This window comes from Alnus glutinosa, chromosome 14, assembly GCF_958979055.1.
Source record: "Alnus glutinosa chromosome 14, dhAlnGlut1.1, whole genome shotgun sequence".
NCBI classification, from domain to species: domain Eukaryota; kingdom Viridiplantae; phylum Streptophyta; class Magnoliopsida; order Fagales; family Betulaceae; genus Alnus; species Alnus glutinosa.
The window spans coordinates 23625344-23732096 of record NC_084899.1 but is presented as its reverse complement, the minus strand read 5'-3'; the positions used below and the strand labels follow the sequence as shown (position 1 = coordinate 23732096).

At 35.3% G+C, this 106753-nt stretch overlaps 10 protein-coding genes and 1 non-coding gene across 18 annotated transcripts; 6 read left to right on the top strand and 5 right to left on the bottom strand.

The window, feature by feature from the left end:
- The first annotated feature begins 4221 nt into the window (after positions 1–4221).
- On the top strand, positions 4222–10816 carry LOC133857209 (protein NPGR2). Its single transcript, XM_062292388.1, has 6 exons — positions 4222–4459; positions 4998–5281; positions 5938–6190; positions 6849–8065; positions 8812–8965; positions 10095–10816. Exons 2-6 carry the CDS (start codon positions 5021–5023, stop codon positions 10412–10414), a joined length of 2205 nt encoding a protein of 734 aa, XP_062148372.1. The 5' UTR covers positions 4222–4459; positions 4998–5020; the 3' UTR covers positions 10415–10816.
- Positions 10817–12141: 1325 nt separating this feature from the next.
- LOC133857416 (rho GDP-dissociation inhibitor 1-like) lies at positions 12142–16208 on the top strand. The gene is made up of 5 exons (XM_062292679.1): positions 12142–12611; positions 13611–13674; positions 13769–13990; positions 14942–15066; positions 15970–16208. Exons 1-5 carry the CDS (start codon positions 12375–12377, stop codon positions 16039–16041), a joined length of 720 nt encoding a protein of 239 aa, XP_062148663.1. The 5' UTR covers positions 12142–12374; the 3' UTR covers positions 16042–16208.
- Positions 16209–18408: 2200 nt separating this feature from the next.
- LOC133857603 (phospholipid--sterol O-acyltransferase) lies at positions 18409–33315 on the bottom strand. 5 transcript variants are annotated; one of them, XM_062292870.1, is made up of 17 exons: positions 32986–33315; positions 31597–31732; positions 31314–31458; positions 30967–31136; positions 30788–30864; positions 30184–30397; positions 29926–30103; positions 29065–29164; positions 28491–28585; positions 25854–25905; positions 24303–24374; positions 21228–21396; positions 20327–20431; positions 20160–20244; positions 19965–20054; positions 19185–19362; positions 18409–18856 (listed from the first exon to the last, which is right to left on the bottom strand). In XM_062292870.1, the coding sequence occupies exons 1-15, from the start codon at positions 33211–33213 to the stop codon at positions 19973–19975; spliced, it is 1908 nt and encodes a 635-aa protein (XP_062148854.1). In that variant the 5' UTR covers positions 33214–33315; the 3' UTR covers positions 18409–18856; positions 19185–19362; positions 19965–19972. The 5 variants fall into 5 exon arrangements, with proteins under 5 accessions (XP_062148854.1, XP_062148853.1, XP_062148855.1 ...); XM_062292869.1 differs by having other exon boundaries at positions 19185–19252; positions 32986–33314; XM_062292871.1 differs by having other exon boundaries at positions 19217–19252; positions 32986–33314.
- Positions 33316–35385: 2070 nt separating this feature from the next.
- Positions 35386–42666, top strand: LOC133858167 (exocyst complex component EXO84B-like). The gene is made up of 7 exons (XM_062293635.1): positions 35386–35681; positions 35917–36014; positions 36385–37435; positions 38185–38661; positions 38853–39038; positions 40171–40295; positions 41247–42666. The coding sequence occupies exons 1-7, from the start codon at positions 35535–35537 to the stop codon at positions 41986–41988; spliced, it is 2826 nt and encodes a 941-aa protein (XP_062149619.1). The 5' UTR covers positions 35386–35534; the 3' UTR covers positions 41989–42666.
- A 2565-nt stretch (positions 42667–45231) lies between these two features.
- On the top strand, positions 45232–53012 carry LOC133857398 (BRCA1-associated RING domain protein 1). 3 transcript variants are annotated; one of them, XM_062292658.1, is made up of 13 exons: positions 45232–45404; positions 45913–45966; positions 46076–46146; positions 46540–46635; positions 46753–47174; positions 47354–47695; positions 47848–47948; positions 48226–48412; positions 48532–48587; positions 50419–50506; positions 51221–51386; positions 51864–51982; positions 52482–53012. In XM_062292658.1, exons 1-13 carry the CDS (start codon positions 45313–45315, stop codon positions 52824–52826), a joined length of 2139 nt encoding a protein of 712 aa, XP_062148642.1. In that variant the 5' UTR covers positions 45232–45312; the 3' UTR covers positions 52827–53012. The 3 variants fall into 3 exon arrangements, with proteins under 3 accessions (XP_062148642.1, XP_062148641.1, XP_062148640.1); XM_062292657.1 differs by having other exon boundaries at positions 48532–48593; XM_062292656.1 differs by having other exon boundaries at positions 48532–48638.
- A 116-nt stretch (positions 53013–53128) lies between these two features.
- LOC133857957 (protein NRT1/ PTR FAMILY 5.2-like) lies at positions 53129–56654 on the bottom strand. The gene is made up of 4 exons (XM_062293352.1): positions 56403–56654; positions 55714–55931; positions 54366–54937; positions 53129–54105 (listed from the first exon to the last, which is right to left on the bottom strand). Exons 1-4 carry the CDS (start codon positions 56536–56538, stop codon positions 53256–53258), a joined length of 1776 nt encoding a protein of 591 aa, XP_062149336.1. The 5' UTR covers positions 56539–56654; the 3' UTR covers positions 53129–53255.
- Positions 56655–61624: 4970 nt separating this feature from the next.
- On the bottom strand, positions 61625–66413 carry LOC133857731 (protein NRT1/ PTR FAMILY 5.2-like). Its single transcript, XM_062293061.1, has 4 exons — positions 66078–66413; positions 65518–65735; positions 63247–63818; positions 61625–62557 (listed from the first exon to the last, which is right to left on the bottom strand). The coding sequence occupies exons 1-4, from the start codon at positions 66208–66210 to the stop codon at positions 61654–61656; spliced, it is 1827 nt and encodes a 608-aa protein (XP_062149045.1). The 5' UTR covers positions 66211–66413; the 3' UTR covers positions 61625–61653.
- Positions 66414–77429: 11016 nt separating this feature from the next.
- On the bottom strand, positions 77430–81840 carry LOC133857825 (protein NRT1/ PTR FAMILY 5.2-like). 2 transcript variants are annotated; one of them, XM_062293174.1, is made up of 4 exons: positions 81558–81840; positions 80984–81201; positions 78997–79568; positions 77430–78415 (listed from the first exon to the last, which is right to left on the bottom strand). In XM_062293174.1, exons 1-4 carry the CDS (start codon positions 81688–81690, stop codon positions 77509–77511), a joined length of 1830 nt encoding a protein of 609 aa, XP_062149158.1. In that variant the 5' UTR covers positions 81691–81840; the 3' UTR covers positions 77430–77508. The 2 variants fall into 2 exon arrangements, with proteins under 2 accessions (XP_062149158.1, XP_062149159.1); XM_062293175.1 differs by having other exon boundaries at positions 77430–78412.
- A 4472-nt stretch (positions 81841–86312) lies between these two features.
- On the bottom strand, positions 86313–95763 carry LOC133856996 (heterogeneous nuclear ribonucleoprotein 1-like). The gene is made up of 2 exons (XM_062292078.1): positions 95406–95763; positions 86313–87748 (listed from the first exon to the last, which is right to left on the bottom strand). The coding sequence occupies exons 1-2, from the start codon at positions 95625–95627 to the stop codon at positions 86651–86653; spliced, it is 1320 nt and encodes a 439-aa protein (XP_062148062.1). The 5' UTR covers positions 95628–95763; the 3' UTR covers positions 86313–86650.
- A 56-nt stretch (positions 95764–95819) lies between these two features.
- Positions 95820–95904, top strand: TRNAM-CAU (transfer RNA methionine (anticodon CAU)). Its single transcript is given in 2 exon segments — positions 95820–95857; positions 95869–95904. It is a non-coding gene; the product is annotated as a tRNA-Met (tRNA).
- A 1277-nt stretch (positions 95905–97181) lies between these two features.
- Positions 97182–99637, top strand: LOC133858077 (uncharacterized). Its single transcript, XM_062293514.1, has 4 exons — positions 97182–97449; positions 97982–98067; positions 98236–99295; positions 99374–99637. Exons 1-4 carry the CDS (start codon positions 97357–97359, stop codon positions 99446–99448), a joined length of 1314 nt encoding a protein of 437 aa, XP_062149498.1. The 5' UTR covers positions 97182–97356; the 3' UTR covers positions 99449–99637.
- Positions 99638–106753: the final 7116 nt, after the last annotated feature.

Below are 106753 nucleotides of genomic sequence, written 5' to 3'. Positions count from 1 at the left end.
ATTCGGAATAAACACACACTCACAAGATTCCACATGGTATTTTACATGATACGAGATAATATTTTTTTTTTTTTTTTTTTTTTAGAGTAAATTATTTAAATTCAGTTTATTAAATTGATATTTATTTTTAAAAACAAATGTCAGTTTAATAAATTGAGTTCAGGCAAAACTCTGTGACACGATATATATATATATATATATATATATATATATATATATATATATATATATATATATATATATATGGAATGACTTATCTGAAAACGTCATTTAACTTACGCATATGTAACTCTTTTAGTTCCAAAAAAAAAATATATATATATTTTGGGTATATCAAGTCTCAAGATGTACTCTAGCTAGTTATGCCTTTAAGTCTCACTATAGGCATATATATAGGAATATTTTATTTTATAAAACCTTACCCTTTCGCTATACTAAAAAGTGGCCGAGCAAGTATGGATTGAAGAATATAATCTAAAATATGAAGATTTAACTTAGGTGCTGTAAAATTGTAATTTTTTTTTACGGCACTTAAGCCTAATCCAACATTTTTTTGAGGAACAAGTTGTAATTTCTTGATTTGAATAAAAGTATATGATTTGATCTAAAGCAAAAAAGACTATAATCTCCTACGTACTTGCTGCCTTATCCCTAATTAAAAACCGATTTTAGGGGTAGAGAGTTATTTAATGTTCAAAACACCTTTTGATTTACTTGTGTATATAATTACGTATATGTATTTGGTAATATACATAATAGATCTAACAAGTTGTGGCTTTTGATGATGGAGATAAGTACCTGCAATCAATTGTAGGACTATCCCCATGTAGGGTGCAACACTTTATCGCTTTGATCTCTTTGCACGATTGGTATTAGATTTAAAGGTTATTAGCTCGAATTTTATCTCGGTTATTCACTATTTATTTTAATTAAATATTTTAAGTATTAAGTCTCACACGTTAAAAAATGTATAATTTAAACTTACATGTGATATGAAATGTTAAAAGATTAAATTTACCTTTTTTTTATTTATTTATTTTTTCTATCGGCTCAAATTTTTAAGGTAAGTGATAATTTAACAGTTTAGTAACACGATGCTTATAATGCTCTTCACAACTCCGTTTTCACGATTTAGACCGCTTTTGCTCATAGCTACAACGGCTATGGTTTTTGCTTATTTGCAGGAAAGAAGTGGGTTCGTGTCATGACTATATATACGGTGTTGTTTCGCAAGCTCCGGAGCAGAACATGATAGTGCTATGCACTATTCCCTTTTTTTAAAAAATTTTTTTTTTTTCTCATTTTTCAATAATAGTCCACATCAAAACATTCCTACTTTTTTTACTTTTTATATCACATCAATAATTTTTTATTATTATTCAAATAAAAAAATTCACTACAATACAAAGGTTTTTTACCTTTCTATATAATTTTTTTTTTTACTTTATATCCCGTATCACTTTTTTACTGTTTTCAAAATTAAAAAACTCATTACTTTTTTATTAATTTTTTTTTTTTATATAGATAAAAAACTCATTACTTTAATATGTACAAACATTTTCCAAACAAGTACGTGTGAGAGTTGTTCCTGGCCTGTGCCGTCAGCTTGGTGACAGAAGAGTCACCTCCATTGACCATTGCATTGTTTCAGTGTGCAGTGGTTGATTGACAACCTTCTCCATGAACATCTCAAAAAAACAGACACGTAACCCTTTTGAGGGAGATAGAGGATCATAGGAACTTCGGAGATGACAACTAACGTACTGGAGAATCTTATAACATATCGTCACGTGAATCCTAAATTTTAGTTTTTTTTTTTTTTTTCCTATTTTTAGTGCAATTATTTAAAAAACCAAACTAATCCTTCTCCAAATTCTTATACAATAGGGCCACTAACCAAAATATGAAAAATATTAGATTTACAACACCAATATAACAAGTGTATAACGACCCTTCACATGAGGGTGGGCCCTAGTGTCTGAGGCCCACCTTCATGTGAAGGGTTGTTGTGCACTTATTGTGACGGTGTAGTGTATGAATCAAATCCCCATATATATATATATATATATGCTCCTATTTTTTCAAAAACGCGTATGCGTTACTCTAATTTTCTCAAAAAAAAAAAAAAAAACGATTTAAAAAGGTGAAAAATTTATATTTTTTGTACATCAAATAAGGGGTGTATTTATAGAGATGCATGAGTTTAAAAACTGAATTACGAATTTACCAAACATTTAATTATGTTTTTAAATAATCACATTTTTATTAACTAGATTTTAAAATAACTAGATTTTTATTAACTAATTACCAAATACAAGGATGATCCAACAATTTAGTATAACTGACAACTTTTTACATGATTCGTGAACTCAACATCGGCTGGTTAGGGTTGAAGGTTTAGTCGTTTAATTAAATGCGTCGGCTTATAGTTGACTTATATAATTTTATACACATGCTTAAACACAACTTGGATCCAACATACGATATTTAATGTGACAATTTTTTACACGATCAGTAAAATTGTGAATCTTACACACGAACTCAACACGAAATTAACCCCGTTATAATTAAAGAGTCTGACTCATTTAATTAAATAAATCTTATATTTACGTCTCAACAGAATCACAATCCAACGATGTCATTGAGTACTTGTTATATGCCACGTCAGCTGTAAGGAAGGGAAGGATGTAGGCATTATTAATTAGGACCACTCGTAATGCTAAACAGCAAATGCATGGGCCATGCGGCATTAATTAGTTGAATCTCTCCAAAACTTTAATGTCACCATTTTTCCCACTAACTTATTTTTGGTCCCCATCACGCCACCTTTTTAATTCTCCAAACTCCCAACCTCTATTAACTACTTTTTCTCTATCATTTTGTAATTAATGTCTTCCCTAATTACCATCACACGCCCCCCCTTTTCTCCGGATTGAATTTTTTACAATTATTTTATTGAATTTGAAAAAATTTAGACAGATAATTGTAAGAGATCGATCACTTATGAGACCCACTTGATCGTATAAGTAGTTGGACGACCCAATTTTTATTTGGTCAGGTAGATCTCATAAGTGGTCTCTCACAATCACTATTCAAATTCTCTAAAATTTAAGTAAATAATTGTTGAGGATCCTAATCTCCCCCTCTCTCTTGCAGTTTTAACTACAAATAATAATAATAAAAAAGACAATTTACTTTGTTTGCTAAATCATAACTTAAAACACAAAAAAGTACAAAACATTTAAAACTCTTTTCATCTTTGATATTTTTTCAAACGTACAAAAATTAAAAAGTACTCTTACTCTTAAAAAAGCTTTAACTAATTAAAGGAGCTAAACCTTCAAATTGGGTTGTAGGCGATATTTCCAACCGAGTTTATGTACTGACATATATTCTTAGAATATGTGATTTTTATATGCATTTTTAATATAAGTTAACACTTATCCTTAGAGTATGTGATTCTCAAATTTATTTTTAAAAATATATGTGATAATCACATACTTTAAAGACATATGTCAATTTAATAAACCGAATTTAAAAAATTCCTCAATTTGAAGTAAAAGTTTATCAAAAAAAAAAAGAAAGTGATGAAATTAGTATAACCCATAATATGCATTTAAATTAATGACTTTGTTTGTTAACGATTTTTCATTCTCCTTTTTGTTTTTTATTTTAAAATAAAATATTAACAAACAATTCAAAACACAAAATATTATAAAGCATTTAAAATTATTTTCATTTTTATGTTACATTAAAACACGTTTTTTTTTTTTTTTAAAAAATTTTATAAAAATACCATCTAAAAATCATTAACAACCGAAATTATTATGTTTTTTTTTCTTTAATTGGGCCAAACAAATTAAGAGAATAAACGTTTTCCATGCTGTGCTTTCTGACTACGATATGCACATGCAGTTATATATTTGTTCTACTTTATTTTTATCTTTTGGGCAAAAGGAATTACACGAAAAAAAAATATTAAAAATAAAGAAATAAAAAAAGCAAAAAAGCCAAAAAAGATGAAACAAAAAGAAGAAATTATATTGACTCTGACAGTGCAGGGTAGCAAATAACCGCTTAACGCCGGCACAGAAAACCAAGAAAAAACATTCCACGTGGCAGAAGCCCAACCTCTGCCACGGTGGTGAAATTTCAAAGTGGGGCCAAAGTATAATATTTAATTTCCCAAAACCCCACCATCTTTTATGTAATTCCTCAATTTCTTAACCCCCCAAAAAATCTTCTCCATCACGATTCAATTCAAATTCCATATCCATCCCCTGTTTCCAAAGTATTAATTCAAAGAAAAAGAAAGGTTCTTTGAAGCATTGGGATGCTCTGATTGATTCAAAGATTTAAAGCAAAAAGCTTTGATTGGGGATTTTTTTGAGTAAATGGGTGTTGGGCTTCATGGCTTTTGTGCTCTAAGCCTCTGCTTTTCATCTTGGAAAATCAAAAGGTGAGTGCTTTTGAATTGGTTTTCTATTTATTTGCTTTGATGGGTGTGATTGCTCTATCAGTTTTTGTCGTTTGGGTGAGTTCATGTGGGAAATATTATAAATTTGTAGCGTTTTTAAAATTGTTTTTGGAGGTTATATTTGGATGGGGTTGAATTTGGATAATTCCTGTTAGTTTTTTCAAGTGGGGTTTGAGAAATATTACTGGAGTTTGTTTCTGGTAAGAAATTGTGGAATTCGGTGTTGGGCTTAAATTATGCTGAAACTTTTTTTTTTTTTTTTTTGGTTTGAAGCTTCTTGTTGCTTCATTTTTACTTAATGTGAATTTTGATGTCTATCTGTTTTATTGTGTTGGAATTTGAGTTCCACTTCATTTTCACCATATTTTGGATTGGGTTATTGGAAATTTTGATTGCCATGTTAATTTTCTTGTGCAAAGTGTCAACTTTATTCTGTGAGAATCGGTCTGAATGATCATGAAGTGGTTATTGATTTACATATAAAGGTTATTGATTTACCTGCTGGTGTTGGTGATTGAAGATTTTGTAGTGTGTTGGGGCAATATGAGGATTAAGAATAGGGTCGGAAAGCAGAGGAGGGGTGAGATCAGGCGGAATCTCGGGAAGATTATGAAGTGTATGTGCTCCGGGGAGCAGTCAGGAGCAGCGGATGAAATGGTTCCTTCATCAGAGTCACTTGCAACCAAGGATTATTCAGAAACTGCGATTTTTTCTGAAGCTCGTGAGTTTGAAAAGAAGCTGGATACCGGAAATTTAGAAGAAGCTGAATCATCTCTACGTGAGAGTGGTTGTTTAAACTATGAGGTTGGTTTCTGTTTTTGTCTTTAAATTTTGGTTATCTATTGAGTGATGACTTTTCTTTTCCTAATTTACTCCTGGGTTGAGATAATCTATTATATATGGTGAACCTTAGAAGCAGGGTTTGATTTTTAAATTTTCTAACTAAAATCAAGGGAAGTTGTGTCGGATTTAAATCAACTTTAGCAAACTCAGTTTCAGATACTTTAGTGTTCAGTGATATTTAATGTGCAGGTATGTAGTTAAGAGTCAGAATGATCTAGACTTAAATCTCCACCAAGCCTCAGTATTCATTGTAACATGAATTTACTCATATCAACTCAACAAATCTGTCTTGTAAGGTAACAGAAAACTCAACCAAACCTTATAGATGATACTTGGTGACTCTAATTAAAGCTCATTGCTGCTTTTAGATCGTAGACCATCATGTTTTCTCATGTACATATCCTTGCACCTTTCTTTTGTCCTAATAGTGCCTTCAATTTGAACCCACACTATACTCCGTACTATGTGAACATGAAGCTATTATCCACATTTATCTCTTGTCTGCTAGTACTGATTGTAAACGTGATGGAAATCATTAACATGGACTTTTTCCTTTGTTTTTTTTTTTTTGGATAATTTGTAATGTGTTGTAAGGACTAAGATATCTGCATTTGCAGGAAGCAAGAGCATTGTTAGGAAGATATGAATATCAAAAGGGAAACATAGAAGCAGCTCTTCATGTATTTGAAGGGATAGATATTACTGCAGTGACTCCCAAGATAAAACAAACCCTTGCTCGAAGAGGGGAACGTCATAAGAGACATTCTCAAAATTATGCTACACAACCTATGTCTATACATGCTGCCAGCTTACTCTTGGAAGCAGTGTTTCTCAAAGCAAAATCATTGCAGGGTCTTGGGAGGTTTAAAGGTATTTCCTTTGTGTTGATACATAGATTTGCTATTTGCTTTCTGAATTCATCGAATTTGTTAGTTATCTTTGCACGTTTTCTTTATCCACAAATTGCTTTTATTTGTTGTTCTTCCCAGTGACAAATTTGTGGCGATGGTTTTGGTATGGGTACCATTGTCATTAAGTTTCTTTTGTTACTGCTTTACTATAATTTTCTGATTTTGTAGAGGGAAGGGCTGGCTATTTGTGTCACATGGAAAACTTCATGGATTTCTTCAACAGATCTTATTTTTCTTATTTCTGTAGTATCAGTGGTGGCTTCTCTAACATGTTTTTGGTATTTAAATTATTTTATTGCTGAGGACACTGAACTTTGTGATTTCAGTAGCAGCACCACTAGAAGGAAGAAGCATATGATTATTTGAGATCATAGTGGTGATATTTGAAGTGTTTTTGATTCCATATGTTCCATTCTGGAAAATGATAAGTCTGGAGTCTTGCTATTTAAGATGCCAAGGCATCTATTCTGTTAAGAATCTGGCCGAGCAATGGGGATGGTCCCCATGATTTTGTGCTGGTAGAAAGATTAAATAAATAAATAAACAAAAAGAATTTGTGAGCTTAACAATCAAAACACCATACAATAGCTAATGTATATTTCCAATCATTCTTGCAGAAGCTGCTCAGTCTTGCAAAGTTATTCTGGACATAGTTGAATCTTCATTACCAGAAGGCTTGCCTGAAAACTTTGGTGCTGACTGTAAATTGCAGGAGACTCTAAACAAGGCTGTCGAGTTACTTCCAGAATTATGGAAACTTGCTGATTCTCCAAATGAAGTAATCTTGTCATACAGGCGGGCACTCCTCTATCCTTGGAATCTTGATGCAGTAAGTACAGCAAAAATCCAGAAAGAGTTTGCCATCTTTCTTCTGTACTGTGGAGGTGAAGCAAGCCCCCCAAATCTCCGATCTCAAATGGACAGTTCATTCGTCCCCAGAAACAATATAGAAGAGGCTATACTTCTGTTTATGATACTATTAAGAAAAGTTTCTCTCAAGAGAATTGAGTGGGATCCATCAATCCTGGATCACCTTTCATTTGCTCTATCTGTGGCCGGAGATTTGAAGGCTTTAGCTAATCAAGTAGAAGAATTGCTTCCTGGAATTATTTTTCGAAAAGACAGGTACCATACTCTGGCTCTTTGTTATTATGGAGCAGGGGAGGACTTGGTTGCTTTGAATCTACTTAAAAAATTGTTGAGTGGGAGTAAGGATCCAAAATGTGTTCCGGCTTTATTGATGGCATCAAAGATTTGTGGAGAAAACCCTAATCTTGCTGAAGAAGGGATAAGTTTTGCTTGCAGAGCCCTTGGCAGTTTGGATGGTGGATGCAATCAATTGGAAAGCATTGCCAAATTTTTATTAGGTGTCTTGTTTTCAACACATTCGAAATCTGCTGTTGCTGATTCAGAGAGGGTAACAAGAGAATCTGAGGCAGTTCAGGCTCTGGAAACTGCTGGCAGAATGACAAGAATGAGTGACCCCAATATTCTTTACCATCTCAGCCTGGAAAATGCTGACCAAAGGAAGTTGGATGCTGCACTTTATTATGCAAAGCGCTTGCTAAAATTGGAATGTGGGTCTAATATCAAAGGGTGGTTATTACTGGCCCGGATATTATCAGCTCAGAAACGGTTTGTGGATGCTGAAACTGTTATTAATGCTGCACTGGATCAGACTGGAAAATGGGATCAGGGAGAACTGTTGCGGACCAAAGCTAAACTTCAAATTGCACAGGGTCTGTTAAAAAGTGCCATTGATACATATACCCAGCTTCTTGCTGTTCTTCAAATTCAGAGTAAAAGCTTTGGCTCGGGGAAGAAGCTTCTCAAGGTTTGTTAATTAGTGTTCCCATTTATTAGCTCCAATATGTTGACATAGAACTCTTATTTGCTTAAACTCTATTCATTTTCTGTTGTTTTGGGAGTTAAATTGGATTCTTGGTCATGAAAGAATCAAATGTTTCTTCTAGAATTGGATGCATTTGATTTCGTGTTAAAACTAGATCTAGAGATAGTTTTCGAATATGTCATCTTGTGATTGTGCTTTTAGTCATGGACTAGCTTGATATGATAAAAATGGGAGGTTTATAGCTGGTATTTTGAAAGTGACTTCCAGGACGTATAGATGGAATGATGGGCATCTGCTAGTGATGATCTGTAGGTGAGAGAATTTTGACAACCTTATCCCAAAAAAAAAAAAAAAAATTGACAAGGTTCCTCCCCTCAGGAAAGAATATTGGAAGAAGTGGGTTCATTCTGTTGGATGCTGCTGTTTAATACTGTGACTGTAAAGTTGTTGAGCTATATTGTTGAAGAACTAGTGTCATAATGAGATAGATATACTTTTATAGATTTAGCCCCGCATGTTGCATTTTAAAGTCAGAATAATCTATAATCTTCTTTTGCTCTGAATTTGTGATTATGGGGATAATTGTGGTTCCATTTTGTGAATACGCTTCCATTACCAAAGACAGTCCTTTCTTCATCTAACTTCAACTTTCCAAGAAATCCTTTTTCTTTTTTCCCTTTGTGAGACAAGCTTTCAGGTAGTGACTATTTTTGAAATATTTATGACAGAGAAGCAGAACTCGTGCTAAGAGTTTGGAATTGAAAGTATGGCATGATCTTGCTTATGTCTACATAAGCCTGTCTCAATGGCATGATGCTGAGATTTGTCTTTCCAAATCTGAGGTCATCTGTTATTACTCTGCTTATAGATGTCATGCCACAGGTATATCTATGTCATCACTCTATCTTTTTTCTCTTTTCCAATCATTTCCTTGAAATTTTAGAGGCCATTTTGGCTAAAATTTTGATAGTGGTGTAATTTTCCTTCTTCACATAATTGTCAATTCATAAAAATGACTTCAGCTTTGCCCAAAGCACTGAAGATATGATTTAGTTGGTTGTTTCTGGTAGAAAAACAAGGGAGAAATACGTTTATGAAAAAGGGCTTAAGTTAGATGCAATTGTTACTAGTGAATCTTGTTTTAGGGATAGATCATAAGGCTGTCGAACTAAACCCAAACCTCTGGGCTCTAGTGGGACTGATGCCATCATTTGTGACCCAAGAAGTTTTGGCGGACATCTGTTTCACTTTCGGCTAGTTGTTTGAATTTTGAATATACAAAAAACAGTTAATTTTTTTCTTTTTCATTTTTCAATTTGTTTATTTCATATTCTCCAAGTTTTGGCAGACCCTTATTTGCTCCTTTTTTTTTTTGTGAGGTTGCCTACTTTTGTAGTTTCTGAAGTTTTGATAATGGCTATTTTTGAGGAAAAGACCAAAAAAATATTGTTATATAAGATTTCTATTCAACTGGGTGCCCATTCGGTATTGGTCAGTTGTTTTTGCATAGGATATTTGAGAGACTAGGAGTATATAATATCTCCTCTATTTTCATTTATGTTTTTGTTTCATTGGGAAACCTAAAAAAAATAAAAAAAATTGCCATTCATTTGTTTTGTATTGCATGCTATAGATCCATGAATTAGCTTTTGTTGTTTTTGGGGGCTTTCTATCCAAGCCACAACACCATCCTCCCAAACACCATTCTTTTTCAATTAAAAACTGTTAGATTGCTGCTTGGTTGCTGGGATCTTGGTTTAGTTGCTATAAAATGACTTCACTGACTTGTAGGGCTTGCCAATTTGCACCTTTTCATTCTGCCTTTTGTTTTAAACTATTCAGTTGATATTGGGGAAAACAAATTCATTGACTGTTGCTGTATGCTCAGAATCTTTAACTGAGAGAAAAAGGCTTCTTAAACATTTCTTTTGTGTTACACCTTTTCAGTCTGCCCTTTGCCTGGATGGTTTTGGCTGGGGCCTCCTGTTGAAATACTTACTTGACTTTACAGGCGTACTTTATGAAGCAAAGGGCCTCTACAAAGCAGCTCTAAAAGCTTTCATATATGCTTTGGATATTGATCCCACCCATGTTCCAAGCTTGATATCCACAGCTGTGGTTCTCAGACAGCTTGGTAACCAATCACATGCAGTTGTGCGAAGCTTACTGATGAACGCGTTGCGGCTCGACAGAACGAATCATTCGGCGTGGTATAATCTCGGTTTATTTTATAAAGCCAAGGGTACTGCATCATCATCTCTAGAAGCCGCTGAATGTTTTGAGGCTGCAGCATTTCTTGAAGAGTCTGCACCAGTTGAACCCTTCAGATAACTGGTTCGACGTTAACGTCTCATATCTGTAAAGCATCAAAATCTTCTCCTCTCTTCCACGACTGTCTTCTCATATGAATCTTCATGATATGTTCTGATACACAAGTGAAAAGCAATAAAAAGAGAAAGTTCAGTTCCTGAGGTTCAGTTACAGCTTTTGGACTCCATAAGCTGGTGAGGATTAGTGGATATAGGAAACAAGTGACCAACTCAATTACTTGCATGGAACAGGAAGCTTTTGAAGCCTCAACAACGTACTCTCACATGGGTGTACTTGGTAGACAACGTTTGTGATCCTCAAAATGAATACTGTATGTATTGTTTCTTTACTGTAGGAACTAGGAAGGAATCGTTATCACATTCCACCACCAGGTGAAATTATAGTGCAAATTTTATCGGTTAATCTAATGCCATTTTCACCTGCGTGAGTTGGACGAGTAATTCTAAAAGTTCTCATATCTCTATCCAACAATGAGGTGGCTTTTAAAATCATCATTTGATTAAAATTTAATAGTTATTAATCACAAATTCGATGGTAATTTTAAAAGTTACTTCATTTTTAGAGGGACACGAATGATATATGAAGAACTTCTAACATTACTCAGGATGGACACATACATTTTGGGTGGGTATCATGAGAAATGTTTTTGGTGTAATCAATCGAAGAAGAGTAATACCAGTCGTCGCTCAGTTCTCCATTAGCGTCCCTCCCCATCTGACGTTGTGTGGTCTATGTTAGGCTCTTTTTTTAAAAAATCAAAAATCAAAAGTCAAAAATCAAAAATCTCAAAAGCAGCGTTAAATACATTTTATGTGTTCATAGTTTTCCTTCTAAAGAGACAATACTAAAAGCTGATACTCAAAAGTCACAATTCACAAACAATAGCTTTTGTAAAGTTGGTACAAATGATTTATGTCTTCCCGCCTGATATTTTATTTATTTAAAAAAATGTCACGACTTCTTTATAGTTTTTATTTGTTTATTTATTTCTTTTCTTTTTGTGATATTGGGACCTCAATTTTTCTAATTCGATGAATTTTAGTTTCGAGCATTTATAAATTGAGATTTTTGTTAATGGTTTTCCTCAAATAAATAATAAAAATGATATAAAAGTACAATTTTTTTTTTTTCCCTTAGATATATAATAAGTTAAAAAATAAATAAATAAAGTGGCTAGGTGGCTAATCCAGCCATGACTAGGTGCTGTCACAATGTCTCAACTGTGGCCGTGGCTAGCAAGTAGCATCTCAACATTTTTGTTTTTGTTTTTAATTTTTATTTGAAAGATATAATTATATTTTTACATCATTTATGTTATCTATTTGACAAAAGCAGTAATTAGAGGTCCGATTTATAAGTTTTTGAAATACATGTCTAAAATTCATTATTAAAAACTGAGGTCTCAATAAATAAATAAATAAAGAAAAAAAAAAGAGTTAAGACAAAATGAATTATTCTCCCTTAAAACAGAGTTAAAACTTAAAAGTACACAATTCAAGGGTTATGAACCCTTAAAAAAAAAAAAAAAAAATTTAACAAACAATTCAAAATACCAAACATTTTTTAAATTTGAATCCAAAAAGAAAAAATTCTCAAACTTTGTATTTAATATATATATATATATATATATATTTTTTAAAAAAAAAAATCAAAACCTAAAAGCAATTTTCAAACCATGATGAAGTGTCTAATTCCAAAGTCCCACCGAGCATTACGCCGACACGGCACAGACATTATTCGACACAAAGGCAGACACAAACAAACAACCCCACAGAGGTGTCTTTTTGGGAGTATGTATGTAGGTATACATGCCTACTATCTATTAGTCATATACGTTCTCTTTGTCACCCTTTTGAATTCTAAAGCTATGTTCTTTCTTTTGCTTTTGTTGAAAGAACTTTGAAGGGTTTGTGCCTTTTTGTGGGTTGGTCACTGTAGACAGAGAGAGGGAGAGAGAGAGATGGAGGGTGGGAAGAGAGGGGAGGAAGCAGGACCATCGTCAGGAGGGTCTTCATCAGCTTGTGTTGGTGATCAAAGACAAGAGAAGCAAAAGGAAATGGGTGAGAAGCCAAGTGAAGTTCATGGGGTTGTGCAAGAAGAAGAAGAGGAGGGAGAAGATCAATATGATGATGGGGTTGTTGCTGGTTATGTTCCAGGCCCTTTGGTTTCTCTCAAGGAGCAGATTGAGAAAGACAAGGTTTTGTTCTGTTTTCCCTTCTTTTTCTGTTCTACATTTAAAAAAAAAAAAATGGAATGTAGTTTCACAGATAATTACTATGAATCGCTTAATGGGGTTTTCATTTTTAGGGTTTTGAACCCATTTATGCTCTGTTTGGTTGCTTAGAAAATGTAGGGAAGGGGACTAAACTTTGAAGCTTGGATTCTTGAATAGTTGAGACCGAGATAACTCAATCCTCCATTCAACTATGCATTAACATGACTATTTGGCGCACTTAAGCTAGGTTGTTTCTTTATTTTTGGAATGTAAAAGACATATAACATAGTATTTTATCGTTATCCCACTTGACATTCTACTAAGTGTAAGGTCAAGTGGACACATGAAAATTTGCTGTTAGTGATTTTAATGGAGGGGATAAAAGTACGTTGATTAGAACAATTGGATACCCTAGCGGGTGTGAAAATTTGAAAACCTAGTGGTGTCAATAGAACTGACCCAAACCACAGTTGATGCAAGTGCATTTTACCCTATTTGTAATTGTCTTTGTCCTTCTTTTACCTCATTTTCTGAGTAAAAGGACCATTATTTCTTGAAGAGTTCAGTGTGTAGTTACCAACTTTTCCCTGCACTTTCTGCTTTGAAATGGGCTTCGATTCTCGGGTTTTTATTCTTGCATTGTGTTCTTCTCTTACTGATGCAACAAGTTAACTTACGGTTTCGAACAATTTTGTTGTTGCTGCCGAGTGTTTCGAACTATGACTTTGAAATATGTTAATTAAAATTGGCTGAAGATTAAGTGTTATGGAACCTAACTGATAAAAAAATGTGTGAAGTTTTTACTTCTGGTGATTTCCTTTGATTTATAGCACTACTTATCTAATCATTTTCAGTATTTCTTGAACAATTCCATACAAGTGTTTAATAATCCTGTAGATCAATCAATTCACCTGGCTTTAGTTAATCAATGTATTTGGAGCCTCCCAGTTTTCATTTAAATGCCAATTTTTTTATTTGCAGGATGATGACAGCTTAAGAAGGTGGAAAGAGAAGCTGCTTGGTTGCTTGGAAAGTGATTTAAATGGTTTGTAGTTGGCATTTTCTTATGCTCCTGACACATCTTTATTCCATAATATTATAGTTGGTTCTTTTCTTGATTTTGTGTCGGCTATTGTTAGCCCAAATGGAACCTGAAGTCAAATTCCACTCCATTGGGATCATCTCTGATGACTTTGGGGAGATTACTACTCCCTTGCCAATTGATGACAATCAGAGTGGTCATGTCCTGTTCACTCTCAGGGAGGGATCGCACTATCGGCTTAAGTTGACATTCAGTGTTCTGCACAACATAGTTTCGGGCCTGACCTACACCAACACAGTGTGGAAAGGACGACTTCAAGGTGCATCATTTTTTAAACTGCAGTTCATTTTCTTTGAAATGTTACAGTAAAAATTTGTTAAACTTCAAAAAAAAAAAAAAAACTGCATAAATCTTCCATTGGAATCTGGATCTTTGAGTCATGAATTCAATTTCTTGCTTAAGTAGGGTTTAGCGACTGGTAGAAGATCTCATGTTTATTTAAGTCCTACAATTTGATCTTGGCCTTCATACTGAATCTGTATCATTCTTTCTTTTTCCCTGTGACTGGTTTGCAAATTGCAACTTTGATGAGTATAACACGCATTTTAGACAGAATCATCAATTTGAGTCTTAACCAATAACAACAATGGAAAGCACGGATTTTGGCGTGAATGTCAAAAATCAACTATAGTGCTGAAGGTTCCCGTTTCAGTTTGACACCCTTTATCTTTTCTCACCTCAGGATATGCGTTGACTGAAAAGTACACTTTTGGTCATCAGTGTAAATTTTCTTTCTCATCGCTGGCATGGAAGCACTATGAAGGCAGGTTGCCTTGAAATAGCAAATGCTGCCCGTCCGTAAATGATCCAGTTTATAGTGATTTCTTGGATGTTGCCTCACTTTTCAACCCTCAAAAACTGGCACTCAAACAGCTACTGCTTGATTAATTATTTACCCCTATATAAAAACTTGTATCTTGAAGAATTCGTTTGAGCTGAAATACTAGTGGTTTGAAAATAATTATTCAAAATCTAGGAAGGATAGATATATGAAATGCAAAGTTACATTGACTGGACGTAGTAACAAGTCTTCTGTATCTTGTTTTATTGCCATTAACTGCAATATCTTCTTTTCCTTTGTCATTCTAATGCATACATTTTGCATTCTCTTCAACTTGATGACCAATTTCTCTTAGTGCATATTCTCTAATTTAATTCTTATCCTTAGTTACTTTGGTTTTCCTTTTTCTCTTTTTTATTTGGGTGTCAGTTGATCAAAGCAAAGGAATGTTGGGCACCTTTGCTCCTCACCAGGAACCATATGTGCACGCCCTGGATGAGGAGACGACTCCATCTGGTGTGCTTGCAAGGGGTACCTACTCGGCAAAGCTTAAGGTGTGTGCATGTGAAGAGAATGTGTATGCTTAGTTTGAGATTAAAGTGCACATGCATGTTTCATTTTATATATAATGTTTTGCCGTAAAATCTAATGTTCCTCCCCTTTTTCCCCTTAAATAAAAATTAAAAATCAGTCAATTGTCTAATACTTTTTTTTTTTTGTTGAAAAGGGCATCATATGCCTGCTTTCAATAATAGCCCATGCTCCCTTCAAAAAAAAATAAAAATAATAGCCCATGCTTTTGATGGACATTACTCGGGATCTCTTTAATTCATAAGTTTCTGATAGGCTGTAAATTGCATGGAAACATCTGTGGTAATTACTTGGCATTCACAAGATCTGCTAACAAATTTGTTTCTTTTTATGGGCATGGGGGGAGTAAGTTTTGAATATTTTGCATAATTTGTTTACTCATGGTGTTCCTTTCAAGGACACTTCCAATTACAAACCCAAATTATGGGACACTCAGGACCAACCACCATATATGCAAACTTAGTAACCAACCACTAAATTGTCCTTCATTATATATTCATTAACATGCTATGATGGAATCATTTGCATATTCACATTCACCATTTTTGTATTTAGTAGCATCATTAATGTATAGAGCAATAAGAAACCAAAATTTGGGTATGACCAATAGCTGAAATTAGTTCTTCTGTAAATTTTGTAGTAGTATGTTACAAAATGTCGAAATAAGTGGCGATAACATGGATATCTAATTTTGTAGGGTTCACCAAAATAAATTTATTATTAGACCACTGTGATAAACAGATTAGATTACTTATCAAAAAAAAAAAAAAAAAAACAGATTAGATTAAACCATCTGAACATGTTACCCTGCACTTTTATACTTTTATCTAACATATGTTGGTTTTCCTTGTTACTGTTTTACACAGTTTGAAGATGATGACAAGAGATGTTATTTGGAACTAAACTATTCCTTCGAGATCAAGAGAGCAGCTAGATGAGTTTTGCCAGAACAGTGTTTTCTTCTTGTCTTCTGTTTTGTATCTTTTTTCATATTCTTTCTTTTCTTTTCCCTCTTATGAACTGCATACAGGTTTGTGATTATTGACTAAATACTGCGTTGTATATGTGGTACAAATTAGTGTTTAATTCAATCACTATTTCGTGACTTTGAATTGCATTCTCAACTCTAACCACTCTCCTGCAGGGCTTAGTCTTGCTCTGCAGTTATCAAAGGAATGACCATGTTTGAAAATTTCTTGAAGAGTTAACGTGAGAAATTGCATTTTTATTCCACAACTATTATATATAATGCTCACGTGACAGTCCTAACCAATTCTTGAACCGGTCTTTATTTAAAAGAAATATATATATAATGGTTGGTTAAGACTGTCACGTTAGAGTAATGCTTAAAACGATATTTTTATTTCATAACGTTAATATGACAGTTCTAACCAACTCCTAAATTTTTTTTTATTTTTTATTTTAAATAAGGATTGATGCAAGAGTTAGTTGAGATTGTCACATGACAACATTGTAGTTGTGGAATAGTTGTGAGATAAAAATGTCGTTTCTAACACTATTCAAGTCATAAGTGAATGAAAAATGAGGTCTGAAACTTATGATTACAATAAATTATCAAAAGCATACAATATGAGTATTCAAATTCCATTATTCAAATTTGATTCGCATATGCAAGGTGATAATTAATGGAGAAATGATAGGGGTACCAAATTCTTTTACCAAAAAATGGGTACCAAATGATGTGGAGTTTATTCATTGGTACTTGTAACATTTCTTTTTATTAATTGTTTTAATTATCTCCAATAAATAAGCTCCACATCATTTGGTACTCATATTTTGGTAAAAGAATTTGGTACACCTAGCATCCCTCTAATTAATGTGTAACACATCACACAATGAGAAAATATGGTGCCTCTCTTGTGAACTCTAGGCAGAACTAGAATTTTAGGAGGGGAACAAATTATAAAAATTAAATAAATTTTTGAGGATAAAAGTTAATTTTGGAGGTTCTATTTTTTTTTAAAAAAATAATAATAATAAAAAATTTGGAAGGGCTCGGAATCCCACGAATAGAGGTGGTTTTGCCCCTACTTCTTATGTACTTAGGTTGTGCATCACTTAGCCTTATAATAAGATTGAATTACTTGTACATAAAAATATAAGATTGAATTACACACACGCGCCGTGCGCTCAAAAGAAATTTGTGAAGCATGTTTCATGTGGTAGGACATTGTTTCAACTCATACATTTGACATTAAGATATAATCTTATAATATAATCATCCAAATTATAGAACAAGAATAAAAATGAAGACATTAAAATACTTTTATTTAAAATAAGTAATAAAACACCAAATTAAAAGTATTGTTTTGAAATATTATAGCGATAATACTTAGAATAGATAGGGAAGCGAATGGAGCTGTTCCTAGGTTAATTAAGGAAATGCTTGCTCTTATAGATAGAACTGCTCATAGGCTAGTTAAGGAAGTACTTTCTTTTATGGATGGAATTGTTCGTATGGAGAAAGCTCATCGGTGTGTTATTGACATTGTATTAGTTAAACGCATTGTTCAAGTTTTTTCTCATCAATGAACAAGTTTTTGGACATGTTTGCCTCTCCCTTTTTAAGGAATCGGCTCCTCTCAAATTCATTTGAAGTAGAAAGGATCCGGTTCACTACTGTAGCACTATAATAGCATTAAAAATAGGAAAAATTGCTCTAGCAATCCTTGTGCTTTGTGTAATTTTCTTTTCACTCTTTGTGGTTTCAATTTTATCTTTTTACTCATTGCACTTTGGACCATTATCAAACAAATCTGTTCTCCAATTTTACATAGATTTTGTTTATAAAATTGCATTTATACTCGCAAATAGCAAAAAAAAAAAAAAAAAAACTCTCCGTGGCCACGGAGAGAGACCTTCCACAAACATAGAAGTCCATGCACATGGAGAAACCTTCAGAGCTGAAATCTATAAGTAATTAGATGGAAGGATTTATTTGATAATAATTCAAAACATAAAGAGTAATAAAATAAAATTGAAACTATGAGGAATGATTTGAAAATAGCATTAGTCTAGTTCTCCCCCTGGCTCCAGTGGAATATTAAGTCCGAAAGGCTGGTAGACTAAAGACTGCCAATTTAGCAAAAAGTTCCAGAATTTACTTAAATAAAACATAGTTAAAGAAATATAACCAAATTGCAAAAATTCCGAATAATTATTCCTCACTATCCAGCAAATGATTTCAAAATACAACTATAAAAATCTCAATAAACTTTCACTATTCTTTTCCAACTTACCACTTCTTTATACCTTTGAAATTTCTGAACACTAACTTGCAAAAGTAAAAACCAAAAAAGATATTAGTACTATTCAACGAATTAAGGGTCAATAACTCGCAGAGTTGAAGATAAAGAATACGAGACTACACACATAAAACAAAACCCTAGTGATAACTTAGGACAGAAATAACCCTCAAAACATCCTAAACCGACTTGAAATCGTAAAGGAAACCCTAAATTTGCTGCACTGAATACATATGTTAGACTATTCTAATTGATCAACCCTTCAAGAGATCCTTCATAGCATGACTGTATACTTCATAGAATGCCATCACTGCTCAAGGTAGAGACTATATACCCTTCAATGCTACATATTACACCTAAACTGTGTTAATGACTATCCTTTAAGAACAAGATTTGGCTTTCCTGCTGTTTTTGCTCACGAAGACAGGCTCGCAAGAAGCTACTTGGAGAGCGTTACCTACAGGCGGCAAGATACTGGAGCATTGGGCTGCAATTCAAAGCAGATTAGGCAATGTTACTCTGAGCTGCAATATGGACTGAAGAAGGAGGCCAAGATGGCAACTTAGAATTGCAGCAGAGATGAAGGCCATAAGAGTAATTCTACACTTCACACCCATTATCAAATTGGCTGATGTAGCGTGTTTTAAGTAGCTTCCCATGTTAATCACATAAAAAAACAAAAGAAAAGCCACTTAAAATACGCCACGTCAGCCGGTGTGAAATGAGTGTGAAGTGCAACATTACTCGACCATCAATCTTTCTGAAGATTCTAGATGCTGTCCCTACTCCCCATTGTGAAGAATAAAAATACTGACCCAGGTGATTTGTGATTTACAAGAGACTTGACCTCTTATATGTGGGAAGCATGCGCCACTGCCAGGACCTTGGATGACAAAATTGAAATATCATTAGAAGAGCGAAACTATCCAGTACAGATGAATTTTAAAACTCCAAATTTATGAGTTGAATGAAAGATGGTGACAGTACCACAACCTGGAGAAAGAGTGATTAATGATCAATTAGGAGGTAAATACCACATTAAAACAACATCTGTTTATTGTGATTGCATTAGAATTTCAAAAAAAAAAAAAATTGTTTTCCATATTGCTGAAGTGAGTTATTTACCTTACGTAAGCTTATCTAGAATCTTAGTAATAATTTAAAAAGGTCTTAGAAAAATGACACCAGTCCAATCTTTCATTATCATTTTTCTTGAGATTCCAATTTTCCCCTCGTCACATCACAACGTAGGGCTTCCACAGAAAATAATGTATGGATTCCCAACAGCACATCAACTATAATGATAAGACAGAGATAACATGGTAAAGGTTGTAAACTTAGAAAAATGCTTAATGAATACTAAATAGCATATGTGAGTCCTGAGTTTGAGGACAATCATCAAATGCCTTAATCTTGAAGAGAGTCACAGTGGGTCTCAAAAGGAAAGCTATTGTTCATAGAGAAATCTTCAAGAGGACTCCAGTAAGCGCAACTGTTTTTATTTCCTAAACCAACCATTGCTCAAATATTCTAATTTAAGCTCAACTGGCGGTTAAAATTATAACTGGATAGATAAGCAAGAATAAAATTGGCACCTTCTAATCTATAGATAATGCAATAGCAGATCAACTGAAGAGATCTTCAACCTACAGCTCTGCCCTAGGTGAACATCCCCAAAAAGATACCTGCATCACCATCAAGTAAAAAAATTAGAACAGGAAAAGAAAAAAAAAATGCAAGTTCAATAGAAAATGAGGTTTTTTTTTTTTGTTTTTGGAAAAAGATATAACCTATATTCACAGTACTCAGCCAACCCACACCGAGCTTTCCCATAATCCCAATAACAGTCCTCATCCCTCAAAGGTCCACGCTTAGCTGTTGACATCTAATCAGTGAAGAAGATTGCTAAAGATAACCCCCACCCACTTCCAAAAGAAAAAATTATATAAAGATTCACCTTTTGTAACAAAACTAGATTGAGCATCAGAATGGATATCATGCCACATCTGAAGCCACACCTCCCGCATTAGAACTGGGGATCTTACAATGTTCCTGTGATTTGCTACATGAAGATAGTCTCAGTTTAATGTGTATAACTTCTACATGTATCAATCCTTTTCTAGTACTAGCGTTTGGTTAGAATTGTAATATCAAAGAAAGAAACTGCAATAATTCAACTCAAATTTCACATGAAGAGGCATTCCAGAAAAAATACAAAAGAGTCCAAATACAAGATCGAGTATTACATTCAGGAATTTTTCCTTCTGTTTTCGACCTCGCCCTATCAACGGCCGAGTCCAAGATGCTTCTAATGCAAGAACACTAGCCTATTATGACTCTGGATACGAGAACTATGGATTTTCCTTCTGTCTTTCATTCTTGCTTCTTTTATCTTTTTATTCAGTGGTGGGGTGTTCATAGAAAAGAAGGTGTCACCCAAAGAGTGGCGGATTTTGTTTCATGACATGAAACCAGCCTCCAAGTCATGAGGCAGGAATATGCAAAAATAAGAAAATAACTTTATAAAAGAATGAGAAGACAAGCTTCTAACTAAAAGATGATAAGTACTGTTGTGTTACCTAAAAATTTCTAGTACCATAAAATACTTTCCCCAAGAATAATAGTTTTCAATTTCTAAATCAACTGGAAAATCTTTCACAAAATGAGGATAGTACTTCCTAATCAATGAGGACCAGCCAGATATTTTATGGACAATTATACACGTTGTACATTGCATGTTAGTAACACCATGTTGTCTCCAATAACATAAGTAAGCAATGCAGTTCACCAGGACAGCCAGAGCAATAAATAAAGTGTCGTGACTCTGTTCATGAGCAATCCAAAGACCTCGAATGCACCTTTATCAATCTCCCAGACTGCTGTCCTCTTCCCAGTAATACTTTTAGAATCTTCATAATAGGTTATGTACTTAACCCTAGGTGACTTCGTCATATTGGGGACAATATCTTCTCCTTCATGATGTTCTACATTAAATTCCACTTGTATATCGGACCCATCATGCTCTGACTGCATTTCAAGAATAGAGGAATGGTCAAAACACTCAAAGAAAAAGGACATTTTTTGAATAAATAAAATAAATATCAGCCAATCAAATGTATTTTCATGTGAAAGACAAATTATCATTGCACAAGCAATGTAAACATTAGACAAAGGTTAGAGAAGCAAACAAGGCCAGCTCATAGCAGCAAGGAGCCATCAAAGACCAAGGAGACCATTTAAAACTATTTTTTTGATAAGTACCATTTAAAACTATTGAAACTCAATGAATAAGGCAAAAATATTGAGCTCCTTAATTTTCAAATATATTTTCAATTGAAGAGATTAAAATCACTTACTAACAATATATATACATTGCATATTAATGCAATTACTAAATTCCAGTGGAAGAATTAATTAGAAATTGCGAAACATGATTAAAAGGAAAGGAAAAAAACTGAAAGAACCTAAAGAAGAGAATCAGAAAGAACCCATTTTTTATTTGAAGCAAAATGGAAAAAAAAAAAAAAAGAAAAAAAAAAAAAAAAGAAAGAAGAAGAAGAAGAGGAAGAAAAATTTGACTCTCAAGTCTTTCTCTGAGTCCAGAACTCGTTTGGTTGACGTATGAAGTGCAAGCCTCTGCTGCTGCTATGGTAATACACCAACCTGTAGTGTCTATGTGACTCCATCTCCTTGTTTTAACAATACAAAGACATGCACTGCCTGCTGTTTACATTACAAGAAAATTCAAGTGGTCCAAAAGATTATAAAAAGATTGACACTGTACGAAATAACAAATAGCATCTAAATATGCAGGTTATTACAGGGGGGGAGAAGTTCTCCACTGTGAGAAGTTGCCATCAAGAACTACCAATCTTCGCTTGAGGTGGGTTCGCCGGAAGGTAGGGTTCCTCCAAAATTATCCTTGGAAGATTCTACGCCTAAGACTCTGATTTAGTATAAGCGCAAATGCAAGGACATGAGGAAGCTGAAGTTGGTTGTGGGTCAAGGAGAGCATGATGATGTGGGCTTTTTCAGGTAGGGGTTTCTCAAGTCAAGCTCGTCCCCTCCTTTTCTGGCACATCGCGGTGATTCTGCATCGTCCCACTTCTCTAGCTCGTTGGTTGATGTTCCTTTGGTGGTTGAGTCTGCGGGTGGTGTCCAGCCTTTCTCTCCTTTGGAGTGGTCTCTGATATGTTCCACAGTGGGGTTCGGGTCCAAGGGGCAAGAGGATAAGACTGTGGCTTTCCTCTTTGCCCTTGATGATGAGCATATTCGGGAGGATAAGCTTGTGGGTTGAGAGATTTAGGGGCTTAGGGGTTTGGATTGTTTTGGGATGTTGTTTGGGGCGGGTCGGTGTTGAGGTGTTTATTTTTCGTATACTTCGTGTGTACTATGGGTGCCTTACGCTGTTATTTATAAAATTTGCACTTACTTATTAGAAAAAAAAAAAAAAAAAAAAAAAAATTATTATTATTATTATTTTTAGAAATTTATTTTTGTCTGGTGCAAAAAATTAATACCAGTTAGTTACTAATGATGATGAATATGTAGCACTATAACTATATTAGCATAATGCTAAAAAAAACTAAAAGAAGGTCTTGTATTTCATCATTATTCTTATAGATGACTGGTAATGAAGAACTGATGGTAAGCTATGCCAATGGTCATGGGCTAATATCATGCGAACATGCCTGAGTTCTGAGACCAAGATTATGTTTGACCCTACTAACTACACTAGCAGTATTGATTAGGAAAAGTAAAAAGTACTCGATCATTATTGATGCAACAAAGGCAAAAACATGGTAGAAGCCCCAACTAAGACCCAGATTTTACATCTAACAACATACACCATGGCATCAAAAAGTACTATTAAGATATCTGACATCACCAATTTCCTAGTATCAACTAGATTCTTGAAGGCATTTGATAACATGTCCGGAGAGCTTGTCACACCCCCCACGCCCCCTAGAGTTTTTCTGAGTTTTTCCTCTTCATTTTCTCTATTGGAAACTGTCCAGAGATGAGGGAGGAGCTACCTCCTTCTCCTTTCCTTTTCTGCTTGTTTCTTTTTTCTTTTCTCTCTTCCTTTTCTTTTGTCTGCAACTTGGAAGTCAGATCTACTGCGCCTATTTTCTCTACACCGCACACGTGCCATCCTGTCTTCATCTCCGACCTTCTCTGCCACCATGCGTGAACGCCACATGCCACCGCCTCTTTCTCTCCTTTTAGGTCCACGTGCTTGGTCTTTGGCTTCCCCTCTCTTCCACACTGGATCTCCATAGTTGGTACCTTGTTTTTGCCAATGGAAAACTCCATATCTAGTTGCAGATCCATTTGAGGTGTCCACCAAGCCATCTTTGCAAGGTACCCCCCCTTCACCGGACACCATGATGGTGCTGCCCGTTGGAGGCTTTGATCTGACCACCAATAGTGCCCCTTTTGCTGATGTAGTTCTCATTTCGGTGTGCAGTTGTAGTGGTTGTTGTCCAGGCAGTTCCGTCTCTGGTTTGCCTTCTCAAACTGCCCTCACTAGTGGCCAATTTTCTTGGTGTTTGTGTCAAGAATCTATAGGGCCAGGCCATTCATTTGGTCCATTTCCTTTTTTATGTTTTTATGCATTGTTATGGTTGTATTGGAGCTTATTGTTTGGTTGGTCATCCATTTTTTTATGTTTTTATTTGTTGTAATCTTCCCCCTCCCCTTTCCCTTGTTGTTGATGAGGAAAAAGAAAAAACAAGCACCATGCCATCTATATTGCCATAATTAAGTCTTCCCAACTAATCTAAACAATAACAGGATTTTCAAATGCGTAGGTATAATACATGCATATAAAGCAACTGCATACACAATGCATAAGCATATACTATATATGTATAATGCAATCGCATACACTTAATGCAGTTTGACACCAACCACTCAATGACTAGGAATACCTGAGGAGCCCTTGTTATGTTCACTTGTGATCCAAGCCAATTCTTGCACCAAGAGAGGGAATGGTATGGTACCTGTAAAGAAGTATTTGTTTTCATTGGAAGCTACAGTACTGTTGTATGCAATTTCAAAAATAAAATGACGTGGTTATATTATTTTTAGGAAAAAATATAGGAGCTGTTTGGTAACCAATCCAAACCATTTCAATTTCCATTTCACTTCTCCCAAAAAAATCAAATCAAAAACATTCCAACTTTTTTACACTTTTTACATCACATCAATAATTTTTTATTACTATTCAAATAAAAAAACTCACTACAAAACAAAACTTTTTCACTTTTCTATAAAACATTCTCAAATTCTATATCACATCAATCATTTATTACTACTATTCAAATAAAACATCCCATTTTCCACAACTTACCAAACAGGTCCATAAAAAAGCCCCCTGAACTAACAACCGATTTTAGAATAACTCCCTGAACATCCAAGTGCATGTGAACCATCAAACTACCAAAGTGTGAAAAAAAAGGCCACTTTTGTAGAAATATTCCTATAATACCTTTAGTCTATTAAAAACTAAAATAAGAAAAAAATTAATAAAAAAACTATTTTTAAAAAAAAATAAAGAAATTTTAAAAAAGTATTAATATAAAACTAAAAAGTTACAGACATTAAAAACTTAAAAAATTAAAATTTTTTAATTAAAAGAAAAAAAAGGGGTGGCTTGGCAGCCATCCCAATTAAATTTTTTTAATGTTTTAACTTTTTATTTATATATATATATATATATATATATATATATATATATATATATATATATATATATATATATATATATATATATATATATATATATATATATATATATTTTATTAACAGTGACACGTGTCGTTATTTTATTGATATTAACGTAGCACACTAACAGAATCCGTCAAGTGCTTTGATGAAAATTTGACTGTAGATAGTGATTTAGTTTTATAAATGTATATTTTTAATATATTGATATTTTTTTTAGTAAGAGTGACACATGTTATTTTATTGGTGTTGACATTGACACTTAACAGAATCCGTTAATTATTTTGACAGAATTTGACTACAATGACCAAATTGTTATTTTTTGCCTACCTTGAAGACCTTGGGATTATTTTTTATACCGCAGTGAGCGATTTGTAATTTAGGCCAACCACATGGATTGATTTTACATTTTTTTTTTTTTTTTTTTTAGTTTTTAAGAGAATAGGAGTATTATAGGAATATTTTGACAAAAGTGGCCGTTTTCTGCACACTTTGATAGTTTGATGAATCACATTAATACACTTGAAAATTCAGATGGCAATTCTAAAATCGGCTGTTAGTTCAGGGGGCTTTTTTTATATTTTTTCCCTTTTTATTTTTATAAATAATCGAAATATCATTAAAAGCGTAAAGCGCCCGAGGTACATATGAAGTATACAAGAGAAAACACCTATCTAAGAGTAAAAGATCTGAAGTGTGGGATCTAAATACATTCTACAATTTACACCACAATTACACAGCACTTATGAGCTTACCGTCTCATCACCACTTGTAGCACCTGGATTCCCTTCAACCAGATCCCCTGACCTACATGAATATTGCTAATATATATGTTACAGTTTACAGAGAGACTGAAGCACTGATCTATTCACATATCTGCACCCCTTCACATAGCCCATAAGAATAATTTTTTTGACAGAATATGTTTCAATACTATATATACAGTGCGCTTTATTGAAGATGCTAAAAGGGGAAAACAATGAGCATAAGGCTAGTGAAAATGAGCACAGAGATGAAGCAGGGAAAACTAATTAATTAATTAATTCATGCATGAGTTAATACACCACAATTAATTCATGCATATTCGCACCCCTTCACATAGCCCATAAGAATAATTTTTTTGACAGAATATGTTTCAATACTATATATACAGTGCGCTTTATTGAAGATGCTAAAATGGGAAAACAATGAGCATAAGCTAGTGAAAATGAGCACAGAGATGAAGCAGGGAAAATTAATTAATTAATCCTTTCATGCATGAGTTAATACACCACAAAGGACAATAAAATGGTCCACAAGAGAGCTGCATGAAATATGGAGCAAAGAGCTGAAAGAATAGTAATAATAAAATAAAATGAAAAGTCATATGATAGGATAACGAATTATCTAGCAGTTGAGTATAACATCAGAATATTGATTAACATCATCTAGTAAAAGATTTAGGAAACGAACTTGTACAGGTAGCTATCAAATGAACCAGAAAGACCAATTTAGTTCTATACGTCTCTTTACAATTGAAATAAACAAAAATAAAAGCCATCACACTCACAGCATTTAAACCTGCATACAATCAGCCTGACTAAAATTTTGGAGACCAGCCAATCAGCCATGGAAAGCTTAGCTGAGGCTACTAATAGCATGACAAAAAGCAAAAAGACATGCTGAAGAGCATGCCGTTAGCCAAGAAGAGATTACATTGAACTTTCTGAGAAAAGTCATTTTCTTCAAGTCACATGCAAAAGACAAAACAACAGATAAACAAATGGTGGTTAATTCAGGGGCAAGGCCAGAAACTTAACTTAAGGGGGACAAAATTAGGATGATGTTAGTGCGCAGATTACTAAATCTATCTATTCCCTATAATGGACCCTATTATTCTGATTTTTGCAGAAGTTTACTTTTCTGCATGAGAAGATTAACATAATCTGATCTCTTATAATAGAAGCCAGTTTTTTGTATGCTCACACAAATAGGGAGATTCTAAATTTTGTGTCCTTAAAGGGCCTGGAGATTTTTGTTTTTAATGTAAACACTATTTTTAACAAATAACAAAAGAAGCTTTTATAACCATGGCCCCCGGCTACTTAATTGATATTCAAGGTATGACATTTGCTTCTCTTTACCCAATTCAACACTTAACAAAGGTGGGTGTTTGCAATATTTTTATTTTCAGTTTCTCCCCGTCCCCTATCCTGAGAGAGAGAGAGAGAGGTGTTTTGTATGTGACTGCTTGCTTCCACTTTTTAAAGCATTCCCACTAATAGAGGATCGACACCACAAATTAGTCATGCTTAATGCCTATACTCTTTTTTTTTATATAAGTAATCAAAATATCATTAAAAGTGTAAAGCGCCCCCAGATACACAGGAGCACATGCTTGAATCTTTTACAAACTGAATGAGGTATCATTCTCTGAAGTTGTCAAATGCACTACAAGTAATAGACCTGACATACAAGATCAACAGTCAACACCACATGTCCACAAGGATCAGGAGCAGCAGGGACATACAATATTATCTATACACTCAAGTAACATACCAATCTCATTACATCAAAATTGGTAAAATTCCCATCTTTGCAACCTTATAATGAGCAGAGTAACAGTCACTCTTCAGTCAATGTTAAGCACTCTCAGCAGCTTCTCTTTGATTTTTCCTAATTTAATGAACAAAACTACTTTTTATATCTCTATCAAAATACACTTCACAATAGCTTCCCTTATCTTTCTTTATACTTTTAAAATATTATTTCTTTACAAAATACAAGCTCTCTACCTACCTTCACATTTTTACAAAATTTCAACACAGTCACCAATGAAAGACAAAGAGAGGAGAGATAAATATTTTGTGTTAAAATAATGAATAGGAAAGCTAAAGTATTATCTAATGGATTGGGTAGCACTGTAGCATGCCCAATGTTTAGGGAAGGTATATGGTATCTGTTGCGTGTTGTTTTTTTGTGACTTTTTTTAGATTTTACCTATATTTAGGGAAGGAAACATGCTTTAGAGAAGCTACTGAGAGTGCTCTTACTAAGCTTTCAAGAGTCCACAGGCAGTTTTTTTCAGGCTAAGGCAGTCAACACTCACTTTTTGCAGAGTATCACTGTTTTTTTTGATAAGTGAGTATCACTGTCAAACATGTGCACTGCAATTATTGTAAATATCTCATCTCATAAGCCTAATAAAATCTGGAAACTATACATAACTTTTTAATCAACAAAAAGACACCCACCAACATGCAAACAGAGAGAGAAAGAGAGAGAGTTCCAAATAAGCCAATAAGCTCATTCCTTTTGAACATAGTTTAATATGATAACCTAGGAGAATTCTACCACTTGCCACAAAATATATTATTCACTATGACTATGAATTTAGTATGAACAACACTTACCTTGAGAACAAAGATCCTTCATCCTCAAAAATCACATCAGTGATGATCCAATTATCAGGGTAAGGCTTGCCACTCGGTGCAAAATAATAGCCAACCTGTTTTTCCATTACCAAGATACCAAAACTATCATTCAGCATAACCAATTACCAGCTAAAAGTATAACAGGCACCTACAAACCCCCATTCATAAGAAAGAATTATCTTCTTTTTTTTTTAATAAGTAGAAAGAATTATCTTAGGGTGCATATAGCTTATTAGCTGTCCAGAATGGCACCAAAACTAAACAAAGTGGAGATAAAAAATAACCACTGAATACTGTGAAATTACCAGAGAAATTGTGATGCAATACACAATCTCTAATTATCTCAGCTAAAAGGAAAACACAAGCACTTATCAAGAAACTAATAAAATATTCACTATTGATCTTAGAATAGCGAAGGGCAAGAAGCAAATCTACCTCGTGGTTTAAGTTGTACTCTCTAAATTTGCAGGCACTTTTCTTTATAAAAATGAAAGAGTATGTGATTTTGTTTTAAGAAATATAGAAGTATGAAGAATGAAGAATGCAAATTTACCTCAGTCTTCATATCTATTCCATAGATACAAAAGATATTTTTTATAGGTGGTCTGTCCCAAGGTGTAAGCGGATTTAAAATGGGATCATCATGATATGACCTGAAATACACAACATTATAAGCTTCTGGCTTTAAATAATAATAATAATAATAAAAATAAAAAAAAAAAAAGCAAGAAAGCAAAGAACCTTTTTGCTTAAACAAATTTAAACATTGAAATAAACAAAACAAAACAAACAACAAAGAAGGAAAACAAATCTAGCACTAGAAATTTTACATCAGTAAAGCATTTAGTATAAATGAACCGGCAACCAATGAGAACTGATTACAATTACAGATACTGAAAGGACATCAGCGAAGTAGAAACCACACCTAAAATCATAGACATGTACTCAGCAGCAGCTGCCACTTAAGCACATTTTTTTTCGAAGGGAAATCAAGGTACTAAAACTCTTCCATCCAAGGTGGGCTAATTTATGTAAATCCACCACTTACAGAAGTTTCAAGAACATCATATAGGAAACAATCTCATTTTTTAATTGGCATTTGTAGGTGTCTTGAAACCTGAGTGACAAGAACACACACTAGTGGCAATTATCAACATGGATACAGACGTTTGATATAACTACCTCAAAAGCATAATAATACTTTTTGAAGCAAAAGCAAAGTTTCTATAGTGGCAATTAAAGAAAATGAAATCTAGATAGGTTGACATGAAGATGATTCGAGGTTAAGTAGATTAAATTTCACTCCTAGCAGGGCAGAACGACTGGAGATGTCATAATAATTTGGCATTCTATGAAGAAAGCCCACATATTGAGAGCCAAAGGTTTTGTTGGTGATTAGTAAGACAATACCCACTTCTTTAATTGGTACAAGAGCCTCTTGCTATCCGGATCATAATCCTCTATTGCTTTGAAAACGGTACCATCTGCAATTTCACGAGCAGAGAAGGATAACTGAGTAGGCAACCCACATTCCGCGTTAGACAAGTTGGTCTCAGCTACTTCTGCAACTGATGGATATGCATCAAATCCTGCTAATAAAAGACATAGGAAGCATGTGAGAATGGTAACAATGTCGTCCCAATGAGAAATGCATCAGTCTCAAGAGTTTTACCACGGGTTGAAGGAATTTCGATATTGATTATATTTGTTGGAAACCCAGAGAAGTTTGACCGAAATTCCTCATCTTCACAGTGATATATTTGATAACCATGCCTACTCTCCCCATAGAAATGCCTCCTATATGCATTATCTGCCCTACAATACTTTGAAAAGGGCAACATCCATAATGAAGAAGCAAATGAATTGATCAACAATCGAGCTGTCCCCTGATAACTTGCAAAGACATACAGTAAGCATGTAAGAACAGGTGCTCTAGTCCAATATGGTAACCAAGCACCATGTCAATAAAAATTATTGAATGCGGATGATGTTAGCTTCGTTATCCAATTTCATCAAGAAGAAGAGTTCAGTAAATTGAGTTACTTAGACTAGACTACCTGTACACGTTGCTAGATGATTTAACCTTTAACAAGGCATTAGAGGAACTTATATTTTGGAAGTATGAGGCAGTGAAGAAGATCATGCTAACAAATTATTAATTTACTAGGAAGAAAAGATAATTACATATGGGACAAGTTAGACAGCTTGACAAACAAAAGCACTACTAAGAATATAATATTTTGAGGAATCTCAATATGTGGAAGTAAAGAGGTAACCTCAGAAACAGGAAGACCAAATGTATCTCCAGAAAGTGTTGCTTTCACTGTCTGAATTGAACCAAGAAGAGGAGATCCTGGAATCAACAAAACAAAATAAGAAGAAGAAAATATCATCATCACCTTCCCAAGAAACTAGACTTTTGAAGTATATAGATTTTGGATCAAAGCAATTCTACCAACAGCAAAATAGGCATGAATGTGTTCATCCAGCCACTGGATATAATGTTTTGGTGCAATTTCTAGCTTTAACCACTCCAAAAAATAACGAAACACCTGATTGCCCATCGAATGGCCATAGACAATTGAGGGACCTCCATGAAGCTTAAGGGTAGTTTCAAAAGTCAATCTGCAAAATAAACAACGAAATTTGGAACATCTCACAATCCCAAAATTAACCAGTAAATGAACTTCACCCAAGAACTATTCATAACAGAAAATTCACCATGATTTGACATTTTCAGAATTATTAGTATTCATGAGGTAATACTAGAAGGTAGTAGAGAAAATTAGGTTATATACAAACTTTAGCTTGTGGAAGTAAAGGTCTCGCTCCTCAAGCATTGATGGTGACAATCTCCAATCATATGGGACAGCAATGATAGCGTTGGCCTCTATACCAAACTCAATACACCACTTAATCCACTCTTTCCATACTGAAGAGAGAGGACCTGGAGACCATGAAGCAACAAACATTAATTAAGCATGTGATATCAACAGAAGCAAAGTAAACAATGATTAAAATAGCCTATGTAGATTTAAACCTCACCAAACAGAAGAAGACAATGTAAAAGAATTTAATGACAGACCCGTTATATAACCCGGATCAAGTTCAGTGATTGCAGAAAGACCACCATCTGGCCGAGACTTGCATTCTGGATGATCTGTTTGATTATAAGGATCTAGCCACATGCACTTAAGCCAACAGTTGACCGCAGAAAGAAGCTACAGGCAAGTGAACATGATGCTCTCAGATTGTGGATATCATAAGACTATTAAGTCAATTATCAGCCTCTTTACAATCACTTGTTTATTTCAGCGTCAACTTTGTTCATATGAAGAACAAGTGTTTGGAATAAGTATAGACCAAAGCATTTGGAATAAGTATTTTGTTTATCCCATAACAAGGAGAGTGAGCAATATTAATTCATCCCTTCTCAACTCAACTAAAGCCTGATACAAAATGTCATGCAGAGTGCATATCAGAAACAGGACTCTCACAGAACCCCATAGGATGGATTTACAAATAAAGACAATAGATACGTCTGGTCACACAATTAATTCATTAGATTTAAACCTCAAAATGGCAACCATTGTTTTAACTCCAAAACACCAAACTTATTGACTTTTCAAGTCAGAACATGCTATTGCAGTAGCCACTAAAAGGCCTAGGTTTCCATGGAGACCACTCATCAAACACTACGAGGTATCTATTGGCACTAATGCAATGCTAATATACGGATTAACTCAGAAACATGTGGAATCCATCAAGTTTCCAACCGTAAAAACTACTGGGAAAACTCTTCCCACAAACTAAAGCATTCTCTTAAATCCCATTTCCCTATTTTTCTAGAAGCTCAAGAAACCTCCTCATCCCCTTTATACAAGCTTCGATCGCATAATACTCCACCACTTCTAAACTTACACTTAATTCACCACCCTAAGTCTATGTGCTCGCGCCCAACAATATTATGCCAACCACTCATTTTTGTTTTCTATTACTCTACATGGAATTCTATCAAATTCCAAACTCTTTTTACTAAAATGAAAAAACTTACAAAATCCAATTATAATATGTTAGAATATTAATTTAAATAATTAAGTCTATCATTTCCTATTAATATAAACTCTTTAGATTACTTGTGGTTAACATAATATCATAGCAGAGATTATGAGTTCGGCCCGGCTTTACAATTTACTCCATTTCAGTTCAATATTCCAAGCGTTGAGTCTCATGTGATGAGGTAGAGTATGAGCCTTACCATGTAAGGCAGAATGTCATAATATTAATTAGGGAGAGTGTTAGAATATTAATTTAAAAGAATAAATTTACATTTTTTTTTTTTTTTTTGTAAGTAGAAATTTAACACAATAATAATGTCAATTTGCTATAAAGCGTCATTCGTCAACAACAAAACTACTAGTTTCTTCTTTAACTCATCAAGAACGGAAACAAAATAACAAAATGGGTTGCATACTTTGGTGGTGTCGAGCCAGACCAAGTCGAGAGGGTTGAAGTCGAGCGGCGAGTAGGGGCAGTCGAGGACGGACCAGGCGCGGAGCTGCGTGGAGGCGTAGCCCGGGATTATGATGCCCGAGAGCTTCGAGTAGTCTCCGCCGAAGTCTCCTCCGCTGGCCGCCGAGCCGTGGAGGAGGACGAGCACCAGAAGTAGCGCGGCTGCGCCTGTCGTCATGCGCGCTTTCATTTGGCTGTTCCGTTGTTTTGTTTGCGTTTGTGTGTGTATGTGGGGGAGAGAGAAGCCAGGAAAGAGCAGATTGTATTACGAGTCGTGTTCAGTCGTTTGACCGTCGGCTGGGGTTGGGGACTTCAAATTTTTTTGGCGTTTTTGGTGTGACTCAACAAATTAGTCAACATACCCTCCGTGTGAGAAAATCTTTTTGACTAATATAACCACATCTTTATTTGACGAGGAATATTAGATATGCGAATACTTTATTTTTAGAATTTAGCTTCAACCTGTGTCACAATTTTATATTTAACTTCAACTTGTGTCATAATTTTATGAGATTTATTATTTTAAAAAATATGTCACAATCTTATAAGATTATGCACATCAAGTTTGAATCAAATTTTTAAAAAAATAATAATATTAGAATGTCAAGCGTTTCTCTTTCACGATTCTAACATGATAATTTAATCATTGTTGCTTTTTTTTTTTTTAACAATAATTAATTTAAGAGTTTGTTAGAATTATCAATAGTAAAAAATATGATTTTTGTCATCACTGTATTATTTTTCATCGTTTTCTCTTGGTCTAGATCGTCTAGATTTAATTATTATGATTAATTCTAACTACATAATTAAAATCTTATTATCTTAATGATTAAATATATGAAAATACTAGATTTGTGGGGATAAAATATTTTTTGTATTTCTTTTTTATATTTGGTACAATCGAAAATGATAGTTAACGAAAGTAATTTTTCGGTTTGGGCGAAAAAGCTTTTTTAATTTTTAAAAAATGATTTACAGTTTTTAAAAAAACGTAAATCATTTTCTTAATTTAAACTTATCATTATTGCACGCACATTTGTGAGAATCAGTCACTACTAGGCACTTGAGTTTGTTGGTAACCCAAATTTGTCATCAAAGGTTCCCGAATTTCGGGATTCGGTCGCCATAATCTAGCACAGTGGTCGAGCATTGTACCATATTCTGGCGACACTGATTGGAATCTGGCATAGTTGCCAGATTTCGACAACTATCGCCGAAATTCAGCCACCATCGTCGAAATCTTGTTGCTGGTCATTTTTCGCCATCGGTGATTTTTTCATATGAGCAAACCAAACACCCACAATTATTTTGAGAAAAATCATTTTTCTTGAAAAATAATGTCGTTAGAAATAAACATTTTACGTCGAAACAAAACGGAGCATTAGTGCCATCGTGTCAATTCGTTACATATTAGGTGTTTGCGGATTGCATGATACTCATGACTGATTCTTACTAGATGGAATTAAATTTTGAAAATGATTTTAAAGAGCTTCAATTAAAATTTGGCTATTTCTTTAGAGTAGCAGAGTAAATGTGACTACAAATTTTTTAATTAAAAAAATTAAGAAAAAAAAAAGAGAGAAGATAATGGGTGGCTCAGCAACCACCCCTTTGATGGGGGTGGCATGCGAGCCACCATTTTTTTTATTGTTTTTTGTTTTTAATTAAAAAGCTTTAATTTTCTAAGTTTTTAGTTAAAAAACTTTAATTTTTTAATTTTTTTAATTTCTTTAACATTTTAGTTTTATATATATAATTTTTTTTTTATATATATACATATTTTATTAAGAGTGACATGTGTTTGTGATTTTATTGATAATAACGTGGCGCACTAATGTAATTTGTTAAGTATTTTAAAGAAATTTGACTATATAGAGTGATTTAATTTTATAGATGTATATTTATAATATATATATTTTTTTTTAGTAAAAGTGACACATGTTATTATTTTATTGGTTAACATGTTGATAATAATAGAATTTGAAAACCCTTAAATTATTTTTTATTCTTTAGTACGCGATTTGTAATTTATGCTAATCATAGTTACCATATGAATTCATTTTTTTTTTCTTTTAAGAAAATAAGGGTATTATAAAAATATTTTGACAGAAGTAACATTTTTTCGGCATACTTTAATAATTTGATTAGACACAGTAGACTTAAAAATTCACATGCTATTTAAAATCGGCAGTTAGTTTTTGAGGTTTTTTATATTTTCCCAAAAATTAACTTGAATTCTCCACCTCCAAACAGTCTGTGCCATCTGGCCCATCTCCCAGCCAAACGGCGCCGTGTGTTCGGCCAACGGCACGGGCGCCAAAAGAACGAAAAAGACAACCAAAAGCCTCTTTGATGCCCATTTAGGCAACGAAGAAACCAAAGTTGTTTGCTAATGGAGGCACGAGAAGACGACAGAGACGTCCAAACAGTACCTCTCCACCGACCTCCAAATTCGCTTCATTTCCGCTTGGAAAGCTCAGATCGTGTTCGTTTGATGGGAAACCATTTTCCATGGAATCTTCTTCCACGTTATCCAGATTCCGATTCCGAGACCACCGAGAAACGGAAAACTCAGCGCCGTCCGATACCATCTCCGACGGCTCCTCCGTATCCAGCCTACGAGATGACGAGCCCGAAATCCAATCCATGGCTGGAAAGGTAAAATTCTCTATCTCTATCTCTATCTCACTCTCTCTAGTTGATTGTTTTTTTGAAACAAAACTTTAAATAGCCTGTTTGGTTTCCGAGAAAACTGTGTGAAAGAAAAGGATTTTTCATCTTGTTTGGTTTGCCTAATGACAAGGAAAAGTGAATTAGTTTGCTTATTATATATATTCGTATGCCTAAACTGTTTGACCGGTGAAGTATTTTTGTTGTGCTTTCGATTTTGTAGGGTGTTAAGCATCTTTGTTCGGAGCTACTTGAGATAAAGGAGGCATCGGATGAGGATTTTCACAGAACCATTGTTTCTAATTATTCAGCCTTTGTCAGGTAATGCTCTTGAGCTCAATTTTGTTCATCAGTTTTTGATTATGCACCGATTTTCTCCAGCATATGAGTTCTTACATACATAATTTAAGGAATTTGCTAGAGGTATTACAGGTTTTACTACAATTTGGTTACAAACTGACGTAACTGCTAAGAGTATGTGCGAAATGCGCAACATGTTGCGCTTGGCACCAGTACATATAACCAGATCAATTTGTATACAAAATTGTTGTAAACTTTATAATAACCTTAGCATTGCTCAAAATATAATCATATAAAAGTTACTTATAAAAAAAAATATAATCATATAAATGTTAATTTATTTACTTGAGTACGGTGAACTGAGGTGATGAGTATGCTATTACATGTGCAGAATATTGGAAGACGTAGAAAGCGTTGAGAATGAACTGATGAAACTGAAAAACCATGTTTTGACCCAAAAAAAGCTTGTGAAGGAACTTATAGATGGAGTATATCTAGACGTTTTGTCGGAAGAGACGATAGAATCAATTATAGAAGAACCTGGTTGCATTGATCCACTGCAGCCAAGTGAGTTAGAGGCTGACATTAATGATGTTTCAGAAACCCTGGATCTCCTCCTATCAGAAAACAGGATAGATGAAGCTCTGGCCATTACAGAAGTGGAGGATGAAAATCTTCAGAGGGTGCAGTTCGAAGGAAATGCTCCATCAGACCTGTTAATGTCATATAACTCTTCAATTTGTGAGAAAAAGGCCATGCTTACACTACAGCTGACGCTGATGGCTGAAAACCCAAGAACAGCTGCACCAGAACTTCAAAAGGCGCTGGTTGGACTTTGCAGACTAGGTGAAAGTCATCTTGCAAGTCAACTATTGCTTGAATATTACCATTCACGCATTGGGACTGGAATACATAATTTGCAGTGCTCAAAGTCATATTTACATGGGACATACATTAAGGAGCTTGCGAAATTTGTATTTTCTATGATTTCTCAAGCGGCTAGGAGCTTTGTAATGTTATATGGAGAAGCTTCTCCTTATGCTTCAGAGCTTATTCAGTGGGCCTGTGAAGAAACCAAAGTGTTTGTTGTTTGTTTTAATAAATATGTTAAATCCATCTCAGAAATAAGTGGAGGATTGTCCAAGGTTGTAGAATCTGTGCAATTTGCAATGTCATTTTGCTCTTTGTCAGAAACTCAGACGTTAGTGCTGCAGCCATACTTAATCAAGCATATTCGTCCTGGTGTGGAAGTGGTTCTACAGGTGCATATAAACCACTACAAGAAAGTTGTTGGTATCTTTACAGCAACTGACTCTTGGGGTTTGGGTAGATATATTGTATCAGGGGTAGTAAATGAAGCATACTCTTCTATTGTTGTTGGGAACCAACCGGAATATTGCCTTCTCACTTGCAGTGGCCGTAAGTTTGTGACACTGTTACAGGTTTGTTTTATTTTCTGTGTAAATAATTTTAAAAGTAAACACAGGAAAAAAATTTGAATTCTGTGTGTAAAAACTGATAGTATAAGAATCACAACCATTAGGGACTGTGTGTGCAGTGACCTGGATTGCTGCATGCATTGACCTGTGGAGTCATGAATTTATCTATGAAAAGAATGAAAAATAAATTGCAATTTACCTGGTTAAGATTCCCACTCAAATTCAATTTCACCCTTTGTTTGTCAAGGCCCCAATGATAATTCTTACTGAGCGAGTTCTTGTAGCATATCTAGAAACTGCCATAAGTTTCAAAGCAGACAACCATCATAGCTATTGTTCCAGGAAAATGTGGTCATGTTAAGTACACTCCTTAAAAGTGTTAGCTATAATGGTGGCTATATTTTTTGTTTGTGATACACTTCTTTACATGAATGTAAGAAGGACTTTATACTTCTACATGATTCAAAAAGACCTCACAGAGGTTTAGAATCAGAAAATAAAATGATTACATTCAACCAAACAATAATATCTTAGCTATTAGTCTGTTTGGTGACGTATCAGGAAGTCAGGGTTACATTAGTGCTTGGTGTTTTCACTGTAAAGATTGTGTATTGTGATTGGGAAATGACAATGGTTGAATGGGGTTCCAAACATGACCATTTTGCATGTATATGAATGAAGCATGCTCTTGTTTAGTCATATCTGCCTTCCGGGTGTGACTTGCTGTTACATATATCATTTGTTCTATTCAGGCTATCGCAGGGGATGTTTCACCTCTAGTTGCCCTTCAAATGGAAGATTCAATCCTTAGTGGACTCATGAACCTCTTTATGGAGTACATAATCATCCTTGAAAGGGCCATCACCTTTGAAGAAATTGTCCCAGAAAAAGGTGGTTCAAGAATCAATTTGGCAGAGTCATCGGTGCAACAGGTTTCTATTCTGGTGAATCTATCAACATTAGAACATCTTTTCTCTAGCATTGTTAGAAGCATATTTGGGAGCATCAGTCGCATGAATTCTGAGCTGATGAGAAACCATTTAGTTGGTGGTCAACAGAAGGAAATTGATAGCTGTATGTTGTTTATCCAAGAGGCCTCTGGTCAGCTTAGAGCTCATTTCTGCCAGCAATTTATACATAGAATGATGTTGCTGGGAACTGGCTTCAAACATAACGTAGAAACTTGCAGTGATGGTCAACAAGATTCTATGCCCTCCATTGCCTTGCAGGTATTCCTTTATTTTTTAAGGACATTTATGAAGATTGGCTCAGTCTTGATTAAAACCTCAAGGGAAAAAAAAAAAAATTGAAGAAGTACCTGAGCAAAAGTTAGATGGCTGATATCATTTGAGAAGATATATGGTTTCTTCTTTACATAGGCACTGATTATATGGTTTTCATTTTGGTGTGCTATGATCAGGTATTATTCCTAGAACTGAGGCAATTAGAAAAAATTGCTGAAGATGGTGTTTTTGAAGTAAATTGGTTGATGGAACTTTTGAGGGAATTGATAGAGGCCATATTTGTTTGGATATCCAAAAACAAAGAGATCTGGGCAGTTACTGAAGACAAGTTGACTGTCCAGCCTTCTGACAATTTGAAGAAGGTACTTGTTTTTTTGTTTCTTTTCCTATACTGCTTAGAGAAGTGATGGCAGTAAATGTTTTTAAAAACTCTACCTGTATATCCTCTGCTTATTCTTATCTATTCTTAACTTCCAGTTTCTTGCATAATTGCCTTCCTTTACCCTCTTTACCTGCTGTTCTGCATTACCTACTTGCCTGAACGCATGCAAGTTTGGAGCATTTACATGCACAAATCTCTGGGATGTGCATGATCGCATGTCCTTTAAAGAGTTTCTTCTCCTGAGTATGTATGATAACAATATCAATCCCTCCCTCACCACTGTTGAAAGCTATATCCCTATTGGAGAATCAGAATTTGGTTGTCTTATTAACAATTCTACCCAATTCCACCATATTTTTTCAACACCTTCAGCTTGTGCAACTTTACAGGTTCACCTTTGCATTGTTAAACACATTTTAAGCTCTTCAGTTTTTCTTGACTGCACTGTTTTTCCCACACCCTAGCGTTGAACCCTATTCCCAAACTTGTGCTGTATACTCTGTATATATAATACCGATATTTACATGAAAGCTATGATACAAAATTTAGAAGTGCCCATATTTAATGTGTCTTCAGCAATCTTTTGGGTGCTAGTCAAAATTTAGACTTTGCAACGAATATTAATGGGAATGTGATCCAAACCTTTTTAGGTGAGTTTTGTATGACTTTCCTGCTCCCCTTAAAATTTTCTTGGAGGTGAGAGAATTTATCAGGACATTACTCTGTCAGTTTCAGTCAGACTAAAGTTTGAAATGAACTCTTTCCATCTTCTACTTTTATTATGTTATGACATAGTTTAAAGTTTGATATGAACTCCTTTTTCCATATTCTAGTTTTATTATGTTATGATATAGTTTCATTTGTAGAGGCAATCTTGTGACTGTACTTTTGAACTTGGATGACTAAACATGTAGTGGTTCCCCATGGACACCCGTCCACATATTGTTACCAGGCTTACACATGAAAGTTACTGGAGAACTTGAATTTTCTTTGGCCTTTTGATGATGGATGATAAGGGTTCTTAACGTGTAAGGGAATTCCTAGTCATCTTTTGTCATGATGCTGACTCATGTGCTAACATTATTTCATTATTGTTCTTGTTCCTGGAACAGCTTGTTTTGGACATGCAATTTCTGGTGGAAATCGCAAGCTATGGGGGATACTTCTCCAACAACCCCTCGGTTCTTGTAACTTCTATGAAATCCGCATTTCTTTCAGCTGGGGTGGATCCTGAAAGGTAGGTTCTGATATTGTCCCACTCCTTATAGTATTTTATTGCATATAAAAGAAGTAAAAAAAGTAGTAGATCACGCATATTTTAGATTGTAATTCTTCAGGGTATTCTCTTGTATGCGTATTGTGTACTAGAGTTTTTTCTCATTTTAATAAATTATAAGGAAAAAAAAAGAGTTCATGAGTTGGTTTTTCTCAATTTTTTTTTCTTCCCTTTTTCTAAATTATATCTGTAGTTGAAGCCTAATATAGAGCTTGTTTGGTAACCAATCCAAACAATTTCAATTCCCATTTCACTTCTCCCAAAAAAATCAAATAAAAAACATTCCAACTTTTTTACACTTTTTACATCACATCTATAATTTTTTGTTACTATTCAAATAAAAAAACTCAATACAAAACAAAACTTTTTCACTTTTCTATAAAACATTCTCAAATTTTATATCACATCAATCATTTATTACTACTATTCAAATAAAACATTCCATTTTCCACAACTTACCAAACAGCTTCATAATACTCAACTAAGAACTTATATGCTTTAGACATACATGTGCACGCTCGCCCACACATATTCAGTATTTTTTGTTTTAAACTTATTTAAAGTTCCAATTTAGAGGAATCTTTTCATCTTTTGATAAAATCCTCTTTGGTCATTTGGAAGTTGGAATTTATTCTACAGTTTCATGAGATAACAAACAATTAGCAGTTGCATAAGAGAGATCAAGTCACCTTAAAGAGTGGAGAATATGCACCCAGCTGCGCCCGTATGCAGTAAAAAACTAGCATTCATATTTCATGCTACCATGCGAGGCCAGGAAACTATTGGGCTTTACAGGAAAACTAGAAACTACACTTTTTATAGTAATTTTTATTAACTGCTGCCTACTCTGTTTCTTCTATAAGGCAAATTGAAGTCCCTAATAGAATATGGATGCTTATCTTCTATTTGCAGAGATATAATTGATATTGGATGGGCTATAAAGGCTGCTAATGGAGCAATAATAAAACTACTAGAGATCGAAAAAAGAGATGCGCTTCCAAATGATAATCCTATTTGTATTCTTGAAGAAAAATCACATGGAAACCAATCTGAGTATGTGAGTGACTCTCTCCAAGATGATGCTAGGAGCTACTCTAAGGATTCTATGGAGTCTGGTGATGATATAGAGGGTATTACTGCATCCGAAGCTGCAGTTAATGCAGAGACAACAGAATTTAGCCGTCTTGGAAGGTTATTGGATCTTCTTGAAGAGGATGATGGTTCTGCTTATAGCAGTGCTATGAACTCAACAGATAGTTCCGTAGAAATAGAAGATATTGTCTCCAAAAAAGTGGCTAATGTAGCATACAAAGGATTCCAGATCATTGAGAAAACTGATTTGCCAGCCACATTATCTTTGGGTATTGATGGAGAATATTCTGAGGTTAGGGTTTTCACCGAGGAGGGGACTAGCCGTCAAGTTCATGTGGCTGAGTCTGTAACTAATGAGCTAGAAGATGGTGGGGACTTGGGTTTTTCATGGACTGAAGCTGCTCCTGCAGAAAATTCTGTTAAACTGCAAGGTGAAGATGAAAACAATGGTGTGGATCCAGCTGCTTCTGTTCTTATGATAGATTGCGACAATAGTCATATTGCAGCAGTCAATAGTCTCTTCAAGCATGAGGACATTGATATAAAAGAAATGTACGCATGAAAGGCATCAATGCAGAATCTGGTGGGCGGTGGGGAAACTGAAGTGCATGTTTCAGTTTGCCAAATTGTCTCTTGCCTGCCCATGGACAGCAGCATACAGAATCCTGTGGTTTTGTTTGCCACTTAGTTCTTGAAGGGCACTCCCTTTCAATTTTTCTTGATCTCCTTCGTAAGCTGATCAGAAACCAAGGATTATAGGAGTATCTTCTTTTGCACTCACAACATTACATTATGGGCCACTACAACTAGTTCTACTGGCAGCTTTTCCGTTTGTTTGCTCTCACTTGAGTTTCCTTCTGGGTTGTGGAAAGGCTTTGCCTTGAATCTTATCAAGGAGAATGTTTATTTGTTTTTTGGGTTTGTATTTGTTGTTCTCTTTATTTCCTTGTAATTTTCTTTCACTTGTTGATCTGTTCTTGTTTCCTGTATTTGATGTTGCTTTCTTTATTTCCCTGTATCTTTCTTTCTTGTTGCTCTGTTGTAGTTTCGTCTGTTCTAGCTCATCTATTTAAAAAAAAAAAAAAAAAAAACCCAAAACAATTGTGATGCAAAATAGGGATGATGGAGTCGGTCAAATTTCCATCTTGATTGTGGATGGTCTTCTGGTCATCTTTGAATTTGTATGAATCCTTTTGATTGTTCACATCAATTTTAGCTTCAATTTTTTCCTTTTTGTTTAGATCCATAATTCTTGAAACACAATTACTCCCCGCTGAAATGGTAATTTTCTTAATCTTTTTTTTTTTTTTTTTTTTTTTTTTTTGAGAAACTTGATCTATTTTATTTATTATTAAGATTTTTAAAAAGAATCATATTCGGCCAGGTAGTTTGTATGACACTTATTTTGTTATATTTATAAAGTGACATGACAGTTCACATTTGGAAAACACCTCCACATGAATTCACCAAATTCAATTGGGATGCAGCCTCCAATCCTTCTCTAAAAAGGATGGGAATAGGAGTCGTGGCAAGGGATGAAGATAGGAAGGTGATAGCAGCAACATTGAAGGTATTTCCATATGTGGGTGACCCTTTAACAGCGGAGGTGATGGGAGCTTGGCAGGCGGTGCTATTGGGCAGCGAGGTGGGTTGTTCTCAGATGCTTCTTGAAGGGGACTCTCTGACCGTGATCTCATTTTTGCAGCAAAATGTTCCATGTTGGAGTACTGTGGAACAATTAATTAAAGATACGCATCAAGGTCTTCGTTAATTTCAAGCCTTCCGAGTTAACCATGTTAAGAGGGAAGCTAATCAAGCCGCACGTTGGTTGGCAAAACTAGCTATTTCTCAATTACTAGATAAGCGTTGGATGAGAGAATGACCCTCTTTGATTCAGGATTTAATTTCTCAGGATGTAACTCTTGCTATGCAAGAGCTTTTGGTTTAATTAATCATATCACCATATATATAGTAGTCTATGTAATAAAAAGTTTTTCTCTTTTTTTTTTTTTTTTTGAAAAGAAACTGAAGACTTCATTACTGAATATGAGCCCCAAAAGGGAATACAGCTGACCAAAGGCCAATAGAAATACAATAGGAACTCATACATGCCCGAAGGCAAAAACCACTGCCCGTAGGCCCTAGTGTGACTAGAGATATAGAAACTCCACCCACTAAGTCAGGAAAACCTGACTTAAAGCAGCCTATCAAATAAGATAGCCTGTGAGAAAGATTAAGAATATACATAACAACAGCTACCCAAATAATAAATAAACATTACAATAAGTAATCTTTAAGCCTCTTTAAACAATAAAGCACAACCGATTACAAAGAAAAGAGGCAGATCTAGCAACAAGCCATCAAACAGTCCCATAATGTCTAAAAATTACAAAGGTAAACCGAAACAGAAGACCCAAGCAGGAAACACCAACGCAGTGCCGGTAGAAGTTACAGAGGCGGACTCCGCCAGAGACGACGGCGCGTGGGAAACACGCGCCATCACCAATACCACCCAGCCGAAGATCAGCCGCCGGAGACCCCATCCCCACCGTGCAAGGCCCGAAAATCGCGGAACGTGGCCGTCACGCGCACCAAAGAGCAAAGGACTCTCTGGCGCGTGCAGGCTACGCGCCGAACTCCGACATATGGCGTGACCTATGCGACCGGCAGCAGGAGCAGACGGCGACGGAGAACTCGGCTGAGGGGCGTGTGTGTAGCAGAAATCGGCGGACGTGCGTAGATCTGGCATCAAAAATCTGAATAAAAACAAGAAAAGACCGGCCAAAAACACTCCGACTACGACACACAAACCAGCCACTCCCCCAACCAGAACAACTAGCGTTGAGACTTAATGCCTGAGCCTAATAAAGCACAAACCACCATAGCCCAAGGGCTAGGTGAACAGCAACCCCAACCGGATCAAACCGGGGGAACAAAAACCCTACAGCTCTAAAAGTTGAGAAACTAAACACTATCAAAGGAGACACACCACCGGGAGAGGGAGACGTAGAGCCTCCCTTTCCCGCAAAACCAAACTCAAACGATTTTTGCCTTCAGAGAAAAATCGCCAACGACACCGACGGTCGGTACTCCCTCCTCTTACTTGCTTTTGGCAGCACAGTAAAGAGAAAAGAGGGACAAAAGTTTTTCTTTTTTAGAGTAACCTGATAGTTATTTACATAAAATATAAACTCTCATATAAATTTATAAGAGATTATAATAAAAGCTATAATAATCACTTTTTACATTAAGAAGGCAGTAAATGCAATACAAATTACAATTCATTGAATTTTGTGTATTATCTGAATTTGGTATATGATAAAGGTCACAAATTTGGTTATAAATTAATGAGTAATGATTCACTTTCACTTTTTAACACAACTTTTCACCACCTTTCTTATGTGGCAAGGTGGTCCCCTATTACTTTTTAAGTTTTAAAAATAAAATAAGGTGGGGGACCACCTTGCCACATAAGCAAGGTAGTGAAAAGTTGTGTTAAAAGGTGGTAGTAAATCATTACTCTAAATTAATGCCCTTCTCGCTTAGAAAAAACATTAATGATTAATGTGCCTTTTTGTAAAAAAAAAAATTTCTTAACACACCACGTCAGCACGAAAGCACGCTGGCGGGAGTTCCCGAAAATCCATGAAAAATGGCGCGCCCACTCCAGATGTCAGCGTTCCCCCTAATCAAAATGTCAAATCAATCACTCCCCGCGCGCTTCATCTTCCCCCCTAAAAAACACAATCCCAGCCGTCCACGTGTACTTCACTGTCCCCAATTAAAACTCCCTCTCTCGCAACGCAAAAACCACTCTGGAAACACACATCTGTGTTTTGTGAGGACATTTACTGCTTTGCTTTGGCTTGGACTGTATCGAGTGGGGATGGGAGACTCTGTGAGTGGTAGTGGTAGATTTCTGAACCCGTGGGTTCTTCATTTCCAGAAGATGGGTCTCGAGCTCAAGTGCCCTCTCTGGTAATTTTTTTTTTCTTCACATTGTTGTTTGTGTTGTTGTTTTGTTGATGCTCTGTTTGGTAGCTGAGAGAATCCTTGGCTAAAAGCCCACAAATTTGTTGGGTAGCGCGAATCCTTTTTTCTTATTTCTTGGTTCACATTCTAGAAGAGAAACTGAGTTATAATCTTATGCTATTGTTTGGTTACAAAAGAGAGTGTATTTTCAAGTTTTTTCCTTTTGCTCGCACTAACTTTCTTTCTGATTTGTATTTAATTTTAAGAGAAAAAATTTGTTTGCTTTGTAGAGAAAATGCTGATACTTCTTCTTCAACTATTGTTTTTGTTCTGTTCTGTTTTGTTTTTTGTTTTTATTTTTTATTTTTTAGCCAAGGTAAAAGAACAAATATTTTGATTTGAAGTTTATTTTTTTATTTTTGGTTTTGATCTATTGGTGAACTGAACATTGCCTTAGTGATTTCTTTTGTTTGTGACTGTAATCTATTATGGGTTTCATGTTGGTGTTTTGCAGTTTATGCTTGCTCGAAAGACCAATGTTACTCCCCTGCAATCACATTTTCTGCAAGTTCGTTTCCACTGCATCTTGATCGTGATCTTAGTCTTGTTCCTTTTTTTTTTTTTTTTTGATTTGATTTGATTTGTATTCTGGGTTTGGGTTTTTGAATTCCTTGCAGTTCCTGCATACCCATTTCAACACAGCTTAAATCAGAGTGCCCCGTCTGTAAAGCTCAGTATCTCAACCAAGGTATGTACTTTGCAGTGATTTTTTTCTTTGGATGCCATATTCTTTTTTTTTTTTTTCTTTTTTCTTCGTTGACTCCATTTTTTTTTTTTATATATAAAATAATTTTTTAGGCCTCTACTCGCTTTTCTGTATGATGGGTAATTTACATTGTAGTTGAGTTTCTCATGTTTCTTAAGCTTAGCTTGAGGGTTTTGGGGTAAGAGTATTATGGGAAAGTTTAAATATTTTTCATCAAAACAAGCAGAGGCAAGTTTAAAAACTGTTACAGTTTTTCCGATTGGCTTTTGGATTGTTCGCATCTAATATATCTTTTACCATCTTTAGAGAACTATTCTTGAAGCTATTTCTGTCTCTTGATGTAAGAGGTTCGTCTAACTTATTCTGAGGTGGCAGATTCAAGGCCTGCGCCTTACATGGAAAATCTGGCAACAATCTATAGGGGTTTGGAATCTACTTTCAGCGCCAATTTGTTTCAGCATGTTTCTTCTGGTACAACCACTATAAGTGCCCTTATCTGATAGACATTGTTTTAACTGACATTTGCTTGTCTTTAAGAATACAAATTCAATTTATAGGTTAGTTATTGTGTGTTACATGATATTGTAGGTTCAAGGAGGATTTTGGAGCAATGCCAGACTTCACTTTCTGCTGATAAATTGAGTAAGGAACCATTTGAAATTATCCAAGGGGATAAGTCATGCAGTGGGCAGTCCATCTTCTCATTATCGGCTAATAAGCGAGTTCAGGTTCCTTTGAATTTGAATCATTCTGCTGAAGATGGGGTCAGCAAGAATGATGGATATGAGAAACACAGCATGCCAGCAGATGGTAAAGGTGGTAGAGGAGGAGAAAAACTTAATCAGGTAGTGAGTACCAATTCGCCATCACTGAGTTTGCCAATGGGACCTGGGGGCCTTGAAGAGCCTAATGTTGTGGAAATAGAGATGAATCGGGTGTCACAGTCATTGCTGAATACCCCTCCTTCAATTGGTGATGCTAAGGGTTCAGATGGTGACAGCTATGATCAGGTCAATGATCCTATAGGAAATTAACAGTTTGATTTGATAATGATTTTGTTGCTTTGGTTTTTAATATTGTTTCCTACTACTACTGTTGCAGCTAGCTGCATTGTGCTTTTAGTTTTTATTTTTTATTTTTTTTATTTATAGTTACTTCATTCCTTATCTTTATCTTTATGCATTTTCAGAGTCTAGGAAAATCTTTAATCAAGAGAGCAATTGACAAAGATTCTGAAGGTAAGATTAGGCAGTTGGGGCATGACGGTTCTGCCTCTGAAACCGAAGATGGTCATTTGAGGGGTATCAAGAGACAAAAGAAATTAAACTATGGCGCATCAGAGTTGAGCATGAAAGCAGACGGTTGTATTCCACCAGTTGTTTCACATTCTGAAATCGTAGTAACTCCCAGTTCTGATTTCGAAGCCGAATCTAGGGTGCCTTCTGCTGCTGCACAGCAGCCTGTAATATCAGATGCCTCATTTGTGCCTAAAAGCATTTGTGCTTTTTGCCAGTCCCCTGAGATTTCAGTGGTAAAGTTTACATATTTATATAATTTTAATTGATGTTTGTGTGCCATTGCTTTTGTTGATAAAGAATAACATTGGGAGATTATCCCAATATGTTTCATAGTTACAGATAGATTTGGTCCTAATCTCCTTGTGATGTTCTTAAATTCTTCCAGCATACTGGCCCAATGTTGCATTATGCTAATGGGAAAATTGTAGTAGGAGATGAGGCAACGCTTTCAAATGTCATACACGTTCACAGACTATGCGTTGATTGGTATGTCTTCTTGGCATTTTTAGTATTTCCAAATGGCTTTTGGTATTTAGCTGCCTTGTATAACTCTTAAAAGTCATTTGAGAAACAAATATATGAAATTAGTTTTTTTTTTTTTTTTTAATGCTTTAACAGGGGTATATAACTTTATGGGTTTTCATATCTGTGTTTTGCTAAAAATGCTGAAGGGGCCAGTTCTCGTCAATTCTTGTTTCCTTTTTTAGCCTTTTCTTGTTCTCTTTGCTATTAGAGGAAGACATAATATAATTCTAAAATGCAGGGCACCACAAGTGTATTTTGTTAATGAAACTATTAAGAATTTGAAGGCAGAAGTGGCAAGGGGTGCAAAGCTCAAGTGCAGCAGATGTGGACAGAAGGGAGCAGCCCTGGGCTGTTATGCAAAATCCTGTCGGAGAAGCTATCACCTTCCCTGTGCAGCACAAATATCAAATTGTCGCTGGGATCATGTAACTGCCCTATGCCTTTTCATTTAGTATCATGGTGATTTGTTGTTGTGTCCATCTCTTGTTTCAATGTAGTGAGTTAAGCTTTAACTAATGGCTTGTTGCTCTTTGGTTTCTCACAGGAAAACTTTCTTATGCTCTGTCCTGCTCATTCTTCTGTCAAGTTTCCAAATGAGAGGTCCAGGTCTGGCAAACTTGATTCTAAGGATTATCCTCTGCCAAGTCAGCAGTATGAGATACTTGATAATTGCATCAATTTTTAGTGTTTCATACGGATAAATAGTTGAAATTGTTTTTTTGTTTTGTTCAGGTAATCGGGCTGCATAAACATTGTTAGAGTAAAAATTGGTCATCTAATTGTTTATTTTAGAAAGAGGTGTAGAAATATTTCAAAAGCATCATCTAATTCTCAAGTGTTAGAATATGAATATGATGAATCTTGAATATAGTTTTTCCACGTCTTTTCCTCTTATTAAAGTAAAGAAGAAATCTTTTGCTTCCTCTTTTCTCCTAAAATTTAAATTCATACTACACTAGGAAGCATAGATAATACAAAATATCTATTACACCTTTATATGGTATGTATTTAATATTATTTTTTCAGGATATGTATTAGATATGAATTCGTAAATAAAAAAAAATTGTTTTTTTTTTTCTATGGATACAGTGGGATATGCTCGGATATGGTATGGATACAGTAAGAAGAAATGAAGAATGTATAGGGGTAAATGTAATTTTATTAAGCGAAAATGGACATTTAAATGTGTACTATGGAGGATACATGTAACACCCTACTCCTACATTGGGAAGATTAGTCTATATAGAGTGGGTGGATTATAAAGGAGCTCGTAGGTGTTAAGTTTCATATTGGTTTCCTATTAGCTGAAAATGAACTTTATAAGCGATTCTAGGGAGTTCCAAATGCAACTTGATTAGTTTTTTTTGGAGTAATAGCGTGTATATGGATAGCTTTCTTCTTCGTCGTCTATCTCTCTTTTTCTTCTTCTTCTTCTTCTTCTTCCTTTGGGTTGTTATAAATGGTATAAGAGCAATCTAGTGATGCCATGTTGTATTGGAGCAGTGCATGACGTGCCTATGACGAGGACATCAGGGATTTAATTTGGGTGGGGGGAGATGAGTGGATTATAAAGGAGCTCATAGGTGTTAAGTTTCACATTGGTTATTTATTAGGTTTTACTGTGCTTTGTAAATGATTCTAGGGAGTTCTAATTGCAACTTGATTAGTCATTTTGGAGTGATATCATAGATGTTGCCAACGCTTTTTTGGAGTCGTTACAATACATTTTATATCTTATGTACTTTTTTCCTTTGGTTTTGTCAGTAAAATTCTTATTACTTGTAATAAAGTAGGGATTTAATTGGTAAACATGTGGTTGGATGTTTTAGAAAGTTACACCTCTAATTTTCCAATTTTTTAGAAATTATGTGTTTTAATGTTATTTGTAGCTTCAAAATTAGTTTTAATATTTGTACCAATGTTATTCCTTTTAGTGTTTATTATTTACTTTTCAAACAAAAATTGGTGTTTATATAAAACACACACACACACACACACGCACACGTTCAAATATTTAATTAATGTGTATAATTTTCCAATAATTAATCATCTCTGAATTTGTATCTTGTCTCCGAATGGATGGTTCATAGACACATAAATTGATAAAAAGTACTTTGGCATTTGGAAATTAATCATTTCTAAATCTTTATATTGTCGTATTTGGGTATTGTCTCTGAATCACTGGTTTATAGACAGAAAATGTACTTTGACAATTGTTAGGAGCAAAACACAAATTATGTGTCATAAGTACTTTTCAGCACTATTTTGGAAAGTTTTTAAGGTAGATGCTTGGTTTATGACAATTTTGGTGCCCGTAAATGAAAAATAAAATGATTGCTTATCAATATATTCTTCTATCTCATGTAACTTACCACCATAGGTTGTCTACCAATATATGATCTATTTCCTATTTTTGTCATTCCACATGCAGAGGCCCTCAGCAGTCTGAACTTTGGGTAGCTCCAAAGAGAGCCAAAAAATGGGTTATATGTGGATCTGCTCTATCTTCTAAAGAGAAGGTTAGTTTGTCTTCTTCTCTTTTTTCTTTTCTTTCATCATTCACACGATTCATTGTCTTGGTGGAAATTGAAATAGTTTTCTTCTTCTGGGATTTTCTCAAAACTGAGTGTAGAGCTCTCTGAGACTGTATGTTTGTTTGTGTTAGAAAGAAAGGGACTAGTGTCCCTATTATAGAAGGAGGTGAGGTGTCCTATGAGTGAGTTGTCCTATGGTGAACTGTCCATTTTCTAGAATATTGTCTTCAATCTTATATGTATATATATGAATTATGAGGGTCAGTGATAATGGTGACTCTCTTTTATAATTTCCTATTTCATGAACATTCTATAAAACAGTTTGCATGGCTTTCAAGGAGCTCATTGCAATAAATGATTAATTTGTTTTGCGTAAAGCATTTTGAAGAAAAATCATCATATTTATAAGAAGATTTTTGTCATTGGATTTTAACCGAATCATTTTAGATGAACTGTTTCTCTTGGATAAGAGTATGAGAGTTGTCATGTGAAATAGGAATTAAGTAACTGAAGCACCTGACTTCAAAGATTTCTGGCAAAGAATATTCTTAGCAAGGTTTTATTTTGTCAGAGTCTCACACTAGCCTATGTGTTTGGAAACCCAATTTTAGTATATGCATATGCATTTCAAATGATCCTATTTGTTAGTTATCAAGTGATATGCTTTTTCACCTTTGCTTTTTAAATAATTGTCTATAGGTTCTTGTGCTCAAGTTTGCAAGTATGTGTGGTGCAACTGTGGCTAAGTACTGGAAACCAAATGTCACACATGTGATTGCATCCACAGATGCACAAGGTGCATGCACCAGGACACTGAAAGTTCTCATGGCCATTTTGAATGGGAGATGGATTGTTAACATTGGCTGTAAGTTATACCTGTCCCTTCAATGTTCTTGGTTGCTATTGATTGCATCAATTACTCATGCTCTTCTTTAGCATTGTCTAGTGAGACAATAAATTATCTTCTAGGCTATATTTTTACCTTTTCTGGCTCCTTTAATGGAGCAAGGTTAGTTTCTTTTCTTTATTTTGGCAACTGGAGGGGGTGGGTGGAGGTGAAACTCTTGGAGACCACATAGAAGAGTTAACATTTGCTATCTGTTTTTAAATCTTTATTTTTTATATATAAGAAACGGGGTCATCTTGTACGAAGAAATTGGAATTCTGCCTTGATAAATATTTCAAGATGTTTGACATTAGTATTTAGAGATCTGTAATGAGTGCTACTAAGGACCTTTTATGTTTATGTCTATATTGGCATTTCTTACCCTGGGTCTTGTTTCTTGCTATTAGTTCATTTGAATGATACTTATTGATGTACCTTGAAATGCTGGCTTTGCAGGGGTAAAAGCTTGCATGGAAGCTATGCATCCTGTGGACGAAGTACCCTACGAAGTTTGTCTTGACAACCATGGGTGTTCTGATGGCCCCAAAACTGGCAGGCTTATGGCTTCAAATAATGTAAAGCTAGTTCTCTCACGAATACTTGCACGCATACTTGTGAACTGTTTTATCTGGATCATGTATACTCCAACCTTTATAATCACCTTTGTTCAAGTGGCCTGTCTTGCTACTGGAATATCTGGACTAATTTCCAAATAATTCTCTCATAATAATTCACACGAAATAGGATGACTATCTACTTTGAGTCCTCCGGTTTTATGCTGTCAATTTGAGCATTTTCATGTTGAGGAAAACATTTAGCAGAACTCAATAGGCCATATCTTAGCTGGTAAATTATGTATTTTGTAATATCGAAAGTTTGGGATCAAAACATGCTTTCTGCTGGGATGGGAAGATTTACGGAAGACTACAAGTGCTGACTTAACTTACTGCAATTTGATCTAGAAAAATAGTTTTACACTTGTATTCCCTACAAGCATACTTTCATTATTTGTTGTCTCACGGCATGTGTTTCCTATCTAATTGAGATAACTGATTTGCTTTTCTTCTTTTCTAGGCACCAAAGCTCTTCAATGGGTTCAAATTCTATTTTTCTGGTGATTTTGTGCCTGAATACAAGGACGATCTCCAAAATTTGGTTGTAACTGCAGGAGGTGCTGTTTTGAAAAGTAAAGAAGAATTGCTGTCACAAAGCTGTGATGAGGTAGCTCCGGTGAGGGTACTAATTGTCTACAACCTTGATTCCCCACAAGGCTGCAAGGTAGGAGAGGAAGTTGATATTCTTTGGAAGAGATTGAGTGAAGCGCAGGATGTAGCCGCAGATATTGGATCCCATGTTATTGGTCACACTTGGCTTGTGGAATCAATTGCTGCATGTAAGTTGCAGCCTTTTGTCAGCTGAGAAAGCTTTTGTGATCCTTTTTTTTTTTGTTATCATCAGTCCAGGATAATAATCTCTTTATCAAGCTTGCTTAAGGCCCAAATGTATATAGTTTAGTTATAAAATTAGACAGAGCTGTGTCTTTTTGCTTGGGATAAATTGCTGTCTGTTTCAGACTTTTGTTTTCTGATAAAGCATTTGTATGCAGATATTTTGTTGTTATAATTACTATTTATCATTTCTTTAAAGCCTTCCATGAATGTGATTAAGTTGTATAATTAAATACAGCTCTGTATTTTTGCTACAGAAGTCACAATGTTTCGTTGATTAATTTGGCATTTGATCCGACGATGTTATTACTTTTCTAGTCATAGTTATTTGATATATAAACCAAGCAATACACTAACTTTAATCAGCTTATACTGTCTTCAGGACTTAGTATTCTTGAGATTAAGCTTTTCTCAGAGAAGCTTCCATGGCTATGTCCCCCTTGGATTTCGTCACGTCATTATAAACAAAGAACTTTGCTACGAGCAAAAAGAAGAGGCAGTTGAGAAAGCCCAGGATGGCCAAGAAAGCATAATAGTAGTCTAAATGAGAGACATTTAGATTATCCAAAATCCAACCCTTGTGGCCGTGCCTCTTTGTGATATGAGAAACTGTTGTTAAAAGAAAACTACTGAAAAAGTGCCCAATCCCAATGCTACTAGTGCAATATGAGGTCCCCAGGCTTTTCATGCCTTCTGGAGCCTGATCATAGAAAAACTCTAGCTTTGCAACTTCCGCAAAGGCATCAGCAACCCCTGACAATGCAAACTGAGGGAGGAGAATGAAAATGGTTAGAGGAACTGTATCGTGTTTGCCAAATATGTGGTTTTCTCTGGCAATGCCGAGTCTCTTTCTTTCAACCAAGCAAGCTGTGATCATGATAATGACTTGCAACACAAGGCCAAGCCCTAGTCTCTGTAGCAGTGTAATCCCTCTAGGGTTCTTCGTATAGCGCCGTACTGTTGGAACGAAGTAGCGATCGTAGATTGTCACGCTTATCAGCATGAAGATTGACACAAATACTGTGAGACATGCTGGAGGGATTTCAAAATGAGGACCCATGCTCCTATCTAGGGTGGTGCCTTGTTTGATGAAGAGTGTACTTACTTGAGCTATTATGGTGCTTGGAATGAATGTTGCAAGCAAAACAGGAATCATTTTCATCATTTGCTTGGTTTCTTCTACTTGGGTCACTGGACATAGCATCCATGGTGAGCTTGGCCCGCTCTTCACAGCTGCTTTGTCAAGGAATCTGTGGGGCAATGTAGTGGGTTAGGGTTTAGAAGTTTGACTCGTTTAATTAAATAAGGTCGCATTAAATTTGACTTATATAATTTTATACCATGCCTTGACATGATTCGAATTCAACCCGACACAAAGTACGCGCGTTAGGGTTGACATATATAGTCTTATACCTATGCTTTGATACGACCCGAATCCGACACCCGAATACGAATTGCCAACCCTAATATATATGGATACTGTTATATATAGTATATATAGAGGATTAACCTTAATGAAGGGGTGTAACCAATTCTGAATTTCCCAATCTTGGCATAATCTTCCAAGCTCAGCTCATGAAGCTCTTTTGGGTCAGTGGGTACAAGTACCTTCCTCTTCCTTAGAGCAGCAACAAGCACATTAGCTATGCCAGTGACAGGACTCCCTGATAGCACTTTGTGCCTATAAAATGGAGTGCCCACCAAGAACATCAAAACAGAGAGCATGAGCCCAATTGTTGGAAGGCCATAGCCAAGGCTCCACCCCACATTGTCTTGTATGTAGATCACCAAAGTGTTGGAGAAGAGGGTGCCAAATAAAATGCTGCAAAACCACCAATTGAAGAAGGAGAGCTTTTGGGTCCTTTCCTTGTGATCAAACTCATCAAACTGGTCTGCACCCATGGTTGAAATGTTGGGCTTGGTTCCACCATTCCCAGCAGCAATTAGATATAGGGCACAGTAGAAAATACCCACTTGCAAAGATGAGGCTCGTTTATTGCAATCCACTTCTTTGATCCCTTGACCACAAGATGGTGGTCTTAAGGCTGGCACTGAGACTGCTAGGGTTAAGAGGGACATTCCCTGTTTACAAAATTTAGGAGTATTGTGAAAATATATATTGAATGACTATCAGTTTAAACTTTTGGAATAAATGATGATTTAACATGGTATTCGAGTAAATAATTTGGCTTCGAAACTGATTTTTGTATTCGTCTCATATTTCAATTAAATATTCCACGTGTTGGACCTCACTTATTTAGGGGGAGTTTGAGCCCACACATAAGGAAGAGTGTTAGAATATTAAATGATTAAATCAACTATTTCCTATAAGTTTAAGCTTTTAGGATAAGCGGTGATTTAACGAATATAATGAATATAAATAAGTAAAAATCCACGTATTCACTATAAAGTGAAAAACATAATGTATCAATTGTTAACTCACTTATTATCCCAAATTGTTAAGCTGATAGGAAATGGTTGATTAAACACTTTCTCTCACGTGTGACTTCAAATTTCTCCTTAATAAGATATGTCCAACACGTGAAATGTTTAATTAAAATAAGAGTAAATGACGGAGATAAGGTTTGAACTCAAGATATTTACTCTAATACTATGTTAAATCACCTATTATCCCAAAAACTTAAGCTTTTATGACATGGTAATTTAATTATACTTTAACATCAATCAAATATGCCTAAAATCAGAAATGATCAAATTGTTGTGATTCTTAATTTATTTTATCAACAATATATAATCACAGGGCACGTGCAAGGGACATACATTTAATTAATGGGATTTATCTACTCCTCTAGCTAGCTCTCCTTCCTCTATTTACTTAGTAAAAAGAGAAAATTTACCGCAATATAAATTCCTGATGCAATGACAAAAGTCCAGTATCGGCCAATATGAGCATCTGCAATGTAAGCACCTAAAATGGGTGTCATCCATATGGTACCAACCCAGTTGGTGACATTGTTTGAAGATTTTACAGTGCCTTCATGGAGCTTGTTTGCTAAATATTGCACTAGGTTTGATGAAATCCCATGATATGCCATCCTCTCAAACACTTCATACCCTACAAAAACACTCCCATCAGAAAAAGAAAACTCTAAAAACTGTGAAAACTTTTGTGAAACATATTTTAATTAAATCACCATTTATCTCAAAAGCTTTCTAAGTCGGTAGAAAAAGATCTTCACGTGTGGGCTCAATTAATATATATAACAATATCTCAGATATATAGTTTATCTTTAAAACAAAGGTTTAGCTTGGAAGCTAGCTCTCTTTCCTTTGTCTTCTTTCTTCTCACTTCTCAGTCTTCTTAAATTTCTCAATATATATAACTTTTCTTGTTTATTGGCTAGCTATCACTAGGTTACAGCAAATATAAATTAAGAGTTAATCCTTAATTAAAGATACGTTCAGCAACTATTAAAGTTTAGCCCATTTGCATTAATGAGAAGTGAAAGGCCCATATATCCCATTCTTAATCGATTAATGCATGCAAGGGGAAAATTAAGGCTCTAAAAGGCAAAGGCTACATTACCTACAATGAAGGAACAAGCTCTCCATCCCCCAGTCTTCGATCTTAAAACGGGTCTACCTTTGAGATCCACAGTCCCATCTTGTGTGTAATCCTCTCTTCCATCTGCATGCCCTTTCTCTTCTACTGCTGCCATCATGGTACAGAGAAGAACTTGGGTCTAGCTAGCTAGTTTGAGATCACGTAATTGGCATATAGCTTTTTATAGATTTTCCATTTTTTTTCCTGTTCATTGTTCACCTCTCCTTTCTTTCTTTTGGCAAAATTTTTGTACACGAATTATATTCCGCTTAACGATCTTAATCGTGTATATACACTACAAAACAAAAAACCCAATTTTAGTGACGTGTGAATAGTATCGGGCTCATAAAACAACACTATTCATTTAGTGATGTTTGAATAGTGTCGTTTGCTAAACAACACTAAACATAGGGTCGAGAATTTGTGAAAGCGTTATTTACTATTCAAACAACATCATTTAGTGTCGTTTACTGTTCAAATGACAATAATCTGTGAGTGTCATTTAGGGGGGATAAACGACACTAAAAAATTATAATAATAAAATATTTATTTATTTTTTCTGCAAAACCTGATAGCTAGACCTAATATAATTCAAAACTCGTAATCAAGTGCAAAACTCATAAGCTTTTGGACATCCTCTTTTTGCAAGCTGATTTTAATTTTTCAATGGTGAATTATACTTAAAGTTTGTATCATTTGGTATGTATCATATGCAGTCACCACATCGAGTGTGAAATCGCGATTGAACGGCCGAATTGTAGCTTTGTAGTCGAGTCACGGAGGGAGCTACTTACCGAAGTCGGTTTTGGAGCATGCATGGTGGCATGTCATTTTAATTGAGCTCGATCTGGTGTGACAGCATAGGCAAATGATAGAAAACTGTTTTATTCGATTATTTGGCACGTGGTTCCATGGAATAATGGGTTGAAATAATTAACATATCGATTGGTTGATTGAATTTCTATTCAAGAGTGGTCGTTTCTGTTAGGCAACGCGCGTGTAGTGGGGGTGGGGTATAGTTTTATGCATGTAGTGGAGGTAGGGTATATTATATATATATATGTGACATGTTGTGACACCAACGATCGAGCTCATTCCTCAACAACTTGGGGTTTGTAACGTGAGGTGCTTTCTGACGATCGAGTTGCCACTCTTAACAGTTCTGTAGTACTGCGAGCTGTGACAAAATAAGATTTTGAAGCTTACCAAGAAGAAAGCTTGAGGACAAGGTCCATCTCCATCGGAGGGCCAAGTGTTAGGCCACATGCGTGCATGTGTAGTGGGAGTGAGATAGTTTGTGTATGTAGTGGATGCCGGCTAAGTAGTGTACTTGCGTTGACATGCGAATCGTGTGAATATTGCATGTGTCACATGCATGTGAGTGTTGAGTCCCACATGCATCGAGAAAAGATAAACAAATTCATTGGTTTAAACCATATACTTTTGGGTTGGAGTCATGATGTCTAACATGTGTGTATATATATATAAAGTTGAAGATGTTTTTGTTATTCCTTCGGCTTTATTTATTCCTCTCCACCTTTAATTTGGATGCTATTCAGATAAGAAATGCCATAGGCTTCTTGAGTGGGTTGTTTGCAACTTGTGTGTGTATTCCTTTAGAAAGGAGCTAGATTTCTGGGGTAATTAAGCACTGAAAAAGCAGAGTTTATATTCTAAAGAGGCTATAAAAAACCAAAAGTTGAGGTGAAGAAAGAGTAGTACGTACCCTTTTTTTTTTCTTTTGGAATTGCGTATGCGGTCGTGCGTCGTGCCTGCACATGCACCTTTAAAGGTTATTCAAAATCTTGTACACACACACACACAGGGGCTTTGTTAAAAACTTTTGGAATTAATTGGTCTAATTAAAAAAAAAACAAATGGATATCTTTCATTTATATATCTTAGATCAGTCATCATCCAATCATCATAATATTTAATTAATTATATATGATTTTATTTAAATCGATATGATCGAGTAATATTAAACTTTCTAGTAAAAAAAAAAACTATAAATTTGGAAATAATAAATATATACATAGTTTTAGTTGGGATTTGGCCCATTTGGGGGGGGGGGGGGGGGTGGGTGGGGTTGGTCATAAACTCAATTATTAATTGGGATCGGAGCTCACTCACACTTATACCTATGACCTAAGATTAATGCTGTGAATCTTGTGATGCATTTGACTCTCTCTCTCTCTCTCTCTCTCTCTCTCTCTCTCTCTTCTTCTTCTTCTTCTTCTTCATTCATTCATTTTTTTTTTTTTTCAATTTTCTTGGCTTGTGAATTGTTCTATTTAAATATTGTGATGAATTCAATTACTGATCGATAACCGAATCTAGATGAATTGTTTTGAATTAAACTTCTAATATATATATATATATATTTAAGGTTTTAAATGGCATGTTATGAAAACATGTGGATTGGCCAAAGGTAGAACATAAACCCTAGCCGATCGAATCATATTTTGATTCCTATGTACGTATGGTACGTAGTAGATGTTTTTGTGAAAAAGTATTTTAAAATCTGATTTGGAACATGGAAATTAGGCCAAAACAGAATCTTGCAAGGTCAAAATTTCCATGAAAACAGTCCCGCTAATTAATTATATTACAAAAGTTATATTTTATATTACCTAGATGATTTAACTATTAAACTAGTTAAATTAAAAAGCTACGTTGTTTATACCATAAATTAATTTCAAGAGAATTATGAATCAAATAAATTCTATAAAAAGTATGCAAAAATGTTTAAAAGCACATTTGAATCTTGATCCATTGTTATTAAGTTTTGGGCCTAATTAGTAGTTGTTTAAGTTTAAGTGGGTCAACTAATTAGTTAATACTGCATTAGTGCATTTTGGCCCATTAAGCTTTATTTTGGACCATGCATGTAAATAGAATTTCTGTCAGAATATATCAAATAGACCTTTTCGGATAGAACCAAAAAAATAAGAAGAAAAAAAAATTATTCTATAACCGAAAATTATTTTAAGGCATAATTTAAATTTCGAATTTGTTAAAAAAAATAAAAAAGAGGGCTAAAATAATTTGTCCATATTAAGGGGTTAGTCCAAAATGAACATTTGGTTCAGGTAGCTAGCAGGCGAGAAACCATTTTAGCCGCAGTCAAGATGTAAAAGGAATCCCTAACTCTTTCTTAAGTGTAATTTCATTGCATGCCCTTTTATCAATTGCTTTTACTGCACTATGAATATATGAATATGTTATTTTGCCTATATTATATGAATTGATATACTCTCACTCTAAAGAATTTTAAAGTAAATTTATTTTATGTCACTCAATCTCAACATTCCACTTTCAGTAAGTTTCTAATTAAACAAAGGGAGGAAACGACTCATTCACCTCTCATAGCAGTGGCTCCAGCATTTTTGGCATTCTTCTACAAGAATCACCTTCACGAACAAACCTTAATTATCCGCTACAACCCAAAAATTTAGTGGCCGAAGGGTTTTTTGTAGTTTAATGGAACCAAATAGAGGTGATAGAAAATCAATGCATAGAAAGATAAATTCACATTCCAACAACACAAAATAATAGCCTTAGCCAGCCCTCAGGGTCTTATGAAATTGATGGCTTGTGAGGCTTAATAGACCTTGAGAAAAGAGAGGTTTAATGAGTAAGTCAGTTAAGAAATAATAACACAATTTGAGGTTGTTGCGTTCAAACAAGAGTAAGTCGCATTTGAACGACAACTAGGGTTTCAAAATTTATCACATGTGGTGTTCGAATGGGGTTTGAACACAGTTGCGACTGAGTGTCTCATATATATCTGACTTGATTTTCATTGCGTTCGAACTGGCTTCGAACATACTAATTGTGATCGGAGCTCTTGGTAACTTTGTGAAACAATGTAATTCTGCCATGTTCGAACTTGATGTGATCCACCTTGCGATCAGTGTGCGCATTCTAAAGCTCGATTCTTGAAGAGCCTTTATGATCTTGTTTAAAAGGTCTTGAGATCGGGGCATTTTGCCTCGAATTCCTAAACCTTGTAAAATGATCTTGTTTGAACGCCCTTCAATTAAGGTTACAAACGGCAGTTTTTGATCTTCAATTTGAACCTCAACTTAATAAGAGCCAACTTAAACACTAACCTAAATTTTCAACACAACAATTTTTGACATTGAATTTGCCAATAACGTAAATCCTAACACTCTTCCATTAGGTTAAATATCTTATACACTCATGTGGTTTAAAAACTTTATTTTTTGCCGTTTTCATTTTCATCATAGGAGGTACTTGTGCTATGAAAAAAGATGAAAATGATACATCTGTTCATTTTTCTATTTAAAACTAATGTCTCGCTATGTCATCCTACACGTGTCGGCGTACTTATGCGACACCTGTCCCCAGAGCCACGTCAGCGCTGACCTGGCTACTATATATAAAAATAAAAAATAAAAAATTCTATAGGTGGCTGGCCACCCCAGGAGCCAAAATGGGGGTGGCCGAGGCCTAGGGTGGTGAGGCCACCCCCAAGGGCCAAAATCAATTATTTTTTTTTTTTTGAATCAAAAAAAGAAGAAAAAGAAGAAGAAGAGGTTTGGTCTATGTCTCTATGAAGGTGGCTGAACCACCCCCAAGCTAAATGTGGCTCCCAAGCCAAATGATGGTGATTTTGGCCACTCATATTTTGGCCCTTGGGGCTGAACCACCCCCAAGGGCCATGGGGTGGTTCGGCCACCCCCAAAAGTAGTCTCGAACCACTCTTTTAGCCAAAATAGGGGTGGCTTAGCAACCCCTTTGGGCCACATGGGGTTGGCCCCCTAGAGATTTTTTTTTTTTTTTTTTTAAAAGGTCCTTAATATATATATATATTTGGGACAGGTGTCGCACAAGTACGCCAACAAGTGTAGGATGACATGACAGGACATTAGTTTTAGACATAAAAGTGAACGGATGTACCATTTTCGTTTTTTCCCATAAGACATGTACCTCCTATGATAAAAATGAAAACTAAGAGAGTAAAAAATAATTTTTTTAAACCACAGGGACAATTAGGTATTTAACCCTCTTCCATTTTCATCTTATATTATAATTTTCTAAGTATGTATTGCAACCACAAAGAAGCATGAAATTTGAATTATCACTACGAATTTTGAGTTCTATTAATTCTATATATTGCTTACAGTGGACTGTATTTGATTGTAAAAGGCAAGTAGTGCTCCCAAAAAAAAAGAAAAGAAAAGAAATACACAAGAACTTTTTATGATCAGCTTAGTCCAGTCTTGATCAAGACTTGATGATCATTATCTTTAGATGAAGATTTGCTCGGTACTGAAGTTTCCATGGGTATGTCCCTATTGGATTCCGTCACGTCAACATTATAAACATAGAACTTTGCAACGAGCAGAAAGAAGATGGAGTTGAGAAAGCTCAAGATGGCCAAGAAAGCATAATAGTAGTCCAAATGGGAGACATTTAGATTATCCAAAATCCAACCTTTGTGGCCATGCCTCTTGGTGAAATCAGAAACTGTCGTCAAAAGAAAACTACTGAGAAATTGCCCAATTCCCAAGCTACTAGTGCAATATGAGGCTCCCAGGCTTTTCATGCCTTCTGGAGCTTGATCATAGAAAAACTCTAGCTCTGCAACTTCCACAAAGGCATCAGCGACCCCCATTAATGCAAACTGAGGGAGGAGAATGAAAATAGAAAGCGGAACTATATCATCTTTGTCAGAGATGTGGTTTTCTCTTGCAACACTCAGTCTCTTTCTTTCAGCCAAGCAAGCTATGACCATGATAATGACGTGCAACACAAGGCCAACCCCTATTCTCTGCAGCAATGTAATCCCTCTAGGGTTCTTCGTGTAGCGCCGCACCGTCGGAACGAAGTAGCGGTCGTAGAGCGGAATGCTAATCAACATGAAGATTGTCACAAACGCTGTGAGACATGCCGGAGGGATTTTGAAATGAGGTCCCATGCTTCTATCTAGGGTGGCGCCTTGTTTGATGAAAAGTGTACTTACTTGAGCTACTATGGCGCTTGGTATGAATGTTGCAATCAAAACGGGGATCATTTTCACCATTTGCTTGGTTTCTTCTACTTGAGTCACTGCACATAGTAGCCATGGTGTGCTTGGCCCGCTCTTTACAGCTGCTTTGTCAAGCAATCTGCAGGCAATCCAATGCGAGAGTAAGGTGGCCGGGGGAGATGGGAACCAAAAGGCTAGATGCAAGTATTTTAGTTTCTGCATGATTGTTTAACTAGGGAACTATTTTGGTTCATCCAATATTTCTTGAAGAGTAATGATAGAAACCAAATTTTCGTCTCATAATTATCTTGCAATGTTGGTACGTCGACAGTCTCAATCAATTATTAGATTAATCCGTATTAAAAAAAAATCAAGGATTGGTTGAGGCTGCTACATCAGCATTGTAGGATAGTTGACTATCACAAGGCCTACAACCATTATCAGTTTTGAATAATGCTATAAATAACATTTTCATCACACAACTATTCTACAATGCTGACGTGACAGTCCCAACCAACCATTAGACGCAAATATTTTCATAACATATATGTAACGTCCAAAAAAATGCCCAATCTCACATAGTAAAGAATCCATGTTGGACTCAATATCCATGACCGAACACCTTTATAATTAATCTACATGTTCAATGTGAATAACTCATTTTTCAATGTGAAATTAACTAACTTTTTGTGGTGTCATGGTGATTGTGTATATGAATATTGTGCTTAAAACTCCGTACTAAGATCGCATCAATGCAGAAAAGGGAAATCAGGTAATAAAGAAAAAAAAAATTGAATATTGAATTTATAAATAGTGCTGAGGATTAACCTTAGGGAAGGGGTGTAGTCAATTCTGAATTTTCTGGTTTTGGCATAATCTTCCAAGCTCAGCTCATGAAGCTCTTTTGGGTCATTTGGTACAGGCACCTTCCACTTCCTTATAGCAGCCACAAGCACCTGACATATCCTAGTGAGAGGACTCTCTGCAGCCACTTTGTGCCTATACAGTGGAGTGCCCAACAAGAACACCAGAACAGCAAACAAGAGCCCAACTGTTGGAAGGCCATAGCCAAGGCTCCAGCCTACATTGTCTTGTATGTAGATGAATATGGTGTTGGAGAAGAGGGTGCCAAAGAAAATGCTGAACATCCACCAATTGAAGAAGGAGAGCTTTTGGGTCCTTTCCTTGGGTTCAAAGTCATCAAACTGGCCTGCACCCAAGGTTGAAATGTTGGGCTTGGTTCCACCAGTCCCAACAGCAATTATGTACAAGGCACAATAGAAAATTCCCACTTGGAAAGATGAGGCTCGTTTATTGCAGTACTCTTCTTTGACCCCATTACCACAAGATGGGGGTCTTAAGGCTGGCACTGAGACCGTGAAGGTTAAGAGAGTCATTCCCTGTGTATAAAAGTTAATTGGAGGAAAATTGTGTCACTATGAATTGAATGGAAATAACTAATTAAAGGTTCATTCCCCTCTAAAGTAAAAAAAATTAAACATGACCTATAAAAATTTCTAAAAATACAAATATGTCCTTAATTTAAAAAACTAAAAAAAGTATAAAATAGAAAAATAAAAAAAGGAAGGACCCACAACAATGTTTTCTATTTTTTAAATTTTTGGTCATTTTTGTTTACTCCGTTAAAATTTAACGAAAAATTTTAATGAATGGAGTAATTAAAAGGGTTGAACGATTAGAACCCCATATTACAAATTCTTAAAGTTTAAGGAGACATTAAAAAAATGCTTGATAGTTTAAGAGAGTAAATGAAGTTTTATTTAGCAATTAATCAAATTAAAGCACGTAAATCCGATCCTGCAAATCGATTTGTATTACAAGCTTATGAAAAAGATTAAAAAGCTTGAGGGTATAAAGCTAAAATTATAAACATACGTAAGAATCACATGCATGTTAGAAGAATTTTTTCGAACCGGATTTAAAAAGAAAACTTTGCTCAAAATATAAACCTAAATTTTTTTTAGGCCCTGGAATCGTCATAAACGAAATGAGGAAGCAATATTGTATATGGCAATAGTTTTTATAATTGGGGCCCTATTTGATGGCCGAGTTTGGCTGCATCTCTTCAATGGGCCTATCGCAATTAAACCATCTTGGACTGATCAAATTAATGCATGTATGGTTCTTATTTAGTTTAACAATAATCGCATACGTTCTTGATTATGCTCGGTGCAAAAAATGTCAACCTTTAAAATTTGCAGCACATGACGTACAAAAAAAAAAAAAAAAATTGGAACCATCAATGAATTTAAAATCGTCATTTACTTGGAAATTTATAGGTAATTTTTTTATACGACTTGTGAACTTAACATAAATTTAACACGATATTAGCGGGTTTTGATTTAGTAAAATACAATTTTGTGTCAAACCGGCCGGGCCAACCCAATTAGGCATGATAAATAAATGGGTCAATTTGTAATCAATTAACCTGCTTAACCCATAAGTGATTCACATAACTCATATAAATTTAAACATTTTTTTACTTTTACCACTAAAACATTGAAACCCTTACTACTTATAAAAAATAAAATAAAAATTAAAACCATAAAGTCTAAGACAAAAAATTACCTTTAATCTCATCTCCCTAGTTGTAATTAAAGATATAATTTTGGTAATGTAACTCATTTTCATGCTCAATAATTGAGAATTATTGTGTTAATAATATTTTTGTATATAAAATGGCATTTTCATACTTAATAATTGAGAATTTTGTTAATTAAACAGGTGATGCGGATTGGGCTAGGTTAACCTAATAAGACCTGGTTATGAAATGAGTTATGTGGGTCGTGTTGTATATATATCACCCTCCTATTGAAATAAGTCGTGTTAGTACGTTGGGTTAAGATGATTGACATGTTTAATTACTTAAATCAGATCGGGTTCATATTGACTCATATAGTTTTCATTATATCCATGTCCCGACATGACCTGAACTCGACACAAGAGCACGAATTGTTACCCCTTTAGAACTAATTAATTTGATTCATCTATTCCTCCCCTTCCTCTATTTACTTAACAAATTAAAATAGGGAGACAAAAAAAATTATGGGTTGATTTATTAGGAATTCGAGATTTTACCACGAGATAAATTCCTGATGCAATGACAAAAGTCCAGTATCGGCCAAGATGAGCATCTGCGATGTAAGCACCTAAAATGGGTGTCATCCATACAGTTCCAACCCAGTTGGTGACATTGTTTGAAGATTTTACAGTGCCTTCATGGAGCTTCCGTGTTAAATATTGCACCAGGTTTGATGCAATCCCATAATATGCCATCCTCTCAAACACTTCATACCCTACAAAAGCATAAGAAACAAGGAAATCGATCTGTACGTGCTGAGTTTTTCAAAGTGAGATGATAATTATTGATTAACAGAAAGACTTCATATACATATGATAACATCTCAGAAGGATTAATATATATTATATAAGCTCTCCTTCCTTTCTTCTTTATCTTCTTACATTTCCTTAACATTAATTAATTTTATACTTCATTCAATGATTTATTCAGCAACTACTGAAGTTTGGCCATCTGGTTGAATATATATATGAGAGGTGAAGAGCTATACATACTGCAGACTGGCTTAGTATATGGGTAGAGGAAAAGACAGTAAAAAGGCACAGGATACATTAATTACCTACAATGAAGGAACAAGCTCTCCATCCCCCAGTCTTTGATCTTAAAATGGGTCTGCCTTTGAGATCTACAGTGCCATCTTGTGTGTAATCCTCTCTTCCATCTGCAAGACCTTTCTCTTCTACCATTGCCATCGTGGTAGAGAGAACAACTTTGGTCTAGTTTGAGATCATGTGAGCTTATAAGCTTTTTATAAAGTTCTGGCAGCCAAGTAAGGACCTTTACCACCTCTAAATATCATAGATTTTTTTTTTGTTCCATTTGCTTTCCTGCTCACCTCTCTCTCTTCTTTAATGGCTTGAACAGAGAACTTCAGCCTTGATATATATTATGATAAATTATCAATTGCCTCGAAAGCTTAAACGGATAAAAAATAATAAATTTAATTATCACTATATATATATAGCTCAGAAATGTCAGTCTATTTTTTGTTTTGTATTATCATTTGATTTTTTGTGGTGGATGTGTATTGCCTCTAAAGTATCGAACAAATAATTAATAATATTGAGAACGACGTTGAAATGCTCGAGGGATCGATCATGAGCTACAAATTAATTAAGGGAAATTATTTTTATTTTTATATTTATTGTACTTCATTTTTGGTTGGCCTCATTGGCTCATTGCTATATGTTAGAAACACATTAATCTTAATGGAAAACATTAACCAAGATGGCATCTGAAATCGGCTCACAAATCACACTTACTTGGGGCCCTGTGTAGCATTTTTTTTTTTTATATTAAATAATTCGATTCATTATTTTTAATTGTTATTACAAAAATCTAAAACAGAAAATTAAATGCTCCTCGTGTGCGTTAAATAATCGATTTTCTTAAGAATTGATTTACGTACCCCTACCAATTCATTATTTTTTTTTTTATAAATTAGTGAGTTACGATTAAGGGGTCTAACTCGTTCAATTAAATGGATCGTGTTAAGATTAACCTGTATAATTAATCTTAAACACGTCTCTACACGATCCAAATTTAACACGCGACAAACTATTTATTAAAAAAAAAAACACCAAGGTGTGGTAAACAATGAAAAATGTGAAAAATAAGGCAAGGTGTGCCTAATAAGGAAACCTTTTTTTATTTTTTTTTTATTTTTTTAACATTGACTATAATTTAGAAAAATCTTAAATATATTTATTTGGAAAATATATATATATATTTTTTTTCAACCACAGGTATAATGATTCGTATACAGCTTCTAGAAGGTCAAGCCAGTTTAAAAAGGTAATGCTCTTGTGATTTCCTTGAAAACTTTTTCACATCTTTTTAAAGAGACAAAGATGGCTATTGCTGACATTAAGCAAAAGAAACAGAAAAGGGCTGTGATATAGACAAGGCTTGTAGATGAAGACAAACACCATTAACACAAGTTCATCTCTGACTCTCTGTCAAATCCACCCCCATGGAACCAAAGAAGCAAAGAGAGCTCTAATGGGTCCGACATTTTTGAAACTCTTTCCCTGGATTATTGTCTCATTGAAACTTGAACACCTCTACAGGCCACACACACATATATACATCTAGTTTTGGATTATGTTAATGGTGGTTATTAGCCTAAAAAAAAAAAAAAAAAAAAAATGGAAAAAGAAGAAGAAACAAACCTATATTAAGGCCCACAGAAAACGGCTTGGACGGTGAAGAAATTCAGGAAGAGGGTTGGATGCTTTGTATAAGGCCCCCTTGAATGCCCTTGAATGCTAACTCTCATTGGCTATGCCTTCTGGATAGGGAAAACTGAGAAGGTTGTCAAGGAACAAGTGCAAATGGTCAAAGGTGTGTGACTTTGATTCATCAAGCTAGACACCACTCAACTTCGTCATCTCAGAGTGCCTGCTTAATTAGACTAGTGCTAGAAATCACATTTCTATCTTATCACTATCTCATTACGTGCACTTATAATGCAAATCAATCATTATTAAAAAAAAAAAAAAAAACAAGAAGAAGAAGAAAAAAGAGGTGATTGGCATTGCTGAGTGATTATGGTGGGATAGTGACGGATAAAGATATAGTTTATGCGAGATACTATTTTTTCATTGCTTTTCCATCTCCAGCCATATTTTTTTCAAATTCATTATTGGATTTGTAGAACCTACATGTGGGTCTTAAAGATCTAATGGTAGATTTAAAAAAGAGATGAAAGAATAGCATGTCTCATAATTTCTAGCATTACTCGTTTAATTAAGGCCTCGTTTGATATGCGGAATGAGTATTCTGTAAGAATTATCGTTCCATTCCAAGAATCTATTCTACGGACCAAACGAGGCCTGAAGCTTTAAAAAAGTTATATACTATATCCACATCTTAATGGGATAATGTGACAGTGTCCATTAGTTCTTAATTTTATTTTTTATTTTTTTTTAAAAAAATGACCGATAGACACTACCACATCAGTACAATAAAATAAGAGGAAAATGAAAATACAGGTATATAACTTTACCCTTAAGGCTTAAAATGTAACCTTGGTTTCTTTTTGTGCGATTGACAAATTTTTCTTCTTTTTTTTTTTTGTTTTATTTTCTTTTTTTTTTTTTTTTTTTTTTTTTTTTTTTTTTTAAGTTGGAGTGACACCTTGAGAGGGGGTTGGAAGTCCTTTTGACCTTTTTGGAGGATATTTTAGTTGGAGTGGTCCTAGTGGAAGTGGCGGTTTGGCTATGTGTTTTGGACATTCTTAATCTGATCTGATCTTTTACATGTCTTGAATCTTGATTGTTCTGACAAGAATAGTTGAGGTCTACGTTAATTACGTATGGACCAGTACTCCCAACTCACTGGTCATGTTACAATTGAACACTCCCAAAATTCTGTCTTACTTAGGTTTGTCAGTTTGTAATTTAAAAAAATGGCAATTTAAAAATAATAATTTTAAAATGTACAATGTAAAAACATAATTTTAAAAAACGCAATTAAGTATTTGACAAAAGATTTGAAAACGTAAAAAATCTGCATTTTCAAATCGCAATTTTTCTTAAAACGTAATCCAAATTATTTATGTTTTACGATTTAATTTTAAATCGCATTTTTTATCTACAAAATCTCAATGCCAAACGCTAGTAAAGAATTGAGGTGAACCATTTCATAATTAAGATTTTATTTTATTACATTTAACCGTATATATTATATCACATCGTTTAAAAATTTTAATTAACTTGACAATATATTCACCGTTAAATCTATAAAATCTAATTTTGGCCTTATTTCAAACAAGAGGCGTCCGAGAGAAACAACTAGCAAATGGTCTGAATGTAGGAGAAGACAAATTTCAATCGTTTGGTGTTTTCCGTATCTGCTGTCGTTTTTGGCTCAACCAATTTGGCCTACTTGAGTTTCTATCCACTCGATGCTTGTGGATAGTACACCATAAGAAGTCCTAATCAGTTTTGAATGCTCTGGTTGCCCAAATTCTCATGGATCAAACTCATTCAGCTTATAGCTCAAGTTTGTAAACTTATCATTGAAAGAGTCATTCAGCTGCAAATTGCATGGATGGTAAAATTTGTCTGAACTCACCAAAGCCTATCGGCATTTAAACTTAATATGTAACCTTCACTGTTCCTGGAGTTTCAATTTGAAGGGAAATTAATTGAACTTTTTGCATATATTGACCAAATTTTGGTATTTTGATTAGGTAACATCAAAGCCTGATCTTTGTTTAGGATTTAAAATTTTGCAAATCCAAGAACCCCCTAGAACATGCCAGACTTGGGGTGCCTAACCGAAAATTAGTTGATGAGTCATTTACATTTGAATTAAACACAAAACTAACACATGAGAGACAATTCACACTATCCCGTAGGGCATCCAATGAAAAAAAACAGGTGGCAATATAGTGAAGAATTATATGATGTGGGGTTAAAAAGAGCTATAAGTTGATGCCCAGTCACCATATGTAAAAAGAGCAATTGGCAAGAGAGGTAAGGAACACTCGGATGTTTATTTTTTTGTTTTTGTTTTATAAGTAATTCAATCTTATTAAAAAGTGCATTGGGACGCGGGGCAACCTTAATACACATAAAGTATACAAGAGAAATTCTTAATCAGAAGAAAAAGATGAATAAAAGTTCAAAAAATCTGCAAAACTAGAAAAAAGCAATCTATGATGTGCTAATATCCAAGTATTCATGGTACCGCATAAAAACAGTATATAGTTGAGGGGTGAGCGTTGGAGAGAGATTGAAAAAAAGAAGCTAATATCAATACTCTTGTGATTCATAATAAGATCAAAAGGCCTTTGGGTTTGCACACAAATAGGACCTGATTATACCCACTACAAGGAACTTCAAACCCTCATATAAAGGTAAAAGAACCAAATATTACAACTAAAAACTGGCCATGGGGTGGTTGAGCCATCCCCTTGGCCAAAATGGGGGCGGCTCAGCAACCCCTTTGGGCGACATGGGGGTGGCCCCAAAATCTTTTATTTTTAAAGTCCTTAATTAATCATATATCATATATATATATATATAAAAGCCGCGTTTTTCCTTAGAATGATATAGAATAGTGACACGTGGCATGAACCCATACTTTTTAGTGACTAAATCGGTCATTTAAATACTGAACCGGTATTTTAAATAAAATTGAACTGGTCTATTTAATCTCTCCCTCTCTCTCTCTCTCTCTCTCTATTAATGATACAAGTAGCCCATCTCTCTCTCAATTAATGATATAAGTATGACTCTTTGATATTTTTATATTTTTTGTTGAAATCTAAATATAACCGGTCTATTTAATCTCTCTCTCTCTTTCTCTCTCTCTCTATTAATGATACAAGTAGCCTTTCTCTCTCAATTAATGATATAAATATGATTCTTTGGTATTTTTATATTTTTGGTTGAAATCTAAATATGTTTCCATTTTGTTTGTGAAATTTGTGATTGAACAATTCTTCATTTGAATGTTTATGAGATTTTTTTTTGTTCATTTGCTTTTTCGAATGTTCAGAATTATATAGGATTGAAATATAATAGATATCACACCAACATAAAAAAAAAATTCCTACTAATTTTCTATTTTATATTTTGATAATCAAAATCATGGTTTTCTTCTTGCTATTTTTCTTCTTCATACTTATTTTCATTCTAAACTACACTTATGTGAATAAATATTTTAACATGTTTTAATTTATATGAATTAAACTAAAAATAAGGGTCTTATGTATTAATTGATTTAAATGTTTTATGGGATATTTGTTTTTCTTTTATATAATTTTTACCGTTTTCACTTATTTTTTGTAAGTGTTATTCTGCTTTTGAAAGTCAAAAAATGCAAAATTTTATTTGATTATTGTGCACGAAAGGAATATAAATGCTTTTAAAACACTAAAGAGTTAATTAAGCATTAAATTTGATTTTTTTTTTTAATGTTCAAAATTATATGTATTTTATTTTTATTGAAACACATCATATCATATTATATCATATATATATAAAAGCCGAGTTCTAACTTAGAGTTGGCCTAGAATTAGGACACGTGACATGAATCCATACTTTTAAATATTGAACCGGCCATTTGGGTAAATAACTGGTAATTTAAGTAAAACTAAACATGTCTGTGTATTTCAATTAAAATAAATGGTGCATTTAATATGACTAATTAACTATCTTATATTGAATAAAAAATGAATAGAAACGTATTCTTAATCAATTCTCTTCCATTGAATAGAAAATGAATAGAAACATTTAATTTTGTTGTCATTAAATTCTCACTAATTTCTACCTCTCTCTTCTTTTAAATAAAATATTTTACTCTAACACTGCTTCCCCTCCCACTAAATGTCCGTTACAAACTAAACCTCAAAGAGTCAAATGTCAGTTTTTTTTTCTTTGAGAAATGTCAAAAGTCACTCTAATATCTCTCGCTTTCTCAAATAAATATATGAAGAAGTAATGGTTTGTGGCTATGCAAAACTGCAATGTTGTTTACATTATCGGAGAGTGGTGCTCAAAGCAAAGAGAGCGAAGTTTTTGCTATTGTTGGAACCTTTTTGTTTGTAATACTGCTATAGCCTTTTTTTTTTAGTTTGTCTTTCAAGTTTGTCGGAGTTGTGTTCAATAGAATTGTAAATAATATGTTTGTATTTATTTTATGTGCTTCTGTTTTTCTGATTTGATTTTCTATCCTTATTTTTGCATTGATAATTTATATTATTTTTTTTATTTTTGTTGAAAAAGTAGTTTCTTTTACGCTATATATAAGAATGATGGTCGAATTAAAAAATATCTATCTGACCGTAGTTTCTTCCTATACCTACAAATTTCTTTGGAACTGGAAAAAGTATATAAAAAAATAGTTATTTTCTATTATATTAGTGGTTATCATTTTTTTTTACTTTATTTTCTATGATTTTGCTCTTTCTTTACATTTTTTTTTGTCCCTATTTCCTAATTTATATTATTTTTTTGTTCAAATTGATTTTTTCTTTTTCCTTTTATAAATTTTACATTGAATTCAAGGAAACCATGGAGAGGGAGAGTTTACATTAATTATTGTTTTGAGTACGAGGTATGACGATTTTTTAATTTACATTGTTCACTGATTTTTTTTTCCCTGTATAATGCACATTGTTAACGTGCTTAATTGATAGACAATATTGATTTTCAAGATTTCATATGAACCGGAAAAGTATATGAAAAAGAAAACTCTAATTTATTCTATAAGTATTTTTAATTTTTCATTTTTTGTCTATATTTTCTATGGTTCTCTTATTTCATTTCCTCTCTTCTTCTTCTTTTCTTTATTTTTTATGTAATTAATATATTATTTTTTCATTCAAATTACTTATTTTATCTTTTGTAAATTTTACACTAAATTCAAGAAAATGATGGTGAGAGAGAGTTTCCTATGGTTGTTTTTTGTACGGGGTATGATGATTTTTTAGCGTATTATGTTTATTGAGTAGTTTTTTTATTACTTTGTGTAATACAAAAAAAATAACACTATGATATGGACAGAAATTTCCTACAAACCGGTTTGTAGGAAATTTCTTATAATCCAAATATAAGATTGACATGTGTCATTTGAAATGTGAAAAGCATATGTTATTTAAATAGCATGTACTTCGTAAATGCTTTTTTAATAGCATTAATAAAAAAACATGTGTTTCTCACATGTTTAAAGGATACATGTCTTTTTTAAATGTGAGTTGTAGAAAATTTCCTATAAACCAGTTTATAAGAAATTTTTGTCCCTATTATATTATATTAGTGTTTTTCAGTTTTCATTTTTTATCTATATTTTCTATGCTTCTCTTCTTCCTTTTTTTTTTTTTTTTTTTTTTTTTTTTTTTTTTATTTTAATTATTTTATGAAACTGAATTATAAGGAAGAAACCCGTGCATAGCACGGGTTACGAGCTAGTATATATAAAAGCCGAGTTTTTTTTTAGAATGGCATAGAATAGTGACACGTGGCATGAACCCATACTTTTTAGTGACTAAACCGGTCCTTTAAATACTGAACCGGTCTTTTAAATAAAATTGAACCGGTCTATTTAATCTCTCTCTCTCTCTATTAATGATATAAATAGACTCTCTCTCTCAATTAATGATATAAGTATGACTCTTTGGTATTTTTATATTTTTTGTTGAAATCTAAATATAATTGGTCTATTTAATCTCTCTATCTATTAATGATACAAGTAACCTCTCTCTTTCAATTAATGATATAAGTATGACTCTTTGATATTTTTATATTTTTGGTTGAAATCTAAATATGTTTCCATTTTGTTTGTGAAATTTGTGATTGAACAATTATTCATTTGAATGTTTATGAGATTTTTTTTTGTTCATTTGGTTTTTCGAATGTTCAAAATTATATAGGATTGAAATATAATAGGTATTACACCAACATTAAAAAAATATTCCTACTAATTTTCTATTTTATATTTTGATAATCAAAATCGTGGTTTTCTTCTTGCTATTTTTCTTCTTCACACTTATTTTCATTTTAAACTACACTTATGTGAACAAATATTTTAACATGTTTTAATTTATATGAATTAAACTAAAAATAAGGGTCATATGTATTAATTCGTTTAAATATTTTATGTGATTTTTACAATTTTCACTTATTTTTTGTAAGTGCTATTCTGCTTTTGAAAGTTAAAAAATGCAAAATTTTATTTAATTATTGTGCGCAAAAGAAATATAAATGCTTTTAAAACACTAGAGAGTTAATTAAGCATTAAATTTGAAAGTTTTTTTTTTTTTTTTAATGTTCAAAATTATATGGATTTTATTTTTATTGAAACATATCATATCATATATATATAAAAGCTGAGTTCCAACTTAGAGTTGGCCAAGAATTAGGACCCGTGATATGAATCCATACTTTTTAAATATTGAATCGGCTATTTGAGTAAAAAATGAATAGAAAAGTCTTTTTTTTTTTTTTTTTGTCATTGAATCCTCACTAATTTCTACCTCTTTCTCTTCCTTTAAGTAAAACTGGAAAAAAAAAAAAAAAAAGAAAAAAAAAAGAAGAAGAAGAAGTAAAATTGAACTGCTCCATGTATTTCAATTGTGCGTTTAATATTCTTAATCAATCTCTTCCATTGAATAATAAATGAATAGAAACATTTAATTTTGTTGTTATTAAATTCTAACTAATTTTTACCTCTCTCTCTCTCTTCCTTTAAGTAAAATCTTTTACTCTAACACCACTTCCCCTCCCACTAAATGTCCGTTACAAACTAAATCTCAAAGAGTTAAATGTCAGTTTTTTTCTTTGGAAAAGGTCAAAAGTCACTCCAATATCTCTCGCTTTCTCAAATAAATATATGAAGAAGTAATGATTTGTGGCTATGCAAAACTACAATATTGTTTACATTACCGGAGAGTGGTGCTCAAAGCAAAGAGAGCGAAATTTTTGCTATTGTTGAAACCTTTTTGTTTGTAATACTGCTATAGCCTCTCTTTTTTTTAGTTTGCCTTTCAAGTTTGTCGGGGTTGTGTTCAATAGAATTGTAAATAATATGTTTGTATTTATTTTATGTGCTTCTGTTTTTTCGATTTGATTTTCTATCCTTATTTTTGCATTGATAATTTATATTATTTTTGTTGAAAAAATAGTTTCTTTTACGCTATAAATAAGAATGATGGTCGAATTAAAAAATATCTATCTGACCGTAGTTTCTTCTTATACCTACAAATTTTTTTGGAACTGGAAAAAGTATATAAAAAAATAGTTATTTTCTATTATATTAGTGGTTATCATTTTACATTTTTTTTTGACTTTATTTTCTATGATTTTGTTCTTTCTTTACATTTTTTTTTTGTCCCTATTTCCTAATTTATATTATTTTTTTGTTCAAATTGCTTTTTTTTTTTTTTTTTTCTTTTTCTTTTTCTTTTTCCTTTTCTAAATTTTACATTGAATTCAAGGAAACCATGGAGAGAGAGAGTTTACATTAATTGTTGTTTTGAGTACGAGGTATGACGATTTTTTAATTTACATTGTTCATTGATTTTTTTTCCCCTGTATAATGCACATTGTTAACGTGCTTAATTGATAGACAATATTAATTTTTAAGATTTCATATGGACCAGAAAAGTATATGGAAAAGAAAGCTCTAATTTATTCTATTAGTATTTTTTATTTTTCATTTTTTGTAATTATTTTCTATGGTTCTCTTATTTCATTTCCTCTCTTTTTCTTTTTCTTTTTTCTTTATTTTTTATGTAATTAATATATTATTTTTCATTCAAATTGCTTATTTTATCTTTTGTAAATTTTACACTAAATTCAAGAAAATGATGGTGAGAGAGAGTTTCATATGGTTGTTTTTTGTACGGGGTATGATGATTTTTTAGCGTATTATGTTTATTGAGTAGTTTTTTATTACTTTATATAATACAAAAAAGATAACACTATTATATGGACATAAATTTCTTACAAACTGGAAAAAGTATATAAAAAAATAGTTATTTTCTATTATATTAGTGGTTATCATTTTACATTTTTTTTTGACTTTATTTTCTATGATTTTGTTCTTTCTTTACATTTTTTTTTTTGTCCCTATTTCCTAATTTATATTTTTTTTTTGTTCAAATTGCTTCTTTTTTTTTTTTTTTTTTTTTTTTTTTCTTTTTTTCTTTTTTTCTTTTCTAAATTTTACATTGAATTCAAGGAAACCATGGAGAGAGAGAGTTTACATTAATTGTTGTTTTGAGTACGAGGTATGACGATTTTTTAATTTACATTGTTCATTGATTTTTTTTCCCCTGTATAATGCACATTGTTAACGTGCTTAATTGATAGACAATATTGATTTTTAAGATTTCATATGAACCAGAAAAGTATATGGAAAAGAAAGCTCTAATTTATTCTATTAGTATTTTTTATTTTTCATTTTTTGTAATTATTTTCTATGGTTCTCTTATTTCATTTCCTCTCTTTTTCTTTTTCTTTTTTCTTTATTTTTTTATGTAATTAATATATTATTTTTCATTCAAATTGCTTATTTTATCTTTTGTAAATTTTACACTAAATTCAAGAAAATGATGGTGAGAGAGAGTTTCATATGGTTGTTTTTTGTACGGGGTATGATGATTTTTTTAGCGTATTATGTTTATTGAGTAGTTTTTTTATTACTTTATATAATACAAAAAAGATAACACTATTATATGGACATAAATTTCTTACAAACTGATTTGTAGGAAATTCTTACAATCCACATATAAGATTGACATGTGTCATTTGGCATGTGAGAAGCATATATTATTTAAATAGCATGTATAATAGCATTAATAAAAAAATATGTGATTCTCACATGTTTAAAGGATACGTGTCTTTTTTAAATGTGAGTTGTAGAAAATTTCCTATAAACCAGTTTATAAGAAATTTTTGTCCCTATTATATTATATTAGTATTTTTCAGTTTTCATTTTTTATTTATATTTTTTATACTTCTCTTCTTTCATTTATTATTATTATTATTATTATGAAACCAAATTATAAGGAAGAATCCCGCGCATAGCACGGGTTACGAGCTAGTATATATAGTAGCCACGTTAGTGCTGACATGGTTCTGGGGACATGTGTCGCACAGGTACGCCGATAAGTGTAGGATGACATGACAGGACGTTAGTTTTGGACAGAAAAATGAACGAAGGTACTATTTTCGTCTTTTTCCATAGCACAAGTACCTCCTATGAGAAAAATGAAAACTAAGGGGATAAAAAATAAAGTTTTTAAACCACATGGGGCAATTAGATATTTAACCCTCTTCCATTTTCATCTTATATTACAATTTTCTAAGTATATATTGCAATCACAAAGAAGCATGAATTTTGAATTATCACTATGAATTTTGAGTTCTATTAATTCTATATATTGCTTACAGTGGACTGTATTTGATTGTAAAAGGCAAATAGTGCTCCCAAAAAAGAAAAAAGAAAAAAAAGCAATACACAAGAACTTTTTATGATCAGCTTAGTCCAGTCTTGATCAAGACTTGATGATCATTATCTTTAGATGAAGATTTGCTCAGCGCTGAAGTTTCCATGGGTATGTCCCTATTGGATTCCGTCACGTCAACATTATAAACAAAGAACTTTGCAACGAGCAGAAAGAAGATGGAGTTGAGAAAGCTCAAGATGGCCAAGAAAGCATAATAGTAGTCCAAATGGGAGACATTTAGATTATCCAAAATCCAACCCTTGTGGCCATGCCTCTTGGTGATATCAGAAACTGTCGTCAAAAGAAAACTACTGAGAAAGTGCCCAATTCCCAAGCTACTAGTGCAATATGAGGCTCCCAGGCTTTTCATGCCTTCTGGAGCTTGATCATAGAAAAACTCTAGCTTTGCAACTTCCACAAAGGCATCAGCGACCCCCATTAATGCAAACTGAGGGAGGAGAATGAAAATAGAAAGCGGAACTATATCATCTTTGTCAGAGATATGGTTTTCTCTTGCAACACTCAGTCTCTTTCTTTCAGCCAAGCAAGCTATGACCATGATAATGACGTGAAACACAAGGCCAACCCCTATTCTCTGCAGCAATGTAATCCCTCTAGGGTTCTTCGTGTAGCGCCGCACCGTCGGAACGAAGTAGCGGTCGTAGAGCGGAATGCTTATCAACATGGAGATTGTCACAAACGCCGTGAGACATGCTGGAGGGATTTTGAAATGAGGTCCCATGTTTCTATCTAGGGTGGTGCCTTGTTTGATGAAAAGTGTACCTACTTGAGCTATTATGGCGCTTGGTATGAATGTGGCAATCAAAACGGGGATCATTTTCACCATTTGCTTGGTTTCTTCTACTTGGGTCACTGCACATAGCAGCCTTGGTTTGCTTGGCCCGTTCTTTACAGCTGCTTTGTCAAGCAATCTGCTGGCAATCCAAAGCGAGGTAAGGTGGGGGAGATGGGGAACCAAAAAGGATAGATTTAAGTATTTTAGTTTCTGCATGATTTTTCATCTGTTTGTTTAACTAGGGAACTATTTTGGTTCATCTCATAAGTTTATCATGTATTGTTGGTACGGCAGTTTTAATCAATTATTAGATTAATCAGTATTAAAAAAAAAATTGTAGGATAGTTATGAGGCTGCTACAACCATTATCAATTCTGAGTAATAAATCACATTTTCATCACACAACTATTCTATAATGCTGATGTGACAATCTCAACCAACCATTAGACATAAATTTTTTCATAACATATATGTAATGACCATGTTGGACTCAATACCCATAAACTCAATGCCTATGAACACTTTCATAATCTACATGTTAAATGTGGACAATTCATTTTTCAACGTCAAACTAACTTTTTGTGGTGTCACGGTGATTGTGTATATAAATATTGTGCTTAAAACTCCGTACTAAGATCACATCAATGCGGAAAAGGGAAATCAGATAATAAAGAAAAAAAAAATTGCATATTGAATATATAAATAGTGCAGAGGATTAACCTTAGGGAAGGGGTGTAGTCAATTCTGAATTTTCTGGTTTTGGCATAATCTTCCAAGCTCAGCTCATGAAGCTCTTTTGGGTCATTTGGTACAGGCACCTTCCACTTCCTTATAGCAGCCACAAGCACCTGACCTATCCTAGTGAGAGGACTCTCTGCAGCCACTTTGTGCCTATACAGTGGAGTGCCCAACAAGAACACCAGAACAGAAAACAAGAGCCCAACTGTTGGAAGGCCATAGCCAAGGCTCCAGCCTACATTGTCTTGTATGTAGATGAATATGGTGTTGGAGAAGAGGGTGCCAAAGAAAATGCTGAACATCCACCAATTGAAGAAGGAGAGCTTTTGGGTCCTTTCCTTGGGTTCAAAGTCATCAAACTGGCCTGCACCCAAGGTTGAAATGTTGGGCTTGGTTCCACCAGTCCCAACAGCAATTATGTACAAGGCACAATAGAAAATTCCCACTTGGAAAGATGAGGCTCGTTTATTGCAGTACTCTTCTTTGACCCCATTACCACAAGATGGGGGTCTTAAGGCTGGCACTGAGACTGTGAAGGTTAGGAGAGTCATTCCCTGTGTATAAAAGTTAATCGGAGGAAAATTGTGTCACTATGAATTGAATGAATGGAAATAACTAAAAGTTCATTCCCCTCTAAAGTATTATTCAGCATATTTCAATGTTTTTCTAAACTTTTAAAATTTGTAACGTGAGATTCTGATATTTCAACCTCTTTAAATCACCTATTTCATTTAATTTATTATTATTATTTTTAACTTAAACATGACCTATAAGAATTGCTAAAAATACAAGTATGTCCTTAATTTAAAAGAATTTTTTCGAACCCAATTTAAAAAGAAAACTTTGTTCAAAATATAAACCTAAATTTTTTTTAGGCCCTGGAATCGTCATAAACGAAATGAGGAAGCAATATTGTATATGGTAATAGTAATTATAATTGGGGCCCTTTTTGATGGCCGAGTTTAATTGGCTGCATCTCTACAATGGGCCTATCGCAATTAAACCATCTTGGACTGATCAAATTAATGCATGTATAGTTCTTATTTAGTTTAACAATAATCACATACGTGCTTGATAATGCTCGGTGCAAAAAATTTCAACCTATAAAATTTGCAGAAAAACAAAAATTGGAACCATCAATGAATTTAAAATCATCATTTACTTGGAAATTTACGGACAATTTTTTTATACGACTTGTGAATTTGACATAAATTTAACATGATATTAGCGAGTTTTGATTTAGTAAAATAGAATTTTATGTCAATCCGGCCGGGCCAACCCAATTAGACACGATAAATAAACGGGTCAATTTGTAGTCAACCTGCTTAACCCATAGGTGATTCGTATAACTCGTATAAATTTAAACATTTTTTTTACTTTTACCACTAAAACATTAAAACCCTTACTACTTATAAAAAATAAAATAAAAATTAAAACCATAAAGTCTAAGACAAAAAATTACCTTTAATCTCATCTCCCTAGTTGTAATTAAAGATATAATTTTGGTAATGTAACTCATTTTCATGCTCAAAAATTGAGAATTATTGTGTTAATATTTTTGTATATAAAATGACATTTTCATACTTAATAATTGAGAATTTTGTTAATTAAACGGGTGATGCGGGTTGGGCTAGGTTAACCTAATAAGACCTGGTTATGAAATATTTAGTTATGTGGATCGTGTTGTATATATATCACTCTCCTATTGAAACGAGTCATGTCAGCTGGGTTGAAAAGGATTAACCTGTTTAATTACATAAATCAAATCGGGTTCATATTGACTCATATAATTTTTATTATACCTATGTCTCGACATGACCTGAACTCGACACAAGAGCATGAATCGTTACTCCTTTAGAACTAATTAATTTGATTCATCTACTCCTCCCCTTCCTCTATTTACTTAACAAATTAAAATAGGGAGACAAAAAAAATTATGGGTTGATTTATTAGGAATTCGAGATTTTACCACGAGATAAATTCCTGATGCAATGACAAAAGTCCAGTATCGGCCAAGATGAGCATCTGCGATGTAAGCACCTAAAATGGGTGTCATCCATACAGTTCCAACCCAGTTGGTGACATTGTTTGAAGATTTTACAGTGCCTTCATGGAGCTTCCGTGTTAAATATTGCACCAGGTTTGATGCAATCCCATAATATGCCATCCTCTCAAACACTTCATACCCTACAAAAGCATAAGAAACAAGGAAATCGATCTGTACGTGCTGAGTTTTTCAAAGTGAGATGATAATTATTGATTAACAGAAAGACTTCATATACATATGATAACATCTCGGAAGGATTAATATATATTATTTAAGCTCTCCTTCCTTTCTTCTTTATCTTCTTACATTTCCTTAACTTAATTTTATACTTTATTCAATGATTTATTCAGCAACTACTGAAGTTTGGCCATCTGGTTGAATATATTATATATATATATATATATATATGAGAGGTGAAGAGCTATATATACTGCAGACTGGCTTAGTATATGGGTAGAGGAAAAGACAGTAAAAAGGCACAGGATACATTAATTACCTACAATGAAGGAACAAGCTCTCCATCCCCCAGTCTTTGATCTTAAAATGGGTCTGCCTTTGAGATCTACAGTGCCATCTTGTGTGTAATCCTCTCTTCCATCTGCAAGACCTTTCTCTTCTACCATTGCCATCGTGGTAGAGAGAACAACTTTGGTCTAGTTTGAGATCGATCATGTGAGCTTATAAGCTTTTTATAAAGTTCTGGCAGCCAAGTAAGGACCTTTACCACCTCTAAATATCATAGATTTTTTTTTTGTTCCATTTGCTTTCCTGCTGATCACCTCTCTCTCTTCTTTAAAGGCTTGAACAGAGAACTTCGACGCTGATATATATTATGATAAATTATCAATTATCTCAACAACTTAAACGGATAAAAAATAATAAATTTAATAATTAAATCTTAATTATCACTATATATAGCTCAGAAATGTCAGTCTATCTTTTGTTTTGTACTATCATTTGATTTTTTGTGGTGGATGTGTATTGCCTCTAAAGTATCGAACAAATAATTAATAATATTGAGAACGACGTTGAAATGCTCGAGGGATCGATCATGAGCTACAAATTAATTAAGGGAAATTATTTTTATTTATTGTACTTCATTTTTGGTTGGCCTCATTGGCTCATTGCTATATGTTAGAAACACATTAATCTTAATGGAAAACATTAACCAAGATGGCATGCATCTGAAATCGGCTCACAAATCACACTTACTTGGCGCCCTGTGTAACATTTTTTATATGTTAAATAATTTGATTCATTATTTTTAATTGTTATTACAAAAATCTAAAACAGAAAATTAAATGCTCCTTATGTGCGTTAAATAATCGCTTTTCTTAAGAATTGATTTACGTACCCCTACCAATTCACCAGAATTGGTAGCATTGGGTTATAGCAAACACTTCTCAAGAATACAATGGAGTTTAGAAAAACCTACTATGTTTGGTTGTGTTTTGCACAAAACGAAATGAAACTAAACCAAAATATCATTCGAGTTTCTATTCTAATAAGAGAGACGAATTTTAAAACTGCAAAAAAGATTTTGAGAGAGACAAAGGAATAGAGAATTTTTGTGTTTTAAAATTGGTATGCAATGAACTACATACAATATAGTATCAATTTATCAGTTTCGATGTCTGTATATTAATAAACATGTAATTTCACAATTAATAGAAAATAACTAATAATTCAAAAGTTATTAAAATCTTACCATTCAATGTAAACAGACATTTAATCTTGACGGAGTGATCAACAAGTGATCAGGCTTAACATGTGAAATATTTTATTGAAATGGGTTAAACTGTAGAGTCATGGTACGAACTCAAAACATTTACTCTAATATTATGTTAAATCGTAATTACAGAGACAAGGTTTTGAGTGATTCAACATTAGAAGCCTATGTTCATCATTGGTAAGTACTCTAAGGATGTCAATTTTTTGACATGACCCACGAACTCAACACAAAATTAATGAGTTAGGATTGAGAGGTTTAACCCGTTTAATTAAATAGATCGTATTAAGATTAACCTATATAATTAATGTTAAACACATCTCTATACTTATTACACAATTCAAATCTAGCACGCGACAAACTATTTATAAAATAAATAAATAAAATCAAGGTGCGGTAAACAATGAAAAATGTGGAAAATAAGGCAAGGTGTGCCTAATAAGGAAAACATTTTTTTTTTTTTTTTTAAACATTGGCTGTAATTTAGAAAAATCTTAAATATATTTATTTGGAAAGTATTCTTTTTTTTTTCTTTTTCTTTTTCTTTTTCAACCTCAGTTATAATGATTCGTATACAGCTTCTAGAAGGTCAAGCCAGTTTAAAAGGTAATGCTCTTGTGATTTCCTTGAAAACTTTTTCACATCTTTTTAAAGAGACAAAGATGGCTATTGCTGACATTAAGCAAAAGAAGCTGAAAAGGGCTGTGATATAGACAAGGCTTGTAGATGAAGACAAACACCATTAACACAAGTTCATCTCTGACTCTCTGTCAAATCCACCCCCATGGAACCAAAGAAGCAAAGAGAGCTCTAATGGGTCCGACATTTTTGAAACTCTTTCCCTGGATTATTGTCTCATTGAAACTTGAACACCTCTACAGGCCACACACACATATATACATCTAGTTTTGGATTATGTTAATGGTGGTTATTAGCCTAAAAAAAAAACAAAAAAAAATTGGAAAAAGAAGAAGAAATAAACCTATATTAAGACCCACAGAAAACGGCTTGGACGGTGAAGAAATTCAGGAAGAGGGTTGGATGCTTTGTATAAGGCCCCCCTTGAATGCTAACTCTGATTGGCTTTGCCTTCATGATAGGGAAAACTGAGAAGGTTGTCAAGGAACAAGTGCAATGGTCATAGGTGTGTGACTTTGATTCATCAAGCTAGACTAATTAGACTAATGCTAAAAATCACATTTCTATCTCATCACTACCTTATTATTACGTGCACCGATAATGCAAATCAATCATTATTATTAAAAAAAAAAGGAGAAGAAAAGAAAAAAAGAGGTGATTGGCATTGCTATGTCAATAGGGTAGGATAGTAGTGGATAAAGATATAGTTTATGCGAGATACTATTTTTTCATTGCTTTTCCATCTCCAACCATATTTTTTTCAAATTCATTATTGGATCTGTAGAACCTACATGTGTGTCTTAAAGATCCAATGGTGGGTTTAAAAAAGAGATGGATAAGAGATTAAAGAATAGCATGTCTCATAATTTCTAGCATTACTCGTTTAATTAAGGCCTCGTTTGATATGCGGAATGAATATTCTGTAAGAATTATCGTTCCATTCCAGGAATCTATTCTACGGACCAAACGAGGCCTGAAGCTTTAAAAAAGTTATATACTATATCCACATCTTAATAGGATAATGTGACAGTGTCCATTAGTCCTTAATTTTTTTTTTTTTTTTAAAAAAATGACCAATAGATACTACCACATCAGTACAATAAAATAAGAGGAAAATGAAAATACAGGTATATAACTTTACCCTTGAGGCTTAAAATGTAACCTTGGTGTCTTTTTGTGCGATTGACACCTTTTTCTTCTTCTTTTTTTTTTTTTTTCTTTTTTTTTTTCTTTTTTAAGTTGGAGTGACACCTTGAGAGGGGGTTGGAAGTCCTTTTGACCTTTTTGGAGGATATTTTAGTTGGAGTGGTCCTAGTGGAAGTGGCGGTTTGGCTATGTGTTTTGGACATTCTTAATCTGATCTGATCTTTTACATGTCTTGAATCTTGATTGTTCTGACAAGAACATGGGAAGTAATACTTGAGGTCTACGTTAATTACGTATGGACCAGTACTCCCAACTCACTGGTCATGTTACAATTGAACACTTCCAAAATTCTGTCTTACTTAGGTTTGTCGGTTTGTAATTTAAAAAAATGACAATTTAAAAATAATAATTTTAAAATGTACAATGTAAAAATGTAATTTTAAAAAACGTAATTAAGTATTTGACAAAAAATTTGAAAACGTAAAAAAAATCTGCATTTTCAAATCACAATTTTTCTTAAAACGTAATCCAAATTATTTATGTTCTACAATTTAATTTTAAATCGCATTTTTTATCTACAAAATCGCAATGCCAAACGCTAGTAAAGAATTGAGGTGAGTCATTTCATAATTAAAATTTTATTTTATTGCATTTAACCGTATATATTATATCACATCGTTTAAAAATTTTAATTAACTTGACAATATATTGACCGTTAAATCTATAAAATCTAATTTTGGCCTTATTTCAAACAAACAAGAGGCGTCCGAGAGAAACAACTAGCAAATGGTCTGAATGTAGGAGAAGACAAATTTCAATCGTTTGGTGTTTTCCGTATCTGCTGTCGTTTTTGGCTCAACCAATTTGGCCTACTTGAGTTTCTATCCACTCGATGCTTGTGGATAGTACACCATAAGAAGTCCTAATCAGTTTTGAATGCTCTGGTTGCCCAAATTCTCATGGATCAAACTCATTCAGCTTATAGCTCAAGTTTGTAAACTTATCATTGAAAGAGTCATTCAGCTGCAAATTGCATGGATGGTAAAATTTGTCTGAACTCACCAAAGCCTATCGGCATTTAAACTTAATATGTAACCTTCACTGTTCCTGGAGTTTCAATTTGAAGGGAAATTAATTGAACTTTTTGCATATATTGACCAAATTTTGGTATTTTGATCAGGTAACATCAAAGCCAGATCTTTGTTTAGAATTTAAAATTTTGCAAATCCAAGAACCCTCTAGAACATGCCAGACTTGGGGTGCCTAACCCAAAATTAGTTGATGAGTCATTTACATTTGAATTAAACACAAAACTAACACATGAGAGACAATTCACACTATCCCGTAGGGCATCCAATGAAAAAAAAAAAAAAAAAAACAGGTGGCAATATAGTGAAGAATTCTATGATGTGGGGTTAAAAAGAGCTATAAGTTGATGCCCAGTCACCATATGTAAAAAGAGCAATTGGCAAGAGAGGTAAGGAACACTCTGGACGTTTATTTTTTTGTTTTTGTTTTATAAGTAATTCAATCTTATTAAAAAGTGCATTGGGACGCGGGGAAACCTTAATACACATAAAGTATACAAGAGAAATTCTTAATCAGAAGAAAAAGATGAACAAAAGTTCAAAAAATCTGCAAAACTAGAAAAAATCAATCTATGATGTGCTAATATCCAAGTATTCATGGTACTGCATAAAAAAAGTATATAGTTGAGGGGTGAGCGTTGGAGAGAGATTGAAAAAAAGAAGCTAATATCAATACTCTTGTGATTCATAATGAGATCAAAAGGCCTTTGGGTTTGCACACAAATAGGACCTGATTATACCCACTACAAGGAACTTCAAACCCTCATATAAACGTAAAAGAACCAAATATTACACTTCTTGTCCCAAAACAGTAACAGAAATGCTATTGTTTACTACCAGCGAAAAATAAAGCAATCAAACCTGAGAATAAAGCAATCCAACTGATCTCTTTCTGTTGCCGTCACTGCCTACAGTGTAACACGAGCGAGTAGAACCTCTTGCGTAACCGTTCTGTTTATCGAAAATCAAACCACTAGGTCACTAGTGTTAACCCTGCCTTGACTGAGCACCACCATATCCATCACCGTAACCTCCGGTGGCCTGTGAAGGGTCAGATCTCCATCCTGAAGTGGAGTACCCCGAATTTCCATTTGTGTCACCATAGCCACTTCCCATGTAGCCACCGCCCATCCCATGTTGCTCTGCACCACTAACACCACCACCAGCATTGCTACTTGGGCCACTTCCAGCACGGCCACCTGCTGCCGCATACCCACCAGAATAAGCAGCATCACCTCCACCATAATTACCATACCCATAACCTTGATTCCCATACCCAGAAGCCCCACTTGGGGATTGACCCCTTGGAACAGAAACAGGACCACCACTACCCGGAGCGCTCCAAGACGCTGCAGCTCCATACCCTGCATTTCCACCATAGCCTGCTGCACCATACCCAGGACTTTGGTTGCTCCAAGTATTTTTTACAGCACCAGGACCCCCACTTCCATAACTTGCATTAGGGGCATTTGGGTTTCCATATGCCGCCGCGGGACCACCATATCCAGTATTTGCACTTCCGTAACCACTGACACCATAACCACCATAACCAACTCCACTATTAGCTGCTCCATAACCATAACCTGGTCCACCATAGCCAGGATACAGTGAGAAACCACCTGCAGCAGTTTGAGGCTGCATATATCTACTGCCATCTGCTCGACCATCAAATGTATTTGTATTTGTATTTGCACTGTAACCTTGATAGCCCCCACCACGGCCCCCACCACTGGGATTAGCATCTTTAGGAAGAGCCCTTTTTACCTCAACCGATTTACCATTCAAGTCATGGAAGGTCTTCTGAAGAACTCTATCAACCGCATCCTCAGTGTCAAATGTTATGAAACCAAAACCACGAGGTCGTTGAGTATTCTGATCATACATTATCACCACATCAGTTACTTGTCCATAACTTTCAAAATACTGACGAAACCCATCTTCTGTGAGGTTGGAAGGCAACCCTCCAACAAATATTTTTTTAGTCTTAAAATTTCCTCCCCCTCCAGATGTTCTGCCAGCATTAAAATTTCCAGTTCTAGAGGAAGTCTGCTGTTCTTCTCTTGATAAAACCCTTTTTGCCTCCACCTGTGAAGCCAAAATAAAAAAAAAAAAACAGCTGAAGGGACATAAGAAAAGTACAAGTGGAAAACATGCATACAAGCATGTTGTTTGATAGAACAAGAATATTTTGGCTCTTTAAAACCGTACTCATCTATTGAGTTTTCATTGATATATATAGGAGGATACAAGAGAGTTTGAATTACAATACATGACTGCATCTCATTCCTATACAATAGGATTAGAATTCTTAGCTATCTTATCTCTTATCTATTTATCATAGAATTTGAATTCTAATATAACTGAATCTTATCTAGCTTAACACTAGAGTTTGAATAGAAGTTGATTTCCTAGGTAGTATCCTTAATACCCTCCCGCAAGATCAACGGGGAAGATCGCACGTTGAGCTTGTGACATAGGTGCTGAAAACGTTGGGAGACTAGAGGTTTAGTAAGAACATCCGCAAGTTGATCCGAACTAGGAATGAACCGGATTTCCAAGGATTTATCAGCTACCCGATCACGAACAAAGTGAAAATCGATCTCCACATGCTTTGTACGAGCATGAAAAACCGGATTAACCGACATGTATGTAGCCCCAATATTATCACACCATAGAGTAGGTGGAGAACGTAAACTGATTCCAAGTTCTTGAAGTAAAGCACGAATCCATAGGAGTTCGGCAGTAGTGTTTGCAACGGCTTTATACTCTGCTTCTGTTGAGGACCTAGAGACTGTAGGTTGTTTGCGTGAGCTCCAAGACACCAAGTTAGAACCAAGAAACACACAATATGCACCCGTGGAGCGGCGATCATCGGGACATCCAGCCCAGTCAGCATCCGAGTATGCTTGCAACTGAAGAGAAGAAGTACGGCTAATAAGAAGTCCATGAGAAATTGTGTTTCAAGTACCGAAGAATTCGTTTCACAGCTTGCCAATGAGGTTGAAGTGGGCGGTGCATAAACTGGCACACTCTATTTACTGCAAACCCTAAATCTGGTCTTGTGAGAGAGAGATACTGTAATGATCCTACAGTACTCCGGTATAGGGTTGGATCTTCCATTGGATCACCAGTGAAAGCAGAAAGAGTTGAAGAAGACGCCATAGGAGAAGATATAGGCTTGGCTTCATGCATATTTGTTTTCTTCAAGAGATCCAATATATATCGTTTCTGAGAGAGAAGAAGACCCGCTTCCACTCTATTGACTTCAACACCTAAAAAATAGTGAAGATCACCCAATTCTTTGACTGCAAAATCAACACTGAGGAGCTTCAAAAGTTCTGTAATTGCACCTGGATCTGAGGCTGTAATGATTATGTCATCGACATAAATTAAAAGAAAAATAGTTACTGTCTTGGTGCGATAAATGAATAGAGAGGTGTCAGCCTTAGAACCCACAAAACCAATCTGAAGTAACTTATTGCTGAGACGAGAAAACCAAGCTCGGGGAGCTTGTTTTAAGCCATAAATCGCCTTTTGAAGCTTGCACACATGATTAGGAAAGCTGGGATGAATAAAACCAGGTGGTTGTACCATGTATACATCCTCGGATAGAAAACCATGCAAGAATGCATTCTGAATATCAATCTGCTTGATGGACCAGCCTGCTGAAAAGGCAATAGAAATAACTGTCCGAATGGTTGTAGGCTTGACAACAGGACTATAGGTCTCTCCAAAATCAACACCGGCCTGTTGATGAAACCCCTTAGCAACTAGACGCGCTTTATGACGTTCAATAGACCCATCAGCTTTCCGCTTAAGCTTGAATACCCACTTACAGCCTACAAGATTCTGAGAAGGCTGCTTAGCAACAAGAGACCAGGTCTGGTTTTGAAGAAGGGCATTAAATTCAACCTGCATAGCCTGTCTCCATTCCGGAACTTTTACTGCATTGGAGAAGCAAGTTGGTTCAACAAGGGCTGAATGTGTTTCTGCCACTAAACCCTGTGGAACAGGGTATCGGATGGTACCATCTGTAAGTTGCCTCTGCTGAAAAATGTGATTCATTGACCTTGTATGCATGGGATGTACCCGAACAGGAGGACTATCTGTGTGGGAGATGGAATTAGGCTGACTAATCTCAGCAGAGGTAGGAGAAGGAGAAATGGAGGGAGAATTAGAAGAGGAGACAACTGCTGGAATTTGTAGCTGAGATGTGATAGGAGGTGTTGGAAGTAAAGGAGGTAGAACCGGTGCCAGAACTGGAGAAGGTGAAGGAGAAACAGGAGAGACAGCAGCAAAAGGAAATTGATCTTCATGGAAGATGACATCGCGGGAGATGTATACCCGACCAGACTCAAGGTGGAGGCATTTATAGCCTTTGTGATGCGGACTGTACCCAAGAAAGAGACATTCTTTGGATCGGGGGGAAAACTTATGAGCATTATAGGGTCGTAAGTTGGGAAAGCAAGCACAGCCGAACACCTTAAGAAACTTATAATCTGGAATTTGTTTAAACAGTGTCTCAAAAGGTGATTTATTGTGTAACAAAGGTGTTGGCAAGCGATTGATAAGGTAACAGGAAGTGAGACAAGCCTCATCCCAAAATTTTTGAGGGAGATGACTCTCAGCCAAGAGAGCTAGAGTAGTGTCAATGAGATGCCTATGTTTTCTTTCGACACATCCTTGTTGCTGGTGTGTATGAGGACAAGAGATACGATGAGTTATGCCATGAGTTTGAAAATGAGAGTGAAGTGTGCGATATTCACTACCCCAGTCAGATTGAACGCTTATTATTTTGGAATTGAGTAAACGTTCAGCCATGGCTTGAAATTGAAGAAAGGTTGGCATAACATCAGATTTAGCTTGAATTGGATAAACCCAAGTGTAACGACTATAAGCATCAATAAAGGACACATAAAAGCGATTTCCATTAATCGAAATTGTTGGGGAAGGTCCCCATACATCTGAATAAACTAATTCTAAAGGTTTACAAATGCTGGAAGTAGAAGAAGAAAACGGCAATTGATGACCCTTAGCTTGTGGGCAGATCTTGCAAGGTGTGACTGCCTTATTGGAATGAACCGGAAGCTGAAACTGAGAAAGAACACGGTGGACTGTTCGAAATGCTGGGTGACCTAAGCGCTTGTGCCAAGAAGTAGATGATGTACGAGCACCAACAAGTGCTTGATTTATTGGTGGAGAACTCGATGAGGGAAGAAGGTGATAGAGACCATCTTTAGTGCGCCCTTGATGGAGGATGATCCCGGTTTGAGAGTCCTTAATGACAAAGAAAGATGAATGAAATTCAAAAAAGACAGAATTATCAAGTGCAAATTGTCTAACCGAAAGGAGATTTTTACAGATGGAGGGAACCCGAAGGAGTTGATTTAGAACAAAAGTACGACGAGAAAGAGATAAAGAAGCCGAACCAATATGAGAGATAGGCAAACCTGTTCCATCACCCACACGGATTTGATCCTGTCCATGATAGTCCTCATGAGAGATATTGAGGTTCTGCAGCGTATTTGTCATATGATGAGTAGCCCCAGTGTCCGGGTACCAAGATTCCTCAGCTGGTAGAGCCGGAGATGTATAGTAGGCCTGTGGAGAGAGCTGCTGTTGTGGGGGCTGAGACTGTTCAGAGTAGGACATATCCTGACGATGGTAGCAGCGAATAGCAGAGTGACCAGGTTTGCCACAGATCTGACAGGAAGGCCGGGGGGAAGAAGCCGCATCCTGGGAGAAGTAGGAACCGCGGCCGCGGTTACTGGAGGAAGACCCACGGCCTCTGTTGTAAGGACGACTACCACGTCCGCGAAAACCACGTCCCCGAGAAGAGGAACCACGGGTGGTGAAGTTTGCAGCAAGGGAAAGATTATCAACAGCTGGAAGTTGCTGATCCAGTCGCATTTCATGGGCGAGAAGATGACCGTAGAGTTCATCAATGGACAGGGGATCGACTCGGGTAGTGACAGACGTCACAAAGGGATCATATTCTGACCCGAGGCCCTTGAGAAGAAAAGAGACGCTCTCAAAATCATTGAGAGGCTGACCGGCAGCGGCTAGAGTGTCGCTTAATGTCTTGATAGTCTGAAAGTACTCAGTGATTGAGTTGGAGCCCTTCTTGACAGTGGCGAGTTGAAAATAAATCTGCATGACACGCGCACGAGCTTGAGAAGCAAACATGGTGAGAAGCGTGTTCCAGAGAGCAGCAGACGAGACGCATCCAACAGCATGGACGACGTATGGCTCGGACAGTGTAGAAATTAGGATGCTCAGGATCATCTGATCACGCTGAGTCCAGGCAAGGAAGTCAGGGTTGACTATGGTGGCAGGAGCACCGGCAGTGGAGTTGGGATTGGGAATAGTTTGTGCAGGAGGTAACGAGGAGCCATCAAGAAAGCCATAGGCATCTTGGCCCTTGATATAGGCGAGAATTTGAGTTTTCCAGGCATTGAAATTGCCTTTGGAGAGTTTAATACTAAGGTTGTGGTTCATATTTGGGACGGTGAAGACAACTGTGGGTTGGGTAGGTGGCGGAGGTGGCGGGGGAGGCTGGGAAGCATTGGAGGTTGCCGAAGCAGAGGACTCAGCGTCAGAGTCGGCCATGGATCACGACGTTGGTCGGTGAGAGGGCTCTGATACCATGATAGAACAAGAATATTTTGGCTCTTTAAAACCGTACTCATCTATTGAGTTTTCATTGATATATATAGGAGGATACAAGAGAGTTTGAATTACAATACATGACTGCATCTCATTCCTATACAATAGGATTAGAATTCTTAGCTATCTTATCTCTTATCTATTTATCATAGAATTTGAATTCTAATATAACTGAATCTTATCTAGCTTAACACTAGAGTTTGAATAGAAGTTGATTTCCTAGGTAGTATCCTTAATATTGTTCATGTGTACATACAAGGATCTAAGGGGAAAAAGTCATAGTGAGAACAACAAGTGTATGTTCATACTTTGATAATCCCTTTCATACAAAAACCAAATTGATGATTTTCATCTATTTGCACGCCTTCTCTCCATTATTTATAACTCTTTAACCCATGCCATCTCTCCATAATATAAAGAAAAAATTTGCCATATAAATCATAGCCACGGTCAATTATATATATAAAACACACATACACACACACACACACACACACACACACACATTAATCCAAATATATGATCTAAGAATCATCCCCACCTCTGTCTTGTTACTTAAAGATAAGGAAAGGGTGTTAGTAAAATCCATTGTACTGACTGCAAATTCACAAACTAAAGCATTCACAAAAAGCTCCCACCTCAAACCATCAACACAGAAAATTCTATTAGCCTTAATGAGATGATATACTTTTTTTTATCCATGAAGAAAGGTACAAACTAAGGATTTGTCACTTATATATTGAACAGCAGCTCAAATTCAAACAGAGACACAGATCTAAAATTTATACTAAAGACGAAATAACAGAATTCAACATTAAGAGACCTAATAGTACCTTTATAAGTAATATACACATATAAAAGAATTGTTAAAGAGGCAAAGATCAAGTTGGCAAGTAATATACAAGAGGGAACTCCTTAGAAACAAGGAGATGATGGAAAAAAATGAGAGACTAGAACATCATATAAGTTTTAAAGTAATTCAAGGCAGTACCAAGACTCAATATTATCCTTCAATTTAAATATGTAGGAGAAGCAATATTGGAGAGGAAAAAAGTATAATTTTTAGATGGGTAAGTAAGAAGTTCAAAGCATGAAATCAATAATTTTTTGTAAGGTTGGTCAGAACCCTAAGAAGAAAGACACCATGATAATGATGTTTCAAATCATTTGATTTATAGTGTTGCTTTTTCAAAAGATGAAGACCAACTTAATTTAGCCGAATAGTAGAAATAATCTAGCTGAAAGGAAATTTTCATTTCCTAGGATCTGAAATCATGATAAGCCATATATCCAAAAGATCAATTCTTTTCGTTTGTTATTTTTCCCTTAAACAACATATTAATAGCCTAGAGAAGCATAAATACAAATCAAAGATGAAACCTTAATGATCTGAATGATTGTTAGGAAGGTACTAGTCAAATGTTCTTGTTCCTCATGCGTTCTTGAAAACTAAAAGAAAAAAATAATTGTATTATGCTTTACTAATATGGAATTCTCCAGAAAGCAATCTAGTGAAAAGCAAAACATTATTGTCAAGAACGAAATGCCCATAAAGATATAGTAGTACAAATGTTATAAACGAATATATTTATAAATAAGAAAAGGTCAAACCCGTTAAAAAAGAGATGAAATCTCAAACACGTGAAAAATAACACTAAAATAATTGTACTGAACTAATGACTACTTGAGGTCTTAAAGAGTGAGTTTCGTCGTTGGAATCTGGATAAGGTGCTTGACCTAAGGAATGCTATCTTCACATTTTCTCAGCAACTAAATGGAATCCAAATGAAAGGAGTGAAAAGATACCAAAAATTGTGAGAATCACCATCAACAATGAAAAATAGATAAAAACAAAGGAAGTCCGATATAAAATCAACACAAAGTAAAATAACCTTGTAAAGAAAATAATCATAAACAGACATGAACATTTGCCAACAGATTTATTTTTTTTTAGAAAAAAGTAATAACAACTGAAGAAAGTTGTATTCTTGGACGTGTAAGTCTTACCCTTCCACCGAGACATCAGTGTGCTGGTCATAAAGCGCCTATTTTTGTAATTTTTAAACCAACCAAAAGGCACCCAAAGGAGAGAAAAAAAAAACCCACATACTCATATAAATTAACGAAGGAAAAGAAAACTCCCCAAATCCATTAGACATGATTACAAAATACTAACACGAACCCCATAAACCTAAACCCCATGAACATGCAAGTAAGAATGAAAACACCAAAAACCAAAGAACTGAAATTGAATTAAAGTACCACAATTTATGGAACCCAATAAATTAAAACACTCAAAACCGCATGTTATATCAGAAAAATAAATAAAAAAGAAACATAAAAGATAAAAACCCCTAATCTTGCAGCTTAACAATCCAAAAACCCATCAAAATTTAACATAAAGGTGAATGCCATAAAGCACTATACAGCAGAGAAAGAATGCAATAAAGCAGTAAAATCAATATGGTAACCAGACACACCCCAGCTAGCCAAAAAAACTAAACCTTCACAAAGGCAAATAAAATTAGGCTACACACAATGAACTTGACCGCAAAAGGACCAAACCATAGAGGACAAAGAAAGAACCATAGAGGAGCTCATTTCCTTTTTTCTTCATTGTTTGTACTCCTGGACGGCTGCGTATCTAGCACCTCTAGAGATTAGTTTTAACGATTTCCTTGTATTGCTTTCTTCTTCTTCTTAATTGTCTTTCTTGTATACCCCCTGTATACTTGATTGCGCTTTGCGTTTTTCTAATAAAATTCTCTACTTACTTATCAAAAAAAAAAAAGGACCAAACCCCAGAAACCGAAAACACTCAAAGATAAGCATTAGCAGCCAAAAATACAAAACCCACAAAAATTAAGAGAAAACTGACTGCAAATAAATCAATGTATGAAGTAGAATAAGGCCACAGCCGATGGACTTGACCACAAAATAGCCAAACCCAAAACACCAAAAACAATCAAAGACAAACATTAATAGCCAAAAACACAGAAAACCCAGAAGAATTAACAGAAAACTGAATGCAAATAGAGCAAAATAAACAAATGTGTGTGAAGTTGAAATGGCTGACCGTGCGGCCATCGATGGTGTGCCTGTCCTGGAGGACTCGATCGAGGATGGAAGGGTCGGAGAAGACAACGAAGGCGAAGCCGCGAGGGCGGCCGGAGGGCTTCTCGCGCATGATAACAGCCTGCGAGACCTCCCCATACTGGCCGAAGTATTCCCTCAAGGTGTCCTCGTTCGTATCCCACGCTATCCCTCCTATGAACACCTTCCCTTCGTCCGAATCCATGTCTCTCTCTCACTGTCCCTTTGAGACTGAATCGAACACAACCACACCCCAACAGACTCTCTTGTTTTGTAATGTGAGAAAGTCGCGACTCGAGGAGGGAAAGAAGACTGGGTTAGGGTTTTGTTTCGAGACGAAGCCGAGTTGGACTCGTGAAAGTGTTGTATATTAATGCTTAGAAATCTCCATCAACATGGGGTGGTGGCGCAGTTGGCTAGCGCGTAGGTCTCATAGCTTCTGAGTTATCCTGAGGTCGAGAGTTCGAGCCTCTCTCACCCCATCTTTTCTCTTTTTTGGCCTTAATTCATGTACAATTTCTACCTAATTATTGCACAATCTCGAAATACATTAGGATGAGAGTTGTAATTTTAGCATTTTTTTTCTCTTTTTTATTCTTCATTCAAAAAATATTAATATTTTAAGCAATATGAATTTTGAATCTTCATCAAAAAAATGTGTTTAAGCAAAATGAATGTGTTTATTTTTACTTTTTTTTTTTCTACGATTTTGACTTTTTAGTACATAATTAAACAATTATATAATAATTCACTAAAAATTATTAGATAAACATTAAAAAAAAAATATAAAGAAAAAACAACATGTATTTCGATTTTGCTTATAACCTAGACAGGGTGAGATTCGGTCATGCAAAGTTCAAATGCAATTTTCTTGTCTAAAAATCTTTAAGAAAAAGTGAAAATATATAAATTGGAACTTAATTACTCTTTTCGAATAAATTAAAAAAATTTATTGAAAAATCAGCAAAAGCAATAAAGAAGCCTAAAAATCAGAAAAAGTTGCCAACAGAAACAAGGACATAAAGAAGATAAAAGGTTAAAAAAATTTTAAAAAATTTAATCTAGGAAAAGACTACTCCGACCGATTAACCGAACCGACATAAAACGAAACGACGTCGTTTTAAGAAGAACGAAACGTATGATCATTTTTTTTCTTTTAAAAAAATCAAAACGACGTCGTTTCATTACCCATTTTAACCGAATGTTAACCGAGTTAACCGACCGCCTATTAACCGCTTAACCGACCGCCTATTAACCGCTTAACCGACTTAACCGACCGCCTATTAACCGCTTAACCGACTTAACCGAAATAAATTCATCGACTACATTCCGACAAAAATCGGTTAACCGACCGAATTAACCGACGCCCACCCCTACAAATTTTCAGTCCATTAAATTATAATAATGTTAGTCCTCACACTCTTTTATTACATGCACTTCACATTGATTAACTAAATGTTATATTTATATTAAAGATTAGTAAAAATAGACAAAAAATAAAAAATAAAAATAAAAATAGACGTTAGCCGATGGAACGAATCACTTTAGTCCTCTCAGTATGAAAAATCAGACATCGTTAATGGGCCCAGATCATCATTAGTGGGGCCAATAAAGTAAACGGTCCAGATAAGATAAAAGAAAGAAAGAAATAGAAGGCCACGATTTACAGGCTGTGATGTGATAGCAAAAAGGAATCCCAAGCCCCAACGGTCACTTCCTCTTTTTCCAATAAAAATAGAAAAAAACAAACCCTAGAAAACCCCCCCACCCTCTCGCTTCAAATCTACTGACCGTTTTGTCCCTTCCGCTCTTTCTTCTCTCTCTCTCTCTCTCTTTCTGTGAAACGATGAGAACCCAGTAGCGAAAAGGTCGGTCTCTGCGCGAACCCAAGGCACAGTGAGCGAAAATCGTTGTGGGTTTAGAGGAAAGAAGGGATGGGTTGCTTTCTTGCTTGTTTTGGTTCCTCCAAAGATGGGAGGAAGCGAATGAAACAGGGTCGGAACAAGGTTCAGCCTCGTGACCACCAAGTAAGGGTTTGTTTGTTTGTTTGTTTGTTTTCAAGCTTTGATTTTTACGGTGTGGTTCCATGTTTTGCCTTAACCCTTTTGATTGGTCGCTGAGAATATGCCGGAGAAGAAAGAAAAAGGAATCGAGATTTTGAAGCTTTTTGTTTTCTGTATTGCTTTGTTTTAGTTTCTCAAAAGGATCGAAGAGTCATGAATCTTTACTTCGGGTTTCTTGAAGATTCAAAACCTTGGGTCATTTGTAATTTCTTATGTTTTCTCATTAGCCAAACAGAGCTTAAGTTGACAATTGTTTTGTTTTCAAGCTTTGATTACGGAGTCGTTGTGTGCTTTTCTTTATCTCCTTTTTTGTTTCTTTGGTTTCGTTTCTAAAACGGTCAACTAGTTAAGTTAATTAAATTGCACAATGGAACCATCGGAATCTTCTTGGTTTCTTTCTCATTTCCTAAATTTTCTTAGTAGCCAAACAGAGCTTCAGTTGATTATTGTGTTTATGACTTAGAAAACTGAAATTGAATTCTGAAATTTGTTGCAGAGAATTGTCAGTTGTACGCCTGTGCAATCTGCTGTATCTCAGGGCACCTCCGAAAATCCCATCTACAACTCCGTTTCACAAGTCCCGTGAGTTATCAAATGTTACATCTGTTTGGATTTTGCTGTCTCCCAATTGTTTTTATTTGATAACAAATGCAATTTTTCTAAAAGAAATTAGTTTGATTTTTTAAAATAAAAAAAAATAATAATAATAAAAAAAAAAAAAATCTAAATTCTAATGGGGTTTGTTTGTAGGGATGAGCCTGGGAAAGAGTTGAGCTTTAGGACCAGAAAGAAAGTTACATTTGACTCCAATGTCAAAACCTATGAACGTGTCTCGTGTGATGAAGCTCCAAACTTTTCACTGGAGAGTGAAGGCGGGGGAAAGAAGAGGGAGGAGGAAAATCTAGCAAAATCAAACCTATCTAAGTCCTTCTCAGAAGATAGTTCAATCACGTCAAGCTCGGGACCTTATCCTCCGAATCATCGGTACCAGAATTGGAGGGACAGTGATGATGAGTATGAAGGACTAGACCATGAGGATAGTGATCTTGATGATGAAGACGAAGATGATGATGACGAGGAGGAGGGACTGGAGGTTAATGGTTTGTTTGAGGATGATGATGGAATTGTGGAATCGAGGAGGGCAGCTCGTATTTTTACTGAGGAGGTTGATTGTTCTGTGCCAATATGTGGTTTGCAAAATGGAGAACCGAAGCCAGTTGGGTCTAACCCATATGCTCGAGATAGAAGTATGTATGTTCATCCTGTGCTGAACCCAGTAGAAAATCTTACTCAGTGGAAAGCTGTTAAAACTAAAGGGACACCACCATTGAGGCCTTTGAAAGAGAATCTTGTCTCAAATGAACAACCCAGAGTTTCTTTTGGTTCAGAGCCAGGTTTTAAGGAATTATCATTTAGTTTTAAGTCAAAAACCGATCAAGCCAAGAAGTCAATGCAAGAAATAGCAGTCGATGCTAGCTTATCCAACTGGTTGGTTTCATCCGACACGACTCCCGTCAATAAGACCAGCACAATTGGTCTTAATACCACCACCATCACACCCGAGAAAAGCATGTCACAAGGATCAAACTCATGGAGGAGCCAAGATGATAGACCTATTTTAGGAGCATTGACTGTCGAAGAGCTCAAACAGTTTTCAGCTTCTTCTTCACCAAGGAAGTCTCCAATTAGAAGCCCTGATGAGATGCCCATAATAGGCACTGTTGGGACCTACTGGAATCACACCACGAAGGATTCTGGCTCTGTCTCTTCCTACAAAGGAATACCAAACACAACTAGCAAGTACAAAGAGGTATATCTGAAGTAAAGCTTTTGGGATTTTTGCATTTGGTGATGGTGTGGTTCTGATTGAGTATTTATGGATGTGCAGGATAAGAGAGTGAATTGGCACTCTACCCCATTTGAGACAAGGTTGGAGAGGGCTTTGAATAGGGGTGTTGCTTAATAATCTCTTCTCATACTCCTGGTGTACGTTAGACAAAGATTGTGTGTGATATCGTGTGGGAGATTTGTTTTGTGTTTCTAGCAACTCATTTGTCTATTCTTTTGTGAAGCTCAATTTGGTTGTATGATATTCGCTTGCTGTTGTAATTTCTTGACGGTTTAATACAATTCAATTTATTCTTTTGTTTCATGTTCCTTTATTCATATGGTAGTGGCATGGCTGATTTTCGTTTCTTTTGTTTTTTTCCATTCCATTTGTTACTGATCCACATATATGTGAGAAGTATAAATTTTACGTGGAAAGCCGCCAACATGAGGGAGGAATTTAAAGATAAAAAGGGAAGGAATTGTATGGACATAAGATTTCTCATTATATTACAATTCTTTTACACATGTAATTGGAGTAACGTAAGTTACTAAATTTTTTAAAATTTTTAACGATCATCAATAGTATGCTGACATGTGTCAATAAGTTATAAAAGAATTATTAAAGAGTTATAGATTTAACATTTGTTGATACAGTGACCACAAACCATGCACTAGAAGAAGGCTGAAAAGAGGACAAAAGGCTAGATAGGTCTACCGGAGATCTGACACAATCACCTTAGATGCTTAAATTAGTCGGGTAGGAAAGAAATCAAATTGATAAAGTATGAGGATTGAGGGTTATCAATGTCTACTTGCTGAAGGGTCCTCCTCCCCCTCTTTATATAGGCTTTAGGCTCACCATCTCCGCATCTCTTTGGTAGGGCTTTGGAGTATTCCGCTCAAATGCTATGGATGATTCCTCCACGAATATCGAGGGAGGCTTCTCAGCGTGGCAAAGCCATTATTTGACTTCACAAGAGGGGTAATTGGTTATAGTGGGTCCTATCAAAATATAGGTGTATTCTAATCCTAGAACATTGTAGGTACTGGGCCAGACTAACAAGCTTCTCCTTGGCTCGTTGGCCTTGGTGTCCTTGACAGGATGGTGAGCTCTTCGGCAATGGATTGGAGGGTTTGGCTGTGTTTGAACCTGAAGGGCCACGGGGTAGATGAGCCTTATGAGCTTTCGATGAATGGGTAGTTCAATTATGCTCGGGTTTGAGGGGTCCTAGGATAGATGGGCCTTATTATGAGTCTAGTGGAGGCTAAGTATACCAGATGAAATTGTTGCTGGTGAGTGGTGAGATCAAGTAAAGGGAGTTTGGTTGCATTTCCAATTCCAGCTGGGATTTCTCCAACGAATTTGTTCAAATGGAAATTTAAGGAAGTGAGATTATTGAAGGCATAGAGAAGTCAAACCTGCCAAGTGCTAGGCCCTGAGTTCTCGATATAGATCTCAATAATGCTTCCAACTTTGTTGCACCGAATTCCAGTCCCGTTGCATGGGCTAGTGCTGCCGTAACACTTTTATGGGTCCTATTCCAGGAAGGGATGCTTGTACAAGGGTGAAAACTGTGCAGGGAGGAGGGCTCATGCTATTTCACCAAAGCGCTGAACCACTCTTTTTAGCGTTTGGACCACACCAATTGGCTGGTTTCGGGTGGCCAAACTACCTTCTTGGTTAAGGGAGTGGTTTAGTCACCCCAATGGTCGGTTTGTGGGTGGCCAAATCACTCATTGCCAACCTCAATGGCCAGTTTTGAGAATCTAATCACTCATTTTAGTCATAAGAAGTGGTTCAACCATCCTTAACAGTCACCTAAGCTACTCATTTTTAATTTGCTATCACGATTTAATCCATTCCTTTAAAATGAACAACCTATATAAAAAGTATTGTACTTGGTGTAATACCAAATATGTTGGTACAGTCTCGGATCAGTCCTAGCCGAGAGCAAGAACAACTTCTCGGATCAGTCCTAGCCGAGAAGGAGCCTCTCGGATCAGTTCTAGCCGAGAGCAAGAAAAACTTCTCGGATCAGTCCTAGCCGAGAAGGAGCCTCTCGGATCAGTCCTAGCCGAGAAGGAGAGTCTCGGATCAGTCCTAGCCGAGAGCAAGAAAAAACTTCTCGGATCAGTCCTAGCCGAGAAGGAGAGTCTCGGATCAGTCCTAGCCGAGACCAAGAAGAAAACTCTCGGATCAGTCCTAGCTGAGAGAAAGGAGCATCTCGGATCAGTCCTAGCCGAGAGCAAGAAGAAACTTCTCGGGGGGTCGGATTTAACCCTCGGGTTTTGCAGGTTTTTCAAGATACAGGGAGAAAACTCTAAGGAAAAACAAGAAGGTAATTGGGGGGTAAGATTTAACCCTCAGGTTTTGCAGGTTAGCAGGTTTTCAGAAGGAGACAAAGATCGGGTTTCCTTAGACATGGAATTCCCATTATTCAAGCAAGCTTCGGATAAGGGAATTGGGGGGTAACTGTTGGGGATAAATCCCACTCAACCCGATCCAAAGAGAAGATTCAAAAGTCAAATAGGTCAAAACAGATAAGAATAATGATAAGATAAGAATAATGATCATATCAGAGGTCTAAGAAGATATCAGATCAGAAGTCTAAGAAGATGTCAGATCAGAAGTCTAAGAAGATATCAGATTGGAAGTCTAAAAAGATATCCAATTAGAAGTCTAGTAAAGGATTGAAGTCCAATTAGAACTCGGACAGCAGTTCTAGATCAACAAGGAGCAGGAGTCCTAATCCAGGTTTGACTCCACCTCTATGCCTATAAATAGGCCCATACCCCAGGTATAAACTAAGACTCAATAACTCTGCAAAACAACAAAACCTAGGGACCCTTCCGGGGGTCCCACTCCGATGCCTAAGTTAGCTTCTGTGAGAAAATAATGCTTTGTGCATAAAATTGAGTCTTAGTTTATACCTGGAGTATGGGCCTATTTATAGGCATAGAGGTGGAGTCAAACCTGGATTAGGACTCCTGCTCCTTGTTGATCTAGAACTGCTGTCCGAGTTCTAATTGGACTTCAATCCTTTACTAGACTTCTAATTGGATATCTTTTTAGACTTCCAATCTGATATCTTCTTAGACTTCTGATCTGACATCTTCTTAGACTTCTGATCTGATATCTTCTTAGACCTCTGATATGATCATTATTCTTATCTTATCATTATTCTTATCTGTTTGGACCTATTTGACTTTTGAATCTTCTCTTTGGATCGGGTTGAGTGGGATTTATCCCCAACAGTTACCCCCCAATTCCCTTATCCGAAGCTTGCTTGAATAATGGGAATTCCATGTCTAAGGAAACCCGATCTTTGTCTCCTTCTGAAAACCTGCTAACCTGCAAAACCTGAGGGTTAAATCTTACCCCCCAATTACCTTCTTGTTTTTCCTTAGAGTTTTCTCCCTGTATCTTGAAAAACCTGCAAAACCCGAGGGTTAAATCCGACCCCCCGAGAAGTTTCTTCTTGCTCTCGGCTAGGACTGATCCGAGATGCTCCTTTCTCTCAGCTAGGACTGATCCGAGACTCTCGGCTAGGACTGATCCGAGAGTTTTCTTCTTGGTCTCGGCTAGGACTGATCCGAGACTCTCCTTCTCGGCTAGGACTGATCCGAGAAGTTTTTTCTTGCTCTCGGCTAGGACTGATCCGAGACTCTCCTTCTCGGCTAGGACTGATCCGAGAAGTTTTTTCTTGCTCTCGGCTAGGACTGATCCGAGAGGCTCCTTCTCGGCTAGGACTGATCCGAGAAGTTTTTCTTGCTCTCGGCTAGAACTGATCCGAGAGGCTCCTTCTCGGCTAGGACTGATCCGAGAAGTTGTTCTTGCTCTCGGCTAGGACTGATCCGAGAGGCTTCTTCTCGGCTAGGACTGATCCGAGAAGTTTTTTCTTGCTCTCGGCTAGGACTGATCCGAGAGGCTCCTTCTCGGCTAGGACTGATCCGAGAAGTTTTTCTTGCTCTCGGCTAGGACTGATCCGAGAGGCCCCTTCTCGGCTAGGACTGATCCGAGAAGTTGTTCTTACTCTCGGCTAGGACTGATCCGAGAGGCTCCTTCTCGGCTAGGACTGATCCGAGAAGTTGTTCTTGCTCTCGGCTAGGACTGATCCGAGAGGCTCCTTCTCGGCTAGGACTGATCCGAGAAGTTTTGGTCTCAGCTAGGACTGATCCGAGATGACCCCCCTTTCTTCTTGATCTCGGCTAGGACTGATCCGAGACTCTCGGCTAGGACTGATCCGAGACGACCCCCCTTTCTTCTTGATCTCGGCTAGGACTGATCCGAGACTCTCGGCTAGGACTGATCCGAGAGTTTTTGCCTGCAAAAGAAACAACATCAACGGGTTCCTGGTCCCTAGACCGGGAACACTCCGATGCTTAAGTCAGCTTTATTCATTTATTCTGAAAATACTTATTCCCAAAATCTGGGGAATTTTCTGTCTAGTCTGAATTAAAAATAAAAGTCTAGTTCTTTGCAAATATAAATACTAAAAAATAAAAGCAAGCCTGAAATTCCCGAGAGTCCTTTTTATGGGATCACGGGCAGATACTGCTGTTGCCTCGGCTCTCTATGCTATGGGCTTCTGCTTCTTCGGTCCTCTCTTCTTTCTATGTCATCTCGGGGAGCATTCTCTTGATGCCTTTCGTCTAGCTGAGGACGGTCTCGGGGATAGTAATCCCGTGGCTGTTGATCTCGGGGCTGATAGTCCTGATGATTCCGAGGCCTGTTATTTCCTTGATGGTTCCGTCGCTCTCCCAAGAACCGAACCAACTTGCCATTCTTTATGAATTCTTCTATTAACAACCTTAGGGTTACGCACCCCTCGGTGTAATGACCTGCTTGTTTATGGAAATCACAATACTTCCCTGCATTCCTATAAGGAGGATTACCTGGTATCTTTTGCGGTTCCCGAAACGCCGGATATCTCTTGATCTCCATGAGGACTTCTGATATCTCGGCATTGAGAGGTGTAAAGTTGTAATCTTTGAACTTCTTTACCTGCCTCTGCTCTTCCCAATCAGCTTTCTTGAGTTCTTTCCTTTTCTTTTCTGGGGCTGTCTCTCGGGGTAGTCTAGAACTGGCCATAGATTTCAGCGTCTCTTCCTGATTGATGAATTCTTCTACCTTATCCATGAGGCCCTGCAAGGTACTCGGTTGCTTCCGGATCAACTTCTTCATCAAAGGCTCCTCGGGTGAAATTCCCTGATAAATGGCAGCAAAAATCATATCCTCGGTCGGATCTTCGACCGTAGCCTTCTCTCGGTTGAACCGAGCCATAAACTCCTTAAGACTCTCATTGCCCTGCTGGTGCAATGATAGCAAATATCCCGAAGGCTTCTTCCTTGTCCGGAAAGCCAAGAACTCCGTTAGGAATATCTTGGACAATTCCTTGAACTGATCAACGGAATTCGGGGGCAGCTTCCTGAACCAGTCTCGGGCATTCCCCGAAAGAGTAAGAGGGAAGGCCCGACATGCTACTTCATCGGGTGTCCCGTGAAGGTCTAGATAAGCTTTGAAATTCTCTAGGTGATCCAAGGGATCTCTGTCTCCTGCATAACTTAGAATTTGGGGTACCTTAAACTTATCGGAAAGCTGATAGTCTGCCACCCGTCTGGTGAAGGGTGAGTCTGTACCCATTAGGAGCTTGTCCACCATTACGGATCTGCCTTTGTCCTTTCTTTCCATCTCCATGTACGTGCACCTTCTCTCCAGCTCGGCAATAATTCTGCTCAGATCTCCTTGGCGGTCATCCTCCCTCCGAGGATTAATGTTGCTATTGTGATCTTCTTCCTCACGCTCATCCCTGTTCATCTCGGGATTGGGCTGTCTCTGCCTCATGCGTAACAATTCTGCATTTAAGTCGTCAATCTGGGCTTCCAACGCTGCTATGCGATCTTGATCTCCACCCCCCGGGGGAGGGTTCGGTGGAGGCTGCAAATTATTCTGAATAGCCGGTTCCTGTGGGGCCACGGGCTGTCGATTGGTCTGGCTTCCGGAACGTGTGTTCATCACCATGCTGGATCTTTTTTTTTTCTTTTATGAGGAACAAATAATCGTTTCCCACAGACGGCGCCAAACTGTTGGTACAGTTTCCGGTATGGTGTGAATCTGCACGTTCCTTTGATGTTCTTCACGTTTCTCAATAACTCTGCAAAACAACAAAACCTAGGGACCCTTCCGGGGGTCCCACTCCGATGCCTAAGTTAGCTTCTGTGAGAAAATAATGCTTTGTGCATAAAATTGAGTCTTAGTTTATACCTGGGGTATGGGCCTATTTATAGGCATAGAGGTGGAGTCAAACCTGGATTAGGACTCCTGCTCCTTGTTGATCTAGAACTGCTGTCCGAGTTCTAATTGGACTTCAATCCTTTACTAGACTTCTAATTGGATATCTTTTTAGACTTCCAATCTGATATCTTCTTAGACTTCTGATCTGACATCTTCTTAGACTTCTGATCTGATATCTTCTTAGACCTCTGATATGATCATTATTCTTATCTTATCATTATTCTTATCTGTTTGGACCTATTTGACTTTTGAATCTTCTCTTTGGATCGGGTTGAGTGGGATTTATCCCCAACAAAATATATTGCATCGAATCTCAATCCATGCCAAATGGTACCCTGTTTTGTATTCTGGAATAGTTTTCTAAAGAAAGGGTAATCTAATATGTATAATATTTAACTTAAATAGAAAGTATAGCTCAAATTTAGAATAAAATGATAAATTACCATATGTTGAAAAGAAATAATAGAACTTTAATAACTTAATTGACATTATAGCAATCTTTAATAACATAACCATACAACTGTAATTGAATATTGTTGTCAATATTTTCTGTTTCTGACTGAGAAATGGTTTTGACCTTTCTTGATTGATGTGTAGAGCTTGCACTAATGATGCAGGTCACATATAAGTGTGATGCTTATAGTTTTGGAGTGGTGGCATTAGAAGGCACCTGGGAGAACTCCTTACTTCCTTATCATCATCAACTGCAAGAACATCAATCGGCAATAAGAACTATTTTTGAAGGATGCAGTTGACCATCTTCTCCTGCCTCTTACTGGTCAATTGGTAGAGGCAATTAGCATAGCCTTAGCATGCTAAGGATGTAGTCACTATAGCCTTAGCATGCACACGCACCACTCCTAGTCACAACCCACCATAGATTTTGACACTCATATGTATCTGTTTTAAAAAACATGGATTTATTTATGGTGGTAAAACTTCTCTTTCATGCATGTTAATTACCAATTAACACATAATGGTGTGTAATTGTGCTTTGACATGTGAATAATTTGCATTCCACGAACTTAATTAATCTGCTTATTGTTTATTGAAACTTTAATATGCATAATAGTTTCAACTTTCAAATATAAATGGTGTTAGTTTATTTTTATTGACTCATTCTTTTTTTGACAAAAACGCTTC

What these genes read in the sequence shown, in the direction of transcription:
- LOC133857209 (XM_062292388.1), top strand. Translation starts at nt 5,021, where the DNA reads ATGAGGATTAAGAATAGGGTCGGAAAGCAGAGGAGGGGTGAGATCAGG. An exon ending in CGGGGAAGAAGCTTCTCAAG is followed by an intron (nt 8,066 to 8,811) that starts GTTTGTTAATTA and finishes TATTTATGACAG; the next exon opens with AGAAGCAGAACTCGTGCTAA. An exon ending in TTATAGATGTCATGCCACAG is followed by an intron (nt 8,966 to 10,094) that starts GTATATCTATGT and finishes TTGACTTTACAG; the next exon opens with GCGTACTTTATGAAGCAAAG.
- LOC133857416 (XM_062292679.1), top strand. Translation starts at nt 12,375, where the DNA reads ATGGAGGGTGGGAAGAGAGGGGAGGAAGCAGGACCATCGTCAGGAGGG. An exon ending in CTTGGAAAGTGATTTAAATG is followed by an intron (nt 13,675 to 13,768) that starts GTTTGTAGTTGG and finishes GGCTATTGTTAG; the next exon opens with CCCAAATGGAACCTGAAGTC. An exon ending in CCTACTCGGCAAAGCTTAAG is followed by an intron (nt 15,067 to 15,969) that starts GTGTGTGCATGT and finishes TGTTTTACACAG; the next exon opens with TTTGAAGATGATGACAAGAG.
- LOC133857603 (XM_062292870.1), bottom strand. Translation starts at nt 33,213, where the DNA reads ATGAAAGCGCGCATGACGACAGGCGCAGCCGCGCTACTTCTGGTGCTC. An exon ending in TGATCCGGGTTATATAACGG is followed by an intron (nt 31,459 to 31,596) that starts GTCTGTCATTAA and finishes CATGGTCTCCAG; the next exon opens with GTCCTCTCTCTTCAGTATGG. An exon ending in TTGGTCTTCCTGTTTCTGAG is followed by an intron (nt 30,398 to 30,787) that starts GTTACCTCTTTA and finishes GCAAGTTATCAG; the next exon opens with GGGACAGCTCGATTGTTGAT.
- LOC133858167 (XM_062293635.1), top strand. Translation starts at nt 35,535, where the DNA reads ATGGAATCTTCTTCCACGTTATCCAGATTCCGATTCCGAGACCACCGA. An exon ending in AATTATTCAGCCTTTGTCAG is followed by an intron (nt 36,015 to 36,384) that starts GTAATGCTCTTG and finishes TTACATGTGCAG; the next exon opens with AATATTGGAAGACGTAGAAA. An exon ending in AGTTTGTGACACTGTTACAG is followed by an intron (nt 37,436 to 38,184) that starts GTTTGTTTTATT and finishes TGTTCTATTCAG; the next exon opens with GCTATCGCAGGGGATGTTTC.
- LOC133857398 (XM_062292656.1), top strand. Translation starts at nt 45,313, where the DNA reads ATGGGAGACTCTGTGAGTGGTAGTGGTAGATTTCTGAACCCGTGGGTT. An exon ending in CTCTATCTTCTAAAGAGAAG is followed by an intron (nt 50,507 to 51,220) that starts GTTAGTTTGTCT and finishes AATTGTCTATAG; the next exon opens with GTTCTTGTGCTCAAGTTTGC. An exon ending in GGCTTATGGCTTCAAATAAT is followed by an intron (nt 51,983 to 52,481) that starts GTAAAGCTAGTT and finishes CTTCTTTTCTAG; the next exon opens with GCACCAAAGCTCTTCAATGG.
- LOC133857957 (XM_062293352.1), bottom strand. Translation starts at nt 56,538, where the DNA reads ATGATGGCAGCAGTAGAAGAGAAAGGGCATGCAGATGGAAGAGAGGAT. An exon ending in CATCAGGAATTTATATTGCG is followed by an intron (nt 54,938 to 55,713) that starts GTAAATTTTCTC and finishes TTTTGTAAACAG; the next exon opens with GGAATGTCCCTCTTAACCCT. An exon ending in GGTTACACCCCTTCATTAAG is followed by an intron (nt 54,106 to 54,365) that starts GTTAATCCTCTA and finishes ATTGCCCCACAG; the next exon opens with ATTCCTTGACAAAGCAGCTG.
- LOC133857731 (XM_062293061.1), bottom strand. Translation starts at nt 66,210, where the DNA reads ATGGCAATGGTAGAAGAGAAAGGTCTTGCAGATGGAAGAGAGGATTAC. An exon ending in CATCAGGAATTTATCTCGTG is followed by an intron (nt 63,819 to 65,517) that starts GTAAAATCTCGA and finishes TTTTATACACAG; the next exon opens with GGAATGACTCTCTTAACCTT. An exon ending in GACTACACCCCTTCCCTAAG is followed by an intron (nt 62,558 to 63,246) that starts GTTAATCCTCAG and finishes GATTGCCTGCAG; the next exon opens with ATTGCTTGACAAAGCAGCTG.
- LOC133857825 (XM_062293174.1), bottom strand. Translation starts at nt 81,690, where the DNA reads ATGGCAATGGTAGAAGAGAAAGGTCTTGCAGATGGAAGAGAGGATTAC. An exon ending in AGCTTGTTCCTTCATTGTAG is followed by an intron (nt 81,202 to 81,557) that starts GTAATTAATGTA and finishes ATGCTTTTGTAG; the next exon opens with GGTATGAAGTGTTTGAGAGG. An exon ending in CATCAGGAATTTATCTCGTG is followed by an intron (nt 79,569 to 80,983) that starts GTAAAATCTCGA and finishes TTTTATACACAG; the next exon opens with GGAATGACTCTCCTAACCTT.
- LOC133856996 (XM_062292078.1), bottom strand. Translation starts at nt 95,627, where the DNA reads ATGGATTCGGACGAAGGGAAGGTGTTCATAGGAGGGATAGCGTGGGAT. An exon ending in ACACCATCGATGGCCGCACG is followed by an intron (nt 87,749 to 95,405) that starts GTCAGCCATTTC and finishes TTGGCTTCACAG; the next exon opens with GTGGAGGCAAAAAGGGTTTT.
- LOC133858077 (XM_062293514.1), top strand. Translation starts at nt 97,357, where the DNA reads ATGGGTTGCTTTCTTGCTTGTTTTGGTTCCTCCAAAGATGGGAGGAAG. An exon ending in AACTCCGTTTCACAAGTCCC is followed by an intron (nt 98,068 to 98,235) that starts GTGAGTTATCAA and finishes GTTTGTTTGTAG; the next exon opens with GGATGAGCCTGGGAAAGAGT. An exon ending in CAACTAGCAAGTACAAAGAG is followed by an intron (nt 99,296 to 99,373) that starts GTATATCTGAAG and finishes ATGGATGTGCAG; the next exon opens with GATAAGAGAGTGAATTGGCA.